The sequence below is a fragment of the Mustela putorius genome, unplaced genomic scaffold (assembly GCF_011764305.1).
Source record: "Mustela putorius furo isolate JIRA1106 unplaced genomic scaffold, ASM1176430v1.1 tig00003976_pilon_pilon_pilon, whole genome shotgun sequence".
NCBI classification, from domain to species: domain Eukaryota; kingdom Metazoa; phylum Chordata; class Mammalia; order Carnivora; family Mustelidae; genus Mustela; species Mustela putorius.
The window spans coordinates 3,039,045-3,165,591 of NW_025422118.1; the positions used below are offsets into that span (position 1 = coordinate 3,039,045).

Consider the following 126,547-nt stretch of genomic DNA (forward strand, 5'->3'; position numbering starts at 1 on the left):
CTGGGGCAGACGTGCCCTTACACAATTTGCAGCAAAACAATCTCAAGGCCAGCACCGAAGTCTGCATCATCTGCATATCCACACAACCTGGCTCGAGGAAATTAGCCAAATGTGACAGACACTGTTCAAATTGGGAGGCATCTAAAATCCAAATGTTTTCAACGCAGTTCGGTTTCACATAATCATAACTATAAAAGTAAATGAAGAGAAGCAGGAGAATACTCCTTTGTTTTGTGCACTCTGGCTTCAGGGGACTGTAGAATGCTCTGAGGAGACCAAGGAAAACACAGGGAGGATGAGAAAACCGATGAGAACAATTTCAGAAGCAGTAGGTCTGCTTGAAATGGAAATTGAGCTTTGCAGAATTCTAACCAGGGGGAAAGGGCATCAGAGGTTAGCCAAAGCTGGCTGAGGAGAGGTATCAGCAGAGTGTGTGAGTAGACACCCAAGTGCTCACACAGTAAACAAACATCCCAGACATTGGGAGGAAGCTTTTTTTTTAAGCCCAACGTGCACTTTCTCATCTGTTTTGCTACCGAAAGGAGTGAATCAAGGCCAAAAGCTTTCTTTTCCTAATGCAATGCCCAAGGCTTTGATTTAATACCAAAGGAACACCTGTCAGGCATCTTCTGAATTAATATGGTTTAATTCGGTTTATTATGCTTTAATATCAGATTGCAAATGCTCCATCAAAAAGTATTTACTGAGGAAGTGCAATGCACAAAGCAGAAGGTGCTCTCGGTAATAACCAAAGTTTGGACTGATTGTGGGTAATTTTAGAGAATGGACTGCCGTGGGTAGTTTTATCACCTTAGGGGGCGCATCAATGTTTATTTAGAAGAAGAAATATGAAAAAGTAAATTTCGTAAAGGGCTTTATCGTTTGCAACCTCCTGCAGGCTCATTAAAAAATACACAAGCTTATTTCTTAAAAGGAGTCTATACTCCCTGGCTTCCCTTCCTCATCTCCAGCTTATCCTTTCACAGAATGTACTTCGCACCTAGTTTGTAAAATTCAGCCATTTAGGAAATGTTAAATACATAGAAAAATAAACAGTCATATGCTCATGCACGAATCAGATTTAACAAGTACCCCCCTTTTCCATAGCTGTCATAGATTATTGTTTAAGAAAAGAAAATATCACAAAACACTTAAAAACCTCTCTATTCACTCTTCCCTCTTCCCATTCACTATATCCATTATTTTCAGCTGGTTAAATGAGATCATATGCCGGTGTTTATAAGTTTAATAAATAAATGTGTTGAATTTTTTTTTTCCTGACCTACTATACTATATCCTACAATTCCTTCTTAAAGTTTTAAGGTTTGTTTTTACTTTTAAGACCTTGTGATTGAGGGGCTCCTGGGTGGCTCAGTTGGTTAAAGCCTTTGCCTTCTGCTCAGGTCAAGATCCCAGGGTCCTGGGTTGGAGCCCAGCACTGGGCTCTCTGCTCGGCAGTGAGCCTGCTTCCCTTCCTCTCTCTCTGCCTGCCTCTCTGCCTACTTGTGATCTCTGTCTGTCCAATAAATAATAAATAAAATATTAAAAAAAAATAAAGACCTCGTGATTGCAACAGTGTGTGGTAGTTAAGATGTAGGACTCCCCGCATCCCAGAAAGAAAGCACCGCTCTGCATCAGCCACTAACTTGCTGTGTGACTCCCAGCAGATCCTGCCTCTTTTGGAGACTGGATTCGGTCATCTGTCAAATGCCCCCCCGCCCCTGACATGTAGAAAGGATTAAAGGAGCTAACACATATACGGCATTTATTAGACCGGCGCTGAGCATGGGTATGTGAAGAGCACTCAACACAGCTTAATGATTACTGCTACTGTTGTTGCCGCTGTTACTATTACCATGTGAAGTAGAAATTTAATTGATAACGAATGGGTACCTACTCCAACCATATTTATCATGCAGTCAACGATTTTTTCACCGTTGATTTCTAAGCCACCTCATAAACATGCTTCGGTACATGCACGTATCTGTCCCTGTCTCTTTGCTGTGCCGTTCTTCTTAGGGTCCATCCCCACATCTCTACCCTACTGCCCTAATTAGGAGCCTTGTAATGAATTTTGCATCTGGGATCGCTAGTCCATGCTCCTCTTCTCCCTCTTTTGTGTAGTTTTGGCACTTGGGGCCCTTTATTCTTGCATATTAGTTTTAGTATCCATTAATTTCTTTAAAAACAACAAAGAACTAAAAACAACGTGCAAGTGGGGGGTTACAATTACAGACATTTAGTGTTTCCGTTCATGAACGTGACTTCTAACCAACTATTTTGATCTTTTTAGAATATCTCTCAGTAAAGTTTTATAATTTTTCCATAAAGTATATTCTCTAATTTTCTGAAATATATTCCTATGTACTCTTGCTGTCGTCATGGATAAGATTTGTTCATATATATTTTCTTAAGTTTTATTGTCAGTATAAATACATTACTGTCGTATTCAGTAATGCTGATGCACTTCTGTTCATTCTAATTGTGCATTTTCTTTCTTTTCTGTGTAGATAACCATGCCACCTTTGAATGATGCTCATTTTGTTTCTTTCAAATTGCACATTTTGGGCATTTTCTTATCTTATTGGCCTGACTGAGACAGAGGGTATAATTCCGAAGGAAACTGCTGAGAGCAAGCATCATTATCTTATTCTTTACTTTAGAGGGAATGCTTTAAGGTTTAACTTTAAATACAATATTCAATTTTAGATGTTGATTGACAAGCCTCTTTTAGAAAGTTAATGCCACTTTTTATGCCTAGTTTGTTAAGAGATTTTTTAAAATCATGAATATTGAATTTTAATATATGTTATTTGCTTTTAAGATCATCACATCATATCTCCTTTAATTATTAATTTGTTAAAGTAGTGTATCATAGTAATTCATATTTCGACGAATTATTGGGATGCATCTTACGTGCTCACTGAAAAAGCGGCTGAATTCAGTAGAGTCTACTAATATTTTATTTAGAATTACTGCATCTATACTCCTCTGTAAAATTGCCTTACAGTTTTTCCTTTTGATACTTTCTTGGTTTAAATTTAGAACTGGGATTATATTAATTTGGAATATATTATTACATGTTAAGAATGCTTTCATTTACTTTCTAGATAGGCTTTTTTTTTTTTAGGAGGGGAGTAAAGAGAAAGAGGGATTGATTTTTTATCATTAATTGAATAACTTTAGTGGCATAATTACTAACTAGATCTCCATCTCTCTCTCTGTCTCTGTCTCTCTGTTTCTGTCTCTATCTCTCTATCTCTATTAAAGATTTGCCCATAATATTAATCTTTTCAAAGAAACGGCTTTGATTTTTGTTAATCCTCTTTAGCTTTTTTTGCTTTCATCTTTCTCCTCTTTATTAGTTATTTCTCCTTCTTTTCTTTATGTCCACTCTACTAGTCTTTCCACGATTCATAAATTGAACACATAGCTCACTATTTTTTTTTAAAATCTGTTTATTCTTAACTTGTGCATTTAAGGCTCCAGTCTTCTGTATCACTTTAATTGCAACTCAGGAGTTGTGATATGTGGATTTTCAGTTCTCTAGAGATTCTAAAATCATTCTGAATTCTCCTTTGACTTATGAAATACTTAAATATTAACATTTTAAAATTTTCAAACAAGTCATTTGGGTATTTGTGGAGATATTTTTGACATTTGTTTATTTGTTTTTAATGTGGCCTATACCATATCAAATTTTGGCACATCTTAAGACATGGTAGATTTTTACCAGTATTTTACTTGTTATTTAAAAAAATGAGTATCTTAATTGTTGGATACAAAGTTTAACATAACAATTTAAGTGAATATGTTATGTAATTTTTGATTTTTTTTTTTTTTTACTTTTTACCATTTTTCTTCATTGGTTTCTCACAGGTGACAAGATCTTCTGCTATAATTTTATTTTACTGGTTTTCTTGTTATTCTATTTTTTTGCTTTATGTATTTGAGATTATACTGTTCAAGTAGATGGATTTAATATTATTTTATTTTCCTGGGGAATTGTTTCTTTTGTAATCTTTATCATTATCTTTATCCCTAATATTCCTTCATACCTTTAAATTTAATTGGTTGACATTAATACTGGTATACAAATTAAAATCTTTATTTAGGTTAAGATTTGTTTAGGTTTACATTCGCTTTATCTATCTTTTCTGACTTTTTTTTAGTGTCTTTTCTGTATAATGCCTATAAATTGTATATAACTTAACTTCTAATTTCACCCAATTAGAGGGTCTTTCGTTTACCCCAATTAGAGGATCTAGAGTTGATGAGCATGCTTTATATTTGTTGGTATTGTGGATATGTTTGGAGTTATTTGCATAATCTTTTTGTGTGTTTTCCTGCCATTTCTTGATTCTTTTTTTTTCTCCTTTTCTTAATCATCCTTCTTTAGATGATTTAGAACATTTTTCTGCTTTTCTGCTTTCTACCCAACTAAAAGACATTTAATATATTTTGCCTAATGGAATGATATAATGTTAAAATGCAGACCTGAATTAACAGGTTTTTCTCATGAGCAATAAAGAACAATCAAATGGCTGTATCTTCCAGATTGTGTTTGTGTGGCATTTTAACAACTTCCTGTGTTATCCCTCCTCCCTAATTAGGCATTATTTTAATTATAATTATTAACTATGACAGTTTTTATTGAGATTTATTCCCATTGTTCTGATTTATTTCTTAACCATTCAATTTTGCTTCCTATTTCTTCCTTAGTTTCAGTTCCCATCTTTATGGGATACACTTTGTAACAGTTCTTTCAGCAAGTTATCTGGGGGGTTAAGTAAGTATCTGCGAATATATTTCTGTTTTACAGTTGGTCTTGAAGGAGAAATTTAACTGGGCATAGAAGTGTAAATTCACATTATATTCCTCAGCAACTTCAAGATATTATTCAATTATATCTACTCTTTCTATTTTTGTTGACCAAGCATCTATTTGACAATCTAATTGTTCATGTTTTGCAGGTAAAATATCTTTTCTATCTGGTTGCTTTGAAGTTATTATCTTTCTCCTTTTGTTTGCAGTTCCACTATGATGCATCCACTGAATGTTTGTTTCTACTTATCCAGCTCAGAAATTCATATGAATCTTTATAATGAAAACCCAGTTTCTTATCAGGTCTGAAACTTCTTAGCTATTTATCATGTAGTACATCTTTTCGACCAATTTTTCCCTTATTCTCTTCTTCTGGAGCTCTTCCTAGACAGATGTCAGTCATCTTCATTCCATTTGCCATGACGCTCACGCTACAGGTTCCATTCCTTTATTGCACTGGGTTATTGTTTCCTGTAGTTTTTACCACACTCTGATCTTTCAGCTCACTCATTCTTTATTCAGTTGTATTCAATGTGACGTCTAGCTAAATTTTTGAGTATTTAACTTCAGTGAATATATTTTTGTTTAAAAATTTTGTTTTCTTTCAAAAACATTTCTAAAATGTTACCTTTTATTGTAATTTTATTATATCTTTTAATTCTTCAGCCATTTTAAGCACATTTTATGATTTTTCTATCTTCTAGTCCTTGAGACCTTTTACTTCATATTTATTATTAACCAGATTCTCTCCCTCAAGATAGATTATTTTCTTGTATGGTTTGTAATTTGTGCGTATGCCTTTTTATTTTGCTGAGATATGTTTGTGTGTATGTGTATGTATGTGCCTGAATGTGCATAAACACCGGGGGGAAAAAAATCCAGGAAATGTTGTCTTTCTTTTTCCTTAAATCAGGTTCCCAGCATATTTTCACTTTGGGACCAATATTTATGCCAAGGTTTTTCTCCCCATTTGACTAAGTTTATGAAATGGGGGCTTCTGCTTCCCAATAAATATTTTTTCTCAACTTATAAATTTCCAGGAAGAAATAAAAATCTTTGTCTCTTCCTTGAGTTAATGGATGGATATATTTTAATTTTCCTTTTACTCAGTGAGCCACCATCATCAGTTGTGGACTTTATGCAGAAGTCTTAATTATATATGACTTTTCTAATGTGTCTGACATCATGAACCCCACTTCTTCTCAGGCACCATTGTCCTAGCCCTGGAAATTCAGTGCTTGCCTGGGCTACCCTGGCATCACTCAGGAACTTTCCTCTCACTTTACGATCTTCTTCATTTCTGGCATCTAGGAATTTTACCTTCTTTCTTTGTAGACCAAATATATATTAAAATATTTTTGTTTACAGATTACCAAACACTTCTATGTACCAGTGGCAAAAAAACATAGGCAAATATCTCAGTATGTCACGTTGTAAGAGCTGAAAGTCCAATTACTCTCCAAAAAACAGTTATTGCGAAATAAATTTATGTGCTGAAAAATCCTGTGTGTGTGTGACTTTTATTAGCAGCACCTAAAGCCTGTGGGTCTCTCTCCCCCTGATGACACTTTTCTCCTTCATTCACAAGAATTACAAACTGACTTTTGTGATAAGCATTTTCTTGCTTTTCATTATAGTTTTATACTTACATTAATTATGAAACAAAAGATTTTCCTTTGTTTGATTTTGAACTTTGTAGGACTGGAATGATTCTCTATTCATTCTTAGGTCCTGCTTCTTTTGCTCAAGAGTACATTTTTAACACACATCTATGTCAGGGGTTGACAAACTTTTCCTGTAAGGGGCCAAAGAGTAAATATTTTAGCCTTTCCAGGCTAGATACATTCTCCGACACATATTCCTTTTTGTTTGTCTGTTTTTAAGTCATAGAAATGTAAAACAACAACAACAGCATGCTTAGTTTGTGGGTCATGCAAAGGTATGTCAGAGTGGATTTGCTTGGCCCATGGGCTATAGTTTGTGGATCTTTGACCCATGTTTCTGCACACAATGATAGTTACTTGTTTATATCACTATACAGCAGGCTACACTTGTTCATTCTAATGTTGATGTGCATTTGAGGTTTTTTTTAAGTTTTTTGTCTGTATTATTATTATCCTGTCAGGAACATACCTGTAGCTATTTCCTGTTGTGTATGTGTGGATAGATACACATATATTCACATGACTTTTTCTCAAGCATGGAATTTCTTCGTGTGCATATATTCAACTTTTGAAAATATTGTCAAACATTATCTAGTGGTTATGCCAATTTATATTCCCACCAAATAATATAATATTTTCTACATTCTATATCTTTGCCAACATTAGTAGTAATGGGATGTTCAATTTTAGCCAGTTTGTTTGATAGACAGTAGTTTCTCATTATGGTTCTAATCAATGTTTTCTTGGTCATTAATGAGGTTGAATGCATTTGCAAATATTTATTGAGTATTTAGATTTCTATTGTTGTAAGCTACTTTGTTTTCCTTGTCATTTTCCAGATTGGGATATCTGATTTTTTCTTCCAGTTCTTTTTTTTTTTTTCTTCTTGTAGTAATTCTTTACATATTTTGGATTAAGTTTTTGAGCAGTTATATGGGTTATAGGTGTTTTCTTATACTTTTTGTCTTATATTTTCTGTCTATGAATGCTCTCTTTTGTTTAGCAAAAGTCCTTAATTTCCAAGTGGTTTAATTTATCAATCATTTTTTGAAGTCTCATTTAATAAATATTTCCTCACTTCTAGATCATAAATATGTTCTTTTGTATATATAAAATGCTTATATTTTGTCTTTTATATTTAGTTTGTTAAACCACATGGAGCTGATGTCTTGTTTATCATAGGTGGTAGAGTTCCAATTTATTTTGTCCACATGGAAACCTAATTATTCTAAAACCACACTTCAAAAAAGTGATAATTCTTTCATAAATTAAATAATCACATTTTCATGGCCCAGCACAAATGTCCTTTATTCTGTCTCACTGCACTACCCCAGTGCAAATAGAAAGCTTTTTAATTATTATAGTTTTATAATAAGACTTGAAATCTCATAGAGCAAATTCTTCTGAAGGGTTTCTTCTTTTTTAAGAGTACTTTCTCTGTGCTTGAAAATTGCATTTCCATGTTACTTTTACAATAAACTCATTATATTCTAAAATAGAACAACAATAACAACTACTGAGTTATTGATTGTGATTGCATTGAGTCCTTCAATCTTGGGTCTTCCAATACATCAGTAGGATCTATTCCTTCTCCTGTTTATAGTTTCTTCTTTAATGTCTCTCAAAAACACTGAATGCCTCATAATTTCTTCATAGGAGTCTGTCACACATTTCATTAGATTTTTTCTTAAGTACTTCTTATTATTTGATGTTCTATAAATAATAAAATGTAAATTTTATAACTTCCACTTACTAAATGTTCACTTTTTGCTATCCTATAGGAGTAAAATTGGTTGTGTTATGTTTGTTCAATATTCAGCTACTATTGAAAAACACTCATATCAGTTCTAACGATTTATCTATAGTTTTTAGTATGTATATGAAATCACATTATCTCTGTATAACGGCCATTTATTTTCTTTCATTATAATCCTTGTGCTTAATTTATCCTGTCTTCTTCTCCCAGGATAGTGTTGACTGGAGGCAGTGATAGCACACATGCAGTTTGCAGAAGGAAAGCTCTTATCATTTCACTATGAAGTAGGAGGGTGGTACGAGTTTTATGAAGGTTTCACAAAGGTTAATGAGTTTTTCTTCTGCTCCTAGGATGAGAGTTATATCATAAATGAATATTGGATTTTATCAAAATTTTTGATAAGTGTCTTAAGAAAATCTTAGAATTTTCTCTTTTAATCTGCATGTATTGTGAATCAGGTAAAAATTTGAGGATAAAAATGTAGAAGTCATTGGTAGAGAACTAATTCTGGAAGCTAGAGGATTTATAAGGTAATACATGGGAGAGTATAGAGATGCAGGAGAAAAAGTCAAGGACGAAGCCGTGGGTAAATTCAGGTCTTGTAAAGTATAAGCAATTGAAAAATAATATCAAGAAGGAATATTTAGTGAAGTAGAAGAAATACCAGAGAGTTGAACACAGCCCAATAAAATATCTATTGATTGACAACAGGGAGATCTTGAAATAACTTTTGCCATAAACATCTTCACAGAATGGAGAAGAGTTGCAGAGTAGACATAGGAAGTCAGACTGGAAAGAATCCAAATTAGACTCTGGAAGAAAAAAAAAAGTTTATGAGATCAGTGTTATCAGTAAAGCAGCTTCAAATCTAGACTACAATATTTTCAAAATCTCTTTAAAAGCACTAAACATCTCACCAGACAGTACAAACTTCCTGGAAAAGTTCTGCAGGAAATCTGGAATCCATAGATTTAAGCAGAATATGAGGTTGACCAAACCAATTTTCTCTGAGAGCATTTTGAGTATCATAATTAAGGGCAAAAATGCTGTCTGAGAATTATCCATTGGCTCAGTACTGTCTTCAGACCCAGACAAGTAAGATTCCAACCCTGAACTCCATGCTTGACCCTCCCTCATGCCACAAATCCAACAACAGCAAAGTTAAAATTATGAAGTTGGCTTGGGCACCTCTGTCATTTGGGAATCCCACACTCAGTGTTGGCCCAGCCCTACTTGTAACTGGTGACATCTGCTCTTTGACTAATCAGATTCAAGGAAGTATCTTCCACATCTCTTGTCTTATATATTTGAAATAAAAACCATTTTTCCTCACATTCTCCAAAGGTTTGGGAATTGTTCCACTGCTGACATAGAGGAGGCAGCTTTGAATTTCGTGGTAGGTTTGAGAGAAAGAAACACTTAGATACATTATTTCTTCTGTCAAGTCCTACCTCTTAGATAATATGAAAGCCATAGATCTTTATATTTTCCAGAAGTGTGTTGCACCCAATTTTGGTTTCCTTTTGGTTCCAATTTGGTTTGAGAGATATTTACAAACAAACATGGAATATGGTACTAATAAAAACTGTACATAGTGTCTGAGGAACAGTTGTTGTACTAAACAATTTGTATTGCTCTTAAATTTGTGTATATGTCAGAGTAGATGTAAAATGCATGAAAAGCAATGCCCGTTATTTACCCTTGCAGTGAAATCAATACTAAATGTTAAAAGTTCAAATAGCTTTACTTTTGCAAAGCTATATATGGCTGACTTATATTTGAAAGGAAACATTAAGTTATTACCTTTATTCAAGTTACATGCATTTCCTTGTAAAACTTAATATTTGAATATATGGTCTATGGCCTCCCTTTATACTTTTTGCCTGGGCCTTACAAACATTAGAGATAGGATTTCATGTGGGCTAAATCAATATGGCCTCATAGGTCATAGTTGGATAGGTTGGTTTTATTCTTTAAGTAATCAAAAACCTTAAGAGCATTTTAAAGCAGGATGATGTTAGCTAACTTAGAGTTTAAAAGGAATAGTTTTCATGTTATATGGAAAATTTACTGTGTGGGATAAGAGTAAATGCAAGACTAAACTAGGAGAGTGTTATGGTCATCTAAGTGGTGTATAACGACAGTTGAGACCATAGTCTCTGGCAAGCCTCAGGTTGCTGGAGGGGAGGGGAGTGGGAAGGTTGGGTGACTGGGTGATGGGCATTGGGAAGGGTACGTGCTTTGGTGACTGCTGTGAATTGTAGAAGACTAATGATTCACACACCTGTACCCCTGAAACAAGTAATACATTATATGTTAATAAATGTCAGTACTTACACTACGGGGGAAAAAAAAAGACCATAGTCTCTGGAGACAAACTTTTCACATTTGAAATTGTTCTTGGGTACAAGCTATCTCTATGACATTGTGAAATGATAACGCCTGTCTTTCTACTTCCATGTAAGTAAAATGAAGGTAAAAATAAGTTAGTTCGGTCATTTTTTGTAAAGATTAAGTAAGGGATGCAAAGCACTTGTCACTGTACCTAGAACTCAGTAAATGCTATGTTTATTATTACTATTACTGAATGGAGTAAGAGGGAAAAAAAAAGAGTAAAATTGAAGGCAATTTTAATCCTTTGAGTTCAACCAAAAGATGAATGGTGGCAGCATGTACTGAGCTAAGAAGCACTGGGATATGGGCTAGTTTTGGTAAACAGAATGGAATCCAGTATTCAGCTTTATTCTTACCGACAGGATTTGCAATGTCTGCTCAACATTAAGTGGATACTGGATGTTGAATAGGCAGTTGGATAAATCAGTCTTGTGAGAAGACACTTTATATAAACAGTGCAGTGGTTGAGAATACTTTAAGAAGTGAGTGTATATTTAAAAGACAAGAGGTTCCAGGAAAGAGCCTTAGGACACTACAACATTGAAGATTTGGGAAGAGGAGAGGATCCAGCCAGCGAATCAGAGCAGTGTGGTAGAAAGGGAACCAGAGCAGTCAGATGACAGGGAAGCCACATATAAAAAGGATCTTAAGAATGAGTAAGTAGTGGGGCGCCTGGGTGGCTCAGTGAGTTAAAGCCTTTGCCTTCGGCTCGGGTCATGATACCAGGGTCCCGGGATCAAGCCCTGCATCAGGCTCTCTGCTCAGCGGGGAGCCTGCTTTCTCCTTTCTCTCTGCCTGCCTCTCTGCCTACTTGTGATCTCTGTATGTCAAATAAATAAATAAAATGTTAAAAAAAAAAAAAAGAATGAGTAAGTAGATATTTGTGCAACAATGTCCTGAGAGGTCAGGGAGGAATGCGAATGTGAACTGACCATCAGATTTGCTATTGTGGAGGACCTGTTGACCTAATGACAATGGTTTCAAAGGAGTGATGAAGAGGTAAATGTATTGAATAAATGTAAGAAAGAAAGGAAGAGAGAAACTTCAGACTGAATATAAACATATTTTTGAGGTGGTATCTGCTGCGATTTTCCACCGTAGTTATACTCTTTTCCTGTTTAAAGTAAATAAGTAAGTTGTGGATAGTTTCTTTGATACTATGTAAATACTGCATTTCAAATCCAGCATTCAATTTATTCATTTATTTGTATCAGAATAAGACTCATGGTTTCCAATTTTTTAATTAGTTATAATCTGTGACTATAATTATTTATTTTGATGCCAGAATTGTTTCCTATTTGGCCAGTGGGACCTGTTTAAGCCTCCATGCCTCTCTTCATCCTGTTTGGTTTTGTCATCTCATGCCAGGCTCCCTCTTGCAGGGATCCCCTCCTTACTCTTTTTAGGATATGACACTTGTGTTTTTGCACACCTGAGACCATTGCCACAGATCCCCCCCTTCCCCTGCCTGGGCTCTGACACACTGCTCTGAGCCACGATGGCTCATAGTCTGAGCCCAGATACCTACCTTACTTGACTCCACCTAATGACTGGTGCACACAACTGTTCCAGAAGGGACGGAAATACTTTTATATAAAGTAAAAGAAAGGGAGTTGAGGAGGAAGAAACTGAAGGGAAAGAAAGAGGTAGGGAAGCAAGGGAAAGAAAAAGCAGGGAAGGAAGGCAAGGAAACAGGAAGGCATTGAGGAAAGGGCAGAGGAGGCACAAGAAGATCAGGAGTGAAAATAATTTCTTAGTTGGTCTTTCCATGTTCACTGATGGCCCCTTCCAATCCATTATCCATAGAGCAACTGTCATTTGCAAACTACGTAAGATCATGTCAGTATGTAACATGATCGGAAAGGCCTTGAATCCTTGTCTTCTGTGGACTTCTCCATCTCCAGGTCTTCTACTGTCCCCCTAATTTGCTGCAGTGCTATTATGCTTAAGTCGCTCAGAACTTCTTCCATGTTCTTACTCTGTTAAACCTTTTCCTTCTTTGAGGTCCTCAGCCTGTGCCTTCCTTTGCTCAGCAAATTTCCAGCTGTCCCTCTGATCTCAGCTTTACTGGAACTACACGAGCGATTCCATCTCCCACCTGCCAAACTATAAAACACCCCTCCCTGATGTTTTCTCTCACACTGCGTCCCACTCATTTTACTTAACACACTTAAATTATGTGTATTTATTCCTTAAATGCCACTCTCATTCATTAGGGATGAGGTCTACTTCGTCCATCTTCATATTTACAGTGCCTAATATATATTAGGTACTTTAGAAATACATGCAGCCAGATAAATGTCAAGATGAATGCGTGAATAAAGATAGTTGACTTCCAAACCAGACTGAGCCATTAAGCTACTGAGTATCTACCACTGCTTTCTGTCTTGGCATGCTTACTTTTGAATATGCCACTTTGATCTTTAATGATGATCTGGGGTCTGCTCATCAGAAATAATTCCATGTGTTCTCTCACTGTATGTTATCCTAGAGACAGCCCCCAGTGGGGCCTTTTGGATTATTTCCTAATTCTGAGACTCTGCTGATGACAAAGTATACATCACATCACAAAATGGGAAGATTTCCTTAGAGCAAGATCGCAATGATCTAAACTTTAGATCAGCAAGCCCAGTAGGATGTACCGTCATTACTACTACTGCTACTACCACTACAGATGATGATGATGATGATGATGATGATGATGATGATGATGATATTTTCATGTATTTAGCACTTCCTATATGTCAATCATTATACATACGATTTCATTCATTTACTTCAGCTATAAGTTAAACACTAGGGTGGATGGTATTGTTTTCAATTGTCCATATCTGAAAAATGAGTAAAATAATATGACCTTATTTACTTCCAGATGAAAAAAGCTGAACATCAGAGGAATGAGTTCCATGGTGAGATTCAAACCCAGAGTAATGACTCAAAACATCCTAACTCTTGACCTTAAGGCACATCCCAACATTTTGCCCCAGCTGCCTACATATTCACATATAATAAACATCCAAAAAATGCTAAAATAGGAAAAATAATAAGCCCTCTTTCATGATTTGCCACATCTGTTGCTAATAGAAGTCCCATCTAGAATTACTGGGCGGGACGGGGAGGGGGGGAGAAAAATAGTTTCTAAATGTTAACACTTTTTATTCTTCACCACCTTTCCCCTTCTCAGAGTCTGCAACTCTATTACCTTTCTACAGCAGCACCTCTTAAGACATTACCATTCTGTGCTCAATAAAAGGGAATCTTAACAGAAGGGTTCTTTGCCTATTTGAGACTCCTGAAACCCAACCTTGTTTTCCCTTTCTAAGTGCCTTCACTGATATCTGGGAATAAAAAGCACAAGTCCTCTCCAAACTCATGTCACAGTGCTAGGTGGCCCTTCCTGAAGTGAAAGGCACTCCATTATGAAGAGTCACCAGGCTGAGTCACCTGCTGATTAACACTTTCTAAAAGGAAGTGCCTGTAGACAGTGCCTTTATATGCAGAATCCGTTGGTGTTTGTTTTGGAGACGGCTTGCTCCAGAAACTTTGCAGAAAATATATCTTGGACAAAGAACTCCATAATGACCTGTTTCAGTTCCTGGTAGACTGAGTGCTGGACTTGGGGGCTGCGGTTTTTATTTTTATTTATTTTTTTTTTAATGTTGAAATCTGAGTGATGAAGTGACCAAATGATTCTGTCTTGGAGTTATTTCTCAGGAGTAGTACAATTTGATCCTTACCTTAGACACCGAGATTTGATAACTTTACAAAAATTTCATCATCCACACATTTGGGTTGTATTGTAATTTCTGGTTTCATCAAACACTGACAGAAGCTGGAAAATACTTTTTAAAGCCTGGACGTATTTTTTTTTTTTTTCAAGTACCATGGTATTGGTTTTGTAGGATGTCCATCTCCAATTAACATATTTCATATTCTGACATCCAGGTACTAAGGTAAGTACTAGTGTTTTATTCTACTTCATTCCATGAAAGACTTGAGTCAGCTTGCAGAATTGCAAGGGAACATTTCAATTGGAATAGAAGACTGAGCTTATGGGGAGAACTAGAAAATGGTCTCCTGGGTCATGGGGATGAGGAGTGTGTCTTGCCCCTCCCCCCCGAAAAAGCCTGAGTAGAAACAAGGCAGCAGACCTGAGGAAAACCACTCCCCAGGCTCTACTTGTGACAGGACAATGGGAACGTTTTACCTTTGTAACTCTTCCTCTCCATCCTGGTTTTGTGTCAAAAGCTACAGAGTTGACTTTGGTAGTCCATGTGGAAAGGCACCCCGTGTTTCCTGAGCCTCCCAGACCTGGGGCTGTAACGGGGTTGAGGCGGTGTTGGGAGACCCCATCCCAGTAGTGCTTTCTCTGTCAACTGGTTCAGGCCTGACATCCCAACAACTTCACTCATCCTTGCTGATTCACACACTTGTAAATTCAAAGTAGCTTAGTAAGTGCCTACAAGACTAATAATCACTATTTTCTAAACATCACTTTGTATGTGCTGAGTTCCTAAACTATGTTAGTTATATAGTACATGACATGATTACTCTTTGAGTATTATCATATGTAAGATTAGTTATCTTCTCCTCCTTATAGAGAAGAGTAAATTGGTATAGGGGTGCATGGTTGACTCAGTTGGTAAAACATGCAACTCTTGATTTTGGGGTTGTGAGTTCAAGCCCCACACTGGGTGTGGAGGTTACTTAAAAAACAAATAAACTGGTATTAAACAGGTAAAATGATTTCTTTCACTTTATACCACTATTAAGTGGTATAAGGAACCCAGTTTTAATGCTTAGGTCTATACTCCATTACTCTACACTGCCTGCTTGGATAACAATTAGTGACACAGAAACAAAAACAAAAACAAAAACAAAACAAAAAAAAGAAAACAAAAAACAAAACAAACAAACAAAAATAAAAAAAAAAAAAAAAAAACCAATAGTGACAGAGGCTTTGATGAATGTCCCCAAAAGTAGAAGTGAATCTACTGTCATATTCTCCATAGTTTTTAATAAAGAAGAAAAGATATGCATATGTAAAACTGCCCAAAAATGACAAATGGCAATAGATAAAATGTTTCAGAATTGAAAGCAGGTACTCTTTGTACACTTATGTTCATAGTAGCATTATTCTTGGTAGCTAAGTGTCCATGAATGGATGACTGGGTAAGGAAAATGTGGTATATACTTATAATGGAATATTATCCAGCCCTGAAAAGGAAGGGCATTTGGAGGCCCCTGGGTGGCTCATTAGATTAGGTGTCGGACTCTTGGCCTCGGCCTCAAGTCTGGATCTCAATGAGTTTGAGCCCACATTGGGCTTCATGCTGGGAGTGGAGCCTACTTAAAATAAATAAATAAATAAAAGAAGGTCACTTTGACACATGTTACAACATGGGTAAACCTTGACATGGTTCTATAAGTCACAAAAAAACAAACACTGTATGATTCTGCTTACATGACATATTTAGAGTAATTCACTTCCTAGAAACAGAAAGTAGAATGGTGGTTGCCAGTTCTGGGGGTTGGGGGGCAGATAGGGCATTATTGTTTAAGGGGTACAGAGTTTCAGTTTTATAAGTTCTGTGGAGGGATGGTGATTGTGGCAACAAAACAATGTGAATGTACTTAATGTCACTGACCTGTGTAAAGATGATTACAATAATAAATTTAATGTTGAGTGTATTTTATCACAATTTAAAAAAAAGTATTTGAGATCATGCAGCAAAGACAAAGATCTTGGTTGGTGAGTGGTCTGTGGGAGCTGTGGGGAAGGAAGCACAGGTCAAAAGAAACACTTTGAAGGGTGGGTTCTGTCTGTGCTTCTTCCCTGCCCGTAATGGCCTTGGTGCAAAACCATAGGACTAGAATAGCCAAATTCAGTCATTCTTTCCTTTTGTAGCAACCAGGGTGATTTTCCTGTAGTACAAACATGATCACCTCTCTTGTCTTTCTAAAATTATCATTGACTCCCTATTGGCTTCTACATAGAGTCTAAACTCCCTAATATAGTTCCAAGGCTTTTCGTGATCTGAACCCTGGGGACCTCTGGGCCCCCACGTCACGACTATCTTTTCCAGTCCTCACTCCCTGAGCTCCAGGCCCCACTGAGCTGCTTTCAGATCCTTGGATGTCTTTCTCTCCCAACACTTCCATAAGTCCTTGTTGAAACATTCTTCTCTCCTGTTTCCCCTCGCTATCTCTTTGTCAGTCTTCTGGACTGGTGTAGACATTACTCTCTCCAGGAAGCTCTTCCTGAGCATCCTTCTCAACCCAAGCCTGAATAATGTGCTCCAGCTGGCATTCTTATACTTTCCTTGTACTTTCTCATCTTAGCACAGACTACACTTCATTGAAACTTCCCTGGTTTTGGTCTACATACCTCCAAAGACTATAGGCTCAGTGAAAGCAAGGACATTATTGATCTTACTTACTGTCACATCTTTAATGCTTAGTGTAGTGTCTGACATTTAATAGGCAGTTATTGAATAATACTGGTTGAGTAAATAAATTCACTGTATAATAATGTTTAGTTTTATGCAAATACCTATACAAGCACTTTCTCTTTTTGTCCTCTTAAAATTTTGCCATCAAGATTGAGTAGATCCTATTGCTTTCAATTACACAGATGTGAAAATTGAGATCTAAAAATGTCAAGGCAACAACGTAGCACTGCACAAATAGAAAGTGAAGTGATCTCTTATTAAATCCTGTTTACACCACAATTCCTCATGTCTTGGTTTCTTACTTCATATAAAGAAGATTCCTCCTTTCTATGTATCTCTTAATTTGTTTCTCACCAGATGCAAATTTTCTAAAGATATATTCATTTATTTGAGGGGGTGGGCAGAGGGAGAGAGGAAGAATCTCCAGCAGCCTCCCCATTGAGTAAGGAATCTAACCTGGGGCTCTATCCCATGAATCGGAGATCATGACCTGAGCTGAAATCAAGGGTTGGACATTTAACCCACTGAGCCACCTGGGCACTATAGATGACAATTTTGAGTGTGTCTGCTGACTATAGCAAACACCATTGATGTGCTCTCTCTGTATTCAGTCTACCTCTGAGTAGATTATGGTGGTAGTACACAGTTTCCAGAATGTTGAGAACTTTTTACCTCAAGAGCCCACTTTTCTTTCCCTCTGCCTGAGAGTTTTCTTCAATACCACTCGGGCTTGCTCTCTGTATACCAGTGAAGCCTGGAAAGGTGTGCAGAGGCTTAATGCCCTTGGGAGGAATCCCCAGTGAATGCAGTTGGGGGTTTCTGGATCAATTTGCAGTCTCCACACTCTCTGGTGGAACAGTTCTGAGGGATGCTCTCTCCTTGTGGAATTTTACAGGGACTCCCTCGGGGTCAAGCTCCAGTTGCCTACAGAGCTTAGCTCACACACCCTCTAATGGTAATTTTCTCCCATCACGACTTGCTGTCATCACTTTCTCATTTGTGCTTCCAGAGGTCACTTCACAAATAAACTAATGGCACCCAAGTCTTTGTCTAGGGGACTTCTCTTGGGGAAAAAAAAAAAAAAACAATCCAAGATATTGATAAATACATAACAAATAAGAAGGCCAGGGGTAAAACACAGCATTAGCTGCACTGTTCAGTGTCCTTGAAAGGCACTCCCTTGCCTTATTCCTTACTTGCCTCCTCACCAAGTAACCTTTCAGTGGCTTTTTCATCTCTGAGAGACCATTCATTCTACTCTAGGGTGTACTTGTTTATCAAATGTCGGATTTGGACATGGCTGTTCTTCCAATGTGGTGTTCCTATAGCTGCACAGGTGCCCTAAGGGCACTGACCTATGGCAGGCAGACAGTTGGCACAGAGCAAGCAATTTTCAACCACTGTGCCAGTTCACTCTGTCCTCTGTTTATCAGAACTGGCTGGAATTACTGACTAGAATCCCTAAGGGGAGGACAGAAGTTGCAAACAACCATGGCTATCTGCACTCCATTAGCTGAGGCAGACAGAGCCAGCAGCACAACAGAGCATTAACTCCCAGACATACACATTTAGTTTTAGACAGTCCATGAAGAAGGGTGGAGATGATACAGAAGAAAACATACCCACGTAGCAAAATGCAAAGGAGCAGCTCACCAAATGCCCTTGGTCAACTATTGCACAACAGGTTTCTGAAACCAGTTTTCCCAGAGTTGCTGAAATGTTTGTTTGTGCAAGGGACATTTCTCTAAATTCCAAAGGTCAATTTAGCTGACTCATGTCAGCGCCACCTCAGTCACAAAATGTGCACTTCTGACTCGCGTCCTCTCTTCACCTCTCCTTGGGGAGAATGGTGGCTACCTGCTTAGCATGGCCTGGGTACCAACTTACTGTTTTCTTCACCCCAATTACCTTAACCTGATGAGTATGCCATCACACACTCTACCCTAACAGGAAGAAATCACAGGTGCAAGGAGGCAATTGTGTCTCGTAGGCAGTGGTTGACACTTGATCAAACTTTGGGCACCTAAGTAACTTTTGTCTTATTTATCATCATATGCCATTCCTAAGTAGTGTCTGGCACTTAGCAGATGCTCATTAAATAATTGTTGAATCCTTCAATACACGCATGAAGGGATTAATGAATATATGCATAATTCTTTCAATATGAAGGAGTGTGGTTTATGCTATGAATATATTTCCTGAATAATTAGCTCCATGCATAGTGGGTGCTCAATAAAAGCCAATTAATGGGTCCATAATGTGCCTGAAAGGGCTTTGCAGAGAATAAATCACTACGGAGGCCTGTGGATGTGCCCCCACCTGACTGTTGGTGGGTTTCAGGAAGTACTCACTGAGTGATTATAGTCTCACATAAGTGATTCTTTTGATAGCTTCACTGCTTAAACTGATAAGACATCATTTTAGTTGGGCTATTTTGGCATATGCCCTTTTCCCAAATCCCATTTCGTATTAGTCTTTTGAGGCATCTAGCCAGGTTTAGATAGTGGGGAAAGACCAGGGTTATAATTAGGTTCTAAACAAATCCCTTAATTGGTAAGAGTTTGTAGCATTAAGTATAGACAATTAGTCCCCAAGAGGAAGTACTAGCTATGTTATCTATAGTACACTCTGGGCATGTAATGCATTTTATAAAGCCAAACAGAGTAATAGGTATAATCATTCATGGTTATCTTTATCCATTTAAATTTGTTTCAGAGTGCTCTATCAAATACAGCTTCCTTTTTTCATTTTATAATGCTATTGTAGAACTGAGATATGTTATTTTTCTATTCCTATATAGCACTAAATATTTTCAGAAAGTTGTATAAATAGTACACCTTGAGCCAACATTTCTTACATTTAATAATAATAATAATAGTGATAACAATTGCTGTTTTTGAACATTTACTATGTCTTAGACTCTGTACTAAATGCTTTATCTGTTATCATCTGATTTATTCCATGAACTTTTAAATATATTTGATTTGGATAATTTTGAAGCATTTATTTTTTCTTTAGTTTATATATGAGGAAATGGATATTCCAAGAAGAAATTTGATCAGATATCATATCGCTGGTAAATAATAGTCTATTTGATTCAAAATTCTTTGCTCTTAACTATTTTACTAGCATGAATGCAGGACCACTTTACAGAAAGCCAAAATTAGGACCATCATTTTAAAAAATGGGACTTAGAATAGTAGCAACTATCATCAGATGCTGTGCTAAGCATATTATATAAGTTGTCTCATTTAATACTTAGGCCGTACACCTAATAAATCAAGTGTTACAACTCCTTTATATAGATGAGAAAATTTAAGTTGCTAAAAGTTGAGTGATTTTCTATAGGCATCCAACAACTGGGTAGTACAACTGTGACCTAAACCACCTCTGTCTGACCTTGAAATCTTATTAGCGTCTCCATAACACTACTGCGTCTAATAAGGTAAATATTACCAAAATATCTGTAATGAACACTTGTCATTTTTTGTCTGCACAACATTCATTTCCCCTTCTTACTGACATCTTGATTTTGCATCTTTTGTTGTTGGGGAAGGGGGCCAACCGTCTTCTTATTTATATAGAGTTATTGGGATGATGAATCCTTCTTTATAACTTTCACTACAGAAGATGAAGGGACCACGTTTTAAATTTTAACTTCTATCAATTCACATGGGTGAGATGCGGACAGGTGACTTGAATTAGGTTCTTTTTAGCAATCTTCTTGAAAATTTCAAACAATGTTTCCATTATATCTCATCAACTAGAATTTAGTTACATGGCTACACGTAGGTACAAAGAGGCTAGGAAGTATACTTTTTTCAAGTGAGATAGTTTGATACTCTAAATAAAATCAACTTTTTTTTTTAAGATTTTATTTATTTATCAGAAAGAGAGAGGAAGAGAGAGCGAGCACAGGCAGACAGAATGGCAGGCAGAGGCAGAGGGAGAAGCAGGCTCCCCGCCGAGCAAGGAGCCCGATGTGGGACTTGATCCCAAGACGCTGGGATCATGACCTGAGCTGAAGGCAGCTGCTTAACCAACTGAGCCACCCATGCGTCCGTAAAATCAACTTTTTATTTCATATAAATTATCACCCACAGTCTGTCACTGTAAAAGAGGATCTGAATAATCAGCTACAGACTTGTATCATACTAAGATCCTTTCCTGTCACCCCAGATTTGGTCAATATATTCACCAAAAAATGAGCCATTTTGGCAGGCACGGAAAATATTCATTGGAGCACCTACATCCCCTCATCAAGGCTGATGTGTAACTCACCACTGCTGAATATATCCAGGGGCCCTATATTTCTGAGCCTCCAGTTAAGCACAATTTGCTGATAAGAGCATCTTACATGATGATGCTAGATTGTTCATTTTAGGCCATCAAGAAGGAGGCAAGGATTTGATTTTACTGGCACAACCTTGTTCCCCCGACCCACATTTAAATTTTCTTTCCATGCCTGTCTTGGCTTTGCCAGCACTATAATCCATGAGCTTGTAGAAATATTCATACACCATTATGGTATCTCATACTTTCCTGATATCAAAGCTATTGCCTCATTGTGAAAGTAGTAAGACAATAATTCGATGGTAATGGTATTCATTGATCCTATTCTGTATCTCATCACCCTGAAGAAACTGTTGTACCATAGCTAAGAGACAGAAGCTTGCCACATTGTAATGCTGTCCTGGAGGAAGTAATTAGTATTATGAGGTAATACCTGATATATGATGGTGTTTTACCCACAGCCAGAATATATGGTTCTTAGTACTAAAAGACAGAAATGGATTTGGTGTTTCACAAGGCTACATATCTACTTGCTATCTACAACCACACTGCTTCCTTTTCTCAGGACTTGGAATTATGAGACTTTTTAAAAAAATTATTTAAATTCAATTTAGTTAACATAGAGTATTTCATGGATGGTATTCAGAGATTCATTGGTTATGTATAACATCTAGTAATCACTATATCAAGTAGCCTCCTTAATGCCCATAACCCAATTATGCCACCCCTCCACCTCCTGTCCAGGAACCCTCAGTGTGTTCCCTATATAGTAAAGTTTCCTATGGTTTGCCTCTCTCTCTGGTTTTTTTTTTTTTTTAATCTCTCTGTATTTTTAAATTTTTCTTGTTTTATTTTTCCTTCCCTTCTATGTTCATTTGTTTTGTTTCTTAAATTCCACATATGAGTGAAATCATATGGTATTTGTCTGAATGACTTATTTCCCTTAGCATAATACCCTCTATTTCCATCCACATTGTTGCAAATGATAAGTTCTCATTCTTTTTGATGGCTGAGTAATACTGTGGACATTGTTGCTATAAACATTGGGGTGCATGTTCCCCTTTGAATCACTATTTTTGAATTCTTTGGGTAAATACCTAGTAGTGCAATTGCTGGGTGGTAAGGTAGTTCTATTTTTAACCTTTTGAGGATATCCATACTGTTTTCTACAGTGGCTGCACCATTTTGCATTCTCACCAACAGTGTAAGAACTTTCATCTTTCTCTGCATCCTTGCCGACATCTGTTGCTTTCCTGAGTTGTTTATTTTAGCTATTCTGAGTGGTACAAGGTGGTTTTCTCATTGTGGTTTTGATTTGTGTTTCCCTGATACTGAGCATTTTTTGTTGTGTCTATTGTCCATTTGTATGCCTTCTTTTTTGACTAGAATATTTCTTTGTTGGGTGTTGAGTTTGAAAAGTTCTTTATAGATTTTGGATACTAGCTCTTTATCTGATAAGACATTTGCAGATATCTTCTTCTGTTTTGTAGGTTGATTTTAGTTTTGTTTACTGTTTTCTTTGCTGCACAAAAGCTTTTTATCTTGATGATGTCCCAATCGTTTATTTTTGGTTTGTTTCCTTTGCCTTTGAAGATCTGTCCAGTGTGTCTTCTTGTGGTTGACTTCAAGTTTTATAGCACTGTGGTCTGAAAATATTCATGGTATGATCTCAATCTTTTTGTACCAGTTGAGAACTAATTTGTTACCCAATATGTGATCTATTCTGGAAAATGTTGAATACGCACTCAAGAAGAATGTGTATTCTACTTTTTAGGATGAAATGCTCTAATATATCTGGTAAGTCCATCTGGTTCAGTGTCATTCAAAGCCTTGTTTCCTTGTTGATATTCTGCTTGGGTGATCTGTCCATTGCTGTGAGGTGTTAAAATCTCCTGTTATTTTTGTATTATCAATATGTTTCTTTAATTTTGTTATTAATTGGTTCATATATTTGGCTGCTTTCAAGTTAGGGGCATAAATATTCACAGTTGTTAGATCTTGCTGGATAGACCCTTTTATTACAATATAGTGTCCTTCTTCATCTCTTATTATAGTCTTTGGTCTAAAATCTAGTTGGTCTGATGTAAGGATGGCTACTCCAGCCTTCTTCTGATATCCATTAGCATGGTAAATTGTTCTCCTCACTTTCTATCAGGAAGTGTCTTTGAGTCCAAAATGAGTCTATTGTAAGGAATATATTGATGCATCTTGTTTAGTTTAGTCTTTTTTTCATTAGTAATTTTCATATTGATTGCATGATGAAAACAAATTTTGAATCCATTAGATAAATAAGTATATCATAAATACCAATTCAATCTGTCTATTTTTTTCTTTTTCAAAGTGACCACTCAGAAATTAGAATTACATTTGATGCTATCATTATATTTCTATCACCTTATCTAGAGATGTTTTCTGATTTCCTTTTATTTAATTCATTACAATGTGATCCTCATAGAAAATTAATAATATATTTCTTTAATTTAAAATTAGAAAAACTTCTTCACATATATCACATTTATTTTCATAGTCATTGTATAAGAATAATTATACCTATTTTTTAAATTACAAAAATAAACTTTGGTAAGGGGACTAAGTATTTGGATTTTTTTCATGGTCTTACAATTAGTATATAAAGAATAAGATGATCTAATTATTAATAATATGCTGCTTTAATACTTTAATAATCTTAAGAACAAGATTAACCTTTCTCTTAAATGTTTGGTGGGTAGGTGTCTATATAAAGTGTCTATCTTCTTTTTTTTCCCCCTTTTTATTATTTATTTATTTTCTATTTATTTATTTTCAGAAAAACAGTATTCATTATTTTTTCACCACACCCAGTGCTCCATGCAATCTGGGCCCTCTATAATACCCACCACCTGGTACCCCAACCTCCCACCCCCCACCACTTCAAACCCCTCAGATTGTTACTGGAAGAGATTATGCTGAGTGAAATAAGTCAAGCAGAGAGAGTCAATTATCATATGGTTTCACTTATTTGTGGAGCATAACACATATCATGGAGGACAAGGGGTGTTAGAGAGGAGAAGGGAGTTGGGGTAAATTGGAAGGGGAGGTGAATCACGAGAGACTAGATTTTTTTTTTTAATCAATTTTGATACCCTATGTCTTTTGATTGGAGCATTTATTCCATTTATATTCAGAGTAATTATTGAAAGGCATGTATTTAATGTCATTTCATTACCTGTAAAATTACTGTTTCTGTAGATTGTCTTTGCTCCATTCTGGTCTTTTTTTTTTTTTTTTTTTTTTTTAAGGTCTTATTTATTCATTTGACAGACAGAGATCACAAGTAGGCAGAGAAGCAGGCAAAGAGAGGAGGAAGCAGGCAGAGAGAGAGGAGGAAGGAGGCTCTCTGCTGAGCAGAGAACCTGATGTAGGGTTTGATCCCAGGACCCTGGGATCATGACCTGAGCAGAAGGCAAAAGCTTTAACCCACTGAGCCACCTAGGCGCCCTTCCATTCTAGTCTTTTTTACTTTTGGGCTCTCTCTCTGCTCAAAGGATCCTCTTAATTAATATTGCTTGCAGGGCTGGTTTAATGTTCACAAATCCCTTTAGTTTTGTCTGTCCTGGAAACTCTTTATCTCTCCTTCTATATGACTGCCTTTCTTGGCTGCACATTTTTCCCATTTAGCACACTGAATCTATCATACCAGTCTTTTCTGGTGTGCCAGGTTCCTTAAGCCAGGTTTATTGCCAACCATATGTGTCTACCCTTGTAGGTTAAGGATCCCTTTTCCTGAGCTGCTTTCAGGATTTTCTCTTTATCTTTGAATTTTGCAATCTTCACTATATATGTCAAGGTATTGACCTATGTTTCATGATTTTGAGGGGGTTTCTCTATGTCTCCTGGACTTTTTGGATAGGTTTTTTATAGAATAGGAAATCTAGAAGCCTAATTCAGCAGTGAAAGCTGGAAAGGCCAAAGTGATCCTCCTGTTCACTTCTGTTATCATCAGGAATCACATAGTCTAAACTTGGCCAAAGCATATTTTTTCTCTCTATTTTGAATTTTAATAGTTAGAGATTATTTATCCTAATACTGTCAAATTGACCAGCTTGACAGAGATCATACCTGGAGTTTTTGTTCCTTAGTTCCCTGGTGAGATATTTGTTGTTTTGTTTTTTGTTTTTTTTCCAAAAATCTGATTATAGGAATTTTAATCGTAGAAAAATTAAAGTACATAATTTCACTCTTCCCACAAACCCAGCTAAATAGGACAAAAATCCCCTGATACAGTACGTAAAAGAACATAGGACACTGAAAGGCAGAGTTAAGAAAGCATGCAGACTAGGGACCTCAGGACCCATGTAATACCATGATGATAAATTGACTAGGTTTTCTTTTTGTTTCCTATGTTCACGACTGGATATGAGAGGAGCCAGCAGCCCAGGAATGCTAGTCGGTGCCAGCATTAAAAAGCCAACAAAAGCCTGCTATCTTTACTGAGAGGATCAGGATAGGGGCAGCCTGCTGGACAGAAAACTTTTAGAAACTGGCTACTCTACTCCAGTCAAATGCTACAGAAAAACCATTGTCCCACCTCTACACCTACCAACAAAGACCAATAGAGAGTATATGCTGTAATGAAGCTCTCTAACCCCTTCACAAGTATATTGTCAGAAAAGGTACAGTACAGACCCAAGACATTCATCCTCACTAGGGAGTAATTAGCCTTCCTACCTACATGATGTCAGTGGAGACCATTTGGGGGCCTAGATTACCACCACCACCTGACAGTAATGAGGTGCCCTCCCTTTCTTCTCTTGCAGTGGTATCAGAGAACACTAATGGGGAATCCCCATCCAGTGACTTCACTGGGGAGCAAGGTCACATTGGGGAGCAATGATAAGGCATCCACTGCACCTCTCAACCAAGATAATATCAGCAGAGGTCTACTGCAGATACTGAATTCTCCTAGTCACAGTGAAGAACACCACCATTCCATTAGTGTTGATGGACACATAGGAGGAACTCAGACTTCCACACTATCCAGCAGTGATGAGAAGGTATCTCTCCTCTGTGATGAAATGATATCAGAGAAGTCTCACTGCACCAGAAAATGTAAGATCCAGAGTATCTTAATAAAATACATAAAGTATCCAAGTTTACTCACAAATCATCTGTCATACAAGGACCTGGAAAACTTCAATTTGAATGAAGAAAGATAATCAATAGACACAAGGAGATGACAGATATACTGACAAAGATTGTAGAGCTGGCATCATAAAAGAATGCTTCGGGGGGAGGAGTCAAGATGGCGGAGAAGTAGCAAGCTGAGACTGCTTCAGCTAGCCGGAGATCAGCTAGATAGCTTATCTAAAGATTGCAAACACCTGAAAATCCATCGGCAGATCGAAGAGAAGAAGAACAGCAATTCTGGAAACAGAAAATCAACCACTTTCTGAAAGGTAGGACCAGCGGAGAAGTGAATCCAAAGCGACGGGAAGATAGACCCCGGGGGGAGGGGCCGGCTCCCGGCAAGCGGCGGAGCAACCGCGCACAAAATCAGGACTTTTAAAAGTCTGTTCCGCTGAGGGACATCGCTCCAGAGGCTAAACCGGGGCGAAGCCCACGCGGGGTCAGCGTGGCCTCAGGTCCCGCAGGGTCACAGAAGGATCGGGGGTGTCTGAGTGTCGCAGAGCTTGCGGGTATTGGAACGGGAAAGCTGGCTACAGAGACAGAGCTGACAGTAAGCTCGCAGCTCCGTGTTACCTTGAACCGGTCGCAGGCTCGGTGAGCTCAGAGCGCGGCCGGAGGTCAGGCAGACGGGAGTAACTGGGCGCTGTTCTCTGAGGGCGCACTGAGGAGTGGGGCCCTGGGCTCTCGGCTCCTCCGGGCCGGAGACCAGGAGGCCGCCATTTGTATTCCCGTCCTCTGGAACTCTACGGAAAGCGCTCAGGGAACAAAAGCTCCTGAAAGCAAACCCGAGCGGATTACTCACCCCGGCCCCGGGTAAGGGCGGTGTAATTCCGTCTGGGGCAAAGACACTTGAGAATCACTACAACAGGCCCCTCCCCCAGAAGATCAACAAGAAATCCAGCCGAGACCAAGTTCACCTACCAAGGAGTGCGGTTTCAATACCAAGGAGAGCAGCAGAATTCCAGAGGAGGAGAAAGCCAAGCACGGAACTCATGGCTTTTTTCCTGTGATTTTTTTTAGTCTTGCAGTTAATTTAATTTTTTTTTCTTTTTTTTTTTTTTTTTTTCTCGCCTTCGGGTAAATTTTTTTTTTTTTTTTTAACTGTTACCTTTTTCTTTTTTTTAACGATTTTTTACTAGTTTATCTAATATATATATATATATTTTTTTTTTTTTACATTTTTCTTAGGTGTTGTTTTCTTTTTTTAAAATTCTTTTCTTTTTCTTTTCTTTTTTTTTTTTTTTTTTTTTTTTTTCTTTTTTCTCTCTTCCTTTTTGAACCTCTTTTTATCCCCTTTCTCCCCACTCACGATTTTGGATCTCTTCTAATTTGGTTAAAGCATATTTTCCTGGGGTTGTTGCCACCCTTTTAGTATTTTACTTGCCCCTTCATTTACTCTTATCTGGACAAAATGACAAGACGTAAAAATTCAACACAAAAAAAAGAACAAGAGGCAGTACCGAAGGCTAGGGACCTAATCAATACAGACATCGGTAATATGTCAGATCTAGAGTTCAGAATGACAATTCTCAAGGTTCTAGCCGGGCTCGAAAAAGGCATGGAAGATATTAGAGAAACCCTCTCGAGAGATATAAAAGCCCTTTCTGGAGAAATAAAAGAACTAAAATCTAACCAAGGTGAAATCAAAAAAGCTATTAATGAGGTGCAATCAAAAATGGAGGCTCTCACTGCTAGGATAAATGAGGCAGAAGAAAGAATTAGTGATATAGAAGACCAAATGACAGAGAATAAAGAAGCTGATCAAAAGAGGGACAAACAGCTACTGGACCACGAGGGGAGAATTCGAGAGATAAGTGACACCATAAGACGAAACAACATTAGAATAATTGGGATTCCAGAAGAAGAAGAAAGTGAGAGGGGAGCAGAAGGTATACTGGAGAGAATTATTGGGGAGAATTTCCCCAATATGGCAAAGGGAACGAGCATCAAAATTCAGGAGGTTCAGAGAATGCCCCTCAAAATCAATAAGAATAGGCCCACACCCCGTCACCTAATAGTAAAATTTACAAGTCTCGGTGACAAAGAGAAAATCCTGAAAGCAGCCCGGGAAAAGAAGTCTGTAACATACAATGGTAAAAATATTAGATTGGCAGCTGACTTATCCACAGAGACCTGGCAGGCCAGAAAGAGCTGGCATGATATTTTCAGAGCACTAAACGAGAAAAACATGCAGCCAAGAATACTATATCCAGCTAGGCTATCATTGAAAATAGAAGGAGAGATTAAAAGCTTCCAGGACAAACAACAACTGAAAGAATTTGCAAATACCAAACCAGCTCTACAGGAAATCTTGAAAGGGGTCATCTAAGCAAAGAGAGAGCCTACAAGTGGTAGATCAGAAAGGAACAGAGACCATATACAGTAACAGTCACATTACAGGCAATACAATGGCACTAAATTCATATCTCTCAATAGTTACCCTGAATGTGAATGGGCTAAATGCCCCTGTCAAAAGACACAGGGTATCAGAATGGATAAAAAAACAAAACCCATCTATATGTTGCCTCCAAGAAAACACATTTTAAGCCCCCGAAGACACCTCCAGATTTAAAGTGAGGGGGTGGAAAAGAATTTACCATGCTAATGGACATCAGAAGAAAGCAGGAGTGGCAATCCTTATATCAGATCAATTAGATTTTAAGCCAAAGACTATAATAAGAGATGAGGAAGGACACTATATCATACTCAAAGGGTCTGTCCAACAAGAAGATTTAACAATTTTAAATATCTATGCCCCCAATGTGGGAGCAGCCAACTATATAAACCAATTAATAACAAAATCAAAGAAACACATCAACAATAATACAATGATAGTAGGGGACTTTAACACTCCCCTCACTGAAATGGACAGGTCATCCAAGCAAAAGATCAGCAAGGATATAAAGGCCTTAAATGACACACTGGACCAGATGGACATCACAGATATATTCAGAATATTTCATCCCAAAGCAACAGAATACACATTCTTCTCTAGTGCACATGGAACATTCTCCAGAATAGATCACATCCTCGGTCCTAAATCAGGACTCAACCGGTATCAAAAGATTGGGATCATTCCCTGCATATTTTCAGACCACAATGCTCTAAAGCTAGAACTCAACCACAAAAGGAAGTTTGGAAAGAACCCAAATACATGGAGACTAAACAGTATCCTTCTAAAGAATGAATGGGTCAACCGGGAAATTAAAGAAGAATTGAAAAAAATCATGGAAACAAATGATAATGAAAACACAACGGTTCAAAATCTGTGGGACACAACAAAGGCAGTCCTGAGAGGAAAATATATAGCGGTACAAGCCTTTCTCAAGAAACAAGAAAGGTCTCAGGTACACAACCTAACCCTACACCTAAAGGAGCTGGAGAAAGAACAAGAAAGAAACCCTAAGCCCAGCAGGAGAAGAGAAATCATAAAGATCAGAGCAGAAATCAATGAAATAGAAACCAAAAAAACAATAGAACAAATCAACGAAACTAGGAGCTGGTTCTTTGAAAGAATTAATAAAATTGATAAACCCCTAGTCCGACTTATCAAAAAGAAAAGAGAAAGAACCCAAATAAATAAAATCATGAATGAAAGAGGAGAGATCACAACTAACACCAAAGAAATACAAACTATTATAAGAACATACTATGAGCAACTCTACGGCAATAAATTTGACAATCTGGAAGAAATGGATGCATTCCTAGAAACATATAAACTACCACAACTGAACCAGGAAGAAATAGAAAGCCTGAACAGACCCATAACCAGTAAGGAGATTGAAACAGTCATTAAAAATCTCCAAACAAACAAAAGCCCAGGGCCAGACGGCTTCCCGGGGGAATTCTACCAAACATTTAAAGAAGAACTAATTCCTATTCTCCTGAAACTGTTCCAAAAAATAGAAATGGAAGGAAAACTTCCAAACTCATTTTATGAGGCCAGCATCACCTTGATCCCAAAACCAGACAAGGATCCCACCAAAAAAGAGAGCTATAGACCGATATCCTTGATGAACACAGATGCGAAAATACTCAACAAAATACTAGCCAATAGGATTCAACAGTACATTAAAAAGATTATTCACCACGACCAAGTGGGATTTATTCCAGGGCTGCAAGGTTGGTTCAACATCCGCAAATCAGTCAATGTGATACAACACATCAATAAAATAAAGAACAAGAACCATATGATACTCTCAATAGATGCTGAAAAAGCATTTGACAAAGTACAACATCCCTTCCTGATCAAAACTCTTCAAAGTGTAGGGATAGAGGGCACATACCTCAATATCATCAAAGCCATCTATGAAAAACCCACCGCAAATATCATTCTCAATGGAGAAAAACTGAAAGCTTTTCCGCTAAGGTCAGGAACACGACAGGGATGTCCATTATCACCACTGCTATTCAACATCGTACTAGAGGTCCTAGCCTCAGCAATCAGACAACAAAAGGAAATTAAAGGCATCCAAATCGGCAAAGAAGAAGTCAAATTATCACTCTTCGCAGATGATATGATACTATATGTGGAAAACCCAAAAGACTGCACTCCAAAACTGCTAGAACTTATACAGGAATTCAGTAAAGTGTCAGGATATAAAATCAATGCACAGAAATCAGTTGCATTTCTCTACACCAACAGCAAGACAGAAGAAAGAGATATTAAGGAGTCAATCCCATTTACAATTGCATCCAAAACCATAAGATACCTAGGAATAAACCTAACCAAAGAGACACAGAATCTATACTCAGAAAACTATAAAGTACTCATGAAAGAAACTGAGGAAGACACAAAGAAGTGGAAAAATGTTCCATGCTCCTGGATTGGAAGAATAAATATTGTGAAAATGTCTATGCTACCTAAAGCAATCTACACATTTAATGCAATTCCTATCAAAGTACCATCCATCTTTTTCAAAGAAATGGAACAAATAATTCTAAAATTCATATGGAACCAGAAAAGACCTCGAATAGCCAAAGGGATATTGAAAAAGAAAGCCAACGTTGGTGGCATCACAACTCCGGACTTCAAGCTCTATTACAAAGCTGTCATCATCAAGACAGCATGGTACTGGCACAAAAACAGACACATAGATCAATGGAACAGAATAGAGAGCCCAGAAATAGACCCTCAAATCTATGGTCAACTAATCTTCGACAAAGCAGGAAAGAATGTCCAATGGAAAAAAGACAGCCTTTTCAATAAATGGTGCTGGGAAAATTGGACAGCCACATGCAGAAAAATGAAATTGGACCATTTCCTTACACCACACACAAAAATAGACTCAAAATGGATGAAGGACCTCAATGTACGTAAGGAATCCATCAAAATCCTTGAGGAGAACATGGGCAGCAACCTCTTCGACCTCTGCCGCAGCAACATCTTCCTAGGAACAACGCCAAAGGCAAGGGAAGCAAGGGCAAAAATGAACTATTGGGATTTCATCAAGATCAAAAGCTTTTGCACAGCAAAGGAAACAGTTAACAAAATCAAAAGACAACTGACAGAATGGGAGAAGATATTTGCAAACGACATATCAGATAAAGGACTAGTGTCCAGAATCTCTAAAGAACTTAGCAAACTCAACACCCAAAGAACAAATAATCCAATCAAGAAATGGGCAGAAGACATGAACAGACATTTCTGCAAAGAAGACATCCAGATGGCCAACAGACACATGAAAAAGTGCTCCATATCACTCGGCATCAGGGAAATACAAATCAAAACCACAATGAGATATCACCTCACACCAGTCAGAATGGCTAAAATCAACAAGTCAGGAAATGACAGATGCTGGCGAGGATGCGGAGAAAGGGGAACCCTCCTACACTGTTGGTGGGAATGCAAGCTGGTGCAGCCACTCTGGAAAACAGCATGGAGGTTCCTCAAAATGTTGAAAATAGAACTGCCCTATGACCCAGCAACTGCACTCCTGGGTATTTACCCTAAAGATACAAATGTAGTGATCCAAAGGGACACATGCACCTGAATGTTTATAGCAGCAATGTCCACAATAGCCAAACTATGGAAAGAACCTAGATGTCCATCAACAGATGAATGGATCAAGAAGATGTGGTATATATACACAATGGAATACTATGCAGCCATCAAAAGAAATGAAATCTTGCCATTTGCAACAACATGGATGGAACTAGAGCGTATCATGCTTAGCGAAATAAGTCAAGCAGAGAAAGACAACTATCATATGATCTCCCTGATATGAGGAAGTGGTGATGCAACATGGAGGCTTAAGTGGGTAGAAGAATAAATGAAACAAGATGGGATTGGGAGGGAGACAAACCATAAGTGACTCTTAATCTCACAAAACAAACTGAGGGTTGCCGGGGGGAGGGGGTTTGGGAGAAGGAGGTGGGATTATGGACATTGGGGAGGGTATGTGATTTGGTGAGTGCTGTGAAGTGTGTAAACCTGGTGATTCACAGACCTGTACCCCTGGGGATAAAAATATATGTTTATAAAAAATAAAAAATTAAAAAAAAAAAAAAAGAATGCTTCAACGAACAATTACAAATACAGCTGAAACAAATAGAGTATCAAGAAAGAAAGATAATACATAAAGAAGAACCAAATGGAAATTTTAGAAGTGAGAAAAAGAATAATCATATTTAAAAAACTTAATGAATTAGCTCAACGGTTGAATGGAGAGGAAAGAAGAATAAGGCAACTTAAAGTTAGAACATTAGAAATTATTCAGTCTAAAAAAACACATAAAAATACATACATACATACATACTATACATACATACTTACATACATACATGCATACATAAATAAAATTTTGACTGTCTATGGAACAATAAAAAAAAATTCAATGTTTGTCCTTTTAGAGTCCTAGAAGGGGAGGGAAGAAAGAGGCTGACACTGGAAAAGTACTTTAGAAAAAACTTGCCAAATTTATCAAAAGATACAGACTTATAGATTCAAGAACTCGAGCCAACACCAATAAGAACAGACCCACCAAAGTCAAACTTCTGAAAACTAAAGACAAAGAAAATTCATAAAAGCAGTAAAAACTAACACTTATTTATAGAAGAAAAACAACTTGAGAATCTTTAATATGAGGAAGGCCAGGGGAAAATAGCACACCATTTTCAAGTGTTCAGAAAAGAAAATATCAAGTCAGAATTCTATATCCAGTGAAAATGCTCTTCAGGAATAAAAGGGAAATGAAGACATTCTGAAATGAAAGAAAACTAAGAAGATTCACCAGCAAAGTACACTAAAAGAATAGTTAAAGGAAGTTTCTTAAGAAGAAGGGAGAGGATGCATATATTAAAAAATAAAAATCCTGGAACATCAGGAAGAAAAAGCAATAAATAGAGTAAAAATATATGTAAATGTAATAGGGTATTTTGAGTTGCACTTTAGAATTTTCTATGTTATATTTTATATTTTTAACAAAAATCATAACAATGATGTGGATCTGAAAGTATGTGAAGAAATACTAAAAAAAATCACATTGTACACGGAAAATGGAAAAGATCTATAAAGTACAGTGAAGTTTCTACACTTCACTTGAACTGATATAGTATTCATACCAGTAGACCTTATAGATTTATGCATTTATAATGTGGTATGTGTATATATAATATAAAGAAGCAAACACCAAAACTGCTATACAAGAAAAAAAAAAAACCCTGCTATAAAGAGAAATATAGTTAAAATACAGTAAATGAATAAAACTAAACTGTAAAAATGTTCTAATAACCTCCATAAAGATAAGAAAACAAACAACAACAAAATGACAGACATAAGCCCGACCATATCAATAAGTACATTAAATGTAAATATTCTAAATACACTAAAACCCAGAAATCAACAGAGTGGATTAAAAAACAAAATAAGGGGCACCTGAGTGGCTCAGTCGTTAAACGTCTGCCTTCTGTTTAGGTCATGATCCCAGGGTCCTGGGATCAAGCCCTACATTGGGCTCCCTGCTCCACAGGGAAGACTACTTCTTCCTTTTCCACTCCCCCTGCTTGTATTCCCTCTCTCGCTGTGTCTCTCTCTGTCAAATAAATAAATAAAATCTTTAAAAAATTATAATGAAGATGAATTAAAAAAAAAAACAAAATAAAATCTATCACTTAACCATATGCTCTCTATAATAAATTCACTTCAAAATGACAGTATAGATAGGCTCAAAATGAAAGAATGAAAAAGTATATAACATAGAAATACTAATTAATAAAAGCAGGAGTGGCTATATAAAATTAGATAAAGTAAACTTCAGGCAAAAATATTATTGAAGACAGTTAGGGACATTATATGATAAAAGGATCAATCCATTTAGAAGATATAGCAATTCTAGGTGTACACCAACAAAAGAGCTGCAAAATATGTGATGAAAATGTTGATAGAACTGATATGAAATATAAATATTAATTCACAATTAGAGTTGCAGACTTCAATACCCCTCTCTCAACAATTGATAGAACAACTAGACAGAAAATCAGCAAGCATATAGAAAAATTTGACAACACAACTGATGTGATTTAATTGATATTTATAGAACACTTCATCCAGCAATGGTAGAATAAACATTTTTTTCAAAACTCACAGGACATAGATCAAATATATATGAGGCTTGTTTCTTAGGAAACAAGCCTCAGAAAACTAGTAAAAAAACCAGAATCAAACTAGAGGAGAATCTCTAAAGACCTGGAAACAGATTTTCAAATAATCCATGAGTCAAAGAGGAAGTTTTAAGGGGAAAAATATATGCATATATTGAATTTATTGAAAATGAAAATACAACATATCAAGATGTGTGGGACAGAGTGAAAGCAGTGATTACAGGGATAATTCTTTGACTTAATACTTATATTAGTAAAGAAGAAAAGTTTGTGGGGCACCTGGATGGCCCAGTGGGTTAAAGCCTCTGCCTTCAGCTTGGGTCATGATCCCAGGGTCCTGGGATTGAGCCCTGCATCAGGCTCTCTACTCTGCAGGGAGCCTGCTTCCTCCTCTCCTCTCTGCCTGCCTCTCTGCCTCCTTGTGATCTCTTTCTGACAAATAAATAAATAAAATCTTTAAAAAAAAAAAAAGAAAAGAGAAGAGGAAAAGTCTAAATCAATAATCTAAGCTCCTGATATAAAGAGAGAAGATCAATATTTCTCAAAACAAACATAAGGAAGGAAATAATGAAGACCAGAATTCAATGAAATTGAAAGCAGAAAATAATAGAGAAATCTAATGGAATAAAAAGCTGATTCTTTGGAAAGATCAATAAAATTAAAAGAAATCTCTTGAAAGACTGGCAAATGGAAAAAGAGAGAAGACATAAGTTGTCAACGATAGAAATAAAGGCTACCACTACAGACCTTACTTGAAAATATCAATTGAGAATATTATGAAAACTCTACCATAGATCAGTATTTTTTTATGAATATAGATGTAAAAATCCTTAACCAAATAATAGCAGATTATTTGAGTTCATAATTCAGCCATAGGGAAAAGGGAGGCACCATAACTAAGTTGGTTTTATTCCAGGGATGCAAGACATTTCTGTATTTGAGACTGAGGCACTGCCTACTGTGCCAAGGAGGCACCTTGTTTCAGTATTTGAAAATCAAATGATGTAACCCACTGTTTTAACAGGTAAGGGGAAAAGAAAATGATTATAAAAATTGTTCCAAAAAAAAAAAAAGATTTATCAAAATTCAATATTTATCCATGGTTAAAACTCTCAGGAAGCTAGGAATAAAGCACTTCCTAAATTTTATGAAGAACATCTGCAAAAAGACCTATGGCCAACATACTTAATGGTGAAAGACTTAATGCTTTTCTCCCAAAATAAAAATTAAAGATGTCCTCTACCATTCAATGTCATACCAGAAGTTCTAGCCAGTATAGTAATAGGAAAGAGAAATAAATACAACAAGGATTGGAAGGAAGAACGAAAACTGTCTCTATCTGCAGATGACATGACTGTCTTTGTAGAAATCTCAGAGTCTACAAAGGAACACTTAGAACAAGGAAGTGAGTTTAGCAATTTCGGGATATGAGATCAACATAGGGAGATTAATTTTATTTGACTACATTAGCAATAAGATCATTGAAACTGAAATAAAAATACAATAACACTTATAATCACCTGATAATGTGAAATATTTAGGTATAAATCTAACAAAACATGTACAAGATCTGTATACTAAAAACTGCAAACCATGGTTGAAAGAAATCAAAGAAAACTAAGTAAATGGAATGATATACTATTTTCATTGGTTCAAGGACCCAACTTAGTAAAGATGTCAGTTGTCCTAAATTGATATATAGGTTTAAAGCAATTCCTATTAATATTCCCACAAGACTATTTTGCAGATATTGACAAGATTATTCTAAAATTTACATGGAAATGGAAAAGAACTAGAATTGCTTAAAAATTGAGGGGAGATGGAAGTATAAAGTGGGAAGAATAACTACCTCATTTTCAGAGTTATATATTATACAGCAATAGCAACCTAGAATGTGTAGTATTTGAGGAGCGATAAGCACATATGTCAACAGAAAATAACAGGGAATCCAGAAGTAACCACCACAGTGGAGCCAACTAACTTTTTATCCAAATATAAAAGCAATTCAATGGAGGACGGATAGTCCTTTTAATAAATGATGCTGGAATAATTATATATAAATAGACAAAAATAAAAAATAAAAAAAAAATACTTTGACCTAAACTTCACACCTCACACAAAAATTAACTCAAAATGGATCATAAATTTAAATATACAATGCAGGGCACCTGCGTGTCTCAGTGGGTTAAGCCTCTGCTTTTGGCTCAGGTCATGATCTCAGGGTCCTGGGATTGAGCCCTGCATCAGGCTCTCTGCTCTGCAGGGAGCCTGCTTCCCCCTCTCCCTCTGCCTGCCTCTCTGACTACTTGTGATCTCTCTTTCTGTCAAAAAATAAATAAAATCTATAGAAAAATATATATAAAATGCAGAAACACAGATCTGTTTGAAGAAACCATAAGAGAAAATCTCCACAACCTAAAGCTTGTTACTGAGTTTAGGAATGTGTAACACCAAAAACATAATCTGTAAAAGAAAAAAAAAGGACATAAATTGGACCTTATCAAAATTAAAATCTTTTATTCTATGAAATACATGGTAATGGTACAAAGAGACAAACTATAGACAGGGAGAAAATATTTTCAAACCACATGTCTGACAAAAGACTCATATCTAGAATATATAAAGGACTGTTTTGACTCAATAATAAAAAATAAACAATCCAACTGGAAAATGGGCACAGAACCAAAGAGATATTTCACTCAAAAGGATATAAGGCAGGCATATAAGCAAACTAAAAGCTGTTCAACATTGCTAGCCCTTAAGGAAACACAAATTAAGACCACAATGAGATGTCACTACAACTTTTCAGAATGGCTAAAATTAAAAATAATGACAATACCAAATCCTGGCAAGAATGCAGAGAAGCAGGATCTCTCATACATTGTTGGTGGAAATGTAAAATGATACAATCACTTTGGAAAATAGTTGGTAACTTCTCAAAAACAATAACAACAACAACAACAACATACATTTAACCTTAAGATTTAGCAATCACAGTCCTGGCCATTTTTCCTGGAGAATTGAAAATTGATGTTCACACAAAGACCAGTACAATGATTGTTTCTAGTAGGCTTATTTGTAATAGCCAAGAACAGGGAACAGGTCACATTCCCACAATAGGTAGAGGATTTAAAAAACTGTGCTCCCACAATATCATGGAAGACCACTCAGCAATCAAAAGAAATAAGCTATTGCTACATCAAGAACTTCGATGCATGCCAAGGGCATTGTGTTGAATGAAAAAAAAAAAAAAGTCAGTCTTAAGAAGTGGCAAGCTGTGAAATTCCATATATATAGCAGTTTGGGAAGGACAAAATTATAGATGTGAAGGACAGATATGTGGTTACTGGGGTTAGGAATGTGGTGGAGGAGACAATGATTTTATATCACCATAAAAAGGAATAAAAGGGGTCCCTTTGTGGAAATACTTCTGTACCATAATTACAAGTTGTAGTTACATGAATCTACACAGTTGTAACAATAACATAGAAACACACACACACCCCAATATCCAAACGTCAATTTTCTGTTTCAATACATAACACTATTAATTACCTAAGAGGTAACCATTGAAGAAAACTGGGTGAAGATTACACAGAACCATTCCACATTATCTATGCAACTTTTTGTCAATCTGTAACTATATTAAATAAAGTTTTGAAAATAATTTGTTATATAGCCTTTCTTGAGTTCCATGAATTCCTAATATCTTTTTAATAAACCCCTCTCTTGCTTAATGTGGTATGCCTTGCTTTCAACCAAATTACACTAACTGATATGTAACATTTACATAAATAATTCATCTCATCCTCAGAACATGAGTAAGAAAAAGACTTCTAGAAGATATGTAATAGAAAAAGGGATCAGAGATTAGAATTGTCCTTTTCTTCTCTTATGTCAAAATGAGATTATGTTAAAATTGACTTGTGTTGTCCTTTCTGCTGAACACAATCATGCATTTCACACACAAAACCTGACCCCCTAGTCCCTGCCCCAAGCATTCTGCCTTGGCTTAATCTATCAGGATGAGCAGAGCCATCCTTATATTTGGTAAAGGAGACACTATAATTCTATTAGATTTATTGGACTTAAATAATTTGTTGCAAGGGCAGGAAGTCACCTAGCTAAGTAACCACCAGGATCTCAAAAGGGGAACATTAATTTCTTTCATGTATAATGGTATGGGAAATCTTTTTTTTTAAGTCAATATTTGTAGTTACTCATGGACCTTCTTTGAAGTCTTACAGTGTTTCTCCTTCAGTGTGAGTCAAATATTCGAAATGTAGTTGTTTCTCTCTGTCGATCTGCTGCTTGACGTGAATTCCAAGAGGACAGGGTTAACACAGTAGAAAACATGGCTGGCTAGGTAGCAGGGACTATAGATGGAGCAGATTTCCTTATAAGGGAGAAGGAGCAGAGCAGGAAACACCACACATCTTACGTGCGGCCCTGCTTGAAGAATACTGGGAAAGCTCCTGACCTGTCCAGCTGCTTGAAATCAAACGTGTATTCCTTTTCACTTACAATGTCTCTGTTTTCAAAATGCGGAAGTAAGGGCTGCAGTCCTAGTGCGGACATATTCCCACACTTGGTGTATTTTCTTTTCAAGCACTACTTGATATTCTGAATAGGTGTCCAATATCAGCTGTGCAGGTTGGTAAGGTTGGTGTGTACTTTCAGGCCAAGGGGGAAGAGAAAACCAAGGGTAGGATGAAAAAGACGGGTGGGGTGTGGCATGCTTAAATGGGCTGACGTAGCTGGAAGTTCAGAGCCCAGACTAAAAGTTACCTAAAGCAAAAACAGAGGCAGAGGCACGGCCAGTATGAGAAACCCACTTAGCACCGGGGAGAATATAAAACCTCATCCAGGAATCTGTGAGCATGAAATTCTGCTGATGACTCTGAGGTCACATCTGGAGGAATTAAACAAGGAAGCCAGGTGCAGATTCCAGGACAGGTACACAGTGAGGACAAAGAGTTACAGACAGTACCTCATTGTGTCCAAGCTTTTTTTTTTTCTTTTTTTAAATATAATGTATTGACTTAGGAAACTGGAAAGTCCAAGGACAGTGCCAGTCACGTTCAGTTACAGTGGCTTGGGACACGTCTTTAAACTCTCTCCTGTCTCTCTCTCTCTTTCTCCCTGCCCCCATCCCCCACCTTCCTCACTCCCATCCCTGTTTTGACTCTACTTCCTGTTTCTGTTGGTTTTATGCTCAGACAGGGCTTTACCTACATTTTCATGAACTTCTCTCAGCACCCAGATGTCCGAAGTCAGAGAAGAGTCTGACTGACCCTGTTTGAGTCACAAACCAACCCCACTGGCCTGGGTACTTGAGTACCCCATTCACATGTGATCAAGTCACCCACCCACATCTGTGGGCAGGAGAACTGGAATTGGCCCCACTGGTAATAGATGAAATGGAAAACAGCCAACCTCACCTTGATCCTAAAGTACTCACAGGAGTGGGAAGTTGCTTTTGCAGGTAAAGTAGATCCAGACCTGTGGGAAATTAGAACTTGGGTATAAATACACTAGAACATTTGAGAAGATTACATAAAAGGAAACAGAAGGGAAGGAGATAAAAAAAAAAATTACTTCAGCAAAGAGAAGTAAAGGTGTGTATAGAAAGAGGCCACACATGGAGCACTTTTGACATAGAGATATGACATTAAGATAGTCACACAGAAGGTCAAAGCAGGAAAAATAAGATATCTGAATGTCCCTGTGACTGCACCAGGCTATCTCTGAACACGGCGGTTAATCTCAGTGTGTGCTTACACGGAGTAAGAAGTCTTCTGCCTCAGAAAGAAATGAAAAACAGCGTGTGATCATCACGCCTATGTTATCTATCTTCCTCAGCTCAGTAATGAAGGAAACTGAAATCCTGCACTCTGGAATAGTCTGCAGCTGCCCTTAAAACCATGAGTGAAACATCATGGGGATAGATAGACCAGGAACAGAGCTCATAGAGCAAGTCCTATTAAAATACGTAATACTCATGGAGTGATAGATGTTTTGGAGCGTTTTGCCTGGTATAAACACTGAATGTTAATGCACCATTTTCTGCCCAAGGATCTAAGTATGAGCCAAGGAGCAGAGTCATTCTGGTGTTTTACAAAGTACTGCATAACACTGGTAGTGTGAACCTTACCCTTCATCTGAGTTTTTGGATAGACTAGCAACTCTTTGAGGACATGTCTTAAGATCATTCTATATGTATATTATTTATATATTTCTCTTGCCTGGCATGTATAATGTAAAGTATGTTTCAAAAATTATCATTTATTTGATGGTCTAGAAATAAGTGCTCTGAAGATCAGGACTTTAAAGTGTGTCCTTGTTTTGAAAGCATACAATCCATTCCCTAATATTTTCATCCCTTTCTAAGATCACTAAATTGTTTTAGCTTTGTTATTTTATTGTGCTGTACATAAATGCTTATATGCTGACCATGATTTGGCCCCTTAACCATAAGAAGTGCCCCCATTAGTGGCCCCATCAGACAGTTCTTTGACAGTATCATTAAGAATTTGAGTCTAGGATCTTTTTTCTTATGCCTGGGGTAGCAAATCAAGCCTTTCTTTCCTCTTTGGACAGAGTAATCCCCGTCTATAGCTTTATGGCTTCATTTGGGTTTCAGAGATGAGCACTGACGAAGCACCAAAACAAAGTTGTTACGCTCTCTCCATCCAGGGAAGCCCCGTGGAACGCTGGAGAGGATATTTCAAGTCACACCTGTGGAGCTCCTCCCTCACTGCTGTCGTAGGCAGCGATCCCTGTGTCTGGATTAATCCCACAACTCGGAGGCCAGACTGCAAATGCACTTTGGATTGTTCCCTCTTTCACCATTGAGGCACCCAGGAGGTGACCACGCAGAGCGGGGAGGGAGGGGGAGATGCCGTATTAGTGGGTATTTCTGCTGAGAAGGAAAAGGGACATCTGCTTTCATTTTCCACTCTCTTCTCTCTGGGAGAGGACTTCTTGCTATCGCTGCTCCCGTGGCCCTTAGCTCTTAAATTAAAGACGTCTGAAGTAAATGGAACTGTTTATGAAGTATGAATTTAAGATTAGAGTTAAATGGCCTGACTCACTGGTGATTGAAGGGTGATTCACCGTAGGGGAAATCTCTGCCCAAAGCCATTAAATGTAGACTCGCCAATTAGGGCCATCACATTAGGATCCTGGATCTCTGGGGTACTGCTGCCAGAGTGACAGAAGCTCGGAGCTGCAACCCTGGGACAGGACTCCAAGTGACTGAATGCTGAGGCAAGAAAACCAAGTCCTCTGTGGAGAAACAGGAGAGGGACAAAGACGGGCTGACTGACATTCTCTTCCCACTGCCCCCAGGACGACATGCACCCCACGGTTTAAAATCGTTTCTCCTTTGACAACCCTGTCATGAAAGAGCAGTACAAAGCCACTGCATCTGGAGCTAAACAATCTGGGTTGGGTTCTAGTTCCACCACTTACCGTGCTCTTGAGCTTGGGGAGACACCTAACTCCTTCGAGCTGTATTTTCTTTACTAGCTGAAGCAGGGCCACGATAGATAGTAACCCCCCTGACCAGGCCATGGTAAAAATCAAATGGAATAATATCTGTGAAAGCACTTCAGAAATTATACACATATTTTTATTATTACTGTTATTACTATGATTGTATGCCTTGAATGTTTCTATCCGAGCGACGCCTGATGCTTATGCTCTAAATCTGTCAGCACTTAAAACTTCGGTCCATGTAAATTTTAAGATTTTTCTAGTATAAAAGTTGGTGAAGGAAGGACCTGCGAGGTAATTTGCCCCAGGCTGCAGAATCTACAGGGATAAGTAGACTCCTGTTTCCTGCTAAGGCAGTTTTTTCCCCTTTTACCAGAAGTTCTGTGTTTGCATTGTTGGCTCTACCACAAATAGGTTCTCAGCAAACACTCTGAGCTTACTCATTCCTTCACTCTTGAGAGGTTATCTACTAAATACTCCTACACTGGCATAAGACAAACAGCAGTGATTTCATGGAATTTATAGCTGCATGGAGGAAGCAGTTATAGAACAGGTGATTAGGACCACCCTATTAAACAAATCTGGAATGAGACTCAAGTTCAGGTTTCGGTCGCTGACAGGCTGCAGGTAGTGGGGGAGGGGTGGTTGTTCTGGGAAGGGGCCCTGGAGCTGATGCCTGAACCGAATCTTCAGGGGTACCTGGGAGTTGATCACGAAGAGACAGAAGGGGAAGGTGCTGAGCAACTCCGGGCTCGCCCTGTGTGGAACTGAATGACTTAGTTAGCGATCATAAATGCTGAGGAGTTACGATAACATGTTATTTCATTTATTTCAAATAGCAATAGTCACTCAGATGTATCGTGATACTGTTTGGGAGGAGCAGACGGCCACGCCGTAGGGAGGGCTTGTTCAGTGGAGCTGGTGGTGGTAGGGAGAAGACGGGTTTCTCTGGTGAATGTCGTTGTTCAACTATGATTAATCCGTCTATTATTTACCGCTCTATTTGTCATAAATGTTGCTTATATTTAATGCAAACAAGCAGAGTCCGGCCTAAATGCCAATGAACCAACTAGGGCTTAGAATAATTCCCAATTAAGATCACAGACTGAACTAATTCCTCAGAGACCATGCCTTGCAGCCAGCTTGCTTCATAATCCGAGAGACCGAGAGATTCAGTGAGACAAGGCCCTGTTCCTAAGATGGACAGACAGAAGAAATCCAATCATTTAGCTACACAAGGGTGTTCATTTGCATAAGAATCCTGATCTGTATTAAACACTTCCAGCTCTGAGGTAGGGTTAACCTTTCAGATGTAAACTGCTGTAAACTTATGGAATGCAACTCATTGAAACCATTTACTCCTGACCTTGAGAACAGGTAGAATTTCTTCCAACCTGAGAGCAACTGTTTACACAGGCAGGAATTCTTCTGTATTGGTGTAGATACCTGCAAGTTGAAGATCATGTCAGGATTTTTAGTGTCCGGTGCCTGGCCTCAGGTGAGGTGGGGTTGTCTATGTGCAGGGAGTTCATACTCTTTCCTGCCAACATCGCCTCTACCCCCTTTATTCTCCTTCTCCCTCCCTTGAAAATTTACTAGCTAAATTTACTAGCTATGTTTAATAACCTTACTTGAGGGTTTCATCCTATGGTATTTCAAATTCCTTGGGCAAGGTTAATACTTTTGCCTTCTTTATCCATCTCTTCTGCAAGAGTGAATTTGAGATTCTCTTCTGAAGAAAAGTTTTGAGAAACAGGAAGGCCCTGAGAAAATCTGACTAAGGAAGAAAGAATACAAATGGGTTTGGTTGCTCCCCTCAACATGCTTTCATTCCCTTCTTCCTTTTTTAACAGAACACTCTTTTTTTGCTAAGGTATGTGGTTGTTCTGCTTAAGGACTATGTTTGCCAGTCTCTACTGTAGTAGGAAGGCTGTGAGACTAAGACTTTCTTTTTCAATAGAAAAAGAAAAAAAAAAACCCATAGAATTATCCTTTTTTTCCTTTCTTTTTATGACCTATAGGGAAGATAGAAAGGATAGAGCTCCAGCAGCCATCATGAACCAAGAGGTGGAAGAAACGTCCTGAAGACATCAAGACACAGAGAGAGCAACTCGAATCATTTAGGACCCTATGGAGCCACCATTCTATCCCTAGATATTTTAAAACATGAGAGAACAACAAACTTATCCTTGAGGTATTTTTGATTACATAAAATACAATATTGTCCTGAGAGGGGAGATGTCACCAAGATATAGGCAGCACAGAGAGGCGAAGTTATAAGTGTGGAGGATAAACTTCCCATATTTTACAACTTAGCCAATCTCATCAGGTAGTCGGATACAGCATTCCTTCTCCCAGAAAATGAACTCCTTCTTGCCAATATGCTTAGGAGTCTTTAGCTCTGATCTTCGTTCTAGTTGTTTGTTTTTTAAACTTTCCCCATCTCCCCTTCTCCCACAACACTGACATGATTTTAGCTTGATTTTAAACTAAATATTTTATATTATTTAGAATTTAGAAGGAGTGTTGGAGAAGTTTTTGTATGATGAACATGACAGCCATCAAACAGTCTCAGAAAAATATTTCCCTTAAAAAAGATGAGAAAGCAATTTAATAGAAATTTCTCAATTTTTCCAAAGGCTTTCCTCTGGGGCTCTTAGATCATAAATTTCTCCTTTCAGGTGAAGCCTGAGAGGACAGAAATAAATGGAACTCTTCTAGGACTCTGTCTTGGGTTTATGAAAGCAGGCTTTCTGCCACACAGTTCAACAGTGTGTCTAATAGTCTCTGGCAGTTAATAATAATAATGGTAATAGAAGCAAGTAGTTAGATCATGTTCACTCTACACAGATGCTGGTGTAAGTGCATGTAATAACTTTACATGTAATAACTCATGTAATTATCGTACCCTGTAAGTGTGGTTATTACCCCAAAATGGACACATGAAGATGTTACAATTATATTCAATGGAGGAACTAAGATTTGTACCCAGGCAGGTGCCATAGAAAGGAAGGCTGTTATGGGTAGATTTGTGTGGGCTTCTTACTCTGCATGGAGATCCCTAAACTCAAATTTATGATTATTATGTGGCTACAGGGGATTGAGTGCTACATAGAGTAGATTTGTTGTTTTCATTAGTTTCATATGAGAATTTCAAGTTCTCTGCTCAGTGGTATTATTGGTCATTGGAAGTTAATGGACTAGGAAGATGATAAATAAGAGCGTTCTGAGTTTGTTTTCTTTTATGCCTCTTGTTTTTTGAAAGCGAATTGGGCTTGGTAACTGGGAGCAGATCAGCTAGAGGCCACATTGCCTGTGCTCTCTGGTGCCTCAGGCCATCTGCATTTCCCTCTCCAGAGTTTGCATATCACTCCTGTGCCTGCCCTAATAGGACATCTTTAAGTGAACCGCCCACTTGCAGGTGCAGATTCCGTCAAGGAGCTATTATGATAGGAGGTGCTCCCCCCAGGCACACATGGCTAAATGCCATGGAGTTGGGATGGGTGTGAGGGGGCCATGAGGAGAGAAATATTTAATGAATTACCATAGTTTTCTTTTCTTATAGACAAAACCCCGACTAACCTTTTTCTAAGCCTAAGGCAGTTATTTGGCTTTTCCTGTTTCCTGTGTTTATGTGATCTTTCTCTTCAGTGTTCAGTCCTATTACTAATCTTCTCTTCACAATTTGGCAGCATTTAAGCTGCCCTGACAGTAAAGGTTCTCAGGTAACACTAGTCACCGAGGTAAGACAAAGAATTCCTCTCCAGCTTTAAAAGAAAGAAAGGAAAAAAAGATTTAATGTTTTTCTTTTTAATAAAGAAAAATATAAAAAATATAAAAAGAGAAATGCAATCCACAGTTCTAGCACCCAGAATATCCCTATTAAAATTTATAAAGGAATAGAATATCATTTGATTTTGGACCCAGACATCTATCTGGATTGATTTAGCGTAGTTCTGTCTGGAGGCAGGGTTCTGGGTGATAACCTTTCCAGATTACTGGACCGAGTCCTGCTGTGGAGAAAGAGATATTTAAAAAAAAAAAAAAAAAAAGGACAAACCTTTGGCTTATATCAGCTGAGAATCCATACCTTGCTTGGAGCTTTGGGTCTGAGCATTGCAGGTCAAGATTGCCCTCTGGTGGTCTCAGGCCAGACATACAAGCAAAGTTTAAAAATTTCACAAGCTTCATCCTGCACCAGGCAATCCTCATCCCTAATGCTTGCTAGGGGCAAACGGACATCCACGTACCATTTCTGCTCTACACATATGTAAAAGTCATAAATCAGGCCAGCAAAGAAATAAAAGGTGTTGGGGAGGGTATGTGCTTTGGTGAGTGCTGTGAAGTGTGTAAACCTGGCGATTCAGAGACCTGTATCCCTGGGGATAAAAATACATGTCTATAAAAAAATAAAAAATAAAAAAAAATTAAAAAAAAAGAAATAAAAGGTGTTCTATTATTCTACCTATTCTACCTATTCTATTCTTTTTAAATTTATTTTTTATATTTTCAAATTTTTGTTTAAATTCTAGTTACTTAATAGTGTATAATATTGGTTTCAGGGGTAAAATTTAGTGATATCATACCTGGTGGTCAACACAGCAAGTATCCTCCTAAATACCCACCACCCATTTAGCCCATCCTCCTGTGCACCTCCCTCCAACAACCCTTAGTTTATTGTCTCTTATGAAGAGTCTCTTATGGTTTGTTTCCCTTTTTCTTTTTTTTCCCTTTCCTTATGTTCATCTGTTTCATTTCTTAAATTCCACACATGAGTGAAATCATATGGTATTTGACTTTCTCTTGACCGATTTCTCTCGGCATAACACAGCAGACTGTGTTATGTTGTTGTACGTATGTATGCGTATGTATGTCCATCCATGTTGTTGCATATGGCAAGATTTCATATTTTTGATGGCCAAGTAGTATTCCATTGTACATATGCACCCGCATCTTCTTTATCCATTCATCGCAGGGATGGGCATTTGAGCTCTTTCCATAATTTGGTTATTGTTGATAATGCTGCTATAAATGTCCTGGTACATGCTCTCCTTTGAATCAGTATTTTTGTATCTTTCGTGTAAATACCTAGTAGTGCAATTGCTGGGTCATAGGATGGTTATATCTTTAACTGAAAAACATGCTTTCAAAATAACCTGGAAGCCCATTCTGGTAAAAGTCTCTCAGTCCTTAGAATTTTGTATCAAACATGGAGACATGAGGACAGTCTCAGATCTAGCCTCACTCCAGACTGGCTCTACTGTAATTTCTAGGGACCACTCCATCATGCCTGTAGACACCCCAGCCTCCTGCCTGAGCCCCACCAACACACCTGCAAAGAGCCCTGACTTCCCTGTGAGGTACATGATTACCAATGGCACGGTGAGGAGCAAACCCAGAAGACAAGACTGTGCAGGTTCCAGAAGAATTCTTGAGGCCATTTGTGCATTCTGGAGCTCCAGGCCCCCAAAGCATGATCTGGAAAATGGTGGTTATGGAGGTGGCGTGGACTCTTAGAGGGCAGGCCTGGTGACCACACTGGGTTACCTGAATCTGACTTGCTTTTAGCACTGGAAGTCCCATGTCCTGTGAAGCCCTTCACTGGGATGTTAAAAGCCTCACTTTTCAATCTTGTGTCAGAAGATTAAGAGTGAAAAATCCATATGATGGCAACCCTGTTTCAGTGTGAAATAAATATGGTGCAAATCATCTGTCTTCCATTGTCCTTGAGGGTGGGCTGTCTCCTGATCATTTCTGTTGGCAAAGACAGTTTGTGGTCCACAAAGATGGATGGCCCCTGATGCTCCCTCTAAATGATGTGACCAAAGTCCGCATCCGAAGGAGGTCCTCATTCTGAGTAGGAACAGGAGGCAGCAGCTCTGCCTGTGGATTAACTCTTGTGTTTTGTATTGAGATAGTATGAGTGTGATTTTTCACATTGTGAGTATTATCATGTTTCCAGAACTCTTTTGAAAAGTTTAGATAATGAAAATGAAAGCAATTACAAAGTATCTGTTTAGTCTTACTAATTACTATTTACTGCCACTGTTAACTAGCCATTTTTGTTTAAATAATAGCATTTATGCAAAAGAGAAGTAAATAATGACGAACGTGGTAATATAATTTCAAATGGATGCTTTTCATCTTTTAGTGACACATTAATAACACTTATGTCCATTTTTATATTTTATTATCAATTATTGTCATTATCATTATTTTGTCTACCATGGCTGTGCCCTTGACTGGTTCTTTAAGAAGCTGATCATCCTTAAGGCAAGTTCTACTTGCCCCAGGACTCCTTGTCTTGTGAAGAAAGATATGACCTATGACAGGTCAGAGTGGGGTGTAAGCCCCACTACAAATGGCTCCTAATGTACAGGGACGCCAAATTGATTGATACTTTTAAAAAAAACAACACTATTTGTGGATAATTAAAGGTAAATACCATAATTGAGTATGGTTTGAATTCTATACAGCTGCCATAGAACCATGTGGACGAATAGATTTGTGAGTTTACGAAGGAAATTACTTTGCAAAAAAAAAAAAAATCATTTATTTTTGATGATGCTTACATTCAAGAACTCGTTTTTTAATGTTACTGGGAAGCAGATGCTAAACTGCAAAATTAACTAGCGATTGCATTTCAGAAAGCAATGATATCCGACTTCTTTATTAACTTTACCGCTACGTGAAGAAAGAGAAGAGCCTTTCTTCCATTAGCAAAGCAAATAGTACATCTGTGCATAAGAAAATGCAAGACAGAATTTGGTGGGCGAAAATCGTTGTTGTGGAAGGAATAATTGGCCTGTAGGTACTGCAAGTTTTATATCCCAGATCTTAAATCAGATAGGATGTCACAGGTTTCGAGCATTTCTTACCCTTGGTGTTTAGTTTTATTTTGATTCTAAGCCTATATAGATTGCATTAGGACAACAAAAAGCAAATTTCAGACTAACAATGAGGGAGGAGAAACTCAGTCTCTGAGCCTCAAGTTTTGGCTTGACGCTCTGTAAGCTGAGAATTTGGGGGATCCCTTTCACCTGCGTACAACCTAGGAATGAGGAAAGTGTAGGGCCCGTGTGCCCCACATAATGAACGTTGAATATTACCCATGCCATCTGACATTCCTTTATGGTTTTTGTTTGTTTCCTTTTGGAATCATCCCTGAGTCTTTACTAAAGTCTTCTAAAAATTACTAAACTAATCCTAGCTGTACGTGAGCACAGTATGAAGTCCCAAGCATGACTAGATCAAGGGGCAGCATAGGTGAAGGTGACCCTTATATACGAGGTTTAATACTTTAAGGCCTGTTCCCTTTCCGAGGTGAACATTAGCCCTATAGTATCAACCTCGAAGCAGCAGGTTATTATTTTTATTAACAGAGACAATGGTTTCATTCTACATGGATCACCCAGCAGGGGAGCTTTAGTTGGCAACATGGTCAGATTCTTCTGGGAAGTATTCTGTGCTTTTCTCTTGGGGTTTCACTCCAATGCACTGTTATATCCCTTCCCAGCATCTCTTAGGGCAGAGCTAAACTCCACACCATTTTTTGACCTCCTCTCCATCATTACAAAGGATGATTCTTCTCTAACAGAGATATGGGGAGCATGTGTGTCAGATACCATAACTGTATCCTAATTCAGGTTCTTCTCAAGAAGACTTGTAATGACGGATTCTATGTCACCTTGGCTGGGCCATGGTGCCCAGATAGTTGGTCAAACATGATTCCGGATGTTTTTATGAGGGTGTTTTGTTTGGATGAGATGAACATGTAAATGAAAAGGCAGTTAGCCTTTCAACTTGGTGCTTCCCAGGTCTCTAGTCTGCTGGTCTACCCTGTAGATTTTGGAATTTCTGGCCTCTATAATCACATAAGCCAATTTCTTAAAATTGGTATCTATCATCTATCTATCTATCTATCATCTATCATGTATATAGTATACTATAGCACATGTATAGTACATATTATATATGTATCGTCAGGGTGGGGATTAAGGGCCTAGGGGATGTGGAAAGTAGTCAGATGTTTTTCCAACTGGCATGACAGGACTTTGAGGGCTGAGTAATCTGAAAGGCCTCGTGGAAAGGATGAGACAACCTACAAGCTCCATTTGACCAGCATCCATCCTGGGGGGATGGGGTTCTGCTCAGCAGGTGCTAACTTGGGCAGAGGCTGCCCCCAGTCATCAGAGATCACTCCTTGAGGCCATGATACTAGATTGGCCCTCTGGAATGTAAATACTATCCCAGACACATGTATGTATGCAGGAGGATACACCCTCCTACATACACATGTATCCTCCTACACATAGTAGGAGACAAGACTAAGTTACTGAAGTTTATCCTAAATTGGCAAGACTTAAGTGTTCTAGCTTTCTACTGTTGGATGAAATGAGATCTTGAGACAGAAAATGAATCAATAAAAAGTTACATCTGTTTGTACACTAAACATGTGGATTTAATATTTATTCCCATTTTGATCATGGACTTCTAACGGGTCAATTTATTCATTTTACAAACACAGACTTTCAGTGTAAGAAGAAAGAATCATTCTCCTAAAAATAAAGAAGGAAAACTAGAATAGAATTTGCAAATTGATGAACCACATGGAAGAGCCTCATCCGTTCCCACATCATTAACTATTCATTGTTATACTGCTGACTTCCAAGATGCATGTGAGCCTGCTCTTTCCTCCACGTCACCACTGGAGCCTGTCCAACCTCCTGCCACAAACTCAGCACACACACGGAGAAGAAGGCTGGATTGGGGCCACCAAAAAATCTCTGCTCAGCAGGAACATAATAAGTTGTTAACTGAATGAATGAATGCATGAATATTTAACTTGCTTTCTAAAGAAATCGATAAGGGGATCTGTCTACAGGCAGATTTTATTTGGTTTATGAAATTTAGACTGATTTTTCTATCACTTTGCAAACAGGACAGGGGTACGCATGCTCCTCCGTGGATGAGAAAGTGTCCAGAGCTTTTCACTATTAACCGGTAATCAGGTAGGGAAAGGAAATTTTCTGGCCATGAAAATTCTTCTCTGTGAAGACTAACAGCTCTCAACAAAGGAGGAGATGGTGTTCTGTAGGGCAGGAGCATAACTAAGGCTGAGGTCCCTTTCAGATTATTCCAGACATTCTTATTTGCCGGGCTCACATGCCCTCCATTGGGGTAGAGGGTAAAGGAAAAGCCGTGTTTGCTGGGTTTGCCTTTTTGGGCAGAGGGCAGTTTCTTAGTCACTCTGGTGGAGAACTGCCTCCAAGGTCTTGTCCCTGACACTCTTCAGGAAGCTCAGGACTATAGTCCCACCTGTGCCCCTCTCTTCTAAGGCTTGAGATGGCCCAGGGAGACGGTTTGGCCTCCTGCCCTTTGCTTTGGTGGCTGCTGTGATGAGGTATTTGGTCACCACAGCTATGTGGTAGCTGCGCAGGTCTGCCAGGGCTTCCACACACTGGTTATAGGCTGTCCGAAGCTGGACATTTGCAGAGGACAAGATGTGGTCTCTCAGTGACGGGCTTGAGTGGATTTCTTCTATAAAGGCTTTATGGGAAGGAGGCATGTACTCCCTCATCCTATGCAGAAAGTCAGCTGAAAGAAACAAACCAGAACAATATCACAGTTCCACATGGAAAGATAAGAGAGCTTGTCAGCTCTTGCAGTCATCAATGCAGCAAAAACTTGCTTTCGTCCTAACTGTCCAATCTGCATTGCTAGATCTTTTGCTCACAGACGTCAAATGCTATATTCTTGACCACTGATAGGAGATGGAGAGGGAAAAAAGAAATAAATACACCCCTGATCACTGCGTTGGAACTAGATCTATCATCCCATGTATAAATATTTATCCCATACACAAGATGGGGCAAAGTATCTTGCTAATCATCACGAGAAATATCTACAAATATAAGACATAAAACCGTTAAACTTATTTGCTAAACACTCTGCCAAATTTTGCTTCCTACGTGCTTTTGTTTGGAGGGAGTGCTAAGGAGGAGGAAAGTAACAGAGTTTATAGGGGCAAGAAAATGAATGACTAACCGTTTTTTGTAATCACCTCTTGAAGTCAAGGTGTTTAAAAATAGAATAGATATTTATAGGAAATGTGGAAAGAGATCATTTATAGGATATCCATTAGGATATAGGATATCCATTAATACTGCCATGGTTCTTGTCAACTGACTTTTGTGGACGAGACTGGATCCTATGACACAAAGTTCTAGTCATTTCTTTTCCTGATCTAACTTGAAAACTCTGTAGTCTGCAGTGCCCTTTTGCAACTATTAAACAGTGGCTTGCTGCTGGCAGGTAAGGAAATGAACAATTTCTCGCTTCTAAACTGGGAGACCCCCTCTTCTAGTCTAAATAGACTTGGCCTGTGGTTACAGCATTTTTTCGGAGAAAGGCCTTGGTGGAGGAGCTCAGACCCATCCCTACCTGTATCCAGACTTAGTAACTTAATGCCACAGCCTTCAAACTCCAGATCTCAATCCCGTTTTAGAGAAAAGAGGCTACTACCTAAGGATCCAGACAAAACTATAGAGAACAGCCATACACACAGCAGTGTTATAAGATTCGGACATGAAACCCAATCTCCTGCTGAGATTGAATATTCATTGACTTGACACAGTAATATCTGGCAGGCACACAGCCTCCTGGTTAACTTGGAGGAGTACAGACTTCATGGCATTTTAACTTACACTTACACTTGGTCTTATCAATTGTTAAAAACATCTCTGTTCTTCCTCCCTGTTAAGGAGCAGAAAGAGAAAGGAAGCGTCTCACTTACCACTTTCCTTGCTATGGCGAACGCCTAAGAACTCATCAAAGGCATGAAGCACTGAGCTCTGAGCTGCACTCCCCCCGGAGTACTGCAGGGGCGCTGTGGAGACTCCTTCATAGATCAGCCCCACCGGCAGTGCTGGGTTATCCTTCCATCTAAGCCAGAGGAAGAGTCAAAGAGAAGGCGTGTTTTCTGATATGGAAACAGCAAGTAAGAAAGCAAAAACAATTCCAGTGGTAATTTTAGAGCACAAGGCTGGATATTTTTGTAGGATATGTAATTAAGCATACTTTGATTTCATAACAAGCCACGGAATACAGCTGTTCCTTTCCTCAGTTGAAGGATCATTGCAGAGAAGTGGAGGATATTTAGAGAGGAATCCTTAGCATGGGTCCTATGACATATTTATTAGAAAAATTCATTTATAAAGATGCTATCAGTGCTGATGAATAGGAGCAACTTAGAGGTTCTAGAAAAATCTTTACCTAATCTCAACCTGGATGGCCTGATACCTTTAACTCTGCAAATAGTGCTTTGAGAGCAAACACACACACTCACTCACACACCCCTTCGCCCTTCCCTGAAATAGCTTTAACAGCTGTCATCCTGAACTATCAGTTTTAAATACTACCTTTGTGGGAACACCTTTGTCAAATATGTTCTTGATAGCAGGTATTGATAACAAGGGCAGCAATAAAGAGAACACAGTACAACCCTGCAGGTTACCAGAGGGACGTGGAGATGGACTGGAATTGAGGCTCTGAGTCTTGCTCTCACAAAATGGGTTTTCTTCCCTTCCTCTCTTCTGTCTCCCTGATTCCATTTCTTCCAAGGTGTTAGCCTATAAAGCCCCTGCACATTCCTGTTCTCATTTGACCTCTTTTGAGTAGATATAGGCAGGTTTTTTAAACCTCCTTTACAGATAAGCAAACAAAGACTCAAAGCTGTTAACGCTCCAGGGCCACATTGTTAGAAAATGGGGAAACCAGAACGGAAATCCCAAACTTGTAATATCTTTTTTTTTTTTTTTTTAAGATTTTCTCTATTTGACAGAAAGAAAGTGAGAAAGAGAGAGAGAGAAGAGTGCAGAATCAGGAAAAGCTTCAGTGGAAGATGGAGAAGCAGGCTCCCTGCTTAACAGGGAGCCCGACTCAGGGCTTGATTCCAGAACCCTGGGATCATGTCCAGCCAAAGGCAGATGCTTAACAGACTGAGCCACCCAGGCACCCCAAACTTATAATTTTTCTGTTTTCATTTTCTCGAGACCCCTGCATGAGGATTTGCACTTTTACTAAGAAATAGTCTTTTTTCCCTCTGATCGCCCGGAATGACCCACAGTCCCTGTTGTGAACAGTTTAAATAACAGGCTTAAACTGATGTCTCACCTTCTTCCTGTAATTCTAAAAGTCATTTTGTTCAAAAGAAGGGAACCACATCACACACATAGAAAAGCCATAGCCAGCCTGTTCAGCTTGCTGTTCATGACTTTTTCCAATACTTCCTTGAGATAGGAAATGCTACAAGGAGTTTGGCTGTTTTCTTTGGAGGCTGGTTTGGTCAGCTGTTGTATGGTTTGCCACTGCATGAATGTCAGAGTGGTCTTTGCAGTGGGGACGCTATCACTCTGGAAACAGATGAGGCACAGAAAGCAGAGCCGGAGGACAGTAAAGGAAGGTTTTTGATCGTAAGATTAGAGCACATTGTAGCTGTTGGGGGAAAGGGCTCTTTTTCAGGCAGATAGACAATGTAATCTCAGCTTTGATATTTATTAACTGTGACCCTTGGCTTAGTTAAACATCTCTGAGCCCCAGGTTCCCTAACCAAGTGATAGGATCTACCTTACTGGGTTGTTGTGGGAGCTAATTAAAATACTACCCGCTCAGGGCCTGGAACATACTAAGCATTTGCTAAATATTAGCCATTTCATAGTATTCAGAGCAAGTTGGAATCCCTGCTCTCTTCGTTCATTATGTTGTTAACTTTGCACGCACCTTTATGAATCTTGGTCCTAATTTGCACCTACTTCCTAAAGCTGCTGCATTATTAAATAGGTTCTAGAGAAGTTTTATGACTTGTCATAGTTCAGGACACTGCTTCAATAAAATTTCTACATTTTATGGGGAAGGACTATGAAAAACATAAAAGGAGCAATGGCAGCGGCCACGCGGGTTCAGAGTTGTCTTTGCCATCCTGTGGATGATCTTAGATGGTCATTTTGGTCTCTTTCAACAGTCCCTCCTCATCATAACCACTTCTGTGTGTTGGACTTTCTCAGGGCTCAGTCCTTGGACTTCTGCTACTTTCACTTCCCAAGCAGTCTTATTTAACTCCACTGATTTAGAAAGCAACTGTATTAGGACTACTGAAAAGCAAAGACGTATACCTGGGCTTCTCCCTTATGGTCCAGACTCATGTATTCAACTGCCTACTTATAGATATCTCTACCAGAAATGAACATGTCCCAAACTGAGCTCCCAATTTCCCTTCCTTTTGCCAAATTTGTTCCTCTGACAGCCTTCCGCCTCAGAGAAAATGGCAGCTCCATTTTTTCAGGGGATCAGTCCAATACCTTAGAGTTATCTTCAACTGATCCTATTCTCCTTCCGTAAGCAATCTGATAGATGTCCCGTCAAGTATACCGTCAGTCATGCCCCAAATGAACATTTCTCAGCACCTCTGCTGCTTCCACATTAGTCCAATCACCATGCTCGATTGTGGGATAGGTTCTTAAATGCTTCCCTGTTCTATTCTTGTTCTCAAATCGTCTATTTTCTTTCCATTTAGAAGATAGAGCAATGATTTGAAACTTAAGACAGATCCTGTCATTTGTCTCCAGACTTGCTACTGTGGCTCTTCTCTTGTAGAAAGGAGCCAATGAGCCCCAACATGATCATCACTTGTATCTTTCTCGTTCTTCCCCATGCATATTCCATTCCAGTGACACTGTCACTGCAACGATTCCTCCATGACAAACATGCTCCAACCTCAGAGTCCTTGCAATTTTTTTTTTTTTTTTTTTTTTTTTTTGCTTGGAACAGGTGTCTAGATGGTTTAGGTCTCACTTCTTTCAGGTATCTGTACAACTGTCACCTAGAAGTGTGGCTTTCCCAGATAATAATAAATAAATAAGAAACTTCAGCCGCCACCCCTACCTCTCCCTTGATGCCCTGTGTCTTACTTTACATTTCCCAATATTATTTACTGTTGTAACATGTATTTTATGATACGTTCTTTAATTATATTTGTTTATGCATTATCTGTCTCCCATGATTAAAATGTAAGCTCCAGGATGCCTGGGTGGCTCAGTTAGTTAAGCATCAGCTTTAAGCTCAGGTCATGATCCCAGGGGTGTCCTCTGGCTCCTTGTTCAGTGCGGAGCCTGATTATCCCTCTCCCTGCCGCTCTCCCTGCTTACGCTCACTCTTTTTCTTTCTCTGTCAAATAAATAAATAAAATATAAAAATAAATAAATAAATAAATAAATTTATAAATAGATAAAATGTAGGCTCCATGGGAATGAAGTTGCTGTTTTGTTTTATTGCACCATTCCCAGAACCAGGAACTGTGCCTGGCGTTTGGTAATCACTCACTAAATTGTGAATGAATGAATGAATGAATGAATGAAAAAAATATCATTCTATAATTCCATATCTAGAATATGTGGATCCAAATATTTGTCTGGAAAGGACCTAATCAGCTTTAAAGAGCTATCAGATACTCAAATGGCCAAGAGACGTTGATCAATCTCTTTTTGATGCCCCAACATGAAGAGGATTTATTAAAGCCACATTGAAAGCGATAGAGAAAATACCAGCATGTAAGGGAAAAAAGATAAAACAAGGGGATCTACTTTCAAAACCCATGTTCTCTCCCCTGTGATGAGATTAGTCTCAGGAAAGGAAATGGTGTTTCTCTGACTAGTTCAAGGATTGCTCCCATGCACTCTCAGGCCCAAACTGCTGTCTGTAAAGCAAATGAATTAGTTTCCTTTCAAATCTCTGTAGACAAGGTTATGTTTAGTCTTTCTGATAGCATATTTCTAGGAAACCCAAGAGGAAGTGTAAACAGAAAGAAAGAAAAAAAAAAAGAAAGAAATGAGATGACATTTTTCCACAGTGGCTGATGACTTCTGTGAAATTTAATGTGATTGGGAAATAGAAAGAATATGTTTAATCTACAGATGATGAAACTTTCCTAAATAAAAATGTTTTTAAGAGGTAAATAAAAACAGTAAATCAAACATAGGACAAACCAAAAATATAGGAGTAGATTTCAATTTTTCAAGACAACTCTCTTGAGAATTCTTAACAATCCAGATGATTTCAGCCATCAACACTTGTCAATACATTTAAGATTTGGTGCTGGCCACTTGGTTGTGCTATATAGAAAATATCTTTGAGGATCAGACAGAGGGGAAGATGTAGATCACAGATAAGATGCATCACTGACCCTGAATTTATTTTAATGAAAACAGTATCACCCTGCAGTGACCATATCATCATGATGGGTAGAATTTTAAAAATATTGCCCCAAGATTTCCATCCTAATTCTTAGAACTCTTCATATTATGAGCTATAATACCTGTCAATATGATATATTATACAACAAGACCAAAGAGACTTCACAAATGTTATTAAGGTTACTAATCAGTTGACCTTAAGATAAGGAGTTTTCTGCATTGTTTCTGTGAGCTCAATCTAATCATGTAAGACCTTAAAAGCAGAGATTTTCTCTGGCTAGTGGCAGGAGGAGAAATCAGAGGGATTTAAGTCTAGAAAAATTGGAAGCACCATGACTGTGTTGCAGGATACCATGTGACAAGGAAAGCAGGGGGGAGGCCTCTCTAAACAGAGAGCAGATCCTATCTAACAGCCAGCAAGGAAACAGACCTCAGTTCCAAAACCACAAAGAACTGGATTCTACCACAAACCTGAAGGAGTCTGGAAGCAAATGATTCCCCAGATTCTCCTGATAATAGCTCAGCCCAGCAGATAGCTTGACCTCAGTGCTTGGAGACCCTAACAGAAAACCAAGCTGAGTTTGCCTGGCCTTCTGACCTACAGAAATGTGAGTCAATAATTGTGTGTTGTTCTAAACTGCTGTTTTAATTTGTGGTGCTCTGGTATGCAATAGTGGAAGACTAATACCAACTTAGACCCCAAAGTGAAGCACAAAGAGATTTCCCAGATTTAAGTGCTTCCTAAATCCCTATTTAGGAATTTAGGAATGTTTATTTAAAATGTTTTTAAAAAAATGACCTTTTATTCTCTAATTCTACCAAAACCTATCTGTAAGTTTTGCTTAATATTTGTTGCTAGGATCACTACTGTACAATCAGATCTTTGTCTGAACCCTGAACACGTGCAAAATGCACAGAGAACAAGAAGAGTTCTAACGACAGATAATCTCTTTAGGGGAGAATTTGGGGACTGAATGCGTACACAGCAAAAGTCTGAATTCTGAGAAACACTTCCAATTTCATTCTGTATCTCCCCCCCCCTCTGTTTTTTCTTGTTTCCTCATCAATCAGGTACCTGTTTCTTTCAAGTTATTCTCTAGAAACCTTCCTGCTTCCACTCTCTGAGCCCTGCAGTGAGGAATGCCTACCCAGGCTGGTCTCCCCTTAGGCTGTCTCACACTCCGTCTGGAGGAAATACTGAGTTCACGCTGTCACCCCCTTCTTGCACCAATGTAATATACCACTCCATCTACTGACAAATCAATAAATCTGTTGATTTGGATGTTGGACTTGTCTCTTACTACTTCTAGGCACAGCTTCAGAGTCTTTCTGTCGTAGCATTCTTGCATCTCCTAGTTATCAAGACGGAACACTAGATGAGTTCTATTTCACATTTTTCACCTCATCCATTCACTACCTCTACTTTCCACTTCTCACCATTAAAATACAAACAAACAAACAAACAAACAAATTTGTCTTAGTTAACATGGGTAGGAAAGCAATTTGATTAAAACATGTCAAGGTATAACTAGTGTATTTAAAGGAAGAAATGTATCTAAGGGTAGAGTTCTCTATCTGGAGCAATTAACAGGCCATGTGACAAAAGGGACCTGCAAATATAGACAAATGACTTGGGGAAGCTCTTCCAGGATCTTTAGAAGAAAGCTTTAAGGCCACTTTCTATGCTCCCATCTGCCTTAGTAACGAGGGGGAGAGAATGGATATAAATGGTAGAGCTTTGTGGTTGCATACTGGGCTTTTTTTTTTTCTGCCATTGAGATGGGATTCTAAGTGAATACAAATGAATCTAACATGGTTAGATTCTAAGGAAAACTATTCTAAGCTTAAAAGTTCAACTCCAGTGTCATTTGTCATGTAGATGGTACCCATCTATACCTCTTTTACCCAGAGTGGATCCAAATGATCACTTTGCCAGCAAGGGTTTCTTGGTGCATTTCTTGCTCTAGGACGCTTCTGTCTCCTCTCATAAATTTGGAATATGTTACAGAGGACTCGTGCAGGAAAACGGTTGAACTGTACTTACCCAGAGAGAAAGATCCGGATGACTGCATAAAATATGTCTGGATCAACATAATCTGGAGAAGCAATCAAAATGTGAACTTTACTACAGGCAAAAAAAGCAATTGGTTACATGTGCCTGGGTTCTGCTGCTCTCCTGGGGTCACCCCCTCTATCTGATCTTCATGGAAACCTGGAAGGAAGACAGCAGCAGGAGGGGGATGGAATGTTCTCTTCTGTGGCCCCTGCCTGGCACTTACAGAACTTTTAAACTCTTCCAAATGCTGCCCCTTTCTATTTGTGGCACTTCCCTTTTCTGAACTTCATAACAACAAAAGGAGAGGTCAAGTCCATCTTTAAAAAATTAACATTTTGAAACAGACATGATATTTGAGAGAACGTAGGAAGTAGAAAGAAGAAAAGCAGAAAAAAAGAGTCATTTCTCCCAAGGCTTTCACAATAGAGGAAAACTAAAGTCATCGGTGCTCAAGCAAAGTTCTGCACAGGCAGGCAACCAAGGACAGCCGAGAGTGTCTTGCTGAGGGGCTGCTACCCCAGGTCCGGTATAGGTTCCTGGAGCTGCATTCCTTGGTCTGTGCAGCTAGTTTGCCTCTAAGCCAATGTGTGGGGTTAACTGATTCCACTAGTTTACTAACTTGGGTTTAAAGAAACACATCCTCGCATTTTTACCACATTTCTTTTCATTAACTTTTGAAGACTGTTCCTTCCTCTCCACATAGTAGGGCCCCTTTGTGACCTGGCATGTTTCTCTCACCTGGATTCCTATGTTCCCTCATTTCTCTTTGAGGGGAAAAAAAAGAAAGAAAAAACAAAACAAAAACAAACAAAACAACCCCCCCCCCAAACCGAAACAAGGGTGCCTGGGTGGCTCAAGTGGCTGCCTTTGCCTCAGGTCATTATCCCGGGGACCTGGGATCAAGCCCCACTTTGGGCTCCCTGCTCAGCGGGGAGCCTGCTTCTCCCTCTGCCACTACTCCTGCTTGTTCCATCTTGCTCTGTAAAATAAATAAAAAAATTTTAATAAAACAAAACAAAACACCCTAAAAAACTTTTTTTTTTTTTTTTTTGAGACCCAAGTAATGTCATCTCTATACATCAATTCCCTTTTCTACCGTCATACCTATTCTCTGTTCCTCCATCTCTATGTTCTCTGAAACCCCATAGGCCGAGGTCACTCATATCTTTTTTTAGCCTCAGCACTTCCTGGTGCTCCTGAGTGATGTCACAATCTCTCTGCTCTTCTGTGACAATGTCCCATGTGCTGGACTTTTATGTGGGCCCTGTTTCTATGTCTTCCCCATCTGGTGCTCTGTTCCCACAAAAATGTTAACTATTACATACAAATTTCTGCTGAAGCAACAATGACCACCAACAATGACCATTATAGTCATAAAAGTAAAATGATTAGTCAATAGATATAAAATAATTTTAATGTAAAAAAATTGTCAAAAGATAGAAAAAAATCCATTTATGATCATAACAAATAGAAAAATTAGCCAATGAAGAATAGGGGGACCATTATTGAACTGATAAAAGAAATACATAGCCTATTGTACATTTTGTACTCGATATTGAAAGATTTAAAGTAAGTGTTTTAAAATGTGGAACAAAACAAGCATCATCACTTCCATTCAACACAGTGTTAGGAATCCTAGCCAGAAGAGTATGAAAAAATATATTTAAAGAAATCAAAGTTATGGGGTGCCTGGTTGGCTAAGTGGGTTAAAGCCTCTGCCTTCAGCTCAGGTCATGATCCTGGGGTCCTGGGATCAAGCCCCGCATTGGGCTCTCTGCTCAGCAGGGAGCCTGCTTCCTCCTCTCTCTCTCTCTGCCTGCCTCTTTGCCTACTTGTGATCTGTCCAATAAATAAATAAAATCTTTAAAAAAAAAAGAAATAAAAGTTATAAGTATTATAAATGAAGGAACAAAACACGACTCTCAAATAACATCATTTTAACATTGGAAACCCAAGTAATCTGCAAATAATTATTAGAATTAGTAAGAGTTTTTATCAAGGTAGTAGGTTCAAGGTTAATAGTCAAATATCAATTTGATTAGTTCAATAGTTTCAATAGTTAGTTCAATAGTTTCATTAGTTAGGAGTTAGTTAAGTCAAAAGACACCATATTCGGGGCATCTGGGTGGCTCAGTGGGTTAAGCCTCTGCCTTTGGCCCAGGTCATAATCTCAGGGTCCTGAGATGGAGTCCCACATCAGGTTCTCTGCACAGGTGGTACCTGCATCCCACTCTCTCTCTGCCTGCCTCTCTGCCTACTTGTGTTCCCTCTCTCTCTGTCTAATAAATAAATAAAATCTTTTAAAATTCAAGAATTTAAGAAGAAATCTATGTTAATAGAGAAGAAAACTCAGTATCATTATCAAGGAGAAGAAATATATCTAAAAAAGAGTTCTCTATCTGGATAAATTTTAGCCAGTAGCCAACAATATGAAGGCAAGATTTGGAATGGCTTGTCCAACCACCCTAGTTGGTGTTTCTGTGGTATTCTCTGACTCTCCACTTTCTTGATCATAAGACAGAAAGACTGGACATAATATCAGAATCATGTCATTTTTCTCCAAATTAATGTATGGATTTAATGCAATGTGAGCAAAATTTTTAACAGATTTTTTTTTCCCAATCAGTTTGAAAAGCTGATTCTAGCACTTTACATGAAAGGCAAAGGGTCAAAAATAGCACAGTTACCTCTGGAAAAGAAGGGCAAGATGAAAATGAGAAATGCTATAAAGCTATAGTTCTTAAAACAAATGATATTCCTGCTGGGAAAGGCAGACAATGAAAAAAAAGAGAGAAAAAAAAAAAAAAAAAAAAGGGAACCTGGAAACAGAGCCAGTCATTTCAGAAAATCTGATATAAGACAGTGCCAATATTGCAGAGTAGGGATTATTTAAAAAAAAAAAAAAAAAGGAAATTGAATTCATTTCTATGTCATGTTACGTAAAGATAATAATTACGTGAATTAAGGACAAAATGTGAAAGACAACAGTTTGAAAATGCAGGAAAATATACTTATGATCTACGATCATGAAACAATATCTTAGGCAAGACCTTCTAAGAGACAGACTTCTGCAAAAGAAACGACAGATACCTTGATTATATCTAAATTAGAAAGTTCTGTTTTCAAAAGTCATGAGACAAACCGCAGTATTTGCAACACATATAACTCATAAAGAGCAGACCACTAGGATGTACAAAAAAACTTACAAAGGGATCAAAGATTAAAGGCCGTTAAAAATCTAAGGAAACGCACGCGTTCACAAAAGAGAGGCTTGAGGTGGTGGGATCCACCAGCACGCGCACGCACACGCGCGCACGCACACACGCGCACGCGCGTTAAATCAGAGACTGCTGGACTGACGTCATCACCATGGCAAAGTAGGAGTTTCCACTGTCTGCCCCGCAAAGAACACTGTTCAGACAATCACGCGTGGACCAGAGAGGCTTTGTGAGGATCCGGGAAGTCATGCACACCGTCCGGCACGCCCCTGAGCAGAACGATCCGGAACTGGCCGTCGTGAGGCGGATAAAATCACCGTGGATCCCATCACCCTGTCCACAAGGCAGCACGGCTCGGTGCTAACAGACCCCTTCCAGGGCTGGGATTCTTCCCGCGAGGGAAAGCGGGAGCCTGGGAGTGAGTGCCCGGGTCCCCCCGCTGCGTGGAATCCTGGCAAGCAGACCCACGTCCTTCTCACCGCATCCAGAGCACGAGGTGTGCTGCGCCGATGCGGAGACGGCGTGGCGAGGAGCGAGGAGCATGCCACACAGGGCCCTGGGGGCATTCAAGGGACGCGGGTCACACTGGTCACCTCACAGGTTCCATTCAGAATCGCCCCCATGAGATGCTACGAAAGCTTCACCGGCAGATCGCCCCAACACCCTCAGTGCTCAGGGGCCTCACCCAGCCCGTGGCCGGCTCCTTGCGTGCGCTCCCGAGGGCAGAGAGAGAGAGCCTGTGCGGAGATTCGTGAGCTCCTGCAGCGAGCTGGCTGACTCTGGACTGGGAGAAAGCACACGGACTCCTGCCTTGGGCACTGCCCGAGGGAAGGCAAATGGAAGGCAGGCAGCTCCAGGATCAAAGGCATACACCGTTAAAGATTTTGCCACGAGGGGGAGCAAGAAGTATGGAGCGGGGATCGCCATAGAGGGTCTGAGAAAGCCTTGGAATCCCTCCCAGGGCCAAAGGAAGGTGTTTCTCTCCTGAAACCAGTGGGTAGATCCTGGAGGAAGTGAATACTTCTTCAAATATGTCTTGAAGCAATGCAGAGCTTCGTGGAACGTTAAAAAAAAAAAAAAAAAAAAAGCAAGGAAACATGATACCACCAAAGGAACAAAATATCTTTCCAGCAACTGACCCAAAAGAAACGCAAACCTATGATTTGCCTGATAAAATTAATTCAAAGTATCGGTTTTAAGGAAGCTAGGTGAACTATAAGAAAACTGAGGGTTGCTAGAGGAGAGGGGGATGGAGGAATGGGGTAACTCGGTGATGGACTTTGGGGAGGGTCTGTGTTGGAATGAGTACTGGGTATTACATAACACAGACCCATACCTCAGAAACCAATAATACTTTATGTTAAGTAACTGAATTTAAATTTTAAAAAAGAAAACAGAAAGGCAATTCAGTAAAATCAAGAGAACCACACACGAACAAAATAACTTCAACAGAGAGTAAAAATCATAAAGAACAGACAACTAGGAAATATATTTTGGTGGCACACTCTGAACACTGTTCAGAAAATACCAAGTAGAAAACTTCCTGCTTTATTAACATGTAAGGTGGGAGGACCATGTAAGCACTTTGGCTTCTGGGTCTGAGGTGTGCTAAGAAGGATGGTTCTTAAAAGCCAGTGTCACAGAGGATCTAAGAACACACCTGAGTTACACCTCCTCCTTTTCCTTCCACGTGGCTTGCCAGTAAAGTGGGAAAAAGGCACCAACGACTACACCTTCTGCCCAGATGGCTAATTGCAGGTCCATTTAGTGCCTGGCCAGGCATCTTCCAGTGTTTCCTTGATTGTGTTCAGCCAAATACAAAACCTGTGCATCAAGCATCCTTCTCTTTTAAATCCAAGTGAATCTCTAGAGAAATATAATGTCTGCTTTTGATTCATTTACACCGATAATAATTTTGTGTCATAAGCATTATTTCTGATTTGTTTGGAAAACCTAAGGAGACTTGCTGTTAAAGTTTTCAGGGGTAGAGATTTAGATTTTATACTGAGAAGTAGTCTTTACACAAAGCAAAGCTAGAAAACCTTTGCTTTGGATCAGTGCTGGAAAACCACACACATGGAATTACTAGTGTTTTCACATTACTTTAGTAACATTCATCTGGTCCCACTCAGGGAAGTAACACAGCAGGTACTCTGCCCCCTATGATAAAGCATTTTAGATGCATAACAGAACCATACATCTGATGCTCACGACCACCAAACTAAGTTTTTTATGTAATTCCCACTGTCAAAGCCACATATTTCTGCTGGATGTCTTTTTTTTTTTTTTTTTTTTTTTTTTTTTGACAGAGAGTGCGATCACAAGTAGGCAGAGAGGCAGGCAGAGAGAGAAGAGGAAGCAGGCTCCCTGCTGGGCAGATGTCTTGTCATCACCTTAAGCATGACCTATCTCAAAGCAAGTTCATCATCCTTCCTCTGTGTCCCTAGTTACTTTGAAAACCAGTCAACCCATCAAGCAGAACTTGATTCAATCTTCCAAGTGACAAGTCTTTGCCAGAGGCATTGTGATTATTTTTTTAACAGTTTTGAAATCATATTTACTTCCTGGATTCCTCTTTCTGTCTCTGATCATACCTACACTCTGCCAATCCTTCGTGCTTTTCCTTGATGTCTGTGGTTCATCTCTTCTGTGGCTGTGACTGCTCTAGCCCATTCCCCTTTGCCCAGACTTGGTAGCATTGTTGGCAGAGGGTAAGTGGCTGCATATGCCTGGATGACTCCAGGGCTTAACCCTGATGTTTATGGGAGCAGCAGTGAACCAGGCAGAGGGCGAATAGGAAAGAATGTATGAAGCAGAAGGAATACTGTGTAAACTAGCCTTGAAGTTGAAGAAAGTTGTAGAGAGCAAAATGGAGTCTCCTGCGTCAAGCAGGGACCTGTGTCAAGCAATGACGGGAGCAGTTCAGGTACTGCAGCTAGGAGATAGCGCGAGCACCCACGTCAGCTGATCCCCAGAACTGATCACCAAGAACCAGAGGAGGTCTGCAGAGACCCCAAACTGATTTAATCCCTTTCAAAAGGTAAGGAATTTCACCGCAAACCTTCAGACTCCTCAGATGTGACCCCATTCTGTCCAACCACTTCAGAAGGTAACTGCCCCCAAGGCTCTGGCCCATTGATCTCAGTGATCTTGGAACAGAACCAAGATCCTTATCCCCTAGAGATGCCCTGTTCCTGCGAATACTGCTGGAACCTGAGGAGCAGTTAAAAGCACAGTGTGGACCCAGAGGAGACCAAGGCTTTATCTCAACCACACGCCCACAGACTGACTTTGGGTTTGGTACCTTCACTGCCTGCGCCCTTCTGTTATCTTGTTGGTTGTGTGACTTGTCTTCTCTCCTGCCCCGGGTGCTGAGTAAGAAGCCAGGTTTAATGACTTGGTGAATTGTCACTGAGTTTGGAATCCTGAACCTGATTTACAACCATGATTAACTTTGCTTTAGGACTGGATAAAGCTGACACTGTGGAAAGACACAATTCATCCATGTGTCTTCATAGCATGCTCTTGAGAAAAGTGCTTTTCAAGGGGTGCCTGGGTGGCTCATTCATTAAGCGTATGCCTTCGGCTCAGGTCATGATCCCAGTGTTGTGGAATCAAGCCCTGCATTGGACTCTCTGCTCATAGGGAAGCCAGCTTTCCATCTCCTATTCTCCCTGCTTGTGTTCCCTCTCTCACTGTGCCTCTCTCTGTGAAATTAATAAATAAATAAAATCTTTTTTTTTTTTTTTTTAAAAAGTGCTTTTCAGGAACTAAAAGCTAGTGTCAGAACAAGTGAAAGGAAACATGGTGTCAAGTAAAGATAAATCGAAATTAAAATTCTGGGGTTAGATCATTCTGAGTCATGAAGAACAGATTAAGGATTTTGGGCTTATTCTTACAATAATGGATAAAGTAGGGCTGGCAATAGGAATGTAATGTGATAGGCATATGTAATTTAAAATTTTCTAGTATTCATATTTCAAAAGTTGGTAAAATTAATACAAATACTATATTTTATACTATATTTTAGTTAACCCACAACACCCCAAATATTTTAATTTCAAAAGATAATCAATATAAAATTATTAATGTGTTTTTTGTAATAAGTTTTTAAAATTTTCTGTATATGCTTACAGACTTAAAATTTGTTTTACACATAGGGAGGCTGGACCCCACATGTAAGCCTGACTCTTGATTTCACCTCAGGTCATGATCTCAGGCTCCCTGCTCAGTGCAGAGTCTGCTTGTCCCATCTCCCTTTGCCTCCCCCCTTGCTCTCTCTCTCTCTCTCTCTCAAATAGTTAAATTAATAAAATCTTTAAAAAAAGTATTTTAAACTTATACTGCATTTCAACTTGGATGCTTAATTTTCAACAATTAAGTGAAATATGACCATTCTGTAATAAAGCTGTGTAACAAAAAACTATTTTACATTGATTCCGTTTTTAAATGTCAACTTCAATTGTTTAAAATAAATAATTAAAATTCAGTTCCCCAGTCACACTGGTCACATTCCAAATGTTCAGTAGCCACAGATGGCTGGAGGCTACCTTCCTGCACCGTTCCAGGAGAGAAACTGAAGAGTTTTAGCAGTAAGAGTGGTGGAACCTGCACTTCCAGCTTGTGTGTAGAGAATGCATTAAACTAGGAAAAGGGCAGATGAGAGAAGAGTTGTGGAAGGTCGCTGCAGAGTCCTGGCAAGTGGTGAGGAGACCCAGGTCCAAAGCAAGTAATGGAAACAGCAAGAAAGGAAGGGACGCAAGCGATTCTCCAGAAAGAGACTTCCATTTGGGGTAATGGAGTGCTATGTCACTCAGACTGCTCCTTCCACTAAAAACAATCCAAAAAGAGGGATAAGAGATGCAAACATCTTAAAGGCATCAAGGAGCTGAAGAAATAGCAAGGAACACACAAGCAAAAAACTAAGGGAACGTTGGAACCCCCAGAAAGGGAGGCAGAAAACTAGAGTGGCAAAACCACTTTTCCCTGAAGGCATTTGCCAATCCAGGTACACCGGGGCTTGGTTTTGGTAGCTTTGAGCGGTATGTGCCATAAGTAAGACCCTGATCCCAGCCATGATGAGACATTTTACAGGATACCCTGCTCATATTAATCTTGGGGTCCCAACTGCGTATATCTCAACATCAGTGTGTGTGAGAGCTCCCACCCTGCCACTGCTTGCCCTAGGAGATAAAATCAGAGCTACCTTGGCATTGAGCAAAATAGGAAGGCAACAAACAAACAAAACTTGTCCCTGCAAAGCTGTGACTTTTTTTTTTTTTTTTTTGCACATTTTCAGCCTAAATTTAATTGCCTGATTGGTACTTGGGCCCTCGCTTGCTGAACTTGATTCAAGATAGTCCAGAATGTTAATGTCCCCAAGAACCAGGAAGAACTGGATTTCTTTACCCCAGTTCCAAAAGACTGCCTACAAACAAGGTTTCGAGGATGATGAGCAATATTTGGGAGAGCAGGGTAGGGGAAAGAAAAGCAAAACAAGCAAGCACAGACATAAGAAAACATGACAGCCAGCAATGAGAACCAGTAGGAAAGAAGAAATAAGGAAGAAACAAGAATCAAGTTTCCAATATTAGAATCATCACATATAAATCTAAATCAGCCACACATACATAGTATGCTGAAGAGAACCAAAAACAAGCTTGAAAATGTCTACAAAGAACAGAACACTGTAAAATAAGAATGGGTTAGAAAATAATAAAATACAACTTTGGGAACTGAGACAATAACCTATCGGATGTGTGTATTCAGCAGCAGGTTGAAGATACAGTTGAAGTTGGAAGCAGCTGAGAATTAATTAGATCAGAAGAATTAATCCATAATGCAGCACAGAGAAATGAAGAGATGGGACAAAACAGCAAGGCTTTAAGACATGGAGGACGATAGAGCGGGATCCAACCTCCTGAGTCACAGCTGTGGTAGGAAGACAGAGGACAGCGAGGCACAACCACAAGGAGCTAGTTGAAGAGGACTTTCCAGGTTTTATTTCATTTTATTTTTTAAAATTTTATTTATTTACTTATTTGAGAGAGAGAGAGAGAGAGAGAGAGAGAAATCATAAGTAGGCAGAGAGGCAGGCAGAGCAGAGGGGAGGAAGTAGGCTCCCTGCTGAATAGAGAGCCCAATGGGGGGCTTGATCCCATGACCCTGAGATCATGACCTGACCCGGAGGCAGAGGCTTTACCCACTGAGCCACCCAGGTGCCCCAAAGAGGACTTTCCAGAATGACAATTCGTATCAGTTAAAGAAGTACAGTGAAGCCCACGCATAGTAAATGGGACAATGGGAAAAAACAGACCCATAAAGAGAAACTCACAAGCAGTGGGGGTAAAGATAGGTTGCCCTAAACAAGTAACAGACTGACATCTAACTTCTCAATAGTGACTGTGGAAACCAAAATTATAGTGATCTGCTCAACATCTGAAAGAATACAGCTGCTAGCAAAAATACTCTTCAGGAATGGGAGTGAATCTGGCAGCTGGTAGACGAGAGAGTTTGCCAGTAGCAGGCCCTCGCTAGAGGAAATCCTAGTGGCAAAAGAAATGAGTGTGATGGAGTGTAAAGTTGTTGTTTTTTTTTTTTTTTTAAGATTTCATTTATTTATTTGAGAGAGAGAAGACAAGCGCAAGCCAGGTAAGAGAGAGTCAGAGGGAGAAGCAAAAAAAAAAAAAAGTTATAAATATATAAGCAAATCTGAGTGAATCTTAACCATATGCAACAATAATCATCATTGTATATTTCTGGATATTTTTGATGTGTGACATACAATGTACATTCTTCCTTGTAACTTCTGTGAAGACTTATGGTACTCTTCAGTATTTGGAGAACTGTTTTTGTGTCAGCATGCTTCTAGATTTGATGCATTGACATACTAAATTGGATTTAAGATAAAATACAGTGGCTCAGGTGACCAGGGTATCCCAGATTACCGTGTGTAAATAATCCACGAGAGAAGCCAACTTTAGAAATATGCAAGTGGTTTTATTATCCTGTGGTATTTACTAGAGGAAGAATTATGGGTTAATTTATTTTCTGATTGGTTTATTTATTATCTTTTTTAAAATTTTTTCAAATAAGCTGTTCTTTTTTTTTTTTTGATTTGATTTATTTATTTGACAGACAGATCACAAATAGGCAGAGAGGCAGTCAGAGAGAGAGAAGGGGGAAGCAGGCTCCCTGCTGAGCAGAGAGCCTGATGCGGGGCTCGATCCCAGGACCCTGGGATCATGACCTGAGCTGAAGGCAGAGGCTTTAACCCACTGAGCCACCCAGGCTCAGCCCCTTGAATAAGCAGTTCTTAGGCTGGACAGCTTTTATTGCCAGCAGAGGCTTGTCTCACCAGTACGTGGTTCTGACTGTAAAACCTTCTGCAGACAGCACAGGGAGCTCTGGCTCCAGAAGTCAGTTAATACCAGTAGGTTGTGAAGGGAAGGGGAGTAACTTTCATCAAGAAAGTCCTAAGACCTAAATATAAATCTAAGATACTGAATTTAGTGATTACAGATTATAGACCCAAAGCACAGAGCTGCCCCAACATCCAGACAGTCTTTCATACTGACTATAAATGCATGAAAACAGATCAGTTACAACAAAACAAATCAAAACAAAACTTAGTTGTTATGCGGCTCTCTGGTGAGCACCTGGATATGCAGCTTTATCATAAATTGTTTTATACAAATATCAAAAATGCTTTCAACAAATCTAATGTCCTAATTACACGCCACTTTTAAGCTTCAATTTAAAATAAAACTGGAAACAAGAACTTTGTTTCCAATTGGTTTTAGACAAAGTGGGTTTTCAAATTAGGGGGAAAAAAAAAGCCCTCAGACAAAATTAAATGGACCAATCATATGGGGACAGTCCCTGAAGTTGCCACTACCATTTTGCACAAATTCACTGATTTAGGAACCGGATTTAAACACATACCAAACTGTTAGAAGGAAACATTTGACTCCTTGCTGTAGTATTAAAGAAAAAATTCTTAACAGCTACCAATCGGTCAGGGAAGCTAGAAATTGTGTTGATGCAGAAGGAAATATAAGGTAAAAATTTCCGTGGCTTTTTGGAACGCAATTTATCCCTCAGCTGTTCCAAGAAGGAAATTAATTCTTAAAAACAAGAGTTACTGAGAAACATGCCAAAAGACACGCCAGTGTAATCAGATATGCTTGGAAATCTGAACATATTTTAGCCTTCCAACAGAGCACAACACTCAGAGCGGCTGAGATTTCTGCAAATCACCAAGTAAAGCTGCGCTAGGCCCGGATCCCCCAGGCGCCCAGGGTCGACTGGCAGCACAAACCACGCAGTGGGATGGGCACAGGCAATTAGTGTGGTGCCGGTACAGACTTCTGCCTTTAAAAAAGTCAGGCTGTGAAAACAGACTGAGGATTCCATAAGGCTGTGAGGTAGAAGTCACATGTGGGCTGGACAAAGGGTTCTCAGCAAAGAAAACTGTGGTCTTTTTTTTTTTCTTTTTTAAATTAATTAATTTATTTTCAGCATAACAGTATCATTATTTTTTCACCACACCCAGTGCTCCATGCAAGCCGTGCCCTCTATAATACCCACCACCTGGTACCCCAACTTCCCCCCCACCCCCGCCCCTTCAAAACCCTCAGATTGTTTTTCAGAGTCCATAGTCTCTCATGATTCACCTTCCCTTCCAATTTCCCCCAACTCCCTTCTCCTCTCTAACTCCCCTTGTTCTCCATGATATTTGTTATGCTCCACAAATAAGTGAAACCATATGATAATTGGCTCTCTCTGCTTGGCTTAAAGAGTACCTTCTCCTCTGCTTTGGGCGTGTTTTCAGGCTGTCCTGCCTGGCAGTGAGGTACGTATAGAGGAAGGGAGTAGAGCCCACACCTCTTGCCAAAGTTGAGCTCAGAAAGAAAGAAGTTTTGGGAGAGCTCCATTGGTGGGAAGGAAACAGAGGGAAGAAGGGCAGCTGAGCTCTGCTGATCGTGCAGGAAGACGTCATTAACCATAAACCAGACACAGTGACTAACACATCTGTGTGAGTCTGTTGATCCTGCAGTTTCTAGTATTTGTTATTTTTATAATTTCATTTCTCTGTTTATTATGGCTGCATAAGAAACCACTCTGAAGCCAGTGGCATTAAACAGCCAGTATATGATGCTCATGGATTCTGTGGGTTGGAAATTTGGACAGGACACAGGGAATGACTTTCCTCTGCTTCACAGTGTTTGGGTCCTCGGGTGGGAAGACTTGAAGACTGAGGATGATCCGAAGGTGGGAACCTAGAAAGATGTCAAGGCTCACTCGCTCCCCGGCCAGGGGCCAAGGGAATGATCTACATGTGGCCTCTCTGTGTGCTCCTACGCCCTCATTCACAGCACCGTGGGCCCTGAGTGAGTGGCATTTTGGCATGTTGGCTACCACATGGCAGTCACAGCCCCTCCTCTAGCTTGTTCTCAGCTCACATGGGGTCACTTCCACTGCATGCTGTTGATGACAGGCATGTCCCGAGCTGGCCCACATCACATGCGAGGACACAGACCACAGGCATGTCAGAATCGCGTTGGAAAAATGCAGACTCATGCATTCATCTATTTCACCGCAGTGACCCCAGGTAAAACCTTTAAAAGAAATTGTCTGTGTGGGAAAAGTTGCCTTTTTGGGGAAACAAGGGAAGTGGCTCTGGTACTTCTAAGGGCCATCAAACCTCCTACAGATGATAGTTAAGAGAGTAGTGGGGCTGGCCCCGGGCTGGAAAAGTAAGTGCCTCTGATAAGGGGCCCCAGGAAAGCCCATGATGGACAGGGCTGTGCCATCTCACCACGGGCACTGTGATGGGGTGGAGGGCCTCACTTTGACTCATTCATATGATCTGAGTACACCTGCAAAATGCCTGCCCTGGTCTTGGTGTCCTGAGTAATAAACCCAGGGTCCCTTGGCAAGGCTTAAAGCCATGTCATTCAGGGTGGAGAGCTTGTTTGGCAGGAGACCTCCTGATGTGATCAGGAGGGCTTTGAAATTAAAATTCAAGGAAATGGAGGAAATGTGAATCTGAAATATAAAACAAGAAGTTGAAATTAATGTATCGTTTACATAATACGTCATGCGGTGATTTCAGATGAATTTCCACTTGTGCCGTGAACCTGAGATGGCAAATAAATTTACTCCTTTAATAGAAGGTAATAAAGCTGGGCACCACCCTATGTCCTCCCTCCTGCCCGTCCTGTTTCCCATAAACCTCTTCTTTCCTGGATTCCCTCCATCTGTCAGTGAAGAGTGATTGGGGAAAATGATACTTAGATCCTCACTCCTTGTTAAACAGATCACACCCCTCTCCCACACCTTCCTCAACACACACTAGTTACATTTTCTCAATTCTTCTTTCAGAGGAAGTTGAAGAGCTGCCGACATCAGAATAAGATATAATCAATCACAGGAAGGGTAGACCACTTAACTGTCCACACCCAGGATAACTCAACGCTAAGCTAGCCACAGAGGAGGAGCACTGCAAGGGCCCTCAGATAAGGCCCAAAGCCAAGGTCAGTCATCTCAGATCCCACATCAGAACAAAGAATCAAAGAGGCTTTAGAGACAAGGCACCAACTCCCTTGGACCAATCTAAGGTTGTTGAGTAGAGGCGTGTATAACCAATGCTTTGTGCTAAACCCCTCCCTCCCCAGTTTCATACAAGACCTTGACATGGAAAGAAATATGTAGTCAATTAGAAGAAGAAACCACAGAGATTGTTTCCCAGGAGCACGAACAATTGGTTGCCTTAAAACAAAGCTAATGCACCAACACTGTTTTGTGGATGTTGCCAAATCTCCAGGCCCTTTTGACCCAAGTGGAGCCCTCTCTCTTCAGGAGCCTCATACCATGCATTTGTCCTAAGGTTCTGGTGATATCCTGAATGGAGAGTCTCAGTTGCTGCAGAGCTTGGAGCAGGGAGTTCTGGCTGCGCTGCAAGATGGCATTCACTCCCTGAATGAGTGCCTAAAGAGGAGATTCATTCTCTTAATTCATTATCATTCAGTCCATTGAGGGGGAGTGAGCTGCAGAGCTATGGGAATCCAAAGGAAGGGCACCCCTCCGACTGCTGGGTTCTTTGGCAGGGCTCCCTGGGGGCCATTCCTGATCTAAATGTGCTGTGAGGTCTTCCTGAGAGCCAGAATCTTTCTGGGCACCTCCCAGATAGATTCCTAGTTAAATCCTTCTGGACCTTTCCCATGGGCTGCTACTTCTTGTAACTCTCAAGGACATAACCCCATCAATTTTGTTCCTTCTTCTGGATTTATCTCACATTATGATCATTTCTACTTCTGCTTGCTCCTTCTGTGATCTTGGACTGAGGCACCTTCACTCTTGACCTCTTTTGTACGTAAAATCAGACTCTATAGATCCCTCAGCTTCGGAGTCCCCTCCATCAGGAAGCCTTCCTTGTCTCCAGCAGTCTCCACCTAATGTAAGCCACATCTAGAAGACCAATACTTCACTCCGCGTCTTTTAGTGAACAAAACACAGGAATGAGAAATAGAGTAACCATACAGTTTCACTTCTGAGAGGGCAAGAGAGGTGTCAAAATAACTGTACCACAATCTGCTCACTCCACTGAGGACACAGCAAGCACTCAGAGCATGCTCACCAGGGAAGACATAAGCAAGGGAGAGGAAGGACACAAATCTCACTTAGGTGTCTTTAGGTAAGGCACAAAACATCTGCTGATCACCAGCCACTTCACCTACTTTTGTTTTACACCTGACCTTTCCAGTACCTGCCTGACCCCTGAAGGAGTTCAAGTTTGCAAACCCCTGGGGCGAGGAGATCTCAGTGGTGATTCATTGACCTCTGAGGCTTTGCATAACCATTCTCTGGACCAGGAGGAACCCCCTATTCCCACCTCCTGCTTAATTCTGTACAGCACTTGAGTTTTAACTCCAGCTCTCATTTCCCTGTGCCTGACCCTACAAGTCTGGGTTAGGTTTTAGATGTCTTTTCATGAAACACTGACTTTTTTTTCTTGTTACCCTGTGCATCGGTCCATCTTCCTCCCCTGGATGGTGAGCTTCTGTGGGCACCAGAACAGTGTCTCTCTGATTCCACGAGACATTCATTGCTTAGAACTAGACTTGTCTGCTGAATGGACAAATGACCATTCCGAGTTTTACCTTTGTTGATGAATGGCAGGTTTCTTCATGGGCTAGAATTCAGACCTCTTTTCTCAGACATAAACCAACTAGGACAAAGTCTGTGCTCATCTGTATTGATTGGTTCACCACAGGGAAAGGGATTTGGTAGGAAGTAAAGCTCGCACTAATTTCTCATTTAGAAGAAAAAAAAAGTTCTGTGGAGAAAATACCTTAATCCCAGGTACTGCTGCTTTCTCCACCAAAACAGTCACCAGTATAAAGCCACGCAGACTCTCTCCCCCAGGAAATGAGACAATGATGTCCAAGTTCCTTGGGAAGGAAATAACCACGTGGTTAGCAAGGCTTGGAGACAGCGAGGCGCAGAGCCCCCAGGCCTCCTCAGAGTCAGACAACCGTGAGAGCAAATGGACTCTGAGAGAAATCCCCAGGGCTCCACAGGACAGCCCTGGAGAGGAGCATCCACCTCCAACTGCTGATTATCCACCGGGCCAACCTGGGGCTCATCACATCATTCCCATCAGAAGCAGAGAGTCCCAGAGCTATAGTGACCACAGGCCAGAGCTAATTCCCTGTGCCTGTTTTAGACCTGAAACTAAGGCCCAGAGAAGCATGATGGTTTCCCCAGAGTCATGTCGCTAATGAGTCACTGGACCAGGGCAGGAAGATCTCCTAATTCAGACTAGAGCTCTTTCTCATCAGTGATTCTTGCCCGCCCACCACCCCCCCTCCGCAAGTGCTATATTATAGTGAAATGACAGAAAGACTGTTATACAAGGATCAATTTTAAATGAGCAGTCATCACATAGATTCAAATATCCCAGAGGTCAATCCAGTCTCTAAAACTGAAAACTTCATCCATTAATCACGTCTCCCTCTAACCTCTTATGCATGACAAGAGATGAAAAACAAACATTGAAGAAAAATAAGTGAGGAACTCCACCATGCGGTCAGGGTCACTAGCATGGAAAGTGGCATCTTTGCCCTTCCAGCCTCCCTCTTCTGAGCTACAGCTTTTATACTGAACCCCCTCATGAGCTGAGGTTTGGTTCATTTAGAGGCTGATTTTGCTCTTTGGGTAAAGAGGAGACTGAGGATTTCTGGCCCATGAGCACCAGTCCGTGCAAAACAAGACATTTCAAAGGCATTCTTCTGAACGGCCTGCCATTTGGCCATTCACAGACTTTATGGCGAGACCCAAGATCTTTTTCAGATCCTCAAACTTCAAAGAATCACAGGAAATTAGAAAACTGGTAAGGTTTTTTTTTTTTTTTTTATTGTTGTTCTTTTTTTTTTTTTTTTGCATTGCACTTTACTTGTTTCATTATACACAGATTAGAAAACATAGCAAAGAAAATTAATCCCCTAATCCTTACAAAGCTGAGGCACCACCATTAACTATGAACTGTTAATTTTTGGTACATGTCCTCCCAGTCTTTTTTTCAGGCATTTTTAGATTACATACCCTACCTAAAAACTGGTATGCTTTCTTTTATGTTTATTTGTAAGCTATGAGTTTGTATGGATTCAAAAGTGAGTGAAGGACTTCTGAGAACTTACCCAATTTCCATGGGTCTTCAGTATAGGCAACCCCAAAGAGAAAAAGAAAATAAAAGGACAAATCAGTTTATAAGCTGTTTATACAGTTATAAGCTGCTTATCAGTTTATACACAGGCATGCACGTCTGTGTGCAAATGCACTTACAGCATACACACACCCATGCACACTTTGGATGTCACAGGGAGTGACTACACTGTGAGCAGAACATGCCACCCCGAAATGCCCCCTTGGGCACATTATTTATTTGAACTCGCATTACTTCAGAAAGAGCTGGTCCAAGTAGGACACTCTGACCTCCTTTGTTCCCCTGAGAGCAGGAAATAAATGTGCTACACAAAAGGTACCTTCCTGTACCAGGAGACTGGAAACTGTCCTTATCTCCTGCAGTAGGGAATTCAGGGCTGAGAAGTCTGAGGAAAGGCATCTTGTTACTCCTTCACTAATTTGCTGCCCTAAGTCCAAACCCCTTCATTTTTTCAAGTCTTCCCAACTGTATTGCTTTCTTGTCTAAAAGGTATAGAAGCTGCTTGTTTGGGTCACTTGTTTGAGTCTCATATTTTTAGAGGCTTCCATATGTACATTTTTCTCTTATTAACCTCTCTTATGTCAATTTAATGATCAGATCAGCCAAAGAACCTAAAAGGGAAGAAGGGAGAAGTTTTCCTCTCCCTCAAGTCACTGGGACAAAGAAGGAGCCAAATCTCAGCTCCTACAGGAGCCCCAGAACGTTTAGCCAGTGGCCAGCATTGTAAATTATCTCCTTCCTTTTATATGTTTGTAATTACCACAAACCCACATTTCTGTTATAACTCTTCTACTCTTACTCACCTTTAGCACATACCTTAGATGAATTTCACCCCCTCACCAAGGTGCTTCCTGGTTTTTCTTTTTTTAATAAGTCCGAACTTAGTTTTTCTTAATGGGGTAATTCACTTGTGTGTGTGTGTGTGTGTGTGTGTGTGTGTGTGTGTGTTTAATGAGGTTTTTCTTTTAATTTTAAAGATTTTGTTTATGTATTTGTCAGAGAGAGAAAGAGAGCTCACAAGTGAAGGGAGAGGCAGAAGCAGGTTCCCCACTGAGCAGGGAGCTTGGTGCAGGACTTGATCCCAAGACCCTGGGATCACAACATGAGCCAAAGGCAGACACTTAACCAACTAAGCCACCCAGGCGCCCTGGCCAGAATCATTTCTACATGTATATTTATTATTTTTTTTTCTGTCAAAACCCTGAGCCAGATTCAGCAGCTTTAATGAGAATATTGGTCATCAATTTCATTATGAAAGCAGAATTGGTCAAAGATCATTATTAATATGTATGGAAAATGTATCCTCTCAGGGCTCTGAGCTACTTAGAGAGATGAGATGGCCTCGTGTCTTCCAAGGGGGACACAGATTAGTCAAGAAAGTTACATTGTTTGTTAAGTGTTTAATCCTCTAGAACAGATTCCCATCATCTCCTCTGAAATCCTGTGGTTACCCACAAACCTTATGCTGAGGAAGTACCTTCCTGCATTTGACCTAAATGTCCCTTTAGCTATTTTATTAAGTCACAAAGCACTATCTCTTGCATCTACAGCCTGAAATAAATTTGGCTGTGATAATAAAGTTCAAAGGGATATTAATACTTTCTCTCTTCCACCCACTCTAATGATTGCTAAAAACCCGTGCTACTTCTTCTTTAGACTGATGCCTACCTACTTCGCAGCCCAACTTTCAGAGGACTGATGCTGGATAGGTAGAAGAGGTAGTATCAGCCATCAAATTCTCAATCCAGTTTATCTGTTTCACCTTTATTCACCCATAATCATGCATTTATGATAACTACATCATGATCACTTACTGAAGGCACTGGTCCTAATTTGACAGGACTAGAGGGCATCTTAGAAAACAGGAGATAATTCGGTGAGAAAGTATGAGCGAAGCAGGAGCTTGAAGGTCAAGTTGAGAAATTCAGATGAGATATGGAAGCAAACAAGAAAAATGTAGCCTGTACCCATGTATTCAGAGTGAAACTGCTGGGACGTGTGATTTTTGAACTTGAGTTCAGGTTCATCCTTCTTTACAGCCATAAAGCAGACAATAAATATGAACATCTCTAATTGCAAGGGGCTGAAAAAGCCAGGGACTTGACTTCAGGGAGAGTCAAAGTCACAGGCCTGCCCTTTACTCAGTTTCAGTCTGTTTACATCCAAAGCACTCACTCCGCGTCTTACCTTTCTGGATTCCTAGGGGTCCAGTTTGTCAGTACCAGGTCTGAGTGGACCAGGATCGGAGGGAGCCCCAAGTTTCTGGAGACTTCGACAAGGGGAAGGGCAAGGTTTCTTGGCAGAACCTTTTAGATACGAATCCAGATAGATACGATTACGTTATGATAGATGGAATATACGGCTGATAGATAAATCCAGATACATATGACTATGATATGATATGACAAAATATTCAGTTAGTATATTCTAGGAAAAATGCAGCAGAGAAGATAATCATGGTTGCCCTCTATTCCAGCAATCCTGTGGTGGAGAAAGGACCTGGGCAATAAAACTGGTATTATCTGAGTGATCTGTAAACGCACACTTTGCTCTCATATTTTTTCTGTTTACTCTAGTGGATCTATTGTTTATAAATACAAGCTGAAATTTATATGAATATTACAAAACTGAAGCACGTACATAGAGTTACAGTATAAAATAATCTCTGAAAGTTGACTGCAAAAAAGGGCATTACTAAATGTTTTGAGCATGAACTGGGGACTGAGTTGATAAGTAGCAGGACAAAAATCTATGTATCTATCTACTTATCTATAGACATGGACGACTACATCAATATGTTGATGTTGATGTTGTAAAAATATATGTTTATATGCTGTAACATATATACACATATATAACATATATGTAACATATGTGTTACAGCATATAAGCATATATGTTTATATGTATAAGATGTCAAACACATATATACATGCGTGTATGCACACACACACGCACATGTGTGTGTTTTTGTGTCAATCGGGAAGAGTTATGGGGATGATAGAACATTTCATCCTGTGTGGCAGCCAACTCTGTCCATCATTTCGTAAGTCAGACCCAATAATAACTTCAAGTAAGTAAGTCACCTCAAGACAGTTCCCTTTCAACCCCTAAGTTGTCTGAGGACTGCTCCAAGGAAACTTATCTGTCCACAAGTCCAGAATCTATGGGGAGGTCTGTGGGGTTTTTTTTAACTGCAGACAAGGCTAAATTAGTTTAGATTGAAAAGAACATTCTCATGTTCCCTATCTCCCACTTCCATTTTTATTTCCTCCTAAGATAAAAGTTTCAATTAAAGGAGTCCCTCTTCTGCCTTTGCTTTTCCTTAGATTTTTAGATTAGACTTGGGACAGAACTGTTTTTTAGGTAGAAAACAAAAAAGAACTTTAAAGAGTCCCTTGGGAATCAGGGAATGAGGAGGGCAGTGCAGAAGGGAAGTGTATTTCAGTGAAAAGTTAAAAGATGAGATGCAGAGAAAGAGATGATCTGAGACTGTGGACAGGGGCTCCCTGTTCATCTGGAACTACAAGAACAGACCTTGAAGTTAGAGAGTCCTTCTTCTCCCAGAGCTCAGATCTACTTAGAGAGATGAGATGGCCCCATTTCTTCCAATTCTTTAATATGATTATGGTTTGGAGAGCACAAGAGGGGAGGGGAGCCTAGTGGAATGGTTGGTAGTGTGCCTAGATTTCAAACTTTCTTATATCAGACACACAATTAAAAAAACAAATTAAGATGTCTTGACATTTAAAAACTCTGAAGCAGGGGCACCTGGGTGGCTCAGTGGGTTAAGCCTCTGCCTTCGGCTCAGGTCAGGATCCCAGGGTCCTGGGATCGAGCCCCACATCGGGCTCTCTGCTCAGCAGGGAGCCTGCTTTCTCCTCTCTCTCTGCCTGCCTCTCTGCCTACTTGTGATCTCTCTCTGTCAAATAAATGAATAAAATCTTTTAAAAAAAAAAAAACCAAAGAACTCTGAAGCAACTCTTCTCTCCTTTCTCAGCCTCCCTTCCTTTTCTCATGGGCAGTTTCTCATGTTTACTTGTAAGAAGGAGGCAAGATCAATCAAGCAAACCAAATAGGCCAGGGCTGCTCAGTGAACATGAAGTACTAGAACAGTGCTAACTCTGATTCCTGGGAAAGGGACACTTCTGCAAAATGAAAGGGAGTAGGCTTTTCTACTGCTTCGTGGAACTCAGAGACTTCACGTTATAATCTTCAGGTTGAAACCATAAAATGTGAAGTCAAGATTCAGAAGAGAATTAAATAAATTATTAAGAGACCAGTAATCAGTAGAAAGAAAGAAGAATTAAAAATTAAAATTAATCTTGTTCATGTCAATGAGTGCCTCTAGGGAAAGAAGGTTACACTGGTGAATCAGAAGTTCTGAACATGGACTTGGATTTTACCCTCAATTGCTCTCTGACCCTGGACAGGGACTTTACCTTCTGTAGTCCTCAGCTGTCCATAAAATGGGCACAGTAGAATTTCACGTACCTTATGGGATTGTGAAAATCAAGAGATAATGTAGTGCAGAGGCAGACAAAATACCCTAAGAGGTAAGCTATCGTTAAGTACTTTGAGACCTCAGTTGTTGCCTTCAATGCATTGGGAAGCATTATTGCCAGAAAGAAAACAGATGTGAAAGCTAATGAAAGGGAGAAATGGCTACAAGTTCTAAAAAAGGAAAAAACACTTAGTTTCTTAAGGAAAAAAATTCTTTCGTTGAAGTGGGCCACTTGTCCTTCTTCCAACGGATAGCCAGATAAAAGAACAAGAAGGGAACTGTCTTCGGAAAAACAGTGTGAGACCAAACGGGGAGTGTATTCCAGGAGCAGCAGAACAGGCAGAAGACAAGGTGGGCATCTGGTTGTCCTTTACCTCTTGGGGCTGTGCCTCTCCTCTTTGCCAGACGTAGCCCATGGTCATTAAGCTCAGAACCAAGTGGGCCAGGCGCTGTTCCCGGTAACTCTGGAGGAACTGGCAGTTCAAGAGGGGCATCTGTTAAAGGCAATACCCACACATTATCAGCTGCAGGGCTGAGGCTGGGCACAGGGGATCTCTGACTTAAAGGGTTCTTCGCATATAGCGAACAGCTTATATTAAGTCACACCCTGCCCACAAGTCACCCTGCCTACACAAGGACCAGTTTCTCACTTTTGCTTGGAATAGCCTTGCCTGTCCTCGTTGGCACCGACCAACAAGGAACTGCAGGTTCCTGGCACGCCCCCTCCCCACCTCTGCTCGCCTCTGCTCTCCCCACCTCTGCTCTTCCTCCCATGGCTGCCCCAGCTCTAGAAACCAAGCTCCAGCTCTTCCTGTCTCTGGGGTCCTTAACTGCTACAAAAGGTGGTGGCGAATGTCTTGTGTATCTTTTTTAAATTTTTTAATTTTTTTTTATTTTTTCAGTGTTCCAAGATTCATTGTTTATGCACCACACCCAGTTCTCTGTGCAATAAGTGCCCTCCTTAATACCCACCACCAGGCTGACTCATCCCTCACCTCCCTCCCTTCCAAATCCCTCAGTTGGTTTCTCAGAGTCCACAGTCTCTCATGCTTCATCTTCCCCTGTAATTTCCCACAATTCGCTTTTCCTTTCCTTTTCCTAACGTTCTCCATGTTATTCCTTATGCTTCACAAGTAAGTGAAACCATATAATTGACTTTCTCTGCTTGACTTATTTCACTCAGCATAATCTCCTCCAGTCCTGTCCGTGTTGACACAAAAGTTGGGGATTCATCCTTTCTGATGGAGGCATAGTGTTCCATTGTATATATGGACCATATCTTCTTTATCCATTCATCTGCTGAAGGGCATCTTGTATCCTTTTAAGCTCCAGGCATGGCAGAGCAGCCTCTGACCCGCTGCTCCTCCCGCCCGGGCTCCCTACCAGCAGCTCATGGAATCCTTCCTCTGCTCTCTGCTAGAGGGCAGCCCTTCCGTGTCTGTACTCCCCACTCAGCAGCATGTTTATTCTTTCTAAAAATTGGCTCTGAAAGAGTCCCAAAAGCAATGTGCTCTAGGTTCACGTGCTTGCCTGTGTGTATGGGGTTGGGGGTGGCTGCTGAGATGTTGCATTTCAACGGGAAGCAGCCAGAAAATACTAACAATAGTTATTCATTGAGTACTTGTTATAAGCCTCTTAACTAAAGTGTTCCGGAGGCAGGATGCTAGAAACTTCCCAGGCCAGGTCAAGTTCCGCTTTCCGCCAAACGCACAGGCCAAAACTGAGTCAGAGAGGATAAGCACAGGTTCACAGAGTCGAGGGACTGAGCCAGGGTACTACTGTAGTTCCGTCCACTGTCCCGCTTTCTCAAGTTAGCCCTGCCTGGTAGAAATGAGAGCCACATGTGTAATTTCAAATTTTCTGCCAGGGACATTAAAAAAAAATACTAAAAAGAAACATGAAATTTATTTTAATAATATATTTTTCTACATCAGTATATCCATAATATTATTAACACATGGTCAGTATAAAATATTGAAATACTTTGCTCTTTTTATAGTAAATCTTCAAAATCCAGTGAATACCTTACACATCAGTTTGTCTTAACCACATTTCAGATGTTCAATAGCCATAAGCCCCGTTGGTTACCTATAGTGCCATCTTAGGGTAAAGGAACAAAGTCTGATTTGGGAATGTGGCTCTTGGTTAGAGACGTTTTGGAAATTTCTTGCACATTCCAGAGTCCCTGGGCTCTCCTTTCCAAACACAAATAATTTAAAAAAATGATTTAGAAAAAAATAAGCAGCGACAACAAATACTCTTTGCAACAGAAATTTTTTTCTACAAAAAACAATGAAATGGTTAGGGAGAGAATGAGTCATAAACTTAATGTTTTTCTGAATTTAAAGTAATGAACTTGATTTCATATTTGTGTTTTATTATAAGATGGAATGTAAATACAGAAATTGTAAAATGCAATCTCATTACAGTTCTAATTTTCATTTTCCTGATTGTTAATAAATGTTGGCATCTTTCATATGTTACTTGGTCATTCATGTTTGCTATTTTGTAAAATGTTCATGTTTACAGCAGTTTTTTAACTTGGTTGTTTGTCTTTCTATTTTATCTCCAAGACTTTGTATATCCAGGATACAATCTTTTTCTTGGCTATATATGTGATAACATCATCTTCCAGTTTATGGCTTGGCTTCTCATTTTCTTTATGGTCTATTTTGATGAATGGAGGGTCTATTTTTTTTTTTTTTTAAGATTTTGCAATTTATTTCACACACAGAGAGAGATCACAAGTAGGCAGAGAGGCAGGCAGAGAGAGAGGGGGAAGCAGACTTCCTGCTGAGCAGAGAGCCTGATGCGGGGCTCGATCCCAGGACCCTGAGATCATGACCTGAGCTGAAGGCAGATGCTTTAACCCAATAGCCACCCAGGCACCCCTGGAGGCTCTTTTTAATGAAATTAAGTCTATCATAAAAATATCCCAAAGTCTTATTTCGCTAAGCATGATACGGTGATGCAACATGGGGGCTTAAGTGGGTAGGAGAAGAATAAATGAAACAAGATGGGATTGGGAGGGAGACAAACCATAAGTGACTCTTAATCTCACAAAACAAACTGAGGGTTGCCGGGGGGAGGGGGGTTGGGAGAAGGGGGTGGGATTATGGACATTGGGGAGGGTATGTGCTTTGGTGAGTGCTGTGAAGTGTGTAAACCTGGTGATTCACAGACCTGTACCCCTGGGGATAAAAATATATGTTTATAAAAAATAAGAAATTAAAAAAAAAATATCCCAAAGTCATTAGGAAATCTTCCTTACTCCAAGTACATATTCTTTTAAATTTTCTTCTATAACATTTAAATTTTTGTCTTTTACATATAAATTCTTAATCTATCTGGAATGAACTTATTTTTATGATAAAAATAGCCAATCCAGTGGTCCTCTCTTTTTATTGCTGCCCTCCCATATCATCTGATCTTAATTTTTGTAGTTTTATATTATGTCATGATAATTGATGAGGCAAATCTTCTCAACTTGCTGTTGTTAAATATACATATATTTGTTCATTTATTATGTAACATGCATGATGAACTAAGCAATATTTTACTTTCACAACTTCCACATTTTTTAACATCTTGTTTAAAATAAATATATAATTTCAACTCCATCATCATATTAATGCACTTTGGCCAAAAGACTATGTCCATACACACACACATGCATGCACAAACTATTTTAGAAATTCTTTTTTATTTCACAGACACATTAGCAGTGACTACTAAGAAGTAACTATTACCCGCCCGCAAGAAAATTGACCATATATTTCATTAATTTCATTATTTGGCAGTCTTTCTTAAATACTCTTTTTTTTTTTTTTTTTTTGTCTTTCCTGAGTCCTTTATTCTGATTTGGAGTCGTGATGCTAGAGTAATTTCTGAACATTTGAGACAAAGTGTTTGGATAGTGTATTTTCTTATTTCTTGATTTGATTGATACTTTTTTTTAGTGCTCATGGATGATTACTAAAATCTGGATTCTAAACACCTTTTTCTAAAATCTTATTAATATTCATACAGTATCTTTTAAAAATACCAGTATAGACAGATACATATTTATTTTATACTTTGGATCATAACCCAATGCTACTTTGTTTACTTGCTTGTGATGCTGTTCCATATTGGCCACTGGGGGTTCTTTCAGGTTGGCTTTTGTGTCCCATTTGACATGCCCCAACTATTCCCTTTGTTAGCATTGCTTTACTTCCTGGCAGTGTAACATTGTTCACCTTGTGTTTGCCCTGTTCCAACTTTATAATCAGTCCTTTCTCCAAGGAGCCCTTGTTCCTTTTTTGGAGAACAGTGTCCCCACATGGGGCTTGCCCATTTCTCCTGGGTTCCACTGCTCCTAGGTCCCCACAGGACAAAGCTAAGACATGTGTGGGTGTGCATGGGTGTGCACACATATTATATTTATCCATATCCATATAATATTGATTTATCCACATACGTTTATCTATTTACCCACATACGTAAGCTAAACGTGACTTTACACTCCTGTCTCCAACTCTAATCCAGTGCTGCAGGTTAATTCAAATTCCCCTTTGGCCAATTTGTAACTTTCATCTCTGACAGCAAAGTATTATCCATTTATTTATCTGCTCAATCTAGTATACATATAAAGCAGTTTCAGAATTGTGAAACCATACCCCCACAGGAAAACCAGTTTCCCAGCTGGAGTATAGTGATACTGTGCAGTTCCTCTTCCGTTTGGCCATACAGAGTCTAGCCACAGCATCATTTCCCACCATGGCTTAGGTCAGCTCCTTTCTCCCCAACTCCTCCCCATGAAATGATGTCACGCATCTGGAACACATACTCATTTGTTGTAGTCTACATTCCACCCCAAGATTCCCCCCAGTTCTGGTTAATTGGTTTTTTAAATTTGCATACAATTCACTCTTCGTGATATACAATTCTATGGGTTTCGCCACCCCGAATACCCCACAGAACAAAAACTCCTCCTGTAGTAGCCAACCACCCTCTTCTTCCGCCTCAGTCCTTGGTAATCACTGATCTGTTTTCTGTCCTTACAGTTTCATCTTTTCCAGAATGTCATTTGGACGGGATCTTACAATATACAGTCTTTTGGGTCTGACATATTTCATTTAGCAAGATACATTTGACACCTAGTAGCATACCGTTGTATGGCTCTAACTCAGTATCTCATCCAGTCAGGGCACCTATAACAAAAGTAGCACAGACTAGGTGGCTTATAACCATTGGACATTTAATTCTTACAATTTTTGAGGCTAGAAGCCCAAGATCAGGCTGGGGGCCCAGTGTGACTGGGTTCTGGGGAGGGTCCTCTTCTGGGTTGTGCACTGCTGTCTTTCTGGTGTATCTTCACATTGTAGCTGAAGAGGGCAGGAGAGCACTCAGGAACCACTTTAGCTACATTCTGTTGCTGGTCAGTTTAATGTGCTGACTTGACCAGGCTAAGGGATGCCCAGGTAACTGGTAAGACATTATTTCTGGGTGTGTCTTCGAGGGGGTGCTTTTGGAGGAGAGTAGCATTTAAACTGTAGGCTGAGTAAAGAACATCGTGTTCAGCAGTTTGGGTGGGTTTCATTCATTCCATCAGAGCTCAGATAAAATAAAAAAGTAGACGAAGGATGGATTTTCTGTCTGCTTACGCTGAGACAGCCATCTTCTCCTGGCTTGGAACATCAGTGCTCTCCATGCTCGGACTTTCAGACTCAGGCTGGGACTTAACACTCTTGGCTTCCTTGGCCTTCAGCATTCCTAGGTCCCTGATTTGCAGGTTGCAGTCTCCATAGCCATGTGAGCCTGTCCCTGCTAATAAATCTTCTTCTCTAGGTCTGTATTCTCTTGCTTCTGCTTCTCTGGAGAACCCTGACTAATTCATCTCCTCAAAGCCCCACCCTCTAATACCATCATATTGGGAACTAGGAGTTCAAAATCTACAATCAGTCCATGTACTCTGAGAATTTGACTATTCTCCTGTTCAGAGACAGGCTGATTATTTCAAGTTTGGGGGATTATGAATCAAGCTGCTATAAACAGTCACATGAAAGCTTTTCCACACACATTAATTTTCACATGACTTGGGTAGATACTTAGGAATGTGACTGTTGGGTCATATGGAAAGTCTATATTCAACTTCCTAAGAATCTGCCAAACCATCTTCCAAAGTAGCTGTACTATTTTTTTGTATTCCCATCAGCAGAATGAAAGAGTGTCTCTTTTGGTGTATATCCTCATCAGCACTTGATAATGCTGAATTTTCTTTTTTAATTTTAGTTATTCAAAGGCGTGTTAAATTGCCTCTTAATACTTATTATTATAAATAATCCTGTTACTCCATAAGTAAACCAGTTTTGTTTTTTATTGTTTCCTGATTAGAACTTGAAAATTTTTCTTCTTATTCTAAAAAATTTGAAATTTCACAGGGATATCTATATGTATCCCCCCAACCCCAATATCTTTGTGATAAAATACTCAAATCTTTCCTAAGATCTGAAAACGTTTTCTTATGTGCTTGAAGCTTTGCTTTTCCTCCACCTATGCCACTCTGCTTTGGGGAACTCTACTTTGTAGAATTTGGGTCATCTATTTCTCCTTTTCCATACTTTATTTTTTTGAGAGTTGATGTTTCTTTAATTTTTGCTTTATACTTTATGAAAAGTGTGTCCTTTTTCTATAACCAATGCTTCTCTGATTTATTTGAGATTATATTGAGTTTTTTGCTTGTTTATTTCTTTGCTCCCCAATAGTTCCTTTTATGTACAACTTCACTTATTTTTACAAAGTAAATAAACTGGAGAGATTAATTAGAATTTCAAAAACATTGATCTCATCAGATTCATTAGTTGTGAATGTCCAATCCCTCCTACTGTGTTTTGACTTATTCCTTCTTTTCATAGGACGAGGTAATTTGTTATTATTGATTCATGTTCAGGGACTGTGGTCAGTTCTATCATAACTAGTAGCTATTAAAGCGTTCCTTAATCATGTTTCCAGAATGCTGCTGAGTCTCCTCTTGTGTAGCTTCTGGGAGCAAGTCAGTTGCCTATAGTGTTTTGTGACAGTGGAGTGGAGAAAGGGGACTCTTTCTGGAATAAGAAGGATGTATGTAAACAAATAAACAAGTTTTGTTTGTTGGTTGGTTGGTTGGTTTTTTACCAAAATACGGATAGGGGGGCGTCTGGGTGGCTCAGTGGGTTAAGCCTCTGCTTTCGGCTCAGGTCATGATCCCAGGGTCCTGGGTTCGAGCCCCGCATCAGGCTCTCTGCTTAGCAGGGAGCCTGCTTACCCTCTCTCTCTGTTTGCCTCTCTGCCTACTTGTGATCTTTGTCTGTCAAGTAAATAAATAAAATATTAAAAAAAATACTGGGGCCTTCTAAGAGCAAGGTGGCTGGTCTGGAGGTACTTTAAGATAAAAAATGTAAATCCAGTTATTGTGTTATCTGTGCCAAGTAAAGGGCTCAGGAGAACAATTTTTTAGTCTGAAGCTCGATGTATGGTCCTGGAAGCCATAATATTTGCTTTTTATGACTGATTTCCAATTGATTCAGTCTCAGCCTGTGCTGATGACGTCTTTTTTTTTTAAGGTTTTTTTTTTTAAAATTTTTTAAATAATTGCTACACCTAACGTGGGGCCTGAACCTATATCAAGATGAAGAGTTGCATGCTCTACTAAATGAGCCTGCCAGGGGACCCAGTGAAATCTTAAAAGCGGATTTATGTAATTAGATGTTTTATACATAATTAGAAATGTAGAGACTGGCCACAAGTGTTGTAGTAGTTTCCTAGGGCCACCTCAACAATCAAACACCAACTCAGAAGCTTAAAACAGTAGAACTGTATTCTCTCACAATTCTGGGCAATAAATGTCTGAAATTAAGGTATTAATAAGATTCGTTCCTTCTGGAGTTTCTGAAGGACAGACAATCTGTTCCCTCTTCCCTTCCCAGTGTCTGGTGATTACCAGCAACTCTTGGCACACTTTGGCTTGTAGATGATGCATCTCTTCTCTCTCTCTGCCTCTATGTTCACATGGTCTTCTTCCCTGTGTATCTGTGGGTCTGTGTCCACATTTCCTTCTTCTTATAAGGACTCCAGTCACACTGGATTAGAGTACACCCTAATACAGTATGACCTCAGTTACCTTGATTCCATCTGCAAAGACCTTATTTCCAAATAAAGTCACAGTCCTGAGTTCCAAGTGGACAATTTCTGGAGAAACACTATTCAACCCAGTAGAAGTGTCAGGGGATTATTTTCACAGCTGTGCTAAACTCTTTTGCCAACTTCCATGTTTTCAGTAGCCAGAAGTCAGCTGTACACTCCTGGCCTTTTCTCACTGATATTTCACATATGAGGAGGACCAATTCAATGAATCCTTCACTTCACTCTTGATAGTGTAATCAAATAAAGCCTAAGGAAAGCCTGGTGCAGAGAACTGTGTAGTTCACAAATAGAACCTTAATCTGTCCTTCTACAAATTGTTCTTGGATCCACCTTGCTTTTGTCTTGCTACTCTGAACTGGGAGAAGGAGGCTACAGAGGTTCAGTTTGCTTTGGTGGTATGCTTTGTGTGGGTACAATACACTATGATAAAATTTGCTTAATATGAAACAAACATTCTTAAAGTTTCATCCATCTTTGGTACTTTCTCTTGTTCCCTGCACTTAAAGATATTTTCTTATTTTTCTTCTTCTTCTTTTTTTTATTTCTTTGGTCTTATTAATGACACTTCATGCAGCAGGAAAATAAATTCTTAGGTTTAGTTTGCTATCTTCATAAACACTCAAGTCAGTCTCTTACGTCTTTTACAGGATTTCCAACCTTGTGCCTGCACTTAGCAGGCATCTAGTAAGTACTTTTAAATCCGTTAGTATTTATAGATATTAAATATGTTTAAGTCAGTGATGGAGAATTTGGGAGCATGGGAAAGCTTTCTTGTATCTCTGAAATCTCACAGCACTCCAAACTAGAGAAGAGACCAGAGGAAAGTATAAATATATACTCAATGCTGCTGAATGGCAGGGACAGAAGAAGTGATTTAGTCCCTATAACAATTCCATGAGACCAGAACTTCTCCCCTTCTGTAAAAAAGGAGGTAGAACTACAGGGATGAAATAACTTGTTTTCAAGTTGGATAGCTACTATATAATAAAGCCAAGATTCAAACTCAGGTCTTCCTGAATCAAAGTCATGTTTTCTTGTTACATCATCTTATTTATTACTGTGGGATACTGTCAGTGCTCCAGGGACCAAGAAGTTTCACTGTTTCTTACTCACTCTTGGGAAATAATGCTCCTCTTATCAACTGTTTCTGCAGAACCCAAGGGAGAGGAGTGCCAACCATGTGACATACAAGGAGGACACTGAGAATCTCAATGCTTACCCTTCTTCAGTGCTTAATGTGTTTCAGAAATTATTTTGTGCAGGTTGTGGAAATTTTAAGGAAATGCATGTGTAATATGAGGAACAAGTCATTCCACTCTTCAGAAAAGGTAAGGTAGCTTTCTTGGTAATCTCAATGGCAATTGTTGGTGTCCCTGGGTCCACTGACTCACTTTCATAATTCTGAGAAAGAAATGTAGTGTGGGGATGAAAATACGATGATGAGAAGAACTTAAACAGAAAAAAAGAACTTAAAGAGAAGAATGAAAAAGATATACCTTATTTACTCGAGCTTGAAGCTGCTGAGTCTCAATCAAATGAGGCATTTCGTTGGCGATTTCCATCCAAGGCCTAAAATGATCTGGAAGTTCTTTCTGCATTCAAAATGGAAACATTGCAGTATTTTATTTTATTATTTTATTTTATTTTTTTAAAGATTTTATTCATTTATTTGACAGACAGAGATCACAAGTAGGCAGAGAGGCAGGCAGAGAGAGAGAGGAGGAAGCAGGCTCCCTGCCGAGCAGAGAGCCCGATGTGGGGCTCAATCCCAGGATCCTAGGATTATGACCTGAATCAAAGGCAGAGGCTTTAATCTATGGATCCACCCAGGCACCCCCATCTCAGTATTTTAGACCTTTCTGGGAAGCAGCTTGGGGGAGTAACTGCTTTCATATTTCAGTTTTAAATTAGAATTCAGGTCAGTTTAGTTCAACAAGTATTGAAAATTCACTCTATGCTGGGCCCTGTGCTAAGCATTACAAACACACAGATGATTGAAATACAGTCCTTGGGCTTAAGAAGCATGCAATCTAGTAAGTCAGAAAAAAAATGTAGTCAGATATATCCCAATGCAGTGTAATATTTTCAGTTACTGACTTGTGGGCAAGCTTAAGAACTTGCAAAGAAGAGGAAATTGTTAATTCTGTCAACAGTTGTGGGAAATAAAAGGGAAGTATTTGTACAAATATGACAATGGGGGTCAGTGTTAGAGTCTGAAAGTGACTTTGCTGGGGGAAATTTGAAAATGGAAAGGAAGTAAAACAGAAGTGTTAGTGGATATAGGAGAAAGCTGTGCTTCCTGGGACTACAGGTGACTCCATGTTACTGCAATATAAAGCTCAAGAGAAAAGGTGGTTGATGATGAGACCAGAAAATCAGATCAAATGTGCTTTTTATAAAGTGCATAAGAATTTTCTTTTCATGTAGTTGGTGACATGGTTTGATCTGAATTTTAGAACGATAATTTTGTTGATAAGACTTGAAGATATAAAATCAGATTAAGAAAGCTTTGAAGTACTACTTGAGGACTAAATTTGGACAATGACAATGAATTTAGAAAGGAGATATTCAAGAAATATTTGGAAAGGGGACCTAGGTGGCTCATTCGGTTGAGTGTCCAACTCTTGATTTAAGCTCAGGGTGATCTTAGGGTCATGATCTCAGGCTAGGGGAAGAATGCTTGTGTTTCTCTCACTCTATCCCTCTCCCAGCTTGCACTCTCTTCTTCAAATTAATTAATTAATTAATTAAAAATATATATTTGGAAAGTAAAATTAAAATGATGAGTGATTAAATTTAGAGAAAGGGACTGAAGGCAAGATGACTCCTAGTCTAATAGCATTGACTGTGCTGGACCCAGGGTTTAGCCAAGTAGAACATAGGCTGAGTTTCAGCAATCCTAGCTCCGTCCCAGGAAATGGAATTTTTTTTTTACCTTTTTTACCAAAAATTTACCTTTTGCTATAAATAAACTTATATTGCAACACAGTTACACTCATATGTTTACATATTGTTTACGGCTGCCGTCACATTACAGCAGCAGAGTCAGGGAGTTGCAACAAGAAAGCTATATGGTATGCAAAACTTCAGGTATTTACTATTTGACCCTTTATAGGAAAAATTTGTCAACTCCTGATCTATCCCTACGGTCTGGACCTTCTTTTTTCAGAGTATAAACTGCAACTGAATGTTGTGTCTGTGGGTTAAGAAGGAGAGGCCATGTAAGGATGGTTTCCATGTTTAGGAAATAGATTACTGAATGTAGCGATGGGAACACAGATTGAGACAGAAATGCAGGGAGTCAAGGAGAAGGCATAACAATAGTGAGTTTATTGTTCAGTATTTATAGCCTAGAATGTCAGGATATGGCCACATACTGGACAAGTGCATTTGCAGTTTGAGGTTCAGGAAAAAAATCAGTATTCGAAATGCACAGTTGGGAGGCATAACTGTGGTAAAAACTTCACATGAAGTTAAAACCACAAAATTGTATAAAGTCATTAAGGAGAAGTCTCCCAGTGAGAGGAGAAGGCTCAGATCAGCACACACTGGGGAACAGTGACAAAGCAGGCAGAGGAAGTGAATCCAGCAGCACAGATCAAAAAGAGGTTCAGTCGGCCAGAAGAGAATCCCCCTACAGAAGTCTAGACATTAGGAGACGTCAAAGAAGGGACTTATCAGAAGGTCAAGTGTTTCTGTGGAAAGTTAAAGGAAGACTGTCCACTTTGGAAAAAAAAATTAAGAAGGTACCCACGTATATATCAGTCTTTCTATCTATATCTATATCTATATCTATATCTATATCTATATCTATATCTATATCTAGATACACACACACACACACATATAAAGTTATAAGTTTAGGTCAGGGTCATGGAAGCAGGGTTCAAATTTTAGTGTGTTGAGGAAGTGAGCCGATAGGGACCGAAAGAGTAAATTACTATGTTTAGGAGAGTCTTGGGCCTTAGCAAGAAGTCATGTGGGTTTGAGAGCTATCTCAATTTTAAAATGAGAACATTGAGCACTTTAGTCTTGAAAGAGGAAGATTTTGAAGATAAAGGACAGACAAGAGTAATCACAGGCAAAATGTCAGGGAAGAAGGGGAAGAGGGGAGTAAAAGGACAAATGAAGCACCTGGCTTTGAAGTGATAGAAGGTGAAAGTCTGGAGTTTGAGGGAATTTGCTCTTTATGCACTCAATTTCTCACCAAAGGGGACTGAAGCCCAGGTTCTATGGCTTGAAGAAAGGGGTTGGTGTTAAATTAATTATAGATGGGAGAAGGAATGGGAAATTAAACATAAAAATACGAACAGTACACTGTTTTATATTATGTACATTATACTGTATTATAATACTAGATAAGACCCAGCACAGTTTGAAGATGTATGGAACTATAAGCTACCCATAAATTACTTGTTAGAGGCGGTTTTCTGTCTCTCAGAATGTGAGACAAATTGGGGTTCAAACTCCTAATTAATTCATAACGTGGGTGAATCTAATGTCCAATCCACAATCTCTGAAAATTAGACTTTATTTAATCCTGTCTTTGCTATCTTTAAAACGGAATCAGTTCAAGACAAACTAAGAATCCCCTACTAGTTTTCACAACAAATTAGATTATACCGTCATCATCATGATGCTGTTTTTATTTAAAGATTTTATTTATTTATTTATTTATTTGGCACAGAGAGAGAGAGAGGAGTGGGGGGACGGACGCAAACAGGCAGGGTGGGAGAGGGAGAGGCAGGCTTCCTACTGAGCTGGGAGCCTGATGCAGGGCTCGATCCAGGGACCCTGAGATCATGACCGGAGCTGAAGGCAGAGGCTTCACAATTGAGCCACCCAGGCACCCCAGCATCATATTAGTTTTATTTTTACTGTAAATTCAGATGTCATGGAAAGAAAATTCCATCACATTCTCCTCCGCAGGTATTCTCTTTTTCTTTTTTTCCTTTAAAATTTTATTAATTTGGGCGCCTCGGTGGCTCAGTGGGTTAATCCTCTGCCTTCGGCTCAGGTCATGATCTCAGGGTCCTGGGATCGAGTCCCGCGTCGGGCTCTCTGCTCGGTGGGGAGCCTGCTTCTTCCTCGCTCTCTGCCTGGCTCTCTGCCTACCTGTGATTTCTCTCTCTGTGTGTCAAATAAATATTAAAAAAAATTATTAATTTATTCATCAGAAAGAGAGGGAGAGAGAGGGACAGAGAGGGAGAGAGCACAGTCAGAGGGAGTGCGAGGCAGAGTGAGAAGCAGGCTCCCTGCTGGAGCCAGATCTGAGACTTGATCCCACAACTCTGGGATCATGAGCTGAGCTATAGGCAGACGCTTAACCAACTGAGCCACCCAGGAACCCCATCCTCGCACATTCTTCACACAATACCCATGCTTCTGGGAAGGAATCTGTCTTGCTCTGTGCTCTTCTCCCTGGGAGAAAAAGTTTATAAGGATGGTAGTATAATCTTCCCCAGCATTGCTCAGCGATGGGTGCAGAGCCGAAGAGGGCTGATAATTACAGTGACGCAAGTTTGGGGGTTTACAGAGCGGATGCAGAGTTGACTATTAGCAGGAATCAAGGCAGAGACATTTGTGGTAAACGGACTCTGAACTGGCAACTTGTTTGTCATCTCATTTGTATAATACGTATGTTTTATAAACAACAAGTGAATGCAATTTTACAGACAATGGAATATAATCTGCATAAAAGAAACAGATGCAGAGTTACAGCATTCAAGGGGCACTTGGATTGCTCAGTTGGTTGACTGTCTTGATTCTTGATTTCTGGCTCAGGTCTTGATCTCAGGGTCAAGGGATTGAGGCCCATGTGGGGCTCCCTGCTCTGCACAGAGTCTACTGGTCCCTCTCCCTCTGTTCCTGCCTCCCCCCTGCCACACACTCACTCTCTCTCAAATAAATAAATAAAATCTTTAAAATAAAATAAACTAGGCTTTAACAAGGAAAATTGTAACCAAATCATCACCTTCGGCCTTCCTTCTTTGATGCCTACGCTAGTGATCCTATTCTGAAAATTAAATGGAGGCATCTGGATTTCTGCTTTTCTCACCTGCATGGAAATCCATACATACTACCTCCTGCCTTCAGCTAGGCTGTGGTGGAGTATTTACGTTTTCTTTTCCCTTAGATTCCTAGAGGAATCTCTGCCTTCCTCCTGATTTTTCCTCTCCCCTCTTTAGAAAGAGGGAAATGACGTACCATAAGAGATTTTTAAAAACACAGAAGAAGCCAAGGGGTGATGGAGGGAGGTGGGTCGGGGAGAGAGAGGCTAGGCAGTGATGAACATCGAGGAGAGCACTGGGTGTGATGAGCACTGAGTGTCGTACGCAAGTGATGAATCTTTGAATTCTGTTCCTGAAACCAGCAGTGCACGGTGTGTTCACTAAATAGAATTTCAATAAAAATTCGAAAAAAAGAAAAAATTAAAAGTTCTGATGTTTGTGATTCACACATCACACAAACACAAGAAAACCATGCTTTCATGATGATCTGGGCTTTCAAATTGTGCTTCCCTAGTCCAACAGCATGGGAACTTGTTAGAAATGCATGTTCTCAGGCTTCACCCCAGACCTACTGAATCAGAGACTCTGGGATGGGACCCAGGGTTTCCTAAAACACACCCTGCAGGTGAAGCTGATGTGCTCCAATGTTTGAAAACCACTGCTGTGGGACCCTGAAAATGATCAAGAAGGGAAGAAAAGATTTTGAAGGTATTTCATCATCTGTTAAGAATGTAGCGTCTCTTTCTAGCTTTTCCTCTAAAGACAGAAGAAAGTATTGAATTGTTAATTATTTTTTGATTGCCAGATTTTTTTTTTTAATTACAAGGTAGGAGACAGGATTAGCTGATGAGTTTTTCATAAGCTAGCACTTTTTTTTCTGTCAGTTCACACATATCTAGCACATCGGTTTTAAAAACTTGTATGGTATTCCAGTATTCTATTAACGAATACTACCAATTGTTTTTAATTTTTCACTATTAACAAATCTGAAACAGTAATCCTTATACATATATTTCTGGATATTTTCTTATTATTAGGACAAATCTCTGAAAGTGAATTTGCTAGATTAAAGGTTCTTTACATGGAAAGGCTGAAAAGCAGTTCTTGATTTTTTAACAGAAAAATTACATAAATTTATAATTGTCATTGTAGTATGTGATATATAATGGGAGTGCTGCTTAGCGATGTTTCTCGATGTTTCTAGACAGGGGCATTACCAAACGTTTTTTCATTTTGTTATGCTTTGAAGATAGGATATGTATTGTATTATTGCATTAAAGTTCTATAGAGGTTTTAATGTTTAATAAATTTATTAAAATAACTTCACAAGAAATATATAACTTTTGGAAATGATAATTAAAAATAATGCAATCAATGTTTATAGCAAAACATTTCAAAAGCACAAAACTTATAAGATGAAAAGTAGAAGTACCCTGATTCTCACCCTCCTATCTAGTTATAACAACACTTTGCAAATTTCTTGAGTAGCTTTCCAGAAATTGTACATGCTATCATATTATCGGATACATTTGTAATTCAGTGGTTATTAACAAGACTGAAGATCTTTTCATATTCTTTGATCATTACATTTTGTATAGTGTGTGAAACCGCTGTTCACAACGTTCACAACGGGATAGTCAAGTGAACCGATATTTTCATTTATGCCATTGGGTTTTTACATGATGCTTTAGAAACTTCTTCCCGTCCCAACACTATTTCTTTTAGGCTATTTCTAGTTTAATTATTGATGCTTAAGTCTGTAATCCATCTACATTTGTGTTGAACATGTCATGGGTTAGAACGTATTATCTCAGGATGCCTGGGTGGCTTTGTCAAAGTGTCTGCCTCGGCTCAGGTCTTGATCCCAGGGTTCTGGGATGGAGCCCCACATAGGGTTCCCTGCTCCTCGGGGAGCCTGCTTTTCCCTCCCCTCATCACTTGTGCTCTCTCACTGTCTTTCTCTCTCTAACAAAAGAACATATTACCTCATTTCCATCTTGAAATAGAGCCCAGGGATGTTGGATGACTTTCTGCTTTCCTGAGGCTACCCAACCTACTCTGACTCAGAGTTCAGTGCACTAACACCAACCACCCTGGAGTAAACACAGAGAGAATGGAGGACACAGGGGGATGGAAGATGGGTGTAACTGGGTAGGAGACTGAAACTTGTGTGTTTTTCTTACTCTCATTCCAATAACTGGAAGATCCAGGCATGGGATGGGCAAAGATAATAAAATTTTTGGCTTTCTTTCCTTTATAAAAACCGATTTCCTATTACACCTCTGTCAAAGTATAATTTTCAAAAAGTTAAAGAAAATTGCTGACACAAATAGAGAATGTATGTCCAAAATACATTTGGTTCCTTAATGAGGAAATCAGCAAGGTGGAAAAGTTGGTTCAAAAGCACTTGTTAAACTGGGTATTTATAGAGTTTTAAAAAAAGAATGTTGAAATCAAATTAGTAGGCTTAATGATAATGAGCCAGGGGTGCCTGGGTGACTCAGTTGTTAGGTGTCTGCCTTCGGCTTGGGTCATGATCCCCGGGACCTAGGATCCAGCCCCGTATTTGGCTCTCGGCTTGGCCGTGAACCTGCTTTGTTGTCTTACTGTCCCATCCGTGCATGGTGGAGATCTTAGGACAATCATATTTCTGGTTGCTCAGGTCCCTCTCTCCCTGGAATGCTTTTATCTTTTCACCTCACTCCCAGGGTGGAGTTAATGTATGCCTCCACTAAGGAAGGAAGGTCGGAAGGAAAGAAGGGAGGGAGGAAGGAGAGAAAGAGAGAGAAAAGAGAGAGTAAGTAAGAGAGAAAGAGAGAGAAAGTTAGACCCACGTGGAAACTGCGAAAGTGACCTTATCTGGGAAAAGGTGTAGTTGAGTTAATGATTGCAAGATGAGATCATCTTGGATTAAGGTGGCTCCAAGGACAAGTGTCCTCAGAAGAGTGACAGTGAGGAGGAAGAAGATAGAGACACAAAGAAGGCCACATGGAGGTCGACACCGAGAATGGAGCTCTTCTGCCATGAAAGTAGAAAACCTGGAGCCACGGGAAGACAGAGGAGGCCAGTAGGGATTCTGCAGAGCTTCCGGAGGGAAACTAGTCTGGCCAACACCCTGACCTCAGACTTGCTCTCCAGCATTCTGTGAGCATACATTTCTGTTGCTTTAAGCCACCAGACTGTGATAACTTGGTCGCAGCAGTCCAGGGAAACAAATAAATGCCCTGAGCCTCCTTTTGAGTGAAAAGAGCATATTTGTATTTTCCTATGGCCAATTTTTTCATTCTTTCTTAGCATCTGTCAGCTTGTCTCCCCTTATCATCACATGTTTCTCTGCAGCTGAGATTTCCTGCACCAGAAAACTTAAAGTGGCATCAGTGTTTAAAATTCCAGTGTTCAGAGGACTGTCTTAGCTACCCCTGCTTCTACTTGCTTATCTCTGTCTGCCAATTTCCCCTTTGGCTCGACTTACCTTTCTTGGTTCCTTTATTTTTTTTTTATTTTTTGATATTTTATTTATTTATTTGAAAGAGAAAGAGAAAGCATGAGAGTGGAGTGAGGGGCAGAGAGAGAAGCAGACTCCCTGCTGAGCAGGGAGTCTGATGTGGGGCTCAATCCCAGGATTCTGGGATTGTAACCTGAGCCGAAGGCAGCTGATTAACTGACTGAGCCACCCAGCTACCCCCCTGCCCCGACCTTTCTTGGTTCCTTAATTTTGGTACAGAATTACACCATCCAATCTTCCTTCTCCCAAACACATTTTTTCATATTGATCTACATTACCTATTATGAAATCTGATCTCTTGGTCTCTGCCTGTACTTTATTGCCATCAAACCTCAAATCCCCCTTCAATATGATCAGGCATGCCCCAGAAACTAGGGGAGGTGGCAATAATTTCTCAAGAAAATATTTGAATATTTCCTACCTACAACTTCTATCTGAAAACTATAGCCTCCAATGCTACAAAATAGTACTGAAGCAATTATTTTTCTATTCCTCCTTCTAAGCATCTGGGGTTCCATCAAGGATTGTGAATTTCTACAGGGCAGTATATATGTGTCTCTTTTTCCCAAATAGTTATTTGATCCCTATAAAAGAATAAAGTTCAGTGAACTACTGGGACTTCACAGTGAAAGAAACAACAAAACAAAAGGCAGTTTTTGAAATGAGAAGCACCCAGATGTTTATAGCAGTATTATCAACAAGAGACGAACTATGGAGAGAGCCTAAATGTCCATCAACTAATGAATGGATAAAGAAGATGTGGTATCTAAATACAATGGGATAGTACTGTTCCATCAAAAAATGAAATCTTATCATTTGCAATGACAAGGAGGGAGCTAGGATTTATTAAGCTAAATGAAATAGGTCGGTCAGAGAAAGACAAATATATGATTTTACTCATATCTGGAATTTAAGAAAGAAAGCAGATGAACACAGGTAAGGGGGGAAAGAGAAAAAGGAGAGAGGGAAACAAGCCATAAGAGGCTCTTAATGACAGAGAACAAACTGAGGGGAGATGGAGGGAGGTGGGCAGGGGAATGGGCTGGACAGGTGATGGGTATTAAGGAGGGCACTTGTTATGATGAGCACTGGGTGTCCTTTGTAAGTGATGAATCACTGAATTCTATTCCAGAAACCAATATTGCACTGTATGTTAATTACCTAAATTTTAAATTAAAAAATGAAAAAAAAAGTCCAAAAAAAGAATAAAGTTCCCAACATCCCTAAGACTATTGGCACCAGTCCTTTTCTCCTGCTCCATGGCACACTTAAAATTCCCCTTTTTCCTTTTTTTTTTTTTTTTAATTTTAAATTTAAATTCAATTTAGTTAACATATAGTGTATTATTAGTTTCAGGGGTAGAATTTAGTGATTCATCAGTTGCATGTAACAGCCAGTACTTATCACACCAAGTGCCCTCCTCAATGCCCATCAACCAGTGACCCCATCTCCCCACCCATGTCCCCTCCGACAATCCTCAGTTTGTTTCCTGTGTGTGTGTGTGTGTGTGTGTGTGTGTGTATGTGTGTACGCTAAAGGATCAGTTATGGGTTTATTGCCAAACAGTGAGAACTTCTGAGCCCTGGACAAAGATCGTCTTTGAGAACGCTGAGCCATCAGAAGCACCGCCAGCCTCATCAGAATTTTTGTCCAGAATAGTTCACAGGCAGTGAGGAATGTGCACTTCTCTTAGGAGATGCATTGTGTCTGGTCCTGAGTCGCCATTGACAATTCTTTCCTCCGTCCATTATGTCACTGGTTTTAATAAGATGGTGATATTCCTTTTTCCCCCCACATAAAATATGCTTAATAAATATTTTGATCAAAATTAAACTAAGAAAAAAACCCCAAATAAGTGGTTAGTAATGCTACCGAAGCAATCCGTAAGAAAATAAAATATGACAAACCAATAGAAAGAACATTAAAACTATGTCTAGGTAAGATGATGTGTGGGAGTCCCCTCTGTCTATCCAAACCGATCACTTAACCTTGCAAACTTGCTCCAAGTTCTGTCTTCTCCAGGAAGCTTTCCCCATCACTTCTGGTATGCACCAGGATCACCTCGAAACTCTTTAAAGCTTCTCTTCTCCAGAACAGCTTTAATCCTTTCTATCATTGCCCATATGTCATCCTGTAGACCCTTTAGCATTATAGTCCTCCTCCTTCAGCTAAATTCCCATTCAGCGCTAGAATCTTTTTGACAGAAAGCACCCTCCCACCCATTCCAGATGGAAGACCTCATGCTCCTGCCTCCTTTCCTTTGCTGCTGGTGCCTTTACCTCCAGGCTGTCGCTGCTTCTCCAGTAGCTGCCACCTGCCAACTCCAGATGTGCCTCCCCCCCAACACCCCTGCTGCTGCCCTTCAGATCCTTCTTAATAAGGGCTGGTCAGATCACATCTTTTTCCTCCTCTGATACCTACAGCACAGCCCGCATTCCAAAGAGGATTAGAATGCAGGGACAACATCTGATTCACAAATGAATTTCTTGTCTTCTTCCCACTCTTAACCACCGCCCCCCTCCCAGTGCCCAGGGCTGCCTTTCTCCTTCAGGCTGGGCTCAGTAAAAAAAAAAAATTTTTCATTTTATTTCTTTTCAGTGTTCCAGAATTCATTGTTTATGCACCACACCATGCCCTCCCTAATACCCACCACCAGGCTCACCCAACCCCCCATCCCCCTCCTCTCCCAAACCCTCAGTTTGTTTCTCAGAGCCCACAGTCTCTCATGGTTTGTCTCCCCATCCAATTTCCCCTAACTCACTCCTCAGCAAAGCTTTTCTCAGGAGGTTCCCCTAATGGCAGTCCTCCTGCATAGTCTGTGACTCCACTGACCATCCTGTCCTCCCCATTAGAGAAACACCCCCAGCAGACCAGAACTTTAGGAGCAGGACTGGACTTCTCTCACACCCACCAGCACCCACCACGGTACTCAAATGTTACTTGGAGCAGGAGTGTGTAGTGAAGAACGGGGCTGTCTGTGGCCTTGTGTGTGTGTGTGTGTGTGTGTGTGTGTGTGTGACAGCTATGCCTACATTTGATTTGGTACATTTGGAGAGATAGTGATATTCTAACTCCATCATTTCTTCTCCACTTGTGAGTTACTTTTGGATGAAGCCTGGGAACTAACGCTTTAGCTTGGAACTGTTTAAAAAAAAGAAAGGAAGGAAAGAATCAAGTGTTTTTCCTGCCCTTGTAAGAATAGTAAATCAAAGATAATAGTTGACAAGAAGCTTATGTTCACAGAAGCATCCTTTGGTTTTGTACTGAAATTACTTCTGAGCTCTACTCAGTGTTTCTTGTAGCCATGACAACTTTATTTCTATAGTCTTCATCTCCAGCCTGGACCTGCATTGTCCTCGATGCATTTTGTAGCTTTCAAGCACAAGCCATTTAGCCTGGAGATTCTGAATTAACTGTTGGGGTGGGGCTCTGGCGTCAGTATTTTTTAAAGCCCTCCAAATGATTTTGGTGTGCAGTCCAGGAACTGCTGCTCTAATTCACCCTGCACTTAACATCCTGCTGGGAAAATATTCAAACACCAGCTGGGTTATCTCAGTTGCCAGATGCGTGAAATACAGATTCCTGAGCCTAACATTGGAGATCTCTGTTCCGTACTCATCTAATCTATGGCTGTAATCTACTGTAGGTCCCTCCTTTTCTGCCAGACTGGTTTCCTTGTATTCTTTATGTCTAAAGAAAAATGACTTCCCACCTCCCTCCACCCAAACACACATACAGAGGCACAGGACACATGATCTGGCAAATGATTTTTGCAACATATTTATGGACAGGAGCCTGACAGATGTACATTTCCCACACTGAAACATTAGCCCCAGGAAATATTTGAGAGTGGACAGAAACAGTGGGGTCGAGTATTCAACACTCTAGGAGCCAGCCCCCTTCCCTAAAGCCACAATATTTGCTTATTCGTTAGCTTGACTGTTTTCTTTAGAGTCTTGAAGTAAATATTCATAGTAAGCATCCAAGCTTGCCGAAAGAGTACCTTTGGGTTAGTTGACATGACAGAAAAGCTCTCCCATCACTTGCCTTTACACTAAAGGGAAGCAAGACCTGTTTGTGCCCTTAGAAAAGTCAGTGTTAGACATTTCCTAATTTGTGATCAATTTCAACACCTCTCTTGACACCAGCTGCCTCGTACCACTGATGACAAAAATCCCTTTTGATGGACGGAGCAACCTGGGGCAGATTCTGATTAGAACTTCTTCCTCAAACCTCTTCCCAGAAACAGAGATGTTTAAAATTTTCACACAAATCAAAGGAAACTAAAACTGAAACACAGAATCACATTTTCAGAAATCTGACATATGACTACCCTAAAGAAGGCCCAGTTTACCAGGGAATTTTTTTTTTTTCTTATATAAACTCAGAATGGAAATTTTTTCTAAGGGGGTTATCCATTAACCAAGTCACAAGATAAACACGATCTGGCTCCGGATATCACAAACACTGGATACCAGTTATTGTTTCTTATCTAGTTTTCTTATTTGTCAAGAAGGAAACACCGAGTGGAACTCAATCATTGTGGTGTTATAAGTTACATACGTTATAAGATTATTTTTCCTCAGCTTAGTGTATACATTCAATCCCAATAAGAGTGTGTTAGCCTGTTGGCCTTTTCTTCCTTGTGAACCGGGGATGGTGAGAATGTTCCCGAATCAAGTTTTACACATAGAATGGAGTTCGTAATGAGCATTGGACTGAAGGGCAGGAGAACTGCTTCTAGATCGGATTTATTTAAAATGTTTCATTCCACAGCAGTCCAGTGGGAGGGGCACTAGATCTCCATCCACTCCATGTGAAAACAGGGTCAGGCAGTTCTTGTGATAAACACAGGATTGCAAGAGTTAGTAAATTCAAGTCAGGGCAACTGACCCCTTCTGGTTTGCTCGGGATTTTCCTGCTTTAGCCCTGAAAGACCCACATCTCGGGACTCCATTAAGTCCCTGGCAAAAGCAAATTCTTGGTCACCCCAGTGGCAGTCAGAGAATACAATCTGTACTCTGGGCTACAGCCCTACTCTCCACAGCATGCTGAAGACATTACTTCTGATGTTCAAGTTACTTGTAGCTCTAAGACCTGTTCTCTCAACTAACAGCTCTACAGACAGCTTTTGAAACCAATGAATAGATGATATCTTCATCGGTATTCCTCAAATAACGGTTGAAAGTAAATGAGCATTAGAGTAGGTAGTCAATAAAAGCTCATTGAATTCTAGACCATTCTTTAATCGTAGTTAAATGACAAATTAGGCTTGTGGGGAGGAATTGGATCTATTAAGTTATTGCAATAGCTGCAATATTGGACCCCTTGTTCTCAACCAAGTAGTTTGGATCTTATCTATGATGTAGTAGGAAAAAAAGGTGTTAAGAGACTTGAGTACTAGTTCTGCTTTTGACACTACATGACTTTGGCAAGTCACTTCCTCTGAACTTTAGGTAACCCAAATGTAAACGCAGGAAGTTAGGACAGGATGGTTTCTAGGCAGTCTTACAGCTTAACATTCGAGAGAGTAAGCGGTGCTGTTAAAAGTTAAGTAATGAAAGAATTACATTACATTGTAACTTTAGTACAATTAAGAAATAAATATTGTTAGTTCTCGAGGATTACTTCCTCTTCTCATCAATGTCTGTGAATATCTGATTCCTCCCACCAATGCCCAAAGTACCCCGACCTCCAGAGTTCTTTTTGCTCTCCCACTAGCAAGCCAAGAAAAACTGATTTGTTCTTTTAATTGATCTATAAGTTCCGACTTTTTCCTTAGTAACTACAGATTTTCTCATAAGTTTATTGGACTGACTGACAATCTATTCAAAGCGGCTGGCCTTAAAACATTCTGTTTGAGCTGTGCTGTGCTGAGCCGGGACTGTCACTTTTTTTTGGTTATAATTATATGTTAAGTCGTTGTGTCTTGTCCAGGGATTTAGATCACCTGTCTCCCAATGACCACATAAATTTAGCAAACAAAAGAAGGAACAAATCGACATCTTGAGAAACCTATTCTGCCCTGGTCCAAGGCTCTATACTTACCAGAGGATTAGGAAGAAGGAAGCCATATTCTTCAGAAATGTGAAATCTTCCTAAAGATAATAATGGTGTTGTCTTCACATTCTGACTTGGAGGCTCCATAATTTTGTTTGAAGTATCTACATTACAGCCTAAGTTCCTGAGTGCCCTCTCCCCAACACATATCAAAGGTCTGGGGTAAGGGACCTTCAGAATAGCATCCTCCCTCTGAGGTTAATTGTGCAAGTGCCTCAGCTACGGAGAAGGACCTTGGTCTGAGGTTGAATTCCAGACTGCCATGAACTTTCTCTGACACAAGGCTGAGTAAACAATTAGAGATGGTTGATTAAAACAAACAGGCAAACAAAGCCACAACAGAAAAAAGTATATATATTTTTTTCCTCAAAGGTGTAGTATATGAGAATATTGGTTTTGAATTCAGACATAAGTATGTTTTCCTTTGGAAAAGGATAACTAAACTAGAACTTTGGTCATGACTGATCCCATATACCCTGACAGTAACCTTATCTGTATAGACTTTTGACACACTGGGTCTTTATCTCCAAGGAGTAAACTGTTAAAACTGGATGTTAGTTCCATTTAGACAGATAATTCAGTGGCTGGTGATGACTGGCATGGAGAGGAAGACTCTAAAGGCATGTCAGAACCAAAGAGGGTTTCAAACAACAACATACTCTAACGCACTGAACAACATACTCTAACATACAATTGCTTTGATTTTCTTTGAGAAATAATGTTTAATCATTTTTCAAAATCATTAGGCACAATAAGGAAGGCATATATATATATATATATATATATATTTTTTTTTTGCATTTTATTTTATTTTTTAAAATTTTTTATTTTTTATAAATATATATTTTTATCCCCAGGGGTACAGGTCTGTGAATCACCAGGTTTACACACTTCACAGCACTCACCAAAGCACATACCCCTCCCCAATGTCCATAACCCCAACCCCCTTCTCCCAACCCCCCTCCCCCCGAGCAATCCTCAGCTTGTTTTGTGAGATTAAGAGTCACTTATGGTTTGTCTCCCTCCCAATCCCATCTTGTTACATTTATCCTTCTCCTACCCACTTAAGCCCCCATGTTGCATCACCACTCTCCTCATATCAGGGAGATCATATGATAGTTATCTTTCTCTATTTGACTTATTTCACTAAGCATGATATGCTCTAGTTCCATCCATGTTGTCGCAAATGGCAAGATTTCATTTATTTTGATGGCTGCATAGTATTCCATTGTGTATATATACCACTTCTTCTATATCCATTCATCTGTTGATGGACATCTAGGTTCTTTCCATAGTTTGGCTATTGTGGACATTGCTGCTATAAACATTCGGGTGCACATGCCCCTTTGGATCACTACATTTGTATCTTTAGGGTAAATACTAATTTACCCTAAATTGCTGGGTGCAATTGCTGGGTCATAGGGCAGTTCTATTTTCAACATTTTGAGGAACTTCCATGTTTTCCAGAGTGGTTGCACCACCTTGCATTCCCACCAACAGTGTAGGAGGGTTCCCCTTTCTCCACATCCTCGCCAGCATCTGTCATTTCCTGACTTGTTGATTTTAGCCATTCTGACTGGTGTGAGGTGATATCTCATTGTGGTTTTGATTTGTATTTCCCCGATGCCGAGTGATATGGAGCACTTTTTCATGTGTCTGTTGGCCATCTGGATGTCTTCTTTGCAGAATGTCTGTTCATGTCCTCTACCCATTTCTTGATTGGATTATTTGTTCTTTGGGTGTTGAGTTTGCTAAGTTCTTTATAGATTCTGGACACTAGTCCTTTATCTGATATGTCGTTTGCAAATATCTTCCATTCTGTCAGTTGTCTTTTGATTTTGTTAACTGTTTCCTTTGCTGTGCAAAAGCTTTTGATCTTGATGAATTCCCAATAGTTCATTTTTGCCCTTGCTTCCCTTGCCTTTGGCGATGTTCCTAGGAAGATGTTGCTGCGACTGAGGTCAAAGAGGTTGCTGCCTGTGTTCTCCTCAAGGATTTTGATGGATTCCTTTCTCACATTGAGGTCCTTCATCTATTTTGAGTCTATTTTTGTGTGGGGTGTAAGGAAATGGTCCAATTTCATTTTTCTGCATGTGGCTGTCCAATTTTCCCAACACGATTTATTGAAGAGGCTGTCTTTTTTCCATTGGACATTCTTTCCTGCTTTGTCAAAGATTAGTTGACCATAGAGTTGAGGGTCTATTTCTGGGCTCTCTACTCTGTTCCATTGATCTATGTGTCTGCTTTTGTGCCGGTACCACGCTGTCTTGATGATGACAGCTTTGTAATAGAGCTTGAAGTCCAGAATTGTGATGCCACCAACTTTGGCTTTCTTTTTTAATATCCCTTTGGCTATTCGATGTCTTTTTTGGTTCCATATAAATTTTAGGGTTATTTGTTCCATTTCTTTGAAAAAGATGGATGGTACCTTTTTTTTTTGTTTGTTTTTGTTTTTGTTTTATTTTATTTTATTTATTTATTTATTTATTTTTAATTTTTTATTATTTATAAACATATATTTTTATCCACAGGGGTACAGGTCTGTGAATCACCAGGTTTACACACTTCACAGCACTCACCAAATCACATACCCTCCCCAATGTCCGTAATCCCACCTCCTTCTCCCAAACCCCCTCCCCCTGGCAACCCTCAGTTTGTTTTGTGAGATTAAGAGTCACTTATGGTTTGTCTCCCTCCCAATCCCATCTTGTTTCATTTATTCTTCTTCTACCCACTTAAGCCTCCATGTTGCATCACCACTTCCTCATATCAGGGAGATCATATGATAGTTGTCTTTCTCTGCTTGACTTATTTCGCTAAGCATGATATGCTCTAGTTCCATCCATGTTGTTGCAAATGGCAAGATTTCATTTCTTTTGATGGCTGCATAGTATTCCATTGTGTATATATACCACATCTTCTTGATCCATTCATCTGTTGATGGACATCTAGGTTCTTTCCATAGTTTGGCTATTGTGGACATTGCTGCTATAAACATTCGGGTGCATGTGCCCCTTTGGATCACTACATTTGTATCTTTAGGGTAAATACCCAATAGTGCAATTGCTGGGTCATAGGACAGTTCTATTTTCAACATTTTGAGGAACCTCTATGCTGTTTTCCAGAGTGGCTGCACCAGCTTGCATTCCCACCAACAGTGTAGGAGGGTTCCCCTTTCTCCGCATCCTCGCCAGCATCTGTCATTTCCTGACTTGTTGATTTTAGCCATTCTGACTGGTGTGAGGTGATATCTCATTGTGGTTTTGATTTGTATTTCCCTGATGCCGAGTGATATGGAGGACTTTTTCATGTGTCTGTTCGCCATCTGGATGTCTTCTTTGCAGAAATGTCTGTTCATGTCCTCTGCCCAGTTCTTGATTGGATTATTTGTTCTTTGGGTGTTGAGTTTGCTAAATTCTTTATAGATTCTGGACACTAGTCCTTTATCTGATATGTCGTTTGCAAATATCTTCTCCCATTCTGTCAGTTGTCTTTTGATTTTGTTAACTGTTTCCTTTGCAGTGCAAAAGCTTTTGATCTTGATGAAATCCCAGTAGTTCATTTTTGCCCTTGCTTCCCTTGCCTTTTGCGTTGTTCCTAGGAAGATGTTGCTGCGGCAGAGGTCGAAGAGGTTGCTGCCCGTGTTCTCCTCAAGGATTTTGATGGATTCCTTTCGTACATTGAGGTCCTTCATCCATTTTGAGTCTATTTTTGTGTGTGGTGTAAGGAATGGTCCAATTTCATTTTTCTGCATGTGGCTGTCCAATTTTCCCAGCACCATTTATTGAAGGGGCTGTCTTTTTTCCATTGGACATTCTTTCCTGCTTTGTCAAAGATTAGTTGACCATAGAGTTGAGGGTCTATTTCTGGGCTCTCTATTCTGTTCCATTGATCTATGTGTCTTTTTTTGTGCCAGTACCATGCTGTCTTGATGATGACAGCTTTGTAATAGAGCCTGAAGTCCGGAATTGTGATGCCACCAACATTGGCTTTCTTTTTCAATATCCCTTTGGCTATTCGAGGGCTTTTCTGGTTCCATATAAATTTTAGCATTATTTGTTCCATTTCTTTGAAAAAGATGGATGGTACTTTGATAGGAATTGCATTAAATGTGTAGATTGCTTTAGGTAGCATAGACATTTTCACAATATTTATTCTTCCAATCCAGGAGCATGGAACATTTTTCCATTTCTCTGTGTCTTCCTCAATTTCTTTCATGAGTACTTTATAGTTTTCTGAGTATAGATTCTGTGTCCCTTTGGTTAGGTTTATTCCTAGGTATCTTATGGTTTTGGATGCAATTGTAAATGGGATTGACTCCTTGATATCTCTTTCTTCTGTCTTGCTGTTGGTGTAGAGAAATGCAACTGATTTCTGTGCATTGATTTTATATCCTGACACTTTACTGAATTCCTGTATAAGTTCTAGCAGTTTTGGAGTGGAGTCTTTTGGGTTTTCCACATATAGTATCATATCATCTGCGAAGAGTGATAATTTGACTTCTTCTTTGCCGATTTGGATGCCTTTAATTTGCTTTTGTTGTCTGATTGCTGAGGCTAGGACCTCTAGTACGATGTTGAATAGCAGTGGTGATAATGGACATCCCTGCCGTGTTCCTGACCTTAGCGGAAAAGCTTTCAGTTTTTCTCCATTGAGAGTGATATTTGCGGTGGGTTTTTCATAGATGGCTTTGATGATATTGAAGGTATGTGCCCTCTATCCCTACACTTTCAAGAGTTCTGATCAGGAAGGGATGCTGTACTTTGTCAAATGCTTTTTCAGCATCTATTGAGAGTATCATATGGTTCTTGTTCTTTCTTTTATTGATGTGTTGTATCACATTGACTGATTTGTAGATGTTGAACCTACCTTGCAGCCCTGGAATAAATCCCACTTGGTCGTGGTGAATAATCTTTTTAATGTACTGTTGAATCCTATTGGCTAGTATTTTGTTGAGTATTTTCGCATCTGTGTTCATCAAGGATATTGGTCTATAGCTCTCTTTTTTGGTGGGATCCTTGTCTGGTTTTGGGATCAAGGTGATGCTGGCCTCATAAAATGAGTTTGGATGTTTTCCTTCCATTACAATTTTTGAAACAGTTTCAGGAGAATAGGAATTAGTTCTTCTTTAAATGTTTGGTAGAATTCCCCCGGGAAGCCGTCTGACCCTGGGCTTTTGTTTGTTTGGAGATTTTTAATGACTGTTTCAATCTCATTACTGGTTATGGGTCTGTTCAGGCTTTCTATTTCTTCCTGGTTCAGTTGTGGTAGTTTATATGTTTCTAGGAATGCATCCATTTCTTCCAGATTGTCAAATTTATTGCTGTAGAGTTGCTCATAGTATGTTCTTATAATACTTTGTATTTCTTTGGTGTTAGTTGTGATCTCTCCTCTTTCATTCATGATTTTATTTATTTGGGCCCTTCTTCTTTTTTTTTTTTTGATAAGTCGGGCCAGGGGTTTATCAATTTTATTAATTCTTTCAAAGAACCAGCTCCTAGTTTTGTTGATTTATTCTATTGTTTTTTTGGTTTCTATTTCATTGATTTCTGCTCTGATCTTTATGATTTCTCTTCTCCTGCTGGGCTTAGGGTTTCTTTCTTGTTCTTTCTCCAGCTCCTTTAGGTGTAGGGTTAGGTTGTGTACCTGAGACCTTTCTTGTTTTTTGAGAAAGGCTTGTACCGCTATATATTTTCCTCTCAGGACTGCCTTTGTTGTGTCCCACAGATTTTGAACCGTTGTATTTTCATTATCATTTGTTTCCATGATTTTTTTCAATTCTTCTTTAATTTCCCGGTTGACCCATTCATTCTTTAGAAGGATACTGTTTAGTCTCCATGTATTTGGGTTCTCCAAACTTCCTTTTGTGGTTGAGTTCTAGCTTTAGAGCATTGTGGTCTGAAAATATGCAGGGAATGATCCCAATCTTTTGATACCGGTTGAGTCCTGATTTAGGACTGAGGATGTGATCTATTCTGGAGAATGTTCCATGTACACTAGAGAATAATGTGTATTCTGTTGCTTTGGGATGAAATATTCTGAATATATCTGTGATGTCCATCTGGTCCAGTGTGTCGTTTAAGGCCTTTATTTCCTTGCTGATCTTTTGCTTGGATGACCTGTCCATTTCAGTGAGGGGAGTGTTAAAGTCCCCTACTATTATTGTATTATTGTTGATGTGTTTCTTTGATTTTGTTATTAATTGGTTTATATAGTTGGCTGCTCCCACATTGGGGGCATAGATATTTAAAATTGTTAAATCTTCTTGTTGGACAGACCCTTTGAGTATGATATAGTGTCCTTCCTCATCTCTTATTATAATCATTGACTTAAAATCTAATTGATATGATATAAGGATTGCCACTCCTGCTTTCTTCTGATGTCCATTAGCATGGTAAATTCTTTTCCACCCCCTCACTTTAAATGTGGAGGTGTCTTCAGGCTTAAAATGAGTTTCTTGTAGGCAAAATATAGATGGGTTTTGTTTTTTTATCCATTCTGATACCCTGTGTCTTTTGACAGGGGCATTTAGCCCATTCACATTCAGGGTAACTATTGAGAGATATGAATTTAGTGCCATTGTATTGCCTGTAAGGTGACTGTTACTGTATATGGTCTTTGTTCCTTTCTGATCTACCACTTGTAGGCTCTCTCTTTGCTTAGAGGACCCCTTTCAATATTTCCTGTAGAGCTGGTTTGGTATTTGCAAATTCTTTCTGTTGTTGTTTGTCCTGGAAGCTTTTCATCTCTCCTTCTATTTTCAATGATAGCCTAGCTGGATATAGTATTCTTGGCTGCATGGTTTTCTCGTTTAGTGCTCTGAAAATATCATGCCAGCTCTTTCTGGCCTGCCAGGTCTCTGTGGATAAGTCAGCTGCCAATCTAATATTTTTACCATTGTATGTTACAGACTTCTTTTCCCGAGCTGCTTTCAGGATTTTCTCTTTGTCACTGAGACTTGTAAATTTTACTATTAGGTGACGGGGTGTGGGCCTATTCTTATTGATTTTGAGGGGTGTTCTCTGAACCTCCTGAATTTTGATGCTCGTTCCCTTTGCCATATTGGGGAAATTCTCCCCAATAATTCTCTCCAGTATACCTTCTGCTCCCCTCTCACTTTCTTCTTCTTCTGGAATCCCAATTATTCTAATGTTGTTTCGTCTTATGGTGTCACTTATCTCTCGAATCCCCCCCTCGTGGTCCAGTAGCCGTTTGTCCCTCTTTTGCTCAGCTTCTTTATTCTCTGTCATTTGGCCTTCTATATCACTAATTCTTTCTTCTGCCTCATTTATCCTAGCAGTGAGAGCCTCCATTTTTGATTGCACCTCATTAATAGCTTTTTTGATTTCAACTTGGTTAGGTTTTATTTCTTTTATTTCTCCAGAAAGGGTTTTTCTATCTCTCGAGAGGGTTTCTCTAATATCTTCCATGCCTTCTTCGAGCCCGGCTAGAACCTTGAGAATTGTCATTCTGAACTCTAGATCTGACATATTACCGATGTCTGTATTGATTAGGTCCCTAGCCTTCGGTACTGACTCTTGTTCTTTTTTTTGTGGTGTAATTTTTCTGCCTTGTCATTTTGTCCAGATAAGAGTATATGAAGGAGCAAGCAAACTACCAAATGGTGGCAACAGCCAAATCAGAAGAGATCCCAAATCGTGAGGGGGGAGAAAGGGGTAAAAAGAGTTGCAAAAAGAAAGGAAAAGAAAAGAAAAGATAAGAAAAGAATTTAAAAAAAGGAAAACGGAGTAAGAAAAGTATAAAAAAAGAAAAATATATATATATATTAAACTAGTTAAAAAACGTTAAGAAAGAAAAGGGTAAAAGTTAAAGAAAAATTTAGCAGAAGAGAAAAAAATGAAAAAGAAAAAAATTAAATTAACTGCAATATTAAAAAATCCCAGGGAGAAAGCCATGAGTTCCGTGCTTTGCTTTCTCCTCCTCTGGAATTCTGCTGCTCTCCTTGGTATTGAAACCGCAATCCTTGGTAGGTGAACTTGGTCTTGGCTGAATTTCTTGTTGATCTTTTGGGGGAGGGGCCTGGTGTAGTGATTCTCAAGTGTCTTTGCCCCAGGCGGAATTGCACTGCCCTTACCATGAGTAATCCCCCGGGTTTTCTTTCAGGAGCTTTTGTTCCCTGAGTGCTTTCTGTAGAGTTCCCGAGGACGGGGATATAAATGGCAGCCTTCTGGTCTCAGGCCTGGAGAAGCCGAGAGCCTGGGGCCCCACTCCTCAGTGCGCCCTCAGAGAACAGCGCCCAGTTACTCCCGTCTGCCTGACCTCCGGCTGCGCTCCGAGCTCACCGAGCCTGCGACTGGTTCAAGGTAAGTCAGACTGTGAGCTCACTGTCGGCTCTGTCTCTGTAGCCAGCTTTCCCGTTCCAATACCCGCAAGCTCTGTGACACTCAGACATGCCTGATCCTTCTGTGACCCTGCAGGACCTGAGGCCATGGTGACCCCGCGTGGGCTTCGCCCCAGTTTAGCCTCTGGAGCGATTTCCCTCAGCGGAACAGACTTTTAAAAGTCCAGATTTTGTGCTCCGTTGCTCCGCTGCTTGCTGAGAGCCAGCCCCTCTCTCTGGGGTCTATCTTCCCGTTGCTTTGGATTCACTTCTCCGCCAGTCCTACCTTTCAGAAAGTGGTTGTTTTTCTGTTTCCAGAATTGCTATTCTTCTCTTCTATCTGCCAATGGATTTGCAGGTGTTTGCAATCTTTAGATTAGCTATCTAGCTGATCTCCTGCTAGCTGAAGTAGTCTTAGCCTGCTACTTCTCCGCCCTCTTGATTCCTCCCCTCAAGTTAAAGTTTTCTTGATCTAGCATTCAATAATGTTCATTGTCTGACACCTTATAATCTTTCTAGCTGTGCAAAATTCAATAATCACTTTGGAATTCTTTCATATCCCATTCAAGTTCTTCAAGTTCTGGTTTGACAGTTACCAGCATATTTATCTCATCTTTTCTGTTAGGACTGCAAGCTGCTTGAAGAATTCATACTAACTTTGCATCTTCCTTTAGCAGCATATGTCCAGCGTTTGGTGCTCAAGAAGTCTTTGTTGGGCACCTGGGTGGCTCAGTTGGTTAAGCGGCTGCCTTCGGCTCAGGTCGTGATCCCAGCATCCTGGGATCTAGTCCTGCATCGGACTCCTTGCTCCGCAGGGAGCCTGCTTCTCCCTTTGCCTCTGCCTGACACTCTGTCTCTCTGTGCTTACTCTCTCTGACAAATAAATAAATAAAAATAAAATCTTAAAAAAAAAAAAAAAAAGAAGTCTTTGTTAAGTGAGTCGTCTCTCAGAGTCTCATGGTGGACCTCATATTTTTAGAACCAGTGTCTTGATGCCAGGTAGAAGTTTGTACTGGCCCTGCCCTGGAGACTTACTCTTCCCTAAGGGACACAGTGGCCACACAGTCCACGAAGCTCTGCCTGGCATCTTTCTTATTTACTAAGGGGAAGTTGGTGAAATATAATTGAGAACAAGAACTTCCTCTCCTAAGAGAAATGTTTGGAATTTTAGAGTCTTGGGTTCAATAATCAGCTTTCCCACAGATTACAATAGAATCCATGTGCAACAAGGGTTCTTTTGTTCTACTGGGTATTAGGGACCTTTTGGAAATGGAATGAGGGATTTTCAGAGAAGGAAAATATTCTGAATTGATTTTTTTAAGACATCATTTATAAGTTTATTTTATTTTTTGATATTTTATTTATTTATTTGAGTGAGAGAGAGAAACCACAAGAAGAGGGAGGATCAGAGGAGAGGGACAAAGTTACTGTGCTGAGCATGAGCTTGATGTGGGACTCAATCTCATGACCCTGAGATCATGATGAGGTCATCTCAGCTGAGGGCTAAAGTGAAGAGTAGGTTTAACTGACTGAGCCACTCAGGCACCCCAAGGTATCATTTATATGTTTAATTGTGGAAATTTCAGATATACTTAGTCTCAGTTTCAAACTGATTAAGTTCATCTGACTTGTGGCCAACAATCAACCCAAATAGCGCTGGTACACTGTGGCTATTCCTGTATAGCTCATTAATCCCTTCTTTGTTTGTAATTTCAGTGGGACTTTTCATTCCTCTTTGATGAACCATGTGGGAATCTGGCATTTTGCCTTTTCTTCTTCTCTTTCCCCTCTATCCTTTTTTCTTTTTTTCTTTTTATCTCTCCTCTTCTTGACATTTTCTAGGACATCTATTATTTCTGGTTTGATTTTACTTAAAAATAATAAGGAAAAAATAGTAATTAATACTCAGTGATTTATCTCCTATGACAAGTCTTCTTCAACGAATTATCTCATTTAATCCTCACACAGCCCTGAGACTTAGGTCCTATTATTCCCATAATTTAGTTGAAGAAACTGAAGCTTGTAAAACTTAAGTAAAAGTCTAAAGTCATACGTTTTATAAGTGGTGTCAGGACTGGGACATAAACAATCTGACTTTAAAGTCACCACTCCTGGGGTGCCTGGGTGGCTCAGTGGTTTAAAGCCTCTGCCTTCGGCTCAGGTTATGGTCCCAGGGTCCTGGGATGGAGCCCCACATCAGGCTCTCTGCTCAGCAGGGAGCCTGCTTCCTCCTCTCTCTCTCTGCCTGCCTCTCTGCCTACTTGTGATCTCAGTCTGCCAAATAAATAAATAAAATCTTAATAAAAAAAAAAGTCACCACTCCTAGGGGAGGTGGAGGGAATAAAAAATTAAAAATAAATAAAAATAAAATCAGATAAACTCCCCACTACTAACCACTAGGGGCAGGACTTCCCTGCTTTGGTTATTCTCTCCTGTTAATTCTAGTTACAGTTTACTGTTGGTGATCTCCAGAGTTCAGATCCCAACCTCCCTCTCCTTACTTTGCTCCCTCTTCAGTGACTTCATCCATTCAAAGACTTTGGCTGTCATCTCTAGACTGATGATTCTCAACATTTTGTTTCTAGTTGGATCTCTTCTGCCATCTATTAGAGGTCTTTGCTTGACTGTTCCATGTAATCTCCATATGAAAATCTGAATGCATAGAACATATCCTAAGTTAACTTTCATGAAGGCAGGGGCAAAGGCTCTCTCTGTTTGTATTTGCATAGCTTCCATCCCATTGTTTTGAATTATTTCATTGGTCCCTTTCCCCACTAGTGAGCTCCTTAAAGTAAGGTAAGTGTTCTTAATCTTTCTATCTCTACTATCTAGCTTAGGGACTAGCACACCATGTTTGCACACTAAATAGTTACTGAACAGATGGAGTAATTAGGGTAGAAGTTCTGATGTGTATAGGGTAAGATTTAACACCATTAATGAAATTATGCTTGAGTCGATACACATTTGTGTATTTCTTCTCTTAGCAGCCAAAATTTTAAATGCATTGCTAAATGCTATGATGTAAGAACGAGAAAGCCATGGAGCCTATCTATAGAAAACTGGTAAATTAGCAGTTGAGATCACACACACACACACACACACGCACACCCCACAGAGAGTGCCATAATCACAATATAAGAGCAAAACTGGCATGTTCAAAAATAGAATTTTAAAACTCTATGGGAAGAAAGTTGAGAGAAACTTCCCTACAAGTTGAGTTTTCAGCTCAGTTTGGGTTTGGGCAATGGCCTAAAATAGTGGTTCTCAAATAGAAATGAATATGTGGGAGGTGGTGGTATCAGCATGATCACTGGAGCTCTTCTCAGGGTTCACAAGGCTTTACTCATCCTTAGAATTTTGGAGGGCCTGGTTTGCATATTCTTCAAAAGACACTCTCTTCCGAAGATAGGTTATTCTGGTACTGCTCTTTCCTCATTCATCCTGCCACCAACATTTTTGAAAACTGGCAAAAAATAGAGGTGTTTGGGTACCTCTGTTGGGAATCTTCCTTTGGCTCAGGTCATGGTCCCAGGGACCTGGAATCAAGTCTCACATCAGGCTCCCTGCTCAGTGGGGAGATTGTGTCTCCCTCTCCTTCTGCCTGCTGCTCCCCCTGCTTTCGTTCTCTCTCTCTCCAATAAATAAATTTTAAAAAATTAACAAAAAGAAAATTAGCAAAAAATGAAAAGAATTTCCATAAAATCAGCAGCATGGTTTCCCATCAAGAACCCTGCCCGTAGTGATTTACGGGCAGGGTTCTTGATGGGAAACCATGCTGTTGACTTTATAAGTTTGTAAAATATACAAATATATAAAAATATTTGTTACATCAAAATCATTATTTTTGTAATCTAGAAGAAATATCAGTGCTGTTCTAATATTGAACACATGTTGACTTTAGGTTGTTTAAAATTTCCATTAGATTGACCCAGACTGTTATTTGATTTTTTTTCATGGATGAATTTGCAGGTCACATATACAATTGAATCATAGTTGGAAATCACCTTAAGATGGTCTATTTATTTCTGATCTTTTACAAGTGTACAAACAGACCAGTGAAGGTAAGTGAATTATTAAGCTCACATTGTTGTTTTCTTTTTAGTAACCTTATTTTTTAGATTAGTTTTAAATTCATAGCAAAATGGAGAAGAAAGTACAGAGAATTCCCATTAATCTGCCCCCACAAGCACAACTTTCCATACCAGAGAGGTACACTTGTTAAAAATCAGTGAACCTACATTGACACATCACTGTTATCCAAAGTCCATAATTTACATTAGGGTTCACTCCCAGAGTTGTTTGTTCTATGAGTTTTAGCAAATGTATAATGATATGTATCCACCATTGTAGTGTCACACAGAATAATTGCACTGAACTAAAAATCCTGTTTTGCTTATTCACCTATCCCTCTTCCCTAACCCCTGAAAATCCTGATTCTTTTATTGTCTCTATGCTTTTGTCTTTTCTAGAATGTCATATAGTTGGAATCATGCAGTATGTAGCCTTTTCAGATTGACTTTTTAAACTTACTAATATGCATGGTGGTTTCCTCCACTTTTTTTTTTCTTTCTTTCTTTTTTTTTTTTTTTTTTTTGCTTGATCACTCATTTTTTTAAAGTGCTGAATAAGGGGCACCTGGGTGGCTTAGTAGGTTAAGCATCCTACTTGTGATTTTTGGCTCCGGTCATGATCTCAGGGTGGTGGGATTGAGCCCACACTCAGTGGGGAGTCTGCTTGGGATGCTATCTCTCCCTCTCCCTCTGCTCCTCCCCCAACTTGTGCTCTCTCTCTCTCCAAAGTGAATAAATAAATCTTTTTAAAAAATAAGGTGCTGAATAATATTACATTGCTATGGTGTAACTCAGTTTCTTTTTGCATTTCCCTGTTGCAGGACATCTTGCTCATTTCTAAGTTGTGCCAATTATGAATAAATAAATAAATATGAAACAATTTTTAAACATCCATATGCACATTTTTGTGTAGACATAAATTTTATTTTCCTTTCCTCAAATTATGGGTCCCAATGTGAAGCAAATGCAATGATTTTTGATGACATGGACCATATATATCTTTTGTCCTCTTTCAAGCTATTAATTTTAAGCATCTGCTATGAAGGTGTACGATTTCCCAGTTGTATCAACCACCTGACTTCACTATTCTCTTTGGGGTATTTTTGGCTCATCATAAAACCAAACCTCAAAGCCAACACAGGATACTTTTCCATCAAAGTGCATTTACACTACCTTGCATAGTAGGTGATTTTTAGAGTCTTAGATCTTTTAGAGTCTCAGATCTTTTAAGATCTGGTATGAACCTGGGTGTATATTCCTATTTCCTGCAATACTTCTGGTAATTTGTCAAGTCTGTACCTATGATGTTGTCAGCAGGTAAGCACGTTCTATGAACAAGAGAAAACCTTTTACATCATTTGGGTAATAAATAATAATCACATTTCAAAGAGCAGATATATGAATTCCTTTAGAAAATTTGCTCACCCATTCTCTAAATAAAGCATATTTGCAACATATTTATGGTTTTCAGTCTTATTGATTTTAACCTGTAACTAGTTAAAAAAAAGATGTGATGGTTTACAATGTACATTTCTGATAACACAACTGTGGCTCCACACCTCAGGTTTCGCTTTCTTCAGGAAAAAAAAAAATGTTAACATTTTATAATCTGCCAATACTACTTTATTTAATGAATTTTTTACTATGTCAGTGTGAAAGCTGTCCTCCAAATAAGTAATGTCTAAAGCTTACAGCCCATGGACCAAGTGTTATCCAAGTCCATGTGCAATTTGAATTGCAATTTCTTGGGTAAATGAGTATCAAATAAAATATAGTGCTTTTTTATAATGTCATTTTCAATTAAGTTGCTAGTCTAAAATGGGCCATTTAATCTTCACATTTTACATAGAGGAGAGTTCCTAGGGTAGTATGTAATGAAAATGAGGAATACAATATTATTGTGACCATCTGGTGCATAGCTTTGCTTTTTAAAAGGCTTTCATTCAGTTTTTTTTTTACATATTTCTTTTTTTATTATAATACATTTCATTTTTCATTTAAATTTAATTAGTTGACATATAATGTATTATTAGTTTCAGAGGTGGAGTTTAGTGATTCATCAGTTGCATATAACACCCAGTGCTCATTACATCAAGTGCCCTTCCTAATACCCATCACCCAGTCATCCCATCCTCCAGCCCCTCCTTTCTAGCAACCCCTGTTTGTTTCCTAGAGTTAAAAGTCTCTTATGGTTTGTATCCCTTTCTGATTTCATCTTATTTTATTTTTCCCTTCCCTTCTGCTATGATCCTCTGTGTTGTTTCTTAAATTCCACATATGAATGAAAGCATTTGGTAATTATCTTTCTCTGATTGACTTATTTTGTTTAGGATAATGCCTTCTAGTTCCATCCACATCATTGCAAATGGTAAGATTTCATTTTTTTAATGACTGAGTAATATTCCATTGGAAAAAAAAATATATATACACTTCATTTTTTATTCATTCAACTGTCAATGGACATCTTGGCTCTTTCCATAGTTTGGCTATTGTGACATTGGATAAATACCCAGTAGTGCAATTACTGGGTCATAGGGTAGCTCTATTTTCAACTTTTTGAGGAAACTCCATACTGTTTTCCAGAGTGGCTATACCACCTTGCATTCCCATCAGCAGTGTAAGAGGGTTCCCCTTTCTCCACAACTTCACCAACACCACAACACAACACCTGTTTTTTCTGACTGGTTAATTTTAACCATTGGTATGAGGTGACATTTCATTGTGGTTTTGATTTGTATTTCCCCAAGGCAGAGTGATGTTGAGCATTTTTTCATGTATCTGTTGGCCATTTGTATGTCTTCTGCCCATTTCTTGACTGGATTATTTGTTTTTTGGGTGTTGAGTTTAATGAGTTCTTTATAGATTTGGGGTACCAACTCGTTATCCGATAAGACATTTGCAATTATCTTCTCCCGTTCCATAGGTGGTCTTTTGGTTTTGTCAGCTGTCTCCTTTGCTGTGCTTTTTATCTTGAAGTCCAACAATTAATTTTTGCTTTTGTTTCCCTTTCCTTTGAAGATGTGTCTAGCAAGAAGCTGCTTCAACTGAGATCAACAGCTTGTTCCCTGTGTTCTCCTCTAGGATTCTGATGAATTCCTGTCTCATGTTTAGGTCTTTCAACCATTTTGAGTTTATCTTTGTGTATGGTGTAAGAAAATAGTCCAGTTTCATTCTTCTTCATGTGGCTGTCCAATGTTCTCAACACCATTTGTTGAAGAGATTGTCTTTTTTCCATTGTATGTTCTTTCCTGTTTTGTTGAAGATTAGTTGACCATAAAGTTGAGGGTCCCTTTCTGGGTTCTTGCTTCTGTTCCATTGATCTATGTGTTTGTTTTTGTGCCAGCATACTGTCTTAATGATGACAGCTTTGTAATATAGCTTTAAAGTCTAGAATTGTTATGCCAGTAGCTTTGGTTTTCTTTTTCAACATTCCTCTGGCTATTTGGAGCCTTTTCTTTTCCATACAAATTTTAGGATTATTTGTTCCAACTCTGTGAAAAATGTTGATGGTGTTTTTATAGGGATTGGATTGAATGTGTAGATTGCTCTGAGTAGCATAGGCATTTTAACAATATATTTTCTTCCAATTCATGAGCATGGAATGTTTTTCCATTTCTTTGTGTCTTTCTCAGTTTCTTTCATAAGTATCCTATAATTTTCAGAGTAGAAATACTTTACCTCTTTGGTTAGGTTTATTCCTGGATATCTTATAGTTTTTGATGCAACTGTAAATGGGATCGATTCCTTAATTTCTCTTTCTTCTGTCTCATTGTTAGTGAATTGAAATGCAACTGATTTCTGGGCATTGGTTTTATATCCTGTCACTTTGATGAATTCCTGTATGAATTCTAGCAATTTTGAGGTGCAGTCTTTTGAAGAGTGAAAGTTTGACCTCTTTGGGAATTTGGATACCTTTTGTTTCTTTTTGTTTAAATGCTGAGGCTAGGACTTTCAGTGTTACGGTGAACATCAGTGTTGAGAGTGGACATCCCTGTCATGTTCCTGACCTTAGGAGAAAAGTCCTCATTTTTTTCTTCTTGAAGATGATATTCGCGGTGACTTTTTCATATATGGCTTTTACAGCATTGAGTTATACTAAGTACACATACATTCTATCTTCAAAATAGTTATAAAGATCTAGAGTAGAAGGCTGATCCAATTGGCAGTGCCTTTCTACCTCCTTTTAGACTATTTTTTACCCATTCTTCTTTTCTTATCTGTTATTTTGACTGTAACTTCAAGGTCGGTATGAATGAATTCAGCTCTGTAGATAAGCAAATGATCCTTTACCAAGCAGATTTCCAACTTTCAAATTTCCTACCTTTTCTCCCATAGAGGTCACATATTTCCAGACACTGGCTTTGCCCCTATTAAGCTCAGTTCCCATTAGGCTACCCATGGCTACAGTTCTAATGGAAAAAACACAGCCACAAAAAGGTTTCCAAGACATCTTCCAAGTTAGGATTATGCCTCTGAACTTCCATTTTGGAAAACTAAGGCTGGCTGACAAAATAGAAGTCATGGGAACAATACTATCATCTGACCTCCATTACTCTCATTACTACAACATAATAAAAAATTCATGCATGCATTGGAAATTTGGGGGAATGCCCATGCAATCAAGTACCCAATACTTCTATTCAACGGTCAAAAGAAGTAGAGCTTCTGTGTACAGACAGCTTTTCTTTTAGTGGAGTTTTTACTCTGTAATAGTTTGACAATTCTGGAGTCACTTTGCCTGGGTTTAACCTTTCACTTTGCCATATACTAGCTATGTAGCTTTTAAAAGCCACTGAACTTCATCAAGTCTCAATTTCCTTAAAAGTAGCTAGTATTTATCTCATTGGCCCATTGAAATAATTAAGTGATTTGATATACATAAGCTCCAAATAGTTTTCTATATTGTCAGAGGCATTGGAGAGGGATTCATGTGTTGTATTGGCCATCATATCTCATAGTTGGCAAGAACCTTAGAGACCACTAAGTGTATGTTTATATGCCAAATTTTTTAGCCTGTCTGAAATAATTTTTCAATTTTTTTTCAAGAATTTATTTATTTATTTATTGTCTGAGAGAGAGAGAGAGAGAGAAAACACAAGCAGGGGGAGCAGCAGGAAGAGAGAGAAGCAGGTTTGCTGCTGAGCAAGGAGCCCCCCTAATGTGGGACTCAATCTCAGGAGCCTGGGATCATAACCTTAGCTGAAGGTGGATGTTTAACTAAGCCACCCAGGCATTCCTCAGTTGTTTATTGTTATATAAAACAATTCTGTGAAAAATGAATAAATTCCTATCTTTAGTTCATGGCTCACCATAAGAACTGTATATCTCTGTGAGAGATAATTAATGGAACTCAAACAAGGGCACATTTTGCCAAGACAAAGATGTGTGTGTGTGTGTTTGACTGCTCATTGTATCAGACCCATGAATTGATAATATATTACTCTTTAATAGTACTTATAAAAAATTTCAAAATATTTTTCCAGTATCTGTGCCTTCCTTGTATGAATGTAATAAAAATAAATTATTTTAGATGTATTATAATCTATATTATGTAATTAGAATATAATGATGAAATTCAATAAAAATCGATATAATAAAATGTCTTAAAATTGCTTTAGTCATAACAATAGCATAACAATAATTACTACTAATAATTAAATATTAATTCCACTCTTGTGGAATGTATGAGGAATCCAGAGTATATGAATTGAGTAATATTCCCTCTCTATGATGTAATATTATATTTAATATATTAGAGTGAGAAAAATATGATATGAATTTTATGAAAGGAAATTCAATCATTTATTGTGCAGAAGATATTATAGAAGGAAGGGTGAAAGGGCTACTTACTTTTCTTAATATTTGATATGGAAAAAATACATATTATTAGGTAAGTTTTCCTTGAGGAATATGCCACTATACACTTTTAATTTTCCTAAGACATAGAGTGGGATGGAATTATTTTTAATTCTATTCAAATAGAACCCATGTTACTAAGAATCGACTGAATCTAACTAAAAACCTTCTCTTATGGTAGTAGACTATCTTCTTCTTCCAGTGATTCAATGACCCCTCTTCCAGGAGCACTCACTGTGATGAGCAGAGCCCACGTGACATGGATGCAAGAATACCAGTACTTCTTTAGAAACACATCTAGTATTTCATTGTATTCTAGTCTAGAGTTGAATAAGTGAGAAGTAAAGCAAGAATCATGATTTCTATTATTTGGACAGATAGAAGAGAGTAGCCTTTGAGGAATAAGCATGGAGGAGAACTTGTGGAGAACTTGAAGCCCAGTTTCAGTCTGTCTACTAATCTAACAACAGTGCTGTGTTGGGGACAATGCCCCCTGCTTCTCCCTCCCTCTCCCTACTTTTCATCCCTCCAGCTCAGATATAAATGATGTTCTTAAAGGGAAGATGTGGGTGCAGGGTCTGGCTGAAGGAATCAAAGATGTTTTGCATGTCAAGGTGATTTATTACTAATTAGGTGAAACCAGCTCTGGAGGAGAAATTCTTAATGTGTAAGCTTTAGGTATGTAGTTGTGAAGCCAGAGTGATTGGTGTAGAAGACAGGACAGGAAAAATTCTTAACTTGGAGCTAACAAATTTAGCAATTTATTTACTTATAATCTAGTAGTACTTTGTATAGTAGTACTTTGTATTTTTCTAATATTTCAGTAGTAACCTTGTCAATGAGGCAGGACAGGAATCATGCTGCTCATTGTACAGAAATACAAAGTGACTTGCCTGAGGTCTCAAAGGTGATAGATATGCAAAATGGAACCCACATCTTGGTCTCCTGAGTCTCAGTTTAGTGCTTTCTGAACTACATCAAATCCTAAGACATGATTATCTTTCTGGCCAACACTTAAAAATTACAGACATATGTGTATTTAGTCTACATGCATATGTTCAGGCATGCGTGCATACTTTTTGTTTGAGAGAGAGAAAGAGAGAGGGAGATGATGTGTGTATTGCACCTTCACATGAGCAGGGAGGGGGAAGGGGCAGTAGGAGAGTGGGAAAGAGTCTTAAGTGGAAACCACGCACATCATGGAGCCCAATGTGGGGCTTGATCTCATGACCTGGAAATAATGACCTGAGCTGAAATCATGAGTCTGATGCTTAACTGACTGAGCTACACAGGCAGTCCCATATTTTTAAATTATAATCTTATATATGCTCATTGCAGAAATAATGACAAGAGAATGAAGGAGAAAATGTGTCCCATGCACCTAAAAACTATTACCATTGACATTTAATATATTTTCTCCAGAATCAAGAACATTGCTATGAGCAGGAAGATTTCATTAATTTTACTGGGTTAGGGTGTATTTGAAAAATAATGTTAAAATAGTTTTTAGATGTTTGACCTTAGAAATATGTGACTACATTTCCTTCCTTGAGTCTGCTTGTGTACACCCAACCCATCTTTTCAACCCGGGCTTGAAAGTTCTTGCTAATTCTGCATCCAGGCAACTGTTGTGCCTTTTTTCTCTTTTCTTCTTTACTAGCACACCCAATCTCCAGCTAATCATATCCTACTACTTCATGAGATTCTGTCAAGTCATATCATTCTCCCTTTCTCCTTCCCAAGTTCCCTTCCTCTTGAACCTGGTCTACGTCAAGTCCCGTGAAAAAGATGAGAGCTGTCAAAAACTTAAGTTTTCCTCCCATTTATAAGTAACCGTGTGACCCTAAGTCAGCAACTTCACTCCTCTGAGCCTCAATTTTGTCACCTTTAAAATGAGTCTGGTTTATATAATTTTTAAGCTTTTCTCTAGCATTCCATTAATAAGTAAATTCATGCCAGACTGTGAGTGTCAAATAACCCTGACATCCCAGGAGAAATTATATTTCAAAAGTGCCCTCTTCTTGTTAGCCCAGATTAATTTACTCATGAGGTCACTCGATCTTTTATATATTTATTCAACAGATATTTGTGAAGTATTTTCTAAGGTCGGAGGATGCATGGGTCAGTATACCTGATATCATAAAGCTTACTTAACATGTAATAAGAAAATAGAAAAGTACCAGGTATTTATAAATAAGTGTGATATTACTGTAGGAGAAGTATAGGAATTGATTAGCCATGCTTAAAAGATAACAGTGTAGATGAGGTCTTATCTGGAGGAGTATTTAATTATAGTTATGACTAAAGCAATTTTTAGACATTTTATTATATCAATTTTTATTGAATTTCATCATTATGTTCTAATCCCATAATAGAGATTATAATCTAATCTAATTTATTTTTATTACATTCATATAAGGATGGCACAGATACTGAAAAATCATTTTGAAAATTTTTACAAGTACTATTAAAGAGTTGTGTATTATCAATTCATGGGTCTGATATAATGAGAAATCACATACATACACACACACACACACACACACACACACACATCTTTGTCTTGGCAAAATGTGCCCTTGTTTGAGTTTCATTAATTACTTCTCAAGCTGGAAGCTCTTAGTAGTATCTCTCACACTCTTCAGGAAAGTCATGAGGTCAGTGCCTCCAGTTCCTTTATTGTCTTGCTGGCATGAAGGACGCACAATGTACTTAGATACTATTTCTAGGTGATAGTTTCTCAGGGAAACCATAGCTTTCACACACTCATTGTAATCTGCCTGCAGCTCAGTATCACCTTTTGAAAGAACAAATTCACGGACTGAGGGGCCTGACTCTAATGAGAGAAGAAATTCCCGGTGAGCTGGTGGCATATATTTTCGCATTTCCTGGAGGAATCTGGCAGCAGATTCTGAAAGAACAAGAGAGAGATTAGGTAGAAGAGAAGCCAAAGTGTTCCCCCAACCCATGTGAGAAGAGTGGGTAGGAGATCACACATGACCATTGCAGCTTGAGTTTACAACTATCCTATTAATGCTATTGGTCTTGCTATTAGTAATGATAATTATTGTAATATATACTTAATGCTGAAAACCACATGAGCTGAACTCATTCGTTCATAATAAAGTTTTTTGTGTGC

At 39.2% G+C, this 126,547-nt stretch overlaps 2 protein-coding genes across 4 annotated transcripts in view; both read right to left on the reverse strand.

The window, feature by feature from the left end:
• Positions 1–51,086: 51,086 nt before the first annotated feature.
• IDO2 (indoleamine 2,3-dioxygenase 2) lies at positions 51,087–105,355 on the reverse strand. Of its 2 annotated transcripts, XM_013048536.2 has the most exons (10): positions 105,130–105,355; positions 91,062–91,157; positions 81,777–81,896; positions 79,086–79,204; positions 76,873–76,887; positions 75,525–75,624; positions 74,044–74,161; positions 59,940–59,991; positions 53,443–53,591; positions 51,087–52,244 (listed from the first exon to the last, which is right to left on the reverse strand). In XM_013048536.2, exons 1-10 carry the CDS (start codon positions 105,226–105,228, stop codon positions 51,889–51,891), a joined length of 1,224 nt encoding a protein of 407 aa, XP_012903990.1. In that variant the 5' UTR covers positions 105,229–105,355; the 3' UTR covers positions 51,087–51,888. The 2 variants fall into 2 exon arrangements, with proteins under 2 accessions (XP_012903990.1, XP_012903991.1); XM_013048537.2 differs by lacking the exon at positions 81,777–81,896.
• A 20,363-nt stretch (positions 105,356–125,718) lies between these two features.
• Positions 125,719–126,547, reverse strand: part of IDO1 (indoleamine 2,3-dioxygenase 1) — a 15,111-nt gene continuing 14,282 nt past the window's right edge. For both annotated transcript variants that reach the window (XM_013048534.2, XM_004777699.3), the window contains one exon: positions 125,719–126,319. In XM_013048534.2, coding sequence (XP_012903988.2) covers positions 126,006–126,319 — 314 coding nt within the window. In that variant the 3' untranslated portion in view covers positions 125,719–126,005. The remainder of the gene's footprint in view (positions 126,320–126,547) is intronic.

Excerpts from the sequence above, each read along its gene's own strand:
- IDO2 (XM_013048536.2), bottom strand. The coding sequence starts at position 105,228 with ATGGAGCCTCCAAGTCAGAATGTGAAGACAACACCATTATTATCTTTA. Across the intron at positions 79,205-81,776 it reads GAGAGGCACAGCCCCAAGAG|GTTCTGCCAAGAAACCTTGC; the intron begins GTAAAGGACAAC and ends CGTATCTAAAAG. Across the intron at positions 59,992-74,043 it reads AACCTTAGGACAAATGCATG|ATTATGTTGATCCAGACATA; the intron begins GTATGAGGCTCC and ends TTGCTTCTCCAG.